This window comes from Nycticebus coucang, chromosome 3 (assembly GCF_027406575.1).
Source record: "Nycticebus coucang isolate mNycCou1 chromosome 3, mNycCou1.pri, whole genome shotgun sequence".
Classification (NCBI taxonomy): domain Eukaryota; kingdom Metazoa; phylum Chordata; class Mammalia; order Primates; family Lorisidae; genus Nycticebus; species Nycticebus coucang.
In genome coordinates this window covers 98409024-98552369 of record NC_069782.1, presented here as the reverse complement: position 1 = coordinate 98552369, position 143346 = coordinate 98409024, and the positions used below count along the sequence as shown (strand labels likewise).

The 143346-nt window shown below is 42.4% G+C and overlaps 3 protein-coding genes across 6 annotated transcripts; all 3 read left to right on the top strand.

Moving 5' to 3' along the window:
* The first annotated feature begins 14803 nt into the window (after positions 1 to 14803).
* Positions 14804 to 30468, top strand: SRGN (serglycin). Its single transcript, XM_053582278.1, has 3 exons — positions 14804 to 14960; positions 24751 to 24898; positions 29550 to 30468. Exons 1-3 carry the CDS (start codon positions 14882 to 14884, stop codon positions 29803 to 29805), a joined length of 483 nt encoding a protein of 160 aa, XP_053438253.1. The 5' UTR covers positions 14804 to 14881; the 3' UTR covers positions 29806 to 30468.
* A 12946-nt stretch (positions 30469 to 43414) lies between these two features.
* VPS26A (VPS26 retromer complex component A) lies at positions 43415 to 98673 on the top strand. Of its 3 annotated transcripts, none has more exons than XM_053582276.1 (9): positions 43415 to 43546; positions 58710 to 58859; positions 81562 to 81637; positions 82582 to 82738; positions 84094 to 84258; positions 87701 to 87807; positions 91264 to 91332; positions 92864 to 93006; positions 96959 to 98673. In XM_053582276.1, the coding sequence occupies exons 1-9, from the start codon at positions 43544 to 43546 to the stop codon at positions 97070 to 97072; spliced, it is 984 nt and encodes a 327-aa protein (XP_053438251.1). In that variant the 5' UTR covers positions 43415 to 43543; the 3' UTR covers positions 97073 to 98673. The 3 variants fall into 3 exon arrangements, with proteins under 3 accessions (XP_053438251.1, XP_053438250.1, XP_053438252.1); XM_053582275.1 differs by lacking the exon at positions 43415 to 43546 and adding an exon at positions 43625 to 43876; XM_053582277.1 differs by lacking the exon at positions 43415 to 43546 and adding an exon at positions 64896 to 64960 and having other exon boundaries at positions 58775 to 58859.
* A 6757-nt stretch (positions 98674 to 105430) lies between these two features.
* Positions 105431 to 139447, top strand: SUPV3L1 (Suv3 like RNA helicase). 2 transcript variants are annotated; one of them, XM_053586606.1, is made up of 15 exons: positions 105431 to 105480; positions 113649 to 113726; positions 114077 to 114184; positions 115975 to 116089; positions 117239 to 117407; positions 121539 to 121650; positions 126164 to 126241; positions 127934 to 128025; positions 130169 to 130349; positions 131448 to 131541; positions 132319 to 132538; positions 135074 to 135154; positions 135516 to 135692; positions 137605 to 137753; positions 138966 to 139447. In XM_053586606.1, exons 3-15 carry the CDS (start codon positions 114121 to 114123, stop codon positions 139399 to 139401), a joined length of 1968 nt encoding a protein of 655 aa, XP_053442581.1. In that variant the 5' UTR covers positions 105431 to 105480; positions 113649 to 113726; positions 114077 to 114120; the 3' UTR covers positions 139402 to 139447. The 2 variants fall into 2 exon arrangements, with proteins under 2 accessions (XP_053442581.1, XP_053442580.1); XM_053586605.1 differs by lacking the exon at positions 105431 to 105480 and adding an exon at positions 105641 to 105977.
* Positions 139448 to 143346: the final 3899 nt, after the last annotated feature.

Sequence of the window (143346 nt, the reverse complement as noted above, 5' to 3'; positions counted from 1 at the left end):
ATCTCATAGCACACTTAAACCTACAGTTGAACTTCCACTGTAGCACATTTAAATTAGGTTGACTAAAAAAAAAAGTAGAGGCTCAGCACCCATAGGACAGTGAGTAGGGCTCCGGCCACGTACACTGAGGTTGGCAGGTTTGAGCTTGGCCTGGACCTGGTAAACAAAAATGACAACTGCAATCAAAAAATAGCTGGGCGTTGTGGCAGGCGCCTGTACTCTACCAAGGGCGACATAGTGCGACTCTGTCTCAAAATAAATAAATAAATACTTAAAAGAGCAGGAAAAATAGTATATAGTATACTTTTTGTGCTTTTAACTTCTTTTGAAGATAATTTAATATATATATATTTTTTGTAGAGACAGAATCTCACTTTGTCACCCTTAGTAGAGTGCTGTGGCCTCATAGCTTACAGCAACTTCAAACTCTTGGGCTCAAGTGATCCTCCTGCCTCAGTGTCCTGAGTAACTGGGACTACAGGTATTCATGACAACACCCAGCTATTTTTTAGAGGCAAGGTCTCGTTCTTGCTCAGGCTGGTCTCGAGCTTGTGAACTCAGGCAATCCACCTGCCTCCGCCTTCCAGAGTGCTAGGAATAGGAGTGAGTCACCGCATGCCGTCTCGTTTGCTTCTTTTAAATCAAAAGATATTTTACTCCAGAGTTGAAAATTCGAGTTTCCCCTGGTTATATTCTGCTGGTATTTAATCTCCTTCTGGGTAACGTGTTCTTTCTAAATCTCCTCGAGCTCTCTTGTGTAATGACAGGGATGTTTTCTCTCGCTCCGTCACCTGTGGAGATGAACTGCTGAGCAGCGTGTTCTTACTGTATCTCAAAATCTCTCTGAGACCGTTTTTCTCTGAAGCGAGAAGGACCTGGCTCCTGTCCACTGGGCTGGTTTCCTGTCCCCAACCCTGAGAAAAGCGCCTGTATTTTCCAGGCTCTCTCCTCCACAGTATGTGCTGGGCAGTGAGGGTCATGCCTGGGGTACACCTGGGGTCCAGAGCAAGCCACGCACAGTTTGGGGTCCTCTGTCTCTACTCAAAATTTTATTTGTGTTTACTCTGTTACTTTTATATTCCAGAACATTTAGAAAGTTAGAAATAAAAACATTAAGAAGCAAGGGGGAAAGTTAGCCCTAATTCCTCTTCCCCTGACATTGTTACACAGGTTAAAGTTTACTTTGAGCCTGAGGCCTATACCAGGCACTTCGAGGGGGTACAGCAGGGACACCGTCCTGGATCCTGGCCCTGAGGGTCTTACAATCTGAGCTTGTGCATGTCAAGAACAGCTTTGAACAATTTACATTTAGACTAGTATTTACTGAGCATCTGCTATGGCCAGGGCCTCTTCTGGGCCATTGGGGGTACATCAGAGACCAAGAGATTCCTGTCCTCATGAAGCTGCATTCTAGTGGGAGGAGGCACATGATGAGTTAATGCCACAGGAAAAAAAAAAGGATGGGCTGCAGCAGGGTGCATGGAGGCTGTGGTCTTAGTGGGGACCAGCTTCAGGCTCCTTGTGAGAGAGATGTGAGCCAAGACTTGAAGAAGGCAGGGATTTAACCACCCCAGTATCTGGGAATAGAGCTCGCAGTGAAGGGACAGCTAGAGCCTTAAAAAAGCAAAATCCAACACAAACATCAGGAAAGGGCCACCCAAAAGATCAGGAGTCTGAGAAAGGGTCAAGGGAAGGGAGGAAGGAGGGCTGGCATGCTTATGCTGATTGCATTGTGGCTGCCTGGAGTGGGGCGGGGGAGTGATTTACCCAACCCTGGGGACCACACTCTGTCCAAACCTCTGGGCCAACGGAAATCAGACAAATGTGGCTGGAGAAATAGCTCTGATCCAGGTTCTTTCACAACTGGGACAAGGCCTTGAGTAAGCTGCTCACTCCCTGGGCCTCAGTGGCCTGGAATATAAATGAGACACCAGTGCTTGCCAGCCACTGAGTGTACTCTGTAATAATTAATAACAACAACAATAATGTTATAAATAAGATGGCAATAGCAGCATCTTTCCAGGGTGAAAACGTTAATGTTAATCATCATCATCATCTTTTTTTTTTTTTTTTTAAGACAGAGTCTCACTATGTTGCCCTTGGTAGAGTGCCATGGCATCATAGCTCAAACTCCTGAGCTCAAGTGATTCTCTGGTCTCAGCCTCCCAAGTATCTGGGACTACAGCACATGTCACAACACCTGGCTATTTTTAGAGACAGGGTCTCTATCTTGGTCAGGCGAGTCTTAAACTTCTGAGCTCAGGCAATCCTCTCGCCTTGGCCTCCCAGAGTGCTGGGGTTAAAGGCATGAGCCACCTCTCCCGGCCTTAAAGACACCATTATTCTTCTCATTAATACTTTTTAAAATCAAAAGCAAAACCCCGGACGTCTATGGCTTCTGAGGAAAAAAGAAAGGCAGTTCGGCCTTTGGTCAGGACAATAGTGAGGTGAAAGAGCCAAAAGTTTTCCTTCTTTTCCAGCAGGTAACCATCTTCCCTTTGTGGGAGCTGAGCTCCGAGATGCTTCCTGAGAGCAGTTCCTTAGTGGACATTCAGGACATCCGCAAGCAACCCACCAGCTGTCTGTTGGGAAGGTTTGGAAAGTATTATGCAAACAGTGAAAAAACGGTCTTTGACAAATTAAAGAAGATAAAACCTGGCAAAGTGTCCTAGCCTTTAGGATAGAGTAAAAAACAAAAAACAAATTGTGCTCTCGTAATCCATGGAGGTATTAAAAAGAGGGATTTGAGAGTATCATGCTGGCAGACACCGGATTTTGCCCAAACTCTGGGATTCAGGTCCCTATGAGTCTAGGGAAGGGTTTTCCCTGCCCACGACCTATAGGAGTGTTTGGTTTTTAAATGCCAGGCCAGAGGTGGCAGAAGTGGGATGAACTTTTTGGGGAAATAGGACTGACAAATTCCCCCTAGGAAACCACATCCAACCAAGAAGAGTTCAGGTGTGGGGTTGCAAAGTACAGAAGAGTCAGGGTCTGAAGTCAGCTGGTCAGCAGTCAAATTCCACCTGTGTTTAAACCATGACATGTACCCCAGCTTCTCCATTTGTATAATAGGTGTGACAATGACTTTACAGGACAGTTATGATGGTCAAGCGAATTAATGTACATGAATTCCTCAGAAAGATACCTGGAAGGTCCCCGTAAAAGTCGCCAGTGTGTGATTTTGCCTCTGGGTTATATTTGTTTTTCCTCAGGATGTTTGAGTGTTTTTCACTGAGGGCTGCCTATGTGGGGGAGTTTTCTGGTGCAGAAAACTTTAAGTCATGTATGTCTCTCTTCTTTCTAACCATGACTTTCCTTATTTTTGAAAGAGCCACCATTTTCTAAGCCAACACTGTCCAATAGAATACAGTGCAAACCAAGAATGCAATTTCAAAGTTTTTGTATGTCAGCCATATGTAATTTCCCTTTTTTGAAAAGTAGGTATATTGGGGCGGCGCCTGTGGCTCAGTTGGTAAGGTGCCGGCCCCATATACTGAGGGTGGCAGGTTCAAACCCGGCCCGGGCTGAACTGCAACCAAAAAAAAAAAAAATAGCTGAGCGTTGTGGCGGGTGCCTGAAGTCCCAGCTACTCGGGAGGCTGAGACAAGAGAATTGACTGAGCCCAAGGATTTGGAGGTTGCTGTGAGCTGTGTGATGCCATGGCACTCTACCGAGGGCCATAAAGTGAGACTCTGTCTCTACAAAAAAAGAAAAGAAAAGTAGGTATATTTTTAAAAGAGAAAAGTGAAATTAATTTTAAAAATATATTTTAACTCTGTATATCCAAAATATCATCATTCCAACATATAATCAGGGTGGTGCCTGTGCCTTGGTGAGTAGGGCACCGGCCCTGTATACAAGAGGGTGGTGGGTTCGAACCCAGCCCCGGCCAAACTGCAACCAAAAAATAGCTGGGCATTGTGGCAGGCACCTGTAGTCCCAGCTACTCGAAGCCTGAGGCAAGAGAATCACCTAAGCCCAAGAGCTGGAGGTTGCTGTGAGCTGTGACAGCACAGCACTCTACTGAGGGCAACAAAGTAAAACTCTGTCTTAAAAAAACCATAATCAACATAAAAATTATTATGAGATTTTGCATTCTCTTTCCTTACTCTGACAACATCCAATGTACATTTTACAAATATAGCACATCTTAATTTAGACTAGCCACATGTCAAGTGTTGAATAGCCACATGTGGTTACCATGTTGGATACATGCAGTTCCAAATGACAGGATGGCTCCTGGTGGTGAGCTTGGGAAGGCTAGTCAGGCTGGGCCCACACTGTGATAACCAGGAAGTTCTCTGGTCATACAGAACAAGGAGGATCCAAGGCAATCTCCACATTCCAAGAGCGTGGTTTTGAACTTTATACATACATATATACACGTTGTTTCCCCCCCCCCCCCCCCGAGATAGTGTCTCACTCTATCACCAAGACTGGAGTGCAGTGGCATCATCATATGCATAGCTTAAGCAATCCTCCTGTCTCAGCGTCCAGAGTAGCTGGGACTACAGACATATGTCAGCACATCCGCTAATTTTTTTGTGGAGACTGGGGTCTCAACCTTGCACGGGCTAATCTCAAACTCCTGACCTCAAGCAATCCTACTGCCTCTGACACCTACAGTACGAGGATTGTAGGCGTGAGCCGCTGCACCCGCCCCGAACTGAGATATATTGAGCAAGCTCTTGTCCCTAACGGTCTTTTCTTACCTCTCCACAAGACCCACTCCTTTATTTCTTTTTTTTTTTGGCCGGGGCTGGGTTTGAACCCGCCGCCTCCAGCATATGGGACCGGCGCTCTACCCCTTTGAGCCACAGGCACCGCCCGACCCACTCCTTTATTTCAACCCGTCTTGAGGATCAAATTCTATAATGATCATCAGTCTTTCAGTGATTATCATCCTCTATTAAGAAGCAAATGTTGGACAAAATTTCAGTTAGGAGGCATAAACTCAAGAGATCTAACATGGTGGCTGCAGTTAATAACATTGGATTGGGCTGGGCTGTAGCTCAGTAGTTAGGGCGCCAGCCACAAGCTCTGGGGCTGGTGAGCTTGAACCCATCATCCGCCTGCTGAAAAAACTATAGCTGGGCGTTGTGGTGGGTGTGTATAGTCCCAGCTACTAGCAAAGATGAGGCAAGAGAATCGCTTGAGCCCCAGAGTTGAAGGTTGCTGTGAGCTGTGACATCACAGCACTCTACTGAGGGTGACAAAGTGAGGCTCTGTCTCAATAAAACAAACGAACAAACAATGGATTGCATTTTTGTTTTGTTTTGTTTTGAGACAGAGTCTCACTTTGTTGCCCCCAGTAGAGTGCTGTGGCGTAATAGCTCACAGCAACTTCTGGGCTCAAGCCATTCTCTTTCTTCAGTCTCCCAGAGTAGCTGGAATTACAGGTGCCCTCCACAATGCCTGGCTAATTTTAGAGGTGGGGGTCTCGCTGTAGCTCAACTGTGGTCTCAAACTTGTGAACTCAAGCAATCCACCCTCCTCAGCCTCCCACAGTGCTGGGGTTATAGGTGTGACCCACCATGCCTGGCTCTTGGATTGCATTCTTTTTTTTTTTTTTTGGTTTTTGGCCGGGGATAGGTTTGAACCCACCACCTCCGGCATATGGGACTGGCGCCCTACTCCTTGAGCCACAGGCGCCGCCCAATAACCCAAGTTGTTCTTTTTTTTTTTTTTTTTTGGCTGGGGCTGGGTTTGAACCCGCCACCTTTAGGCATATGAGACTGGCGCCCTACTCCTTTGAGCTATAGGCGCCGCCCATTGGATTGCATTCTTAAAAATCTTTATGAGTAGGGCAGTGCCTGTGGCTCAAGGATTAGGGCGCCAGCCCCACATACCAGAGGTGGTGGGTTCAAACCCAGCCCTGGCCAAAAAAACTGCAAAGAAAAAAAATCTTTGAGAGTAGATTTTAAGTGTTCTCACCACAAAAAGCAATAAATATGTGATATATTGCATATTAATTAGTTTGATTTAGCCATTCCACCACATTTACATATTTCAGAACATGTTGTATGTGATAAGTGCATATAATTTTTGTTTGTCAATTAAAACAATACATTTTCTTTTTTTTTTTTTTTTGAGTGTCACCCTCGGTAGAGTGCTGTGGCTTCACAGCTCACAGCAACTCTTGGGTTTAAGCAATTCTTTTGCCTCAGCCTTCCGAGTAGCTGGGATGACAGGCACTGCCACAACGCTAGGCTATTTTTTGGTTGTAGTTGTCATTGTTGTTTATCAGGCCTGGGCCAGGCCAGCTTCAGTATGTGGCTGGTGCCCTACTCAGTGAGCTATGGGCACCGAGCCAAAACAATACATTTTCTTTTCTTTGAGACAGAGTCTTATTATGTTGCCCTTGGTAGAGTGCCGTGGCATCATTGCTCACAGCAACCTCCAACTCTTGGGCTTAAGTGATTCTCTTGCCTCAGCCTTCTAAGTAGCTGGGACTACAGGTGCCTGCCATAATACCTGGCTCTTTTTAGAGGCGAGGTCTTGCTCTGGCTCAGGCTGGTCTCGAACCTGTGAACTCAAGTAATCCACCTGCCTCGGCCTCCCAGAGTGCTAGGATTACAGGTGTGAGCCACCATGCCTCGACTGAACCAATTTCTTTAGTTTCATTATATCTCAGTACAGGTTATCCAAAGTATAACATCCATTAACAAAATTTTTTAAAGTTAAATTTTTATAAACAATCGAAATATTCTGTTTTGTTTTGTTTTGTTTTGTAGAGACAGAGTCTCACTTTATGGCCCTAGGTAGAGTGCCGTGGCCTCACACAGCTCACAGCAACCTCCAACTCCTGGGCTTAAGCGATTCTCTTGCCTCAGCCTCCCGAGCAGCTGGGACTACAGGCGCCCGCCACAACGCCCGGCTATTTTTTGGTGGCAGTTTGGCCGGGGCCGGGTTTGAACCGGCCACCCTCGGTATATGGGGCCGGCGCCTTACCGACTGAGCCACAGGCGCTGCCCTCCAATCGAAATATTCTGATTGAGTGGTTTTCTGATTATTAATAAGATACGCAACTTTTCCTACAAAATTTGGAATAGTCTGGAAACCATGAAGAAGAAACATTTATCATCCTACCTGTCTAGAAAATAGTACTATTAATATTTTGGAAATCAACAGTTATTTGAGCCCATTATATTCTATAACAGTCAAAACTATATTTCTGGGGGCTGGGTGGGATGGCTCATGCCTGTAATCCTAGCACTCTGGGAAGCCAAGGCTGGTGGATCGCCTGAACTCACAGGTTCAAGACCAGCCTGAGCCAGAGCGAGACCCCCATCTCAAAAAAAAAAAAATAGTAATAATAATAGCTGGGCGTTGTGGCCGGTGCCTGTAGTCCCAACTACTTGGGAGGCTGAGGCAAGAGAATCAATCACGTAAGCCCAGGAGTTTGAGGCTACTGTGAGCAATGATGCCACGGCACTCTACTGAGGGCAGCAAAGCATATAGAAGTATTTAGTACACGATTTATTAATTTAGTTATGCATTCAGTGTCTTGGGAGGAGGGATGTAAAGAACCAGGACGCTCTGACCTGGAAATTTAATTCATTTGGGGATATCATCAAATAAAGGTCTTTAAGCTGTAGGGCATTTCACTGGAGTGAGAAGGGTGGCAACTGTTTCCAGCAGTAGATACTATTTTTGTGGATAGAGGCATCCTTTCACTCTTAATAAGGATTAAAAGTCAAAATTAACCATGAGAAAAAATTTTGCCATCTCTGTCTGGTACAGTTTCTAAATAGCATTTCACTACACAATTCTGTTCACATTTTATGTTTGTAGCTAAGACCAAAAAAAAAAAAAAAAAAACCCAAACCTGAAGTCTAGCAAAAAATAAGAACAAGCTAAAGTGTAGTAATTTAACTGGTAAATGTGGTCAGCCTTTGGGGATTGAAATTAAGAGGCCGTTGAAGATCTGGTCTGTGGTTACAAATTAAGGGCCAAGAACTTCTCTTTTCCTTACTGACTGATAACCTTAAATATAATTGCACTTATGTGAGTAATTTTGGTATGGGTGTGAGGAATAGGGTATGCAGCCTAGAGAACATTGTCACTGAGTTTGGGACCAGAGATAGTTTGGTTATCTTCAGAGGGAGTGTAAAGTCTTGTGGTGGTAAAATTGATGAATGGGTTGTAGAATTGGCTGGAATCAACAATCAAGTGAGTTCTGGAGACATGACTGGGTTATGTAGTGCCAGAGGGTAGGGCATAAAATAAAAGCAATAAAGGAAGATGAGAGGGAGTGGTGTGTGCTGCTTGGAATTGCCAAATGCCAGACAAAGTGCCAGTACCGTCTGGGTGAAAAGTGACAAGAGGATGTCTTTTCTTTTAAGTCCCCCCTTGCAATTCCCATAGTAAACATTTATTAATTTTTTAATTAGAAAAGATAATTAACTAAAGATACAAAAGAATTTTTTGAATCGCTTTGATAGGTATTTGGTCCTTTCTCTCTCCCTCTTTCTTTTTTTTTTGAAAGAGAGTCTTTAGCCAGGCGTTGTGGCGGGCGCCTGTAGTCCCAGCTACTCGGGAGGCTGAGGCAAGAGAATCGCTTAAGCCCAGGAGTTGGAGGTTGCTGTGAGCTGTGTGAGGCCACGGCACTCTACCGAGGGCCATAAAGTGAGACCCTGTCTCTACAAAAAAAAAAAAAAAAAAGAAAGAGAGTCTTGCTTTGTTGCCCTGGCATAGCCATAGCTCATGGCAACCTCCAACTCCTGGATTCAAGCAATCCTCCTGTCTTAGCCTCCTGAGTACCTGGGATTTAGACGTGAACCACTGTGCCCTGTCCAAGAACTCTTTTCTTGATTAATTTTCAAAGGGTCTCGTTCTTGCCAACCCCCATGTCCACTCTTGTTCCCTTATGTCTGAAATTGCCCCTGAGAGATTTGTTTCCAACATTTGTTTTTATTATTATTATTATTATTTGTTTTAGAGCTAGAGTCTTGCTCTGTCACCCAGGCTGGAGTGCAGTGGCTAAATCACAGGTCACTGCAGCCTTGAACTCCTAAGCTCAAGTGATCCTCCGGCCTCAGCTCTTAGTAGCTGGGACTGTAGGTGCATACCACCACACTTGGCTAAATTATTTATTTATTTATTTATTTATTTGAGACAGAGTCTTGAGCTGTCACCCTGGGTAGAGTGCCATGGCATCATAGTTCATAGCAACCTCCAACTCTTGGGCTCAAGTGATCCTCTTGCTTCAGTTTTTCTATTTTTAGTAGAGACGGGGGTCTCGCTTTTTTGCTCAGGCTAGTCTCCAACTTGTGAGTTCAAACAATCCACCCACCTTGGCCTCCCCGACTACTAGGATTACAGATGTGAGCCATCGTGCCCAGCCTAAATTTTTTTATTTTTGAGACAGAGCCTCAAGCTGTTGCCCTCGGTAGAGTGCTGTGGCATCACTGCTCAGCAACCTCCAACTCCTGGGCTTAAGCGATTCTCTTGCCTCTGCCTCCCAAGTAGCTGGGACCACAGGCACCGGCCACAATGCCTGGTTATTTTTTGGTTGCAGCCGTCATTATTGTTTGGTGGGCCTGGGCTGGATTCGAACCCACCAGCTCAGGTGTACGTGGCTGGCGCCTTAGCTGTTTGAGCCACAGGTGCCTAGCCCCAACCTAAATTTTTTATTTTTTATAGAGATGGGGTCTCATTTTGTTGCCCTGGCTGGTCTCAGGCTCCTGCTCTCAATTAATTCTCTCTCGTCAGCTTCCCAAAGTGTTGGGATTACAGGCTTGAGCTTCTGCTCCCAGGCTATTTCCAATTTTATTTTGTTTTCCAACAGAGTCTCACTCTGTTGTCCTGGGTAGAATGCTGTGGTATTATTCTAGCTCATAGCAACCTCAAACTCCTGGGCTCAGGCGGATCCTCTTGCCTCAGCCTCCCAAGTAGCTGGGACAACAGGTGCCCAGCCAGGTTTCCCCGACCCATTTTTTAGTAAAGATGGGAGTCTAGGTCTTGCTGAGGCTGCTCTTGAACTCATGGCCTTAAGGGATTATCCTGCCTTGGCCTCCCAGAGTGCTATGATTACAGGTGTGAGCCACTGCACCCTGCCTGTTTCCAATATCTTTGATCCTTGTGCAAACATTCTCAAATGAAGTAAAACATTCCCCTGCTTCCAGCTACTTATATCAATAATATTCAAAATGTGTCTTTTCCATTGCAACTTTTGGTTCTTTCAAACCCTATAATTTTGGAATTAGAATTTCATATTCTACTAGTGGCAGGGTAGCATTTGAGAAGTTCTTTAATGCCTTTTTTTTTTTTTTTGAGACAGAATCTCACTCTGTTGTCCAGACTAAAGTGCTGTGGTGTCAGCGTCACTTATAGCAACCTCAAACTCCAGGGTACAAGTGATCCTCCTGTCTCAGCCTCCAGAGTAGCTGGGACTACAGGCACCCACCACAATGCCAGGCTATTTTTTGGTTGTAGTTGTCATTGTTGTTTGGCAGGCCCAGGCTGGATTCAAATCTGCCAGCTCCAGTGTATGTGGCTGGCATCCTCGCTGCTGAGCTACAGGCGTTGAGCCTCTTAGTTTTCTTCTACTCAAACTGTAGACCCAAACTATGATGAGGGAGCTTTTCCCCTCAAACCTCAAGTTCTCCAACTTTAAGATACTCAGGAAAATTTCTGGACTAAGACCCTAGAAATGTAAGAGGTACCAGGAATCCTGTTCTTAGGAAACTAGATGTGTGCCCACAGTGCTGAGAAGGGAGGAATTGGTGACAGAGCCACACAGCCCAGCAGAGGATGCTCTTGAGACCGTGCTGTCTCCCAGGACACCCACCCTTGTGGCTCCCGTCCCGTAGCACCTATCCGTTGTTCCTGGGTGAGGAGGCTGAGGACACATGCGAGATGCTACTTTGGGACCAGAAACATCAAGAAATTTTGTGTCTTGGCTGCAGTCTCCACTAAAAGAAAGGAAGTGGGAAAAACAGTAGAACCGAAAGAATGGGGAACTCAAAGTTTCCTGAGATCAATGAAAACATGAGTCACTTTCGAAAGAAAATGTCTTCTTTTCTTTTTGTTTTTACTTTTTTAAAGTACAGCATATAACTTTGAAGAAAATGTCTTTTTGTATGATATACTTTCATGAAGAAGATGTTTTCTTATTTACATGGGTTCCAAATAAAATAAAGATAACCTTTTTAAAAGATGATTTTTTTTATGAGTAAAAAGCAGAGTAAAGCAATATGTCAAATGCATGGGTCAGGTACCAATCGTTATGCATGAGTTTCCCTCTTACAGGTCCTTGCCCTGGCTGGAAACAGAGAAGTGGAAATGACCCTACTAAGTCCCTCTAAAAACCCACACCAAGACCCAGTGGGCAGGGGAAGCCTTTAGACAATCTAAAGTGACTGTTTAAGGAGAAAGAAAAACTGAAAATGTTGACATAAAAAATGAATAAATGATAATTTTTTAAGTTTATTATGGAAATTCTCAAAAATCTATTAAAGTAGGGAGAATAGTATAATGAAGCTTTATTTACCCATTGCTTAGCTTCAGCAATTATCAAACTACTGCTATACCCTTCTCATCTCCTTCTCAAACTAGATTATTTAGAAGCAAATCTCAACCATTTTATCATTCTAAACAAAAATGTGTAGTGGGCTCGGCGCCCATAGCACAGTGGTTACGGCACCAGCCACATACACCGAGGGTGGTGGGTTCGAACCCGGCCCCGGCCAACTAAACAACTGCAACAAAAAATAGCCGGGCGTTGTGACGGGTGCCTGTAGTCCCAGCTGCTTGGGAGGCGGAGGCAAGATAATCACTTAAGCCCAAGAGTTTAAGGTTGCTGTGAGCTGTGACTCCACATCACTCTACTGAAGGCAACATAGTGAGACTCTTATATCAAAAAAAAAAGGAAAAAAAAAGTGTAGTGTGTGTCTCTAAAAGAAATGGACTAAAGGGAAGAACTCTGATTATTTACAAATCTTGATCTTGTTTCCCCTTCATTCCTTATCTATTACTGGGGTATGAGTTAGGAAACTTGACTTCTAGACCTATTTCTCACTCACCAACTGTGTGACCAGCAGCGAGTCATTTAATCTTTTTGGACTTGCATTGTTATCTGAGTAAGTGAACTAGATAATTTCTAAGGTCCCTCCCAATTCTAGAAATCAAAAATTCTTGCAAGTGTTATCCTTTAGGCCTCCAGAGACATGGATTTGGTGTAGGATCTACATTATATTTATTTTTTGGTGCAGTGCCCACTTCAGAAATAAGACCCTGAATGTGCCAAGACCTTTTCTTGGCTCTTCATTGAGAGGCTAGAGGCTGCTAAGTGCTGGAATCTTTAACTCCTGAGGTTTTTTTTTTTTTTTTTAAAAGAAATGAGTGGACCTGGTGGCTTCTGCCTAAAATCCCAGCTCTTTGAGAACACAAGGGTGAAGCATCGCCTGAGGCCAGGAGTTTGAGACCAGCCTGAGCAACACAGTAATGTTCTGTTGTCTACAAAAAAAAAAAAAAAAAAAAAAGGAGGAAAGAAGGAAAGAAAATTTTTTAAAAATTGGCTGGATGGGGCGGCGCCTGTGACTCAGTGAGTAGGGCGCCGGCCCCATATGCCGAGGGTGGCGGGTTCAGGCCCAGCCCCGGCCAAACTGCAACAAAAAAATAGCCGGGCGTTGTGGCGGGCGCCTGTAGTCCCAGCTGCTCGGGAGGCTGAGGCAAGAGAATCGTGTAAGCCCAAGAGTTAGAGGTTGCTGTGAGCCGTGTGACGCCACGGCACTCTACCCGAGGGCGGTACAGTGAGACTCTGTCTCTACAAAAAAAAAAAAAAAAATTGGCTGGATGTGGTGGCACACACTCCTGTAGTCTCAGCTGTTCAGGAGGTTGAAGCAGAAGGATCACTTGAGTCCATGAGTTTGAGGCTGCAGTGAGCTATGATTGAACCACTCACTGCACTCCAGCATGGGCAACGGAGTGAGACATTGTCTCAAACAAAAAAAAAAAAAAAAAGGAAAAAGGAAGACATGTATACTGTTGAGGCTGAAGTTTAGGGGAATTCACAGGAAAGATGTCAATCCTGTACGTCGATCCTATTTGCTTAATGGAGGAATCTTTGAGCAAGAAGATGGTGCCCAGCCCAGACGATTGCTGCCAATGCACCCCTTCCAGTGCGTGCCCAGGGACCCGCGGTTATAGCTACAACGTTGGATGCATGAAGAATAAGTGCAGGACACGGGCTGGGATCCAGACTTCTGACAGCTGCGTGCATTTGACCTGCTCCTCTAGCTTAAATAGGATGAGGGGAAGGAGACTACAGGAAGACTATTTGCAAGAAACTGTTGGTTGTCAATGTAGCGGGAGAAGAGCAAATGGAAGTTCTTACACGAAAGATGCCCCCCAAATGACCATTTTAAAGTACAAGCTCTAATCTGCTTTGAGGGTCTGCAGGAAACTTACTGATGCTATTGTTTTGGTGCCAGAGTTCTAAATTGGGGGTTAGGATTAAAAAGGACCAAATATGACAGCCGATATTTCAAACTGAAGTCAGTGTTCCTTACTGGACAGCTCGCTGGGCTGGGGAGTGCTGGGGTTGTTTGCTGCACTTGGAAGAGTGCAAATGTCTCCCTGGGCTGCAGGATGCACTTCTGGCTGGTTCCAAGGGGCTGCTGAAGGTCAAAATATGCACTCTTTGTGTCTTTGTGCCACAATGTTTAGATTCTGAGGCCCTCTCCTGAGCAGGAAATGGTAAAGGAATCAGCAGGAAGCCTAAAACAAGGGAAAGGAAACTCCTCCCTCCTATCAAGGGACAGGCAAGGGTGAGGATGAAAATGGAAAGTGGGCATGTGCATTAAATGTCTGGGGCAGCAGGGGAGTGGATGTGTTGAAATGGAGAGTGGTTGAACTTTGAAAGGAAGTAAGGAAAAAATTACATGCTCCAAGGGCAAGGATATGTGATAAACTGGTATTTATTATATGACTTTAATACGGAGACTTCATCCTCCAGAAATCTGTACCATGCCTGGGAGCAGGAAAAATGCTCCTTTATTTACATGGGGCAGAGGTTTGTGTGTTTGCTGAGTTCTGGTAGCCCACTGAGAGAACAACCTCCCTCTGTTCCTGGATTTCTGGCTTATTCAGAGGACCCAAAAATCAAGTTGAAAATTTTTAGCAGGAGAAAAGATGGAGGTTCAAATGGAATCGAATCATGAGACATGCTCAGTGTGAAGAAGCAGAGGCCTGGAAAATAATTTTGCTGTGTTACAAGTTCTTTGTCACTGAAGATCTTCACTGTATGTTTGAGGTAGAGGGACAGCCAATGATCTGACAGGAGAAACTGAGTCCAGGATGAAGGAAACTGTTCATCTGAAATCCGACAACACATTCTTGCAGACTAGAATTCAACTTTGAAGTTTTAACTTCTCAAGCTTGGCTCAGCAAGTTATGCTACGCCCTTATGAAAAAGGAAAGTAAGCACATCTTACACTGAAGGTGCTCAGTGAGGAGAAGGCAGCACCTGGCTCTCTTATCTCATCAATAATGCAGTAGACTGTTAATGTGAGCAATCTCGTGTTTAGATTGTCACCTGAAGAAAGGAAAAACAAACCACCCTGAATGCTGATTCTACTGTTTTGGTGGGAAAAAATTTCTAACAGGCAAGCGGCAAACAACTGAACTTTTGAGAAAGCGGGCCTGGGAGAGTCCAGTGCAGTTTCATAACGGGTATGAATAGTTATTTTGCAGCCTCCCCCTCACCCCCTTTTTGGGTATTGATGTGGATCTCTTACTATTTGTTCAGGAAGTTGTGACGTGTGTTCTGGGCAGGGTTTGAGGTTTTGGAACATTTTCTAAAAGGGCCAGAGAGCACCCTGCTACACTTTCTAATCGCGAGGTTGGTGTGCGGCTGGCAGGGCCCGGCGAGCTGGTTATGATGCAGTGGCCACTCAAGTGCAGTGGGCTTGTCCTTGCTGTTGCCCTCCTCCTGGTTTTGGGATCCTCTGTTCAAGGTAAGACTCCTCTGTAATCTTCTTAGGACTCCCCCAGAGTCCATGCATGTTATAATAAAGTACAAAATGTAGAATACTGAGGGAAAGGAGGCAAAGAAGAAGGATTTGGGGTGGCTGAACTCCTTAGTGTGAGTTCAGTTCAATACCAAGAAAAATTAAACTTGGAGGCAGGTAGGGTCTTGTAAACTCTTACAATGATGGAAATGTGCTATTTTATTTTTTGGATGAAAATATGTGGTTTTTAAATTTTAAAAGCTCAAGAAAGGAATATAGAAAATGACCCATGTAGGGCGGCACCTGTGGCTCAGTGAGTAGGACGCCGGCCCCATTTACCAAGGGTGGCAGGTTCAAACCCGTCCCCGGCCAAACTGCAACAAAAAATAGCTGGGCGTTGTGGCGGGCGCCTGTAGTCCCAGCTACTCGGGAGGCTGAGGCAAGAGTAGCTGGAGGCACTCTACCCAGGATGACAAAGTGAGACTCTGTCTCTAAAAAAAAAAAAAAAGGAAAAGAGAAAAAGAAAATGACCCATGTATCTGATGCTTGGAGGAGTCGGCACCTTTGAGTGTTTTGGAGAATCTACCTACCCCTAGTGTCTGTATCAGCCCCAAGTTTTTTTTTTTTGTAGAGACAGAGTTTCACTTTATTGCCCTCGGTAGAGTGCCGTGGCGTCACACAGCTCACAGCAACCTCCAACTCCTGGGCTTAGGCGATTCTCCTGCCTCAGCCTCCCGAGTAGCTGGGACTACAGGCGCCCGCCACAACACCTGGCTATTTTTTTGTTGCAGTTTGGCCAGGGCTGGGCTTGAACCCGCCACCCTCGGTATATGGGGCCGGCGCCCTGCTCACTGAGCCACAGGCGCCGCCCCAGCCCCAAGTTTTAATGCATTCTGGTGGACTTATTATTTTAATACCAGGAGATGCTATTTTTTAATCGGGGTAAATTGGACTGTGTGTATTCTTTCTTTTTTGACTTGGTTCTTACTGAAAATTCAATTATGGTTAGTCACAATTAATACTAACGCTCTCAGAATTCAGAGAGAAGCCAAAGAATGTTAGTCTTAGTGCTGTCGTTCTGTTGCTCAGAGAAACATCCCATTGAAAATACCTTCTCAGGTTTCCCTGTCATTTGGGGTTGTTTAGTCAGACTGGAACAACTTCAAACCTCTAATGACTAAGAAAATAAAATGATCAGTTTCTAGGAAAAATGTCATTTCTTCTTCTTTGGTAAGTAAGGAATTGTATCTAATAAGGCAGAAGTCATGGCCTAATAAATAGAAGGCAGAAGTTGTAGAAGAAAAACATTACGTTCCCTCAGATGGTAAGGGAAATGTTGAGTCACAGTGACACACATGTCCTGGCTTTGTTGCTTCGAAGTGACTTCTACTTGTCATGATCTTACTTCCTACGGAAATGAAATCTTGCAATTGATCTCAGAGACATTCATCTTATATTAGATATTTATAGGTCAGGTGCAGCGGCTCACGCCTGTAATCCCAGCACTCTGGAAGGCCCAGGTGAGAGGATCCCTTGAGCTCAGGAGTTCTAAACCAACCTGAGCAAAAGGGAGACCCCATCTTTACTAAAAATAGAAAAAATAGCCAGGGAGGGTGATGTGGTGGGCACCTGGGATGCCAGCAACTCGGGAGACTGAGGCAGGAGGATTGCATGAACTCAGGAGTTTGAGGTTGGGGTGAGGTATGCTGATGCCATAGCACACTAGCCTGGGCAACTGAGTGAGACTCTGTCTCTAAAAAAAGGAAATTTATAAATTCATTTTCTTGTAGTTAACACTGAATAAAAACACTAAGTAAAATTGCTGAAAATTCATTAATCTATTCATTTCTAAAGTATAAAACATTGTTAATTGTAAGGAACTTTACTTGGATCTTTTTGGGAAAATCTTCAGCTCGATGAAATAATTCTCTATTACATCTGTATTCTGGCAAGATTGAGAGTAGTGAGGTTCATACTTGTAGCACAGACTTGAGTGACCAAGGGTTGTTGGCACACCCCAGTCAGAGCTATTTAAGTCTCTGTATTTTCAGAATTTCTCAGAAATGTTACATTCTCCACTATGATTGATTAAATAAAGATAGAATGAAAACAAAAAAGTTCCTTGTATAGTATGTATTTATTAGAAAGAAATGAAGAAGAAAGCAATCATTATGAAATCATACAAAATACTAGCAGTTCTGTTATCACCTGGTAGATGTAGCTCTCTGTTAGAAAAAGAAACCAAAAAAGGAGACAATGACTAAAGTGACCAACTAGGGTGTTTCCAAGGAAAGTAACTTGGAATTGAACTAAAGGGTTTGTGCCCACCTCTGAATGTGAAGGGAAATAGATGCCCACCTCCGGCTGCTTGTATGAATGATGGTCGTGCAAAGACTACGTACAACACCACTTCATCCTCCCTCCACATGATGCCAGATGTGATCTGGATGAAATTCTTCCTTCATCTTTTAAAAAATGCTTTACTGAAACCATCGATTGGACTGATCAAATTAACTAGGCTTTTGGCTTGATTTTACTGAGCATATTCAAAACTATCTTAGTTACTGTATTAGTTTGCCCAGGCTGCCATAACAAAGCACCACAGAATGTGTGGCTTAAACAACAGAAATTTATTTCCTCACAGTTCTGGAGATTAGAGTCCATGATCAAGGTGTTGGCAGGGCTGGCTTCATCCTGAGGCTGCTCCCAGCTTATAGACGGCCCCTTCTGCCTTGTCTTCATATGGCCTTTCCTCCACACATCTGTGTCCTAACACCCCTTTGTTATAGACACTGGTCATTGGATGAGGGCCACCCCAATGACCTCATCGTAACTAATTACATTCGTAATGACCCTCTTTCCAAATAATCTCGTATTGTGTGGTACTCCAGGTTAGAACTTCAACATATGAAGTGTATTTTTACTATAAGTCAAAGCCAAGTAGGCCAGCCATGGTGGCTCACGCCTGTAATCCTAGAACTTCGGGAGGCTGAGGCAGGTGAATCCCTTGAGTTCAGGAATTAGAGACCAGCCTGAGCAGGAGGGAGACCCCATCTCTACTAAAAATTGAAAAACTAGCTGGATATGGTCACAGGTCTGCGCGTACAAGCGCAGGCATGTAGTCCCAGCTACTCAGGAGGCTGAGGTAGGAGGATCAATTAAGTCCAGGAGTTTTAGGTTGCTGCAAGCTATGATGCCACTAAACTCTAGCTGGGGGTGATAGAGCAGGACTCTGTCTCTCAAAAAAAAAAAAAAGAGAAAGAAAAGCTAAGTAAACACCTGGGGTAAAACTGTATCTGCTGAGCACAAAGAAATGGAAATTGGGGATTTGTGGGAAAACCTGGAGAGCACAGATGGCTAATCTATTTAATGTGGAGCTCAGGAGATTATTAATGAGACCTGTGAATCCTACACTCTGCTTGTCTAACTTTTTCAAAGATAGAAAATGGAACTCCAGGGCAGCAGCTGTGGCTCCGTGAGTAGGGCGCCGACCCCATATACCGAGGGTGGCAGGTTCAAACCCAGCCCCAGCCAAACTGCAACAAAAAATAGCCAGGCATTGTGGCGGGTGCCTGTGGTCCCAGCTACTTGGGAGGCTGAGGCAAGAGAATCACCTAAGCCCAAGAGTTGGAGGTTGCTGTGACCTGTGACACCATGGCACTCTACTGAGGGTAACGTAGTTAGTGAGACTCTGTCTCCAAAAAAAAAAAAAAAATCTGTGAATCTTGCCCAGGGCTCATTACAACTAATTAATGGCAGAACTGGTTATCTGATTTCAAGGTCAGAATTAACTTTTTACTGTAGCTGATGGATTAGAGGTCTTCTTTAATTAAAACAAAAAACCTTCCTTTGACTATAGCCCTTGCCAGGAGGTTCCCCACTGAGTTGAGGGAGAAATTGAAAGTAAACTTAGAGCTTTTTATAGCGCAAGGGTGGGGGAGCTTATGCATCTTGTAGAATTGAGAGGCTAGTGAGAAGTAACTCTACCTCAGACAATGCTACCATTTTGAATGAATCAAAATGAGCTTTTTAGAAAAAAAAAAAGAACAAAGAAAGAAAGAAATGGTCTTTCTCTCCCCTTCACCGTAGTTAAAAATAGGAAATTAGTAAATTGTGATTATTTTGGGAGAAAAACTGGTACCATAATATAAAAAGATATAGGGAAACTACTGGAGAAAGTTGTTTGTTCCGGTAACGTTTACTCACAGAAAGTATTTTGGTAAAGCAAAACTTGGGAGTTGAGGGATGGTAGGAGAGCAGAAGAGATTCAAACAAAAATTCTTTCCCCTGGAATTCATTACAAAATTAATCAGAAGGTCCTATCAGTAGGTCTTATAGGAAGGTAACATTTCTGTCCACGAGTATACTCCCTTTTCCTCTTCTATTTATTTTTTAAATTACAATAATCACAAGACATTTATCTCAGGCAAGATAGAGTTAAGATGCTGTCACTTCGGGGGCTGGAACTGTACATTTTCGCATCTTGCCGACACTCTTGAATAACTAAGTCAGGAATTTTGTGCTTTATTTTATTTTATTTTATGTATTATTTTTTTATAAACCCACTTTGTCGCCCTTGGTAGAGTGCCGTGGTGTCACAGCTCACAGCAATCTCCAACTCCTGGGCTTAGGTGATTCTCTTGCCTCAGCATCCCAAGTAGCTGGGACCATAGGCACCCACCACAACACCCGGCTATTTTTTTTTTTGTTGAAGTTTGGCTGGGGCCAGGTTTGAACCCACCACCCTCCGTATATGGGGCCAGCACCCTACTCACTGAGCCACAGGCACTGCCCTTGTGCTTCATTTTAAAGTACATTTAATGTCATCAGCCCCAAATTAGACAGACTTTTGGAGTGGGAACACTTCTACTTTTGATTTCATTATACATTTTTTTTTTGAGACAGATTGGCACTCTGTTGCCGCAGGCTAGAGTGCCATACTGTTAGCCTAGCTCACAGCAACCTCGAACTCCAGGGTACAAAAGATCCTCCTGCCTCTGTCTTCGAGTAGCTGGGACTACAGATGCCCACCACAGTACTCAGTTAATTTTTCTATTATTATTAGAGACTGGTTCTAACTCTTGCTCAGGCTGTTCTCCAACTCCTGAGCTCAAGGGTCCTCTTGTCTGGGCCTCCTTGAGTGTTGGGATTACAAGTGTGAGTCACCATGCCTGGCCTCATATATGTATATATATAGAGAGAGACAGATAGAGTCTCACTATGTCACCCCTCTGTAGAGTGCAATGGCGTCACAGCTCACGGCAACCTCAAATTCTTGGCCTTAAGTGATTCTTTTGCCTCAGACTCCCAAGTACCTGGGACTACAGGTGCCTGCCACAACACCTGGCTATTTTTTTGCTGTTGTTGTAGTTGTCATTGTTGTTTAGCAGGCTCAGGCTGGGTTAGAACCTGCCAGCCTTGGTGTATGTGGCTGGCTTCCTAATCACTGAGGTACGGGTGCTGAGGCTTATTATATATTTTTTAACAGCTTTATTAAGATAGAGTTCACATACCACACAATTCACCCATTTAAAGTATTTAATTCCATAGTTTTCTCTATATTCATAGAATTCTACAACCATCACCATAGTTGCTTTTAAAACATTTTCAACATGCCCTAAAAGGAAATCCTCTTTATAAATTTTAATAGCTGAGTTTCTGGACTCTGGGGGACTTTTGTATTTTAGAAATATTTTTTACTAATTTGCCAAAGCAGGACTTGTTATACTAGTGAAAAGATGTGGCCTTTCACCTGCATGCTTCCTCCTAAAGCATTGTTTTTCTTTTTTGTTTAATTTCTCATGTACACAAACGTTTTCTCAGCTTGATAGTCACTGTGTCAGCCACATGCAGAGGAGATGGCTGGGATCCGTCCAGGGCAGTAGCCACGAGCCACCTGTGCTACTGAACTCTTTGAGACATGCTGTGAATACAAAATATATATGATTTGGAAGACTCAGGATAAAAAGAGAACACAAACTATCCCATTAATAACTTTCACATTGATTACATGTTAAATGAAAATATATTGGGCTAAGTAAACTATTAAAATTAATTTCACGTTTTTATTTTTAAAAATATGGCTGGTGGGGCGGCACCTGTGGCTCAATGAGTGGGGCGCCGGCCCCATATGCCGAGGGTGGCGGGTTCGAACCCAGCCCCGGCCAAACTGCAACAAAAAATGGCCGGGCGTTGTGGCGGGCGCCTGTAGTCCCAGCTGCTCCAGAGGCTGAGGCAAGAGAATCGCAAAAAAAAAAAAAAAAAAAAATGGCTGGTGGAACATTTGAAACACTATGCAGGTTGCTTTATGTCTCTGTTGGACAGTGCTGGTTTAGACTGTGTGGGGTGTAAAGACATTGCCCTCTGCTGGAGGAGATGCAAGTTTGTTTTTTTTTTTTTTGAGACAGCGTCTCAAGCTGTCGCCTTGGGTAGAGGGATGTGACATCACAGCTCACAGCAACCTCCAACACTTGGGCTTAAGCAATTCTCTTGCCTCAGCCTCTCAAGTAGCTGGGACCACAGCTGCGCACCACAATGCCCAGCTGTTTTTTGCTTGTAGTTGTCATTGTTGTTTGGTAGGCCCAGGCTGGATTTGAGCCTGCCAGCTCTGGTGTTTGTGGCTGGCACCCTAGCTGCTAGGTGCCGAGCTGAGTTTTTTTTTTTTTTTTTTTAATCATACCTATAAGAAAATGTTCCTAAGCAGCCATTGGATGCCAAACTAATGCTGCCTCAGGGAAAAATTAGAAAAGGAGTAAGAAAGAGCAAATCATATGAAATAAACTACTCTGTGAAAAGCTTGTGCTGGGCGCTTCACATTGTTTTACCTCATTTAAATAGCAATGTTTTGGGATACCATTATTCAGATTTGAAAGACCATAAATAGAGGATCAGAGAGGTACTGCATGGTAGAATATGAATTTAAATTTAAATTTAAATTTACGAGCTCTCTACTTTCAGAGATAAGTCGTTGCTCTCATCCTCCGCATCATCAGAGAAAGTAGCATTAAAGAGCTCTGACCATGGTTGTAGCTGGGTACCATTCTAAGAACCTAACATTCATATCTCATATCTATTGTTGTCCCCATTTTACAGATGAGGATACAGAGGCATAGGAAGGTTAAGGTGGTCAAGATCACACAGCAAATAAGCGGCAGACATGGAGATGTAATTGTACCTGCCTTATCCCCAGCCTCCAGGCAGTGATGGAGCTAACCCATTTTGGGCAACTAGCTATCTCAGACTGGACATTGTAAGCTATACTCAAGAGCCATAGGGAAGATTATGATAGAATATTAGTTCCTTTGAACTAATTTTCCCAAAAGAAAGGAATTCCTTTCCCAAAGGAAAGGAAAGGAAGTTAGTTCCAATAGGAGAATATTTACTTTATTCTACATTGGAGCTTTTTAATATTTATATTTTTAAAAGAATATTGTTTAGACCGGGGCGCAGTGGCTCATGCCTGTAATCCTAGAACTCTAGGAGGCTGAGGCGGGTGGATTGCCTGAGCTCACAGGTTCGAGACAGCCTGAGCAAGAGCGAGACCCATCTCAAAAAATAGTCAAGTGTTGTAGCACGTGCCTGTACTCCCAGCTACTTGGGAGGCTGAGGCAAAAAGATCAGTTGAGCCCAAAAATTAATAAATATTAGTACAGCAATTCTGAAAACAAAATGAGAAAAAAATCACCAAAGATCCTACTACGAAGTTATTTTTGTGTATTTCTTCCCATTTTCCTCCAATGTTTGCATAGTTGAAACTATTATGCATACAAAGTGGTATTTGGATTTTTTTCATTCATTTTTAAATGTGGGTTCTTCCTGCAATACTACATAGTTTTTTCCCCTAAGACCCACTTTTTCACCATTTGGTCAATATTCTCTCTCTTGAGTGTAATTTATCTGAGTGTTTCCATTGTTTTGTGCTGGGCTTTAAAACCCCATTTCCTGCTTTAATTCTAGACATGTTCCTTCTTGCTAGGTAATTACTAGTAGCACTTGTTAGTTAAAATAAAGTGTGTGGGCTCAGTGCCCGTAGCATAGTGGTTACTGTGCCGGCCACATGCGCCAAGACTGGTGGGTTTGAACCTGGCCTGGGCCAGCTAAATAACAATGACAACTGCAACAAAAAAATAGCTGGGCATTGTGGGAGGTGCCTGTAGTCCCAGCTACTTGGGAGGATTAGGCAAGAGAAGCACTTGAACCTAAGAGTTTGAGGTTGCTGTGAGCTGTGACACTACAGCACTCTATCGAGGGCAACATAGTAAGACTCTGTCTCAAAATAAATAAATAAATAAATAAAATCAAGTGTGTGTTTGGGGTGGGGAGGAGATGAATCTTCTGAAGAGTAGTGAAATCTTTCTCACGCCTGGGCTCCATCCTTACTAAATTGAGGAATGAGGATTTTATTTCATGAGCTAATAAAGGATCTCCCATATAACCTCATAACACTAGATTTGGGGGTTCATCCATAGAAATTAAATTCAAAAGATGCTGTGAGAAACTCAGATATTCCAACTCACCTGTTCCTTCATGAATAGAGGAGGCTTGTTCTTATGAAGAAAGAGGATACGTTTTTTATTTTCTTTTTGAGATAGGGTCTTTCTCTGTTACCCAGGCTAGAGTGCAGTGGTGTCATAGCTCACTGTAGCTCCAAACTCTAGGGCTCAAGTGCTCCTCCTACCTCAGCCTCTCAAAGTGCTAGGATTACAGGATTGGACCACCACATCAGGCTGGGGACATGTTTTTTTTTTTTTTTTGAGACAGAGTCTCATTCTGTCACCCTCAGAAGAGTGCCATAGTGGGGTGGTGCCTGTGGCTCAGTCGGTAAGGCGCCGGCCCCATATACCAAGGGTGGCGGGTTCAAACCCGGCCCTGGCTGAACTGCAACCAAAAAATAGCCGGGCGTTGTGGCGGGCGCCTGTAGTCCCAGAGAATCGCTTAAGCCCAGGAGTTGGAGGTTGCTGTGAGCTGTGTGATGCCATGGCACTCTACTGAGGGCCATAAAGTGAGACTCTGTCTCTACAAAAAAAAAAAAAAGAAGAGTGCCATAGTGTCACAGCTCACGGCAACCTCTAACTCTTGGGCTTAAGTGATTCTCTTGCCTCAGCCTCCCAAGTAGCTGGGACTACAGGAGCCCGCCACAATACCCAGCTATTTTTAGAGGTGGGGATCTTGCTCTTGCTCAGGTTGGTCTCCAACCTGTGAGCTCAGGCAATCCACCCACCTCAGTCTCCCAGAGTGCTAGGATTACAGGCGTGAGCCACCGTGCCCTGCACCAATACCTATTCTAACCTAAAACTCTCTCCTACTTTTTGGAGTATTATGAGGACAATGTATATAAATGGCTGGCACATTGTGAATGTTGCTATTAAATTAATGGGCATAAAACCTATCTACATTTTATTTTCTCCTAAAGTGAGAATCTATTTAATTAAGAACATCTGGCTTGGCATCTGTGGCTCAAGCGGCTAAAGCACCAGCCACATACACCTGAGCTGGCAGGCTTGAATCCAGCCCAGGCTGGACAACATTGTTGACAAACAACAATGATGGCTGCAACCAAAAAATAGCTGAGCGTTGTGGCGGGCGCCTGTAGTCCCAGCTACTTGAGAGGCGGAGGTGGAAGAATCGCTTGAGCCCAGGAGTTGGAGGTTGCTGTGAGCTGTGATGCCATAGCACTGTACCAGGGCGGCAGCTTGAGGCTCTGTCTCAGAAAAAAAAAAAAGAACTTCTTAGGGACTGAGTGATCAGAAGCTGTGTAGTAAATGCTGATTAACCATATGGATCCTTGTTTGGGCAGGTTACCCTATGCGAAGAGCCAGGTACCAGTGGGTACGCTGCAATCCCAACAGTAATTCTGCAAACTGCATTGATGAAAAGGGACCAATGTTTGACCTTGTTCCAGGTGAATCCAATAGGATTCTCCCTCCAAGGACTGACCCTTTTTCGTAAGTGGACTTTCTACTGATTTTAATTTTTTTAATCTTTTTTGGGGGGGAAGTAGAGACAGGTCTCCCTATATTGCCCAGGATGATTTTGAACTTCTGGCCTCAAGCAATCCTCCTGCCTCAGTCTCCCAAAGTGCTGGGATTACAGAAACAAGCCACAGTGCCCAGCCTGATTTTAAAGTGGTTGTAATTTCACAACTTCTGTTGAATTGTGGCACAGAAGTGGGCAGATTGTCCAGAGTTTTTCTGCAAGTGCTTATTTTGGTTGTTTGGTTTTTATTGTACAGTATATGGTAAAATTGCACTGTATATAACGGTATATTACAAGTGGAAGTATATGTAATTCAACATTTTTGCCAGGTTTTTTTTTATGGGTGTTAGAGATAATCATTACTTTTTCACAACAGGTACTGAAATGATAGGACATTATTTTATTTATGTAAACAAAAAGCACTATAGATTAAAATCCATTTGGGAGTTCAATGATGAATGGATAAACAAAATGTCATATATCCATACAAAGGAATATATATTTTTTTGAGATAGGATCTTAAGCTGTCACCCTGGGTAGAGCTGCACCCTTGCAACAACCACTTTAAAATCAGGCTGGGCACTGTGGCTTGTTCCTGCAATTTTACCTTATATTGTACAATAAAAACCAAATTACCAAAGCAAGTGCTATGACTATGGCATCATGGCTCACAGCAACCTCCAACTCTTGGCCTCAAATGATCCTCTTACCTCAGATCTTCTATTTTTAGTAGAGGCAGGGTCTCGCTCTGGCTCAGGTTGGTCTTAAACTTGTGAGCTCAGGCAGTCCACCCACCTTGGCCTCCCCGAGTGCAAGTTGAGAGGTGTGAGCAGTGCGCCGGCCCAGAGGAATACTATTTGACCACAGAATGAAGTACTGATATATGCTATAGCATAGATGAACCTCAAAAACATTATTCAGAGTGAAAGAAGCCAGGCACAAAGAGCCTCATGTTGTATTATTCCACCTATAGGAAATGTTCCAAATAGGCAAATCCCTAGAGGCAGGAATTAGAATAGTGGTTGCCAGGGGCTGGGGAGAGGGAGAAATAAGGGAGGACCGTTAATGGGTAAGAGTTTTTTTGGGGAAGTGTGATTTAAATGTTCTGAAATTATGTAGTAATGTTTTTTTAAAATTAGAGAAAAGAAGAATTCATGGCCATGACTTGTAAAACAAAAATCAAGCCTCTTCTTGATCAAATAAAACCAACTTTAATCTTGTAAAAAATACTCATAAATAACAAAAATTTGAATTATTTTAGAATTCATTATTTCAAGGAAGACCAACATTATATAGCATGTAGCAGAAATGTATTAAGAAAAGGATTATCGGGCAGCGCCTGTGGCTCAGTCAGTAAGGCGCCGGCCCCATATACCGAGGGTGGTGGGTTCAAACCCAGCCCCAGCTGAACTGCAACCAAAAAAAAATAGCTGGGCGTTGTGGCGGGCGCCTGTAGTCCCAGCTACTCCGGAGGCTGAGGCAAGAGAATCGCTTAAGCCCAGGAGTTGGAGGTTGCTGTGAGCTGTGTGATGCCATGGCAATCTACCGAGGGCCATAAAGTGAGACTCTGTCTCTACAAAAAAAAAAAAAAAAGAAAAGGATTATCAGCACTTTGAGAGGTTGAGGTGGGTGAATCACTTGAGCTTAGGAGTTGGAGACCAGCCTGAGCAAGAGCGAGACCCCATAAAAATAGAAAAAACAAACCAGGCTTTGTGGTGGTGTCTATAGTCCGAGGCTACTCAGGACAATGAGGCAAGAGGATCACTTGAGCCTAGGAGTTTGAGGTTGCTGTGAGCTATGACACCATGCTCTTTACCAGGGGCAACAGAGTGAGACTATGTCTCAAAAAAAAGAAAGAAAGAAAAAAAGAAAAGGATTATCATAAAAGTTTTCATCTTTAAACTCAAACCTAGAAAATCACTATTCTCAAATCCAGGTAAATCATCATGCCCCAAACCAGGAAAACCCATTACCGTTTTGGGGATTCTGGTGACTGTGTATCACCAACCTTCAATGCATTAGAGATTATATATAGCAATTCCTAAAATGCAACTTTGCAGTCCTACCCCTATGCTCTGATTTTAAGACCACAGCATTAAGTTTGAAAGTAATATTACAGGGCGGCGCCTGTGGCTCAGTGAGTAGGGTGCCAGCCCCATATGCCGAGGGTGGCGGGTTCAGGCCCAGCCCCGGCCAAACTGCAACAAAAAAAATAGCCAGGCGTTGTGGCAGGCACCTGTAGTCCCAGCTGCTTGGGAGGCTGAGGCAAGAGAATCACCTGAGCCCAAGAGTTAGAGGTTGCTGAGCCGTGTGATGCCACGGCACTCTACCGGAGGGCGGTACAGTGAGACTCTGCCTCTACAAAAAAAAAAAAAAAAAGAAAGAAAGTAATATTACAGCATCCTCCATTGCTTGAAGTCATGGACTTCAACGATAATTCATTTAAATCTAAAATGTTACAGGGGGCGGTGCCTGTGGTTCAAAGGGGTAGGGCGCTAGCCCCACATGCCAGAGGTGGCGGGTTCAAGCCCAGCCCTGGCCAAAAACTGCAAAAAAATAAAAATAAATAAAATGTTACAGGAATAACCCAAAATCTCCAAAACAACTCTTTCACATCATTGCTGTACCCTGCCTTTGAAGCAAATCCTCAGAATGTTTCTGAGCTTTATTGCCCTGTTCTGCCTCTGAGGACTGGCACCATTGCTCTGGCTGTTGCTAAATTTGTAACCACCACCCAAACCAGAAAATAGCCCCATCTTTAGCATTCTTCAGCTGAATGAATCCAGGTTGAAGGCGGGGCAATTTTGTGGGAGCTATACAGAGTGTGTGTGTTTCTATGTGTATATATATTTTTTCCTTTCCTTTTCTTTTTCTTCTTTTTTTTAAGACAAAATCTCTGTTGCCCAGGCTAATTCCAGTGGCCTGGTCGTAGCTCACTGCAGGCTCAAACTCCTGGGCTCAAGTGATACTCCTGCCTCAGCCTACCAAGTAGCTGAGACTACAGGCATGTACCACCTCACCCAGCTAATTCTTCTATTTTTAGTAGAGATGAGGTCTCACTATGTTGCCCAGTCTGGTCTCTAAATCCTGGCCTCACGTGATCCTCCTGCCTCAGTATTTTAAAGTGCTGGGATTACAGGCATGAGCCACCATACCTGGACTGGGATGTACTTTTGGGGGAAGAAACTGAGTGTTACTGAATGTTAAAACGCTGGCATAAGGGGCGGCGCCTGTGGCTCAAGGAGTAGGGCGCCAGTCCCATATGCCGGAGGTGGCAGGTTCAAACCTAGCCCTGGCCAAAAACCACAAAAAAAAAAAAAAAAAAGACACAATTTGGGCGGCTCCTGTGGCTCAAGGAGTAGGGCGCCGGTCCCATATGCCGGAGGTGGCAGGTTCAAACCCAGCCCCGGCCAAAAAAAAAAAACGCTGGCATATATGAGGTATAATGCTTATCTTAGCTTTGTTGAAACACTATAAACTACTATAATTTTTATTTATTTATTTATTTATTTATTTGAGACAGAGTCTCACTATGTTGCCCTGGGTAGAGTGCTGTGGCATCACAGCTCACAGCAACCTCAAACCCTTGGGCTTAAGTGATTCTCTTGCGTCAGCCTCCCAGGTAGCTGGGACTATTGGTGCCTGCCACAATGCCCAGCTATTTTTTGGTTGTAGTTGTCATTGTTGTTTGGCAGGCCCGGGCTGGATTCGAACCCGCCAGCTCCCGTGTATGTGGCTGGCACCCTAGCCGCTGAGCTACAGGCACCAAGCCATAATTTTTATTTTTCGAGACAGAGTCTAACTCTGTCACCCTGGGTAGCTCATAGCCACCTCAAACTCTTGGGCTCCAGTGGATCCTCTTGCCTCAGCCTCCCTAGTAGCTGGGACTATAGGCACCTACCACCACACGTGGCTACTATTAGAAGTTTCATGAAAATTTTAATTTAGGAAAAAATGTCAAATGTCTAGGTAAAATTAGTTGTTTGTCCTCTCTTCAGCAAGAAAATGAAAATTCTTTTTTTTTTTTTTAATGATTCCTTAAGTGAATTTGAAGTACAGGATCGCTGTGCTAGAGGTAAGAGAATTAACAGTTGTGGTCAGCACCTGTGGCTTAGTGGGTAGGGCGCCAGCCCCCATATACTGAGAGTGGCGGGTTCAAACCCAGCCCTTGCCAAACTGTAACAAAAAAAATAGGCAGGCGTTGTGGCGGGTGCCCGTAGTCCTAGCTATTTGGGAGGCTGAGGAAAGAGAATTGACTAAGTCCAGGAGTTGGAGGTTGCTGTGAGCTGTGTGATGCACAGCACTCTACTGAGGGCGGTAAAGTGAGACTGTCTTTAAAAAAAAAAAGAAAATTAACAGTTTTATATGAGTCTACGATAGATGTGGAATTGACAAGTATAATGAGTACTTGTCAATACTCATTGTCCATTAGGTACAGTATGTATAGACAAATACATAGGAAAATTTGACTTCTTTTGCTTTAGAGCATTGAATAATTGGGAAGTTTTTAACTTAATTTGAGCAATTGGGTAGCTGCATTTATTCATTATCTTTAAAAATTTATTATGCTTATCTTCCTCACATATCAAATTTTACTGGTTTTTTTCCATTTTTCTTTAGAATGACAAGACTGCGGAACTTGAATGATATCTTTCCTCTTTCTGAAGACGACTCTGGGTCAGGCTCTGGCTCTGGCTCTGGCTCTGGCTCAGGATCTGGATCTGGAAGTGGCTTTCTAAATGAAATGGAGCAAGAATACCAGCCAGTAGATGAAAGTGCTGCTTTCTACTACAACTCTAGGTCTCTTGACAGGAATCTGCCTTCAGACAACCAGGACTTGGGTCGAGATGGACCAGAAGAGGATTTTATTATGTAAAAGAAAGGTTTCTGCACCCTGACATCAGGCAATGTATTCAGTATGTTTTGTGTACCATGGTTAAATGATTCCTCTTGGGACAAAGAGTTTTATAGAAATTTTAAGGCATCTGAAAAAGAAGCTTAAATTTCATCATTTTTTTCCTTATGAATTCTTAAAAAGTTATGCTTTAATGCTGTTATCTATCCTGTTATTCTGGAAAATATCTGCATTTTTGGGTATAATATTCAACCAACATCACTGTGAAATTGATTAGATTCCCATTCTACAAAATTTCTTTAAATAATAAATTATACTTTTTAAAAAAATTCAGCTTGAGGAGCAATTGACAGGCAATATGTCATACCTAAGTCTTCAGAAACCTGACTCAGATTGCTAATTATAGATATATCCCTTTTCTTATGAAAATAAGACAAAAGACAAGGCGAAACACTGAATTTATAGAATGGGTATTTGACATGTGTTACAATGTGAAGTACTCTATACTATTACCATTAGACATGTTTGCAGAGCTGGTGAACATGATCTGATAGCTGTTAAAATTAGAAACTTAAGACCTAAATTAAAGTACAGTTGTGTTCTCAATACCTCAAATGGCTTTACCTTTTATTCTGGATATCTATGTATTTTCAAATGTTACTCTATTAAAGCAGAAATATAACTAAAGTGTTAAGTTGTCTGGAGTCTCTTATTCTAACTCAGGAAATAGCCTAACGTAGTAGCTCAAGCACTGAGAGGCCAAGATGTGTGAATTGCTTGAGCTCAGGAGTTTGAGACCAGCCTAAGCAAGAGCAACACCTCATCTTTAAAATTAGCCAGGTGTTGTGGTGGGCACCTATAGCCCCAGCTACTCAGGAGGCTGAGGCAAGAGAATCACCTGAGCCCAAGAGTTTGAGGTTGCCGTGAGCTATGATGCCACAGCACTCTGGCACTCTACTGAGGGCAACAAAGTGAGACTCTGTCTCAAAAAAAAAAAAAAATTAAAAATAAATAAATAAATAGGCTCGGTGCCTGCAGCTCAAGTGGCTAGGGTGCCAGCCACATGCATGGGAGCTGGAAGGTTCGAATCCAGCCCAAGCCTGTGAAACAACAATGGCAACTGCAACAACAAATAGCTGGGTGTTGTGGCAGGTGCCTGTAGTCCCAACTACTCAGGAGACTGAGGCAAGAGAATCACCTAAGCCCAAGATCTGGAGGTTGCTGTGAGCTGTGACAACACGGCACTCAACCCAAGGTGACAACTTGAGACTCTGTCTCAAATAAATAAATAAATAAATAAATAAATAAAATTATTCTACAGTGAAATTTTGCAACCGGGATCATGTCATCTTAATTGGGAGGTAAAGGAAGCAATCATGCCTTCACCAGAAGGTTACACTTGTCAAAGTACTTCCTCACCTGAAGGATAGGCCCATCTCTGTTCCTCTTGGTTCTGAGAAGCCCACCAGCATCACTGTCATGGATTCTGTTGGGCACTGTTCCAGATTCCCTTCTCAAAACTGAGGAATTACTTAAATTAATCTCTGCTGAAAAGAGCCATCTGGCCCAAAATCATGCCTTTTTGCAGGGTAGCCTGCATCCAATGACTGGTTGATGTGGGGACATATAAAGGATCCAGTTACGCTGTGGCAAGTATATAAGTACTGATTCCTTTAATGGCTAACCAACCAAACGGCCCTATGGCTATTCACTTGGATACTATCTACTGGGGAATATTTAAATGTTCCAAAGACAGTTGGTCACAAGATCTGAACTGATTTTGATAAAGGGGCCCAAAGCATCATCCTAGCCTCCCTGTTACTGGGTGCATATGGTGGCCAGATAGTAAGGGGATTCTTCACCCAGGTCAGTTTCATAGTTGTCATTTTTCTAGTCCCTCAGTACATGTGTATAATTAGAATCAGCCTAGTTGGTAGTTAGTATAACCCCCCCTTTAGTTTCTTGATCTGTGTGATAGGAGATACTGTAATGGGAAAGACCGAGTGGAAATTTCTGAAACTACTCTTCCCCTTTATACAAATAAATCAAAAATAATATTTCATCTGAAGGAAAATGTCAGAGATTAGTATTACCTTTAAAAAACCTAAAGAATAGGCAAGGTGCAGTGGCTTATGCCTATAATCCTAGCACCCTGGAAGGCCAAGACAGGAGGATTGCTTGAGGCCAGGAGTTTGAGATCAGCCTGAGCAAGAAAAAGGCACTATTTCTACAAAAAAAATCGACAAGTCAGCTGAGCATGGTGGTGTGCATCTATAGTCCCAGAAGGCTAAGGCAGGGGAATTGATTGAGCCTAGGAGTTTGAGGTTGCAGTGACCTATGATGACATGACCACACTCTGGCCTGGGTGACCGAGACTCTGTAACAACAACAACAACAACAACAACAACAACAAAAGAAGTCATCTGGGGTCAAGGCATGTGACTGGACCAATGAGGGAAGACATAAATGATAGAATCAGGTGTACCTGCCCAAATAAACTTGCCTTGCCCAGGCAGGGTCAGGTTCATGGCCTGCCCAGGAAGTGTAAGACTCATGTCCCTCTGAGGAAATAGGAATGCCACCAATTCTGGCTGCCCTAACCCTTTAAATCCCTATCTGCCATAGCCCATGTGTGGATTTCTCCCTAGTCAGGAATCTCACCTCACCTGCACTCCAGATGGAATAAAGGCCACTTTAATTGCATGAACTGGAGCTCTGTCTTCCTTTCATCTAGTGTCTCACAATGATTTTATCCTTGGGTCCAGAACCTTTCAATAAAGTGTGAAGATCTTGGCCAGGCCTGGTGGATCACGTCGGTTATCCTAATATTCTAGGAGGCTGAGGTGGGAGGAATGCTTGACCTTTGGAGTTTGAGACCAGCCTGAGCAAAGTGAGATCCTGTCTGTACTAAAAATAGTCCCAGCCCTGGCTTGGTGTTTGTGGCTCAAGCCGCTAAGGCACCAGCCACATACACCTGAGCTGGCGGGTTCGAATCCAGCCCTGGCCTGTCAAACAACAATGACGGCTGCAACCAAAAAGTAGCTGGGCATTGTGGTGGGAGCCTATAGTCTTAGTTACTTGGGAGGCAGAGGCAGGAGACTTGCTTGAGCCCAGGCATTGGAGGTTGCTGTGAGCTGTGATGCTATGGCACTCTACCCAGGGTGACAGCTTGAGGCTCTGTCTCAAAAAAAAAAGTCCCAGCCCTTGGGAAGGTTGAAGCAATAAGATTGCTAGACCCCAGAAGTTTGAGGTTCTGTGAGCTAGGCTAAGTGAGGCCCAGCTCTAGCCCAGGTGACATAGTGAGGCCCTACCTCAATAAAAAAGTGTGGGGAAAAAAAATGTGAAAATCTTTGTATCAGGTGTTAATGACCATCAGAAGGGATCTATCATAGGAGAGACACAATGATCTGGTAGGAAAAAATGACTTGGGTGGATGGGCCACTCTGTTGCTGTCCACTGGGCTACTTGGTCGATATGACGCAGAGGAAGCACCGCAGACGAAATGAATAATTTTTAAAGGGAAGGCTGGTGCTTGCTCAGGCACATCAGCAATCACCTGTCTTTATTCACTTTCTTATATATCTAAACTCATCAGATAAAAATAATCCAAGAATAAAGAAGACAAAATGTAAAGATTCCTTATCAGGGTTAATGTAGCAAAGTACGCACACACCTTTCTAAACTAAGAATGTCCTGTTTGGAGATAAACCACAAATGCACTGGGTTGTCTGTTCTGTTTGCCCACTTCCCTATATGACTAATTGAAAGTTATTATGTAGGACGGTGCCTGTGGCTCAAGGAGTAGGGCCCCCGTCCCATATGCCAGAGGTGTGGCGGGTTCAAACCTAGCCCTGGCCAAAAACCAAAAAAAAAAAGAAAGTTATTGTGTAAATTGAAGTAGGGAATTGAGTGCAAAGGCCCATTGCCCCAGACAGATGATCTGTCTCCAGCTGTGACTTGGCGGGACCCTCAGGCACATTCTTTCCTTTAAGATGTAACTGCCTGTATTTTTCAGCAAGGCTGCTTCTGCAAGCTGGGGGAGAATATCCCCCAAAACTCACATCTAGCCCAAGTACTGAAAATGTTCCTTCTCAGGGCCTCATACCTCGAGGAGCACAAATGAGACTGATTTACCTTACAAGGGTGCAGGAGACTGTGCCCCTTCAGCCACTGAAGAGCTTCTAGAGGAGTGGCCACAGTGGCAGGTGTGGAGGCTCCCACTGACCAAGACTGATCTAGCTATTAATGTTGTCAAATGTCCAAGATGCTAGAAACAGAGGTCATTGCTGAGTCACTCATATGGCACCATCTCTGAAGGAGATGTTGGTGGCCAGCTGGCTATATTAAGTCTCTTCCATCTTAGAGGGGCCAGAGATTTGTTCTAACAGGAATAGACATGCATTTCTGGGGTAGGTTTGCCTTTCCATGAGGTCTCTACAGCATCAATATCTAAGGGCTTACAGAGTGCTTCATTCACCAACAGAATTTTGCATACAACATTGTGTAGTAAAATTACAACAAGGAAATCACATGGCCATGGGATCTATCAGGCCCACCATGATAGAATGATGGGCCTGTTGAAGGCACAGCTGAGATGTTAGCAGGGCTGATACACTGAGCTTGGCCAACATCCATGATGCAGTGTATATGTTAAATCAATAACCTTTATATGGTGTTTTGTCCTTAATAGGTAGAACGCATGAGTCTGGGAACCCAGGAGTAGAAGTAGGAGAGAACTCAGAAAACATCAAAACTACTTGAGGCGGTGCCTGTGGCTCAATGGTAGGGTGCCAGCCCTATATACTGAGGGTGGTGGATTCGAACCTGGCCCTGGCCAAACTGCCAAAAAAAAAAAAAAAAAACTACTTGAGGAATTTGTGCTTCGTAGTCCTGCAACTCTATGGTTTACAGATTTAGAGATCACAGTTCCCTGTGGGAAATGTTACTACCAAGGGACATAGTAAGAGTCCTATTGAACTTTAAGCTACGGAGAAGTAATGAGACTGGTAGATAGAATATGAGTTTTAGAAATGCAAAGTCCTGGCTTAAATATCAGTTTTACTCTTTATTGTATAACTTTAGATAACTGATCTAATTTGGCTAAGATGTCTGGGGAGGGCAGTTATAGTAAAGGGGTTAATTGTGTGGACTTCGGAGCCAGATCACCTGGGTTCAGAGCTCTGTCACTTACCAACTAGGTAACCTCAGATGAGTTTCTCTCTCTGTACTTCAGTTTTCTCCTCTTTAAAATGAAGATAATTTAGCAGGGCGTTGTGGCGGGCGCCTGTAGTCCCAGCTGCTCGGGAGGCTGAGGCAAGAGAATCACGTAAGCCCAAGAGTTAGAGGTTGCTGTGAGCTGTGTGAGGCCACGGCACTCTACCCGAGGGCAGTACAATGAGACTCTGTCTCTACAAAAAAAAAAAAAAAAAAAAAAAATGAAGATAATGAGGCTTGGCGCCCATAGCTCAGTGAGTAGGGTGCCAGCCACATACACCGAAGCTGGTGGGTTCAAGCCTGGCCTGGGCCTGCTAAAGAACAATAACAACTGCAACCAAAAAATAGCCAGGTGTTGTGGTGGGCACCTGTAGTCCCAGCTACTTGGGAAGCTGAGGTAAGAGAATTGTTTAAGCCCAAGAGTTGGAGGTTGCTGTGAGCTGTGATGCTACAGCACTCTACTGAGGGCGACATAGTGAGACTCTGTCTCAAAAAAATAAAAAAAATGAGGCTAGGGCGGCACCTGTGGCTCAAGGAGTAGGGCGCCGGTCCCATATGCCGGAGGTGGCGAGTTCAAACCCAGCCCTGGCCAAAAAAAAAAACGAGGATAATGAAAGAATCTACCTTATGGATTTATTGGTAAGATTAAATAATGTATGCAAAGTCTAGGAACAATGCTATTGCGTGATTAATAAACATGGGCTATTACCATTATCTGTATTGTAGGTTAACATCTGCCATAGGGGTATTGGGGAGATTGAGGCAACATATATGACATGATTAGCTCAGGGTTTGGCCCATAGTAGGCCCCTAAAAATTATAATTATGAAAATATGTGTTATAGCTACTTCATAAGATTATTTAAAAAATTCCATCTATGCAGCTCAGTTCAGTGCCCTTAACACAGTGGTTACGGCACCAGCCACATACACCAGGGCTGGCAGGTTTGAACCCAGCCCTGGCCTGCTAAACAACAATGACAACTACAGCAAAAACTAGCCAGGTGTTGTGGCGGGCACCTATAGTCCCAGCTACTTTGGAGGCTGAGGCAAGAGAATCACTTAAACCCAAGAGTTTAAAGTTGCTGTGAGCTGTGATGCCTCAGTACCCTACCAAGGGTGACATAGTGAGATTCTGTCTTTAAAAAAGAACAAAACATTCCATCTATGTCTTAGGTTCTTGGGATACAGAGGGAAACAAAGACAATCCAATGGTTTTTGTCCTTGAGCTTAGAATCTAAAAGGGATTAAATGAGAGTGAATGCATTATCTTAGTCTTGCCTGGCACAAAGGAAGGTAGATAGCTGTCGGTGAATATTATTGGGCTTATAGAAAAAATGATATATAACTCATGTAGGTTCTAACTTTTTTTCCTAACTCTTAATCTGTTACATTTTGGGTTCTATTTGTTAATCAGCCATTTACCATAATTACAGAATTTTTGGGGGGTGGCCGGTGGAGGATTGGGAGCTTCCTCCAATTTGTACTTTTGAGTAACAGTCTAATTCACAGTCATTTTTCTTTTTTTTTTTTTTTGTAGAGACAGAGTCTCACTGTACCGCCCTCGCGTAGAGTGCCATGGCATCACACAGCTCACAGCAACCTCTAACTCTTGGGCTTACGTGATTCTCTAGCCTCAGCCTCCCGAGCAGCTGGGACTACAGGTGCCCGCCACAACGCCCAGCTATTTTTTTGTTGCAGTTTGGCCGGGGCTGGGTTTGAACCCACCACCCTCGGCATATGGGGCCGGCGCCCTACTCACTGAGCCACAGGCGCCGCCCACAGTCATTTTTCTTATCTGGTATTACACAGTCTATGAGAATCCATTGAGGACCAAGCCACCAGGAATTAATAGTTGAAACTACTTGGGTGGCACCTGTGGCTCAAGGAGTAGGGCGCCAGTCCCATATACCAGAGGTGGTGGGTTCAAACCCAGCCCTGGCCAAAAGTCACAAAAAAAAAAAAAAGTTGAGACTACTCAACTTAGTGAAAGAAATACAAATAACTATAATACATTTTACATTATAGATGTTTCTTTAAATTTATAATAATTACAAACAAAAGGCTAAGAAAGCAAAGAGAAGAGGATGATTGATTTTGCAGAAGCTTTTTGTCTCCATTTCCTTAGCATGCTGTCTTTTGCCATTGGAGTCACTTTTTTTTTTTTTTTTTTATTGTTGGGGATTCATTGAGGGTACAATAAGCCAGGTTACACTGATTGCAATTGTTAGGTAAAGTCCCTCTTGCTGGAGTCACTTTTTAAAATATTAATACAATTGATCTTTTAGAACTCTATTTCTTCTTAGGTTTATATGTAATAAACTTCAGCCCCTTAGTTATTGACATTTTCCTTTTTAATGCTCTTTTCAAGATCTTGAAATCTTGGGCTCAAGTGATCTTCTCATCTCAGTCTCCCTAATATCTAGGACTACAAGTGCGTGCCATCATGCCTGGATAATTTTTAAAAAATTATTTTTTGTAGATAACAGAGTCTTACTATGTTGCCCAGGCTGATCTCAAACTCCTGGGCTCAAGCAATCCTCCTGCCTCAGGCTTCTAAAGTGGTGGGATTACAGGTGTGAGGCACTGTTCCTGGCCAGTTGTATTCTTTGATGCACAAAAATTTTAAACTTTGACATTATCCCATTTGTCTATTTTTGCTTTTGTTGCCTGTGCTTTTGGTGTCATTTACAAGAAATCATTGTCAAGTCCAATGTTGTGAAGCTTTTCCCTTATGTTTTCTTCCAGAAGCTCTAAAGTTTTAGGCCTTACTCCTTTTTGAGTTGGTTTCTATATACATTACAAGACAAAGGTCTAACTTTTCTTTTGCATGTGAATATTCAGTTTTCCCAACATCATTTTTTAAAGAGATTGTCCTTTTTCCAGTAAGTGGTCTTGGCCTTGTTAAAGATCATTTGCCCAGAGGCCAGGCACGGTAGCTCATGCCTATAATCCTAGCACTCTGGGATGGCCAAGGCTGGTGGATTGCTTAAGCTCAGGAGTTCAAGACCAGCCTAAGAATGAGATCCCATCTCTAAAAAATAGCCAGGTGTTATGGCAGGCACCTGTAGTCCTAGCTACTTGGGAGGCTGAGGCAAGAGGATTGCTTGAGCCCAAGAGTTTGATGTTGCCGTGAGCTATGATGCCATGGTACTCTACCTAGGGTGACAAAGTGAGACTCTAAAAAAAAAAATCATTAACCACCTATGTAAGGGCTTTAATAAAAAAACTATATTTTAGCAGTTTTAGATTCACAGCAAAATTGAACTATATACCCTCTACGTCACCAACACACTACTTTGCTTTTTTCAAGCTTCCTGATATACAAATTTATTTATTTATTTATTTAGAGACAGAGTCTCAAGCTATTGCCCTGGGTAGAGGGCTGTGGCATCACAGCTCACAGCAACCTCAAACTCTTGGGCGTAAGCAATTCTCTTGCCTCAGTCTCCCAAGTAGTTGGGACTATAGGCGTCCGCCCCAATGCCCACCGATTTTATTGTTCCAGTTGTCATTGTTGTTTTAGATGGCTCGGGCCAGGTTTGAACCCGCCAGCTCTGGTGCATGTGGCTGGCATTCTAGCTGCTTGAGCTCCAGGCGCCAAGTCCCTGATATATAAATTTAGATTATTGATTTTCAAACTTGAAGGTGGCCATACTATATCAACCAAGCTAATAGAGAAAAACTATCAAACAGAAAAGAAGAGAAATCAACTCACAGCACAACTGCTTTTTGTTTTAATTAAAGACCTGTGGGGTGGCGTCTGTGGCTCAGTGGGTAGGGCGCCGGGCCCCATATACAGAGGGTGGCAGGTTCAAACCCAGCCCCGGCCAAACTGCAACAAAAAAATAGCCGGGCGTTGTGGCGGACGCCTGTAGTCCCAGCTACTCGGAAGGCTGAGGCCAGAGAATTGCCTAAGCTCCAGGAGTTGGAGGTTGCTGTGAGCTGTGATGCCACACCACTCTACTGAAGGCGATAAAGTGAGACTCTGTCTCAACAAAAAAACAAAACAAAACAAGACCTGTGGCCTAACATCTCTAAGAGTTGTTTCTCAGCCTTGAAGAGCCCGAAGCCAACAGGAGGGGTACAAGCTCCCTACTCCAGCTCTGTCTCAGTTCCTGCTAAAAATCAAGACTCCAAGGACTCGGGGACACTGGCCTCACAGAGAAAAGAGGAAAAGTAAAGAACACCTGCAACAGACAGCTTCACAGTTGCTTCTATTATCAGTCTGCAGAAGCAGAGAAAAAATTACTGAGCTGCTTTTCTTGAGGGCCCAGTACTTTTACTTCTTTATTCTCATGCTGTGGCCACTCCCTCTGTAACTGGCTCCGTAAACCAGAATTTTTTTTTTTTTTACAATTTTTTCATAGTTTTCTAATATTTTAAATTCCCAGGCCAGTAAGAATTTCGGCGCCTTTATTGCACCAAGGTCCTTTTGAATTTCTTTCCCAGAAACAGTAGAGCCTCCTTGTAGTCACCAGATAACTACAAAGCCTTACCCCACCAGTTTGGAAAAGACAAGTAAGCCATATGCCACCACAGGTTGTGCCCTAGGACCTACTGAGAAGGCACTCAAGGCTGCAGGAATGACCAATATTAATCTCTAGCTTATAATACTAAAATCCCCACCCTAGGAGGGACTTATCCATAATATTTTGTTCATGGGACATATGTACTAGCATGATTTCTCATTATGTTTGTATGCCCTGCTCTCCACCCCAAACATGTAATGATGTTCACTCCCCTTACACATTATTCATTTTCACCTCCAGGAAAACCCCCTGATCTTGTTGGGCAGGGAGTGGATTTGAGGCAGTCTGTGATTACCTTTCCCAGCATATACATCTCCTGCAATAAATCTTTTCTTCCTAGACAATCCTCAATGTCTCAATAATTGGCTTTTTGTGCTGCTAGCAATATTAACCCCCCCCCCCCGTGGGTTTATTAACACCTACCTACTTTCTCTCTTTCTTTCTTGAAAAAATAAAATAAAGTTTTGTTTTTTTAGACAGTCTCAAGTGGTCACCCTGGGTAGAGTGCCATGGTGTCATAGCTCACATCAAACCTCCAACTCTTGGGCTAAAGCAATCCTCTTGCCTCAGTTGTTTTTTTTTTTTTTTTTGTAGAGACAGAGTCTCACTTTACGGCCCTCGGTAGAGTGCCTGTGGCCTCACACAGCTCACAGCAACCTCCAACTCCTGGGCTTAGGCAATTCTCTTGCCTCAGCCTCCCGAGTAGCTGGGACTACAGGCGCCCGCCACAACGCCCGGCTATTTTTTTGGTTGCAGTTTGGTCGGGGGCCGGGTTTGAACCCACCACCCTTGGTATATGGGGCTGGCGCCTTACTGACTGAGCCACAGGCGCCGCCCAGTTGTTTTTTTTTTTAAGAAACAGAGTCTCACTTTATTGCCCTTGGTAGAGTACCGTGGCGTCACAGCTCACAGCAACCTCCAAATCCTGGGCTTAGGCGATTCTCTTGCCTCAGCCTCCCGAGTAGCTGGGAGTACAGGTGCCCGCCACAAGGCCCAGATATTTTTTGTTGCAGTTTAGCTGGGGCCAGGTTTGAATCTACCACCCTCACTATGTTGCCACTGGTAGAGTACTGTGCTGTCACAGCTCACAGCAAACTCTAACTCTTGAGATTAAGTGGGGCCGGCACCCTACCCTCTGAGCCACAGGTGCGACCCTCAGTTTTTTGTTTTTTTTTTTTTTTTGTAGAGACAGAGTCTCACTTTATGGCTCTCAGTAGAGTGCCGTGGCCTCACACAGCTCACAGCAACCTCCAACTCTTGGGCTGAAGCGATTCTCTTGCCTCAGCCTCCCGAGTAGCTGGGACTACAGGCGCCCGCCACAACGCCCGGCTATTTTTTGGTTGCAGTTTGTCCGGGGCCGGGTTTGAACCCGCCACCCTCGGTATATGGGGCCGGCGCCTTACCGACTGAGCCACAGGCGCCGCCCAGTTTTTGTTTTTTTAAGTGGAGACAGGGTCTCAATTTTGCTTAGGCTGGTCTCCAACTTTTAAGTTCAAGCAATCCACCAGGTTCGGTCTTCCAGAGTGCTAGGATTTACAGGCATGAGCCACTGCGCCTGGCTAAACTCTTTCCTTACATTCTACTCATGGTAGAAAAATTTTTCTCTGCCTAATAAAAAAAAAAAAAGGGCGGTGCCTGTGGCTCAAGGAGTAGAGCGCTGGTCCCATATGCTGGAGGTGGTAGGTTCAAATCCAGCCCCGGCCAAAAACCACAAAAAAATAAAAAATAAATAAAAAAATAAAAAATTTTCTCTGCCTGAGTACGCATTTCACACCCTTTCAAAACTTTTTTCCTGGCTTGGTGCCTGTAGCTCAGTGAGTAGGGTGCCAGCCACATACACTGAGGCTTTGAGCCAGGGCTGGGCCTGCTAAACAACAATGACAACCGCAACCAAAAAATAGCCGGGTGTTGTGACGGACACCTGTAGTGCCAGCTACTTGGGAGGCTGAGGAAAGAGAATCGCTTAACTTCAAGAGTTGGAGGTTGCTGTGAACTGTGACACCACAGCACTCTACGGGGGGCGACATAGTGAGACTGTCACAGAAAAAAACCCCAAAAAACCTTTTTCCAAATATATACACTTAAAAGTTAAATTTTTCTCTAAGCACTACTTCAGCTACATCTCACAAATTCTAATATGTTTAATTACCATTATCTTTTTTTTTTTTTTTAATGTGACATAGCCTCAAGCTGTAGCCCTGGGTAGACTACCTTGTGTGTCATCACAGCTCACAGCAACCTCCAACTCCTGGGCTCAAGCGATTCTCCTGCCTCCGCCTCCCAAGTAGCTGGGATTACAGGCGCTTGCCACAACACCCAGCTATTTTTTGGTTGCAGCCATCGTTGTTTGGTGGGCCGGATTGGATTCGAACCAGCCAGCTCAGGTAGGTGTACGTGGCTAGCGCCTTAGCTGCTTAAGCCACAGGCGCCGTGCCTAATTACCATCATCTTTTATTTATTTATTTAATTTTTTTTTGGCCGGGGCTGGATTTGAACCTGCCACCTCCAGCATATGGGGCTGGCACCTTACTCCTTTGAGCCACAGGCGCCACCCCTATTAATTATTCTTTTTTGAGACAGAGCCTAAAGCTGCGGCTATTTTTTGGTTGCAGCCGTCACTGTTGTTTGGTGGGCCAGGCTGGATTTGAACCCGCCAGCTCAGGTGTATGGTGTTTGTGGCTGGCACCTTAGCCGCTTGAGCCACAGGCGCCGAGCCTCCATCATCTTTTAGTTCAAATTATTTTTAAATTTCCATTTATCTCTTCTTCCACGTAGAGGTTTAGAACTATGTTGCTCAGTTTCCAAATTATTTAAGGCATATTATTTGTTGATTTCTAGTTTAATTCTACTGTGCTTAGGGATCTCACTCTGATTTCAATCTTCTTCAATTTGCTTTATGGTCTTGCCTCACAAACTTGATTTTGTTCTGCTGTGTTGAGAAAATTATTGTGCCTTCAGAGTATGAATTTTTTTTTTTTTTGCAGTTTTTGGCCGGGGGTGGGCTTGAACCCGCCACCTCCGGCATATGGGGCCAGCGCCCTACTCCTTTGAGCCACAGGTGCCGCCCAGAGTGTGAATTTTTTTCTGCTTTGGTTATGTACAGAGTGCAGTATGGTGGTTCCACACTAAGTCCTGAAATCCTAACCAGCACTGTATTCATCTGGAGGTCTTCTGGGTTACAAAAGAGATGAGCATACAGTTTAAGCCAGAGTAGTCTTCAGCAGCACTTCCTAGGAAGGCCTCTTCCTCTCACAGGTCAAGGAGTAACACTTTAGTTGCGAGCCCTCTAGGGCTTAGGGTGGATCATTCGCCAGCAACCTGTGGACTTTAGAAAGCCATGAATGTTGTATCCTAAGAATTTTTTTACTGTTGATCTTCTATTCAGAAGCGAGAAAGCTAACAAGTTCTCAAAACCCAGAAGTCTAGGAGGAGGAGCTGGATTGCGGTCCAGAAAGACAGACAACCGCCTCATCCGTGGATTAAGAGCGCACGTCTGTCCTGAGGCCTCAGGTCCCACCCGCCTCAGCCACCCAGCAACACAGCCGAGGAGAGGGCCTCCCGTACCCTTCCATTGTCCTTTCTTTCCTTCCCACTCAAATTTCCATCCAGAAGGAGAACAAGGTGTGGCAAAGGAATCCGACGGCCAATCATCCACCCGTCAACCGCCCGTCTTGTGACAGAAAGGAAAACGAGGAAGACCTGGCACTCTAACTGCCGCACAGGCTCCTCCCACTTGACGTCAGCCGCCGCGGCCCCGCCCCGTCCTCTGTAGACGGAGCATGAGGCCCCGCCTCCAACGGCTTTTTCTCAGCGGGCGGGGTGGCCCGTAGGGCGGGGCAGGAGGCCCCGAGTCGGGCCCGGTGCAGGGGGAGGGGATAGAGGAAGGGGATGGTCACGTGTGGCTGGCGGCCTCAGGTCACGTGACGGGCTCTGTTGCCGCGGGCGCCCGGGGTGGGAGTTCTACTGAGGGAAGAGGAGTGAAGTTGGGGGGACGCGGCGGCGGCGGCGCTGACAATGGTGAGTGCGCGATGGCTCGCGCGCTCGCCTCCCATCCTAGTCCCGGAGCTCGTGGCGGGCCGGCTAACGGCGGGCGGGGCGTCGTAGGAGGAGGGGTCGGGCGAGCAGGGCGGGGAGCCGGGTTAGGCCTGTCGGGCCATCCCGGGGTCGGGAAAGAGCGGGCGGCGCCGCTTCTTCCCGGTCTCAGCGAGGCCCGAGCACCTCTGGGCGGCGGCGCGCTCTCCTGCCATGTCAGAGCCTGTGCCAGCGTTCTTCGACCGGCTGTGGGGGCCCTGGCTGGGGACTCGGAACCCTCCTCTGCGGGGGCTTGTCGTTGCCTCCCCTTCCAAGGTACCCAGTTCCTCCGCTCCTCCCGGGCAGCCTTGCTTCCATACAGGTTGGGTGACACGAGAGTCCCGCAGTTCTGGACTCCGCGGGGACTTGGTCACTCGGTGTGTCACAAGCTTTGTAAACTCCGACATTTTTTAACCTGGATCTGGTGATAGTCTTTGATTCCATTTCCCCAGTTCAAGTCAGGCTTTTTGTTGACTCTTGTAAAATGGGAGAGAAAAAATAAAAGGACGTTGGAATGGGAGACGTCTTTAACTAAAAAAGACACCAGTTTCGTGCCGGCTGAACATTGGCTGTCATTTCCTTCCCCAAGCCATTCTGTGAACTTAACGCGTTGGGTTGGATGGCCTAAGAACCAGAGAGGTAAATCAGAGCCCTCGAACCACAGTTGGTGGGAAGCACGAGCGTCATGGTTCCCACTAATTGTGGCCACAGTGGCGGTGAACTTTGTGTGTGTCGGCAGTCTCTTCTGGAATGGATCTCATTTGGCTCATTTTGTAATAATATTCGTTAATTTCGTTACATTTAGCAAGCGTACTCTGAACACCTACTGTGTATTCTTCTTACTCTACCTGCTTTCCCAGAGCTCACTGGTTCAATAAATTGCTTGAGACTTTTGACTAAAGGCCAAGCCAGGTTTATTTCTTTTTTAAATTTTTATTTATTTATTTTTGAGACACAGTCTCATTCTGCTGCCCAGGCTGGAGTGCCCAGTCTTAGTTCACAGCAACCACATATTCCTGGGTCCAAGCGAAACTTCAGCCTCAGCCTCCCGAGTAGCTGGGACTACAGGTGCCCACCAGAACACCCGGATAATTTTTCTGGGTCTCTCTCAGTTTCTTTTCTTTTTTTTTTTGGTGGTTTTTGGCCGGGGCTGGGTTTGAACCCGCCACCTCTGGCATATGGGACCAGCGCCCTACCCCTTTGAGCCACAGGCGCCACCCTGCTCTCTCAGTTTCTTGCTCTTACTCAGGCTGGTCTTGAACTCCTGAGCTCAAGGGATACTCCTGCCTGTGCCTCCCAGAGTGCTGGAATTACAGGCATGAGCCACTGCACCAGGCCCAGGTTTATTCTTTTAAAAACTACTGTGAATGAATAACTTTTTTTTTTTTTTAGAGACAGAGTCTTACTTTGTCACCCTCGGTAGAGTGCAGTGGCGTCACAGCTCACAGCAACCTCCAGCTTTTGGGCTTAGGCGATTCTCTTGCCTCAGCCTCTGGAGTAGCTGGGACTACCGGCGCCTGCCACAATACATGGCTATTTTTTTGTTACAGTTTGGCAGGGGCCAGGTTTGAACCCGCCACACTCTGTATATGGGGCCAGCACCCTGAATAAATATCTTTTAAGGTCAGAAGTCGTGTGGCTTTCATTTAAAAAAATTAAGACATGTTCATTCTTGGAGCTTTTTTCCTTCCATTCAAGAAATAATTACTTAGGAGTGTCCAGCAGCTATGAGTAAAACTGTAATAGCCACGACCTGCACTCTTACAGATTACAAGCTAGAGAGAGAGACATTTATTTGTGGAATTGTATGTTTAACATGCGATTGTATATTAAACTTGCAATAAATCTTAGAAGAAGGGAGGGGCTTGCCTAGTTAAAGAAAAGTCTTCCTTAATTGAATATAATTTGTAAAGAAAACTTAAAAAGCTGTTCTATTTTTTGCTTATATATGTAGTTACTTTAATAAGCTTTCTGAGGGCGGCGCCTGTGGCTCAGTGAGTAGGGCGCCGGGCCCATATGCCAGGGGTGGCGGGTTTGGACCCAGCCCCGGCCAAACTGCAACAGAAAAATAGCCGGGTGTTGTGGTGGGCACCTGTAGTCCCAGCTGCTCGGGAGGCTGAGGCAAGAGAATCGCATAAGCCCAAGAGTTAGAGGTTGCTGTGAGCCGTGTGAGGCCACAGCACTCTACCCAAGGGCGGTACCGTGAGACTCTGTCTCTACAAAAAAAAAAAAACTAAATAAGGTTTTTGAATTGTGCTCAAGAGTGGTTTATTTTTGTTTTCAATTTACTCATCAAACTAAATTATAAAGCTTTAAAACATTGAAATGGGGGGCAGCGCCTCTGGCTCAGTGGATAGGGCGCCAGCCCCACATACAGAGGTTTGAACCCAGCCCCAGCCAGCTAAAACAGCAATGAGAATTGCAACAAAAAATAGCCAGGCGTTGTGGTGGGTGCCTGTAGGCCCAGCTACTGGGGAGGCTGAAGCAAGAGAATTGCCCTAGCCCAAGAGTTGGAGGTTGCTGTGAGCTGTGACGTTATAGCACTCTACCGAGAGCAACAAGGTGAGACTGTCTCAAAAAAAAAAAAAAAAATTGAAATGGGTACAAATGTAATATGTACATGAAAATTTGCTGTTTCATTGCTTGTGTATGGGTTATGAGAATAAATTTGGAGAACCTTTGGTCTTACGTTGGTTTGCATTTCTTTACATCCATTACACTTGTGAAATTTCTTTAATGATGGCTAAAAGGCCTGTTTGTCTTTTTAAAATTTTTTTTTTTTTTAGAGACAGAGTCTCACTTTGTCGCCCTTGGTAGAATGCCGTGGCATCACAGCTTACAGCAACCTTCAGCTCTTGGGCTAGGGCGATTCTCTTGCCTCAGCCTTCCAAGTTGCTGGGACTACAGGCGCCCACCACAACGCCCGCCCGGCTATTTTTGTTGCAGTTGCCACTGCTGTTTTAGCTGGCTGGGGTCGGGTTTGAACCCACCGCCCTTGGCATATGGGGCTGGCGCCCAGCCTGTTGTCTTCTTATGTCTCTACATGTAATTTTACTAGGTGGTTTACAAATTATTGGAAAAATCTTACATTAACTTGAAGTCAGTGATAGGCTTAGGTCAAGATTAGAAAACTGTACAGACAATTGCTATGTTTTCATGGCCATCTATATGGCAGTCTGGTTATTTAAAAGCTACGTTAAGAGTTTTCACTTGTATAATAATTGTCTGGTATTGCTCCTGAAAACCTTTATTCTGAACGCTTATTTGAAGATATCTTTTCTAAAATAATTGGGTAGCTTTTTTTTTTTTTTTTTTTTTTGTAGAGACAGAGTCTCACTTTATGGCCCTCGGTAGAGTGCCGTGGCCTCACACAGCTCACAGCAACCTCCAACTCCTGGGCTTAAGCGATTCTCTTGCCTCAGCCTCCCGAGTAGCTGGGACTACAGGTGCCTGCCACAACGCCCGGCTATTTTTTGGTTGCAGTTAGGCAGGGGCCGGGTTTGAACCCGCCACCCTCGGTATATGGGGCCGGCGCCTTACCGACTGAGCCACAGGCGCCGCCCTGGGTAGCATTTTTGTACTTAAAAGATTTCAAAATTGCTTTTTGAGATTTCAGCAGAAATCTACATTACTGTATCATAACCTTCTACAGTTTTTATTCCCTTTCTTTGAGTCTTTACCACCCTGACAATTCCGTATTTAACTTCCTCTTTCACAAATCAGGAAAAGCATTATAATTTAATTTGTGAATAATTAGAAAAAGAATTTATTTTCATGACCTTTTATTCGAAATGACAGAAGATCCACATCTTGACAAAAAAACTTTGACAGCAAGAATTTGAGTAGAGAATCTTTTCCTTTCAACTGTTTCTTTTTTTTTTTTTGTAGAGACAGGGTCTCACTTTATGTCCCTCGGTAGAGTGCCGTGGCCTCACAGCTCACAGCAACCTCCAACTCCTGGGCTTAAGCGATTCTCTTGCCTCAGCCTCCCGAGTAGCTGGGTCAACTGTGTCTTTAGAAGGGAAACAAAAAGACAAGTCCCCTCCCAACCCCTAGATATTTTTCTTTTCTTTTCTTTTCTTTTTTGTTTTTAGAGACAGAATCTCACTTTGTCACCCTTGGTAGAGTGCTGTGGCTTCACAGCTCACAGCAACCTCCAGCTCTTGGGCTTAGGCGATTCTCTTGCCTCAGCCTTCCGAGTAGCTAGGACTATAGGCGCCCACCACAATACCTGGCTATTTTTTTGTTGCAGTTTGGCCGGGGCTGGGTTCGAACCTGCCATTCTCCGTATATGGGGCTGGCACCCTACTCACTGAGCCACAGGCGCTGCCCACCCCTAGATATTTTTTCTTTCTGTTGTTTGCTTGTTAAATGTAAGACATCCACAATTTACTGAAGGCTTTTTTTTTTCTTTAGCAAGACCAGTTTGTTTGTTTTTGATGTGTGCTAATGTAAAAAAAAAAAAAACCGAAAAAAAATTTTTTTGAGACAGCCTTGCTCTTTTACTCTGGATAGAATGCCATGGAGGCATCACAGGAGCCTCAAACTCCTGGGCTCAAGCAGTCCTCTTGCCTTAGCCTCCTGAGTAGCTGGGACTACAGGTGCCTGGCCTAAAAATTGAATGTTAATCCAATGCTAACCTATTACTTTTTTTATATGTTACGCTAGGCTGGCTGGCTATCTGTCTCTCTGGAGTCTCACTCTCTTGCCTAGGCTAGCGTTCTGTGGTGTCAGCCTAGCTTACAGCAACCTCAACCTCCTGGGTTCAAGCAATCCTCTTGCCTCAGCTTCCCAGGTAGCTGGGACTACAGGTGCTTACCATGATGCTGACCGATTTTTCTTTTCATTTCGTTTCCTTCTCTTCTCTTCTCTTTCTTTTCTTTTTATAGTTGGGGATTCATTGAGGGTACACAGAACCAGGTTACATTGATTGCTTTTGTTAGATAAGGACCCTCTTATAATTGTGTCCTGCCCCCCAAAAGGTGTACCATACTTTTTTTTTTTTTTTTTTTTGAGACAGAGTCTTGCTTTCTCATCCTTAGTAGAGTGCGTTGTGTCACAGCTCACAGCAACCTCAAACTCTTGGGCTCAAGTGATTGTTTTGCCTCAGCCTCCCGAGTAGCTGGGATTGTAAGTGGCTGCTAGAGTGCCAAACTGTTTTTAGAGATGGGGTTTCGCTCTTCCCTAGGCCAGTCTTGAACTCCTGAGCTCAAATGATCCGCCTGTCTTGGCCTCCCAGAGTGCTAGGATTATAATAAGCGTGAGCCATTGTGCTCACCTCACCCAACCTTATACTAGGTTTTTAGAAAAACTACCTTTTGGGCTCAGCGCCCACAACTCAGTGAATAGGGGGTGCCAGCCACAAAGACTCAAGCTGGTGGGTTCAAGCCTGGCCCAGGCCTGCTAAACAAGGACATCTGCAACCAAAAAAAAAAAAAAAAAAGCTGGGCTTTTGTGGGGGGTGCCTGTAGTCTCAGCTACTTGGGAGGCTGAGGCAAGAGAATCGCTTAAGCCCAAGAGTTGAGGTTGCTGTGAGCTGTGATGACACGGCACTCTACCGAGGGCAACATAATTAGACTCTGTCTCAAAAAAAAAACAAAACCTTTTGATTTCTCTCAATTTTAGTTTTCTAAATGTATTGAAAAGTAAGTCTACTTTTTATTTTTAGTCGTGAAATATTTCATGCATACAGAAAATAATAGAGGATAACACATAGTTTTACATATTTTTTTTTTTTTTTTTTGAGACAGAGTCTTAAGCTGTCGCCCTTGGTAGAGTGCTGTGGCTTCATAGCTCACAGCAACCTCAAACTCTTGGGCTTAAGTGATTCTCTTGCCTCAGCCTCCCAAGTAGCTAGGACTGCAGGCGCCCACCACAAAAGTCCAGCTTTTTTTGGGTTGTAGTTGTCGTTGTTTGGCAGGCCCACGCTGGATTTGAACTCACCAGGTCTGGTGTATGTGGCTGGTGCCCTAGCCACTAAGCTATGGGCACTGACCCAGTTTTACATATAATTTTAATGCTCAGGAATTTTTAATTTTCAAAAATGATATTCAAATAAGAGTTACTTATAATTACATTATTAGTTAATTATGAAGTTTTATAAAACTAAGTCTATTTTGTACTCTTTTATTTTATTTTTGAGACAGAGCCTCAAGCTGTAGACCTGGGTAGGGTGCCGTGGCATCACAGCTCGTAGCAACCTCCAACTCCTAGGCTTAAGCGATTCTCTTGCCTCAGCCTCCCAAGTAGCTGGGACTACGGGCGCCCACCACAATGCCTGGCTATTTTTTTTAGGTTGTAATTGTCATTGTTGTTTGGTGGGCCTGGGCTGGATTTGAACCCATTGGCTCTGGTGTATGTGGCTGGCGCCTTAGCTGCTTGAGCTACAGCGCTGAGCCTGTTTTGTACTCTTTTAATTAGTGGCAATTTTAGTTCTGTTAAAATTTTATTTTTGATTATTTGATCTTTTAACATCAGCTTTCAAATCCCAAGTGCAGCTTTGTGGGTGTTAAGTATGTGTATATGGGTGAAAAGTTACTATAGTATTTCCTTTTATCTGTAAAAATAGTTTTTATAGTTTTCTCTTCTATTTTTTTTTTTTTTTTGTAGAGACAGAGTTTTACTTTATTGCCCTTGGTAGAGTGCCGTGGCATCACACAGCTCACAGCAACCTCCAACTCCTGGGCTTAGACGATTCTCCTGCCTCAGCCTCCCGAGTAGCTGGGACTACAGGTGCCCGTCACAACGCCCGGCTATTTTTTTGTTGCAGTTTGGCTGGGGCCGGGTTTGAATCCGCCACCCTCCGTATATGGGACCGGTGCCCTGCTCACTGAGCCACAGGCGCCGCCCAGTTTTTATAGTTTTCAAATCTCATTTTCTTTGAAGTAGCTCTGAGAAATTTCAGGGGAAATGGGAACATTAATTTTCCTGCCTCTGTTTTATAACTCAACGTGAGTTAATTTTGTGGGTATCATAAAGAAGGAGTGCTGTCACTGCTAATTGGTGTTATAAAAAAGAATTTTTTTTTTTTGAGACAGTGTCTCACTGTCCCCCTGGGGAGAGTGCAGGGGGATCATCAGCTCACTGCAACTTAGAACTCCCAGGCTTAACCAAGCCTCCTAGAACTCCTGGGCTTAAGTGAGCCTCCTGTTTTATCACCCTGAGTAGTGGGACTACAGGCTACCACACCTGGCAATTTTTTTTCTATTTTTGGTAGAGCTGGGGATCTTTTGGTTAGGCTGTTATTGAACTTCTGACCTTAAGTGATGCTCCTACCTCAGTGTTCTGGACTGCTAGGATTACAGGGCTGAGCCAATGGGCCCAGCCTAAGTGATATTATCTTTTTTAACAGATCTGATTTTGTTTCCCCATATTTAGCTGACCCAGGCCGGGTTCAAACCCACCACAGTGTATGTGGCTGGCATCATAACCACTGTGCTACGGGCGCTGAGTCAACCCCATGTAACATAGCTACTTGAGGGTGTTGTCTTCTACCTTCGTCATTGCGCCTCTCACATAGCCCCTTCCTTGTTAGCTCAGTGATTTGCACGTGATCATTAGTAAATATCAGCTGATTGATTTTGATCTGCTATACATTCTCATTTCTCTAGCCCTTAGAAGAAAATATACTACAGTATTTCAAAATTTGCTATTTTGAGGAAGTTTTGAATTTAAGACTTGGAGTATGAAAGCCAACTAGGAATGGACAGTGCATGTGACCTATCCATTGATACTTTCTATTCTCATGGCCAGGTGAGATAGCTCACACCTGTTAATCCTAGCACTCTGGGAGGCTGAGGTGAGTGGATCGTTTGAGCTTAGGTGTTTGAGATCAGCCTGAGCAAGAGTGAGATCCTATCTCTAAAAACATAGCTGAGCATTGTAGTGGATACCTGTAGTCCCAGCTACTAGGGAGGCTGAGGCAGTGAGGCAAGAGGATCACTTCAGACCAAGAGTTTGAGGTTGCTGTGAGCTCTGAAGCCATGGCACTCAGCCCAGGGTGAGACTCTGTCTCTTAAAAAAAAAAAAAAAGGTGGCTCAGTGGGTAGGGCACTGGCCCCATATACCGAGGGTGATGGGTTCAAACCCGGCCCCGGACAGCTAAAACAGTAGTGGCAACTGCAACAAAAATAGCTGGGTATTGTAGCGGGTGCCTGTAGTCCCAGCAACTTCCGAGGCTGAAGCAAGAGAATAGCCCTAGCCCAAGAGCTGGAGGTTGCTGTGAGCTGTGATGCTACGGCACTCTACTGAGGGCGACAAAGTGAGACTCTGTCTCAAAAAAACACAAGCAAGCTATTTCTCGGGCGGCGCCTGTGGTTCAGTGAGTAGGGCACCAGTCACATATACCAAGGGTGGTGGGTTCAAACCCAGCCCTGGCCAAAATGCAACAACAACAAAAAATATCTGGGCGTTGTAGTGGGTGCCTGTAGTCCCAGCTGCTCTGGAGGCTGAGGCAAGAGAATCGCCTAAGCCCAAGAGCTGGAGGTTGCTGTGAACTGTGATGCCAGAGCACTCTACCGAGGGTGACAAAATGAAACTCTGTCTCTAAAAAAAAAAAGATACTTCTTTTTTTTTTTACAGGCACCTGCCATAAAAAAAAGATATTTTTTATTTTCGCTTTTCTAAATTAATTTAGAGTAGTTTTCTGATTAGTATTCGTTTTCTGGTTAAAATTTGATTGTGTTATTTGTAATGTTGCCAGAAAACATTAAAACATCTTGCAAAAAGAATGTTTGCTGGCCCACCTCCTCCGGTGGCTCGTCTCCTACCTACAGGCTTCCTCATCGTCCAAGCCTTTTTAGATAGACAAAACCTCGTCGCTTTAACCCATCAAAGAATCCCTTATTTATTATTTTTTTTTTGTAGTGTTGCGCGACCCGAGACGCGAACGAGCAGCAGCTTTGCTCTAGGTATGAACTCGCTCCTGTAATTATTAAGTCAAGAAACAGACTATACACCGTGGGATGGCATATAGCAAAGTTCTTTATTCCAAGTTTAAGTTTTATACTCTTCCAGTCACGTACACACCTCATCCATTATCTATTAGCTGAATTTTAACTTGAAAGGAAATATTTATCATATCAATGTAACCACTAGTGTAGTAAATCCCTTCCTCTAAACAGTGACTAGTTTTCCGAGCAGGGCACAAAGACGAAAGCAGCTATAGGGGAACAGAGTTAATAGAAGAATATCTTCAAACATTCACTCAGTTGACTCAGTATGAAGTAACGACTGTGTCTTTCCCTCAGGGCAGAGTACCTATAGACCTCTGACGATATGTTGTTAACATACGTCAACCCTCTGGCCCTGTATCTCTGAGGGCGGCATGCCCTTGGATCTCAGGCTTCACGGGGTGTACTGCTTCAGAGAAAAGGCCTAAGGAATTTTACAATTCCAAAAAAAAGCCTAACTCTGCGAGTAACGGGGTGGGGGTGGGGGTCCAAGCCTCTTAAGCCTCTGGAAGAAAAGCATGTCATTTTAAACTCACACTGAATTTACTTTGTGTGCTTGATGTAGGATAAGTTTATTTCTAAATATTATCGTACATGTAGAGACAGAGTCTCACTTCATGGCCCTCGGTAGAGTGCCGTGGCCTCACAAAAAAAAAAAAAAAAAAGAATGTTTGCTTTTTTCAAAAGTACTAATCTGGCAGTTCCTTTAGTTGGTTTCTTAAAATTATAGTCCCTTTTGTTAATATAGGATTTAGAATAACTCTGTCTCATTTGACCATAGTATCACTTAGTGCCCATATATCTTTAGGAGGTCATTAGCTTGCTTGCTGTTAACCTTGTCACCTGAGGACATAACTAAAATAAGATTTAGCCCAAGTTCCATGCCCTACTTTGCTGCTATATCAAAGCTCATTTGCTGGGAAAAGGCTAGTCTCACCAATTCTCCCAGATTTCAGCTAATTTACATTTGTGTATTTATTATTACATGGTATGTGTTTATTCAAAATTAATTTAACATTCAGCAAGTATTGAGATGCCTTCTACTAAATGCCATACATTGTCTTAGATGAGCAAAGAATAAGCTATCTGTCCTCATGAAGCTTACAGTTCAGTAGGAGAGTCATGTACCAGATAAGCCTTGTGAGACTTAAGTTGGCCAATCCAATTTTTTTTTTTTTTTGTAGAGACAGAGTTTCACTTTATGGCCCTCAGTAGAGTGCCGTGGCGTCACACGGCTCAAGCAACCTCCAACTCCTGGGCTTAAGCGATTCTCTTGCCTCAGCCTCCCGAGTAGCTTGGACTACAGGCACCCGCCACAACGCCCAGCTATTTTTTTTTTGATTGCAGTTCAGCCGGGGCCGGGTTTGAACCCGCCACCCTTGGTATATGGGGCTGGCGCCTTACCGACTGAGCCACAGGTGCTGCCCGGCGAATCCAATTTTGATTCGGAAGTCAAGAGAAGGCTTCATAAAGGAGGTGAATCAAACTGAAACTCAAAAGGTTGACATTTAGTTAGGATACTTTGGTTCTAGGACAAGAAGAATACTGGCAAATGTAATAAGCTATTGCCAAAAAAACTCCAGTCATCTGAGGCTGAATGGCTGGAGAGATGGAGAGGGTCAGATATATGTAGGCCACAATACCGAATACATTGTGTGAGTGTATAACAACAATTGAAGTAAACTATGGAAAAGAGCACAAGTATATAGCTTGATGAATTTTTTTTTTTTGTAGAGACAGAGTCTCACTGTACCGCCCTCGGGTAGAGTGCCGTGGCGTCACACTGCTCACAGCAACCTCTAATTCTTTTTTTTTTTTTTTTTTTTTGTAGAGACAGAGTCTCACTGTACCGCTCTCGGGTAGAGTGCTGTGGCGTCACACGGCTCACAGCAACCTCTAACTCTTGGGCTTACGCGATTCTCTTGCTTCAGCCTCCCAAGCAGCTGGGACTACAGGCGCCCGCCACAACGCCCGGCTATTTTTTGGTTGCAGTTTGGCCGGGGCTGGGTTTGAACCCGCCACCCTCGGCATATGGGGCTGGCGCCCTACTCACTGAGCCACAGGCGCCGCCCACAACCTCTAATTCTTGGGCTTACGTGATTCTCTTGCCTCAGCCTCCCGAGCAGCTGGGACTACAGGCGCCTGCCACAACGCCCGGCTATTTTTTTGTTGCAGTTTGGCCAGGGCTGGGTTTGAACCCGCCACCCTCGGCATATGGGGCTGGCGCCCTACTCACTGAGCCACAGGCGCCGCCCACAACCTCTAATTCTTGGGCTTACGTGATTCTCTTGCCTCAGCCTCCCGAGCAGCTGGGACTACAGGCGCCTGCCACAACGCCCGGCTATTTTTTGGTTGCAGTTTGGCCGGGGCTGGGTTTGAACCCGCCACCCTCGGCATATGGGGCTGGCGCCCTACTCACTGAGCCACAGGCGCCGCCCACAACCTCTAACTCTTGGGCTTACGCGATTCTCTTGCTTCAGCCTCCCAAGCAGCTGGGACTACAGGCGCCCGCCACAACGCCCGGCTATTTTTTTGTTGCAGTTTGGCCAGGGCTGGGTTTGAACCCGCCACCCTCGGTATATGGGGCCGGCGCCCTACTCACTGAGCCACTGGCGCCGCCCCCTAGCTTGATGAATTTTCACAAAGTAAGCATACTTATACGTCAAGTGCCAAGTGCTCGGATAGAAAAAACAGAACATTACTACCACCCCAGAAACTGCCCCTTTGTGCTTTCTTTCAACCACTTCCTGACTTCTAATATTCTGAAGGTCTCTATGAAAGCTTTGAGACAGACTATCTTATGATCCATTATTTCACATCCAAGAAACAGTCAATGGCAGCATCCTTTCTGATTTACCTGTGTAAGTTGCAACTTGCTCTGCTTATCGGTGTTGCTGGGAGGGCCTAATTTGTCTCTGTCTGTGGAGGATGGAGGATGAGCAAGTCGCGGCAAGTCTAGATACATTTCTGACATTGTTACTGGTGATGAAACCTGGATTTACCAGTTTGATCCAAAGAATAAATATCAATCAATAGGTTCAGCGCCTGTAGCTCAGCGGCTGGGGCGCCAGCCACATACACCAGAGGTGGTGGTTTCGAATCCAGCCCGGGCCTGCCAAACAACAGTGACAACTACAACCAAAAAATAGCCGGGCATTGTGGCAGGTGCCTGTAGTCCCATCCACTTGGGAGGCTGAGGCAAGAGAATCACTTAAGTCCAAGAGTTGGAGGTTGCTGTGAGCTGTGATGCCATGGCACTCTACCCAGGACAACATGGTGAAAAAAATATATCTATCTATCAATAGTGTGGATTTTTCCTCATGAAGATTCACCAATAAAAGTGAAGTGGCCCCAAAATGTCAGAAAGAAAACGGTGTGGCAACTTTCTTTTCCCAAAGTGGGTCATGTCACATCTGTTCCTCTGGAGAAAAAAGGACTTGTTACTACTTAGTGGTACATAATAGAATGTCTACCAAAAGTTTCAGAAAGCTTCAAGGAACAATGGCCAAGGACAGGTCTTCAGGGGACCATCTTGTACCATGACAATATGTCTGCCCTCACAGTCAGCATCACACCATTCATTCCCAGAGTCCACGGAGTTAAATTTATGACTCAACCCCCTGGCCCCATGTGATTATTTCCTATTCCCTGCAGTAAAAAATTGCATATATGGAAAAAGTTCTGCAGCTCTGAAGTAGCTGTTCACATCTATGAAAGTAAGCTTACATCATTTGAAGAAAACGAGTGGAAAGAGTGCTTTCTTTTTTTTTTTTTTTTGTAGAGACAGAGTCTCACTGTACTGCCTCCGGGTAGGGTGCCGTGGCGTCACACGGCTCACAGCAACCTCCAACTCCTGGGCTTAAGCGATTATCTCTTGCCTCAGCCTCCGGAGCAGCTGGGACTACAGGTGCGCGCCACAACGCCCGGCTATTTTTTTGTTGCAGTTTGGCCGGGGCTGGGTCTGAACCCGCCACCCTTGGCATATGGGGCCGGCGCCCTACTCACTGAGCCACAGGTGCCGCCCGGAAAGAGTGCTTTCAAAAATGGTTTACAGAATACAAATTGTGTAGAAATGTTATTATTTTGAGACAATATAATAATCAAAATGATTTTGTTTTTAATTTTTGTGTATCAAAATTTTTGTAGTATCCCTTGTATAATGTACGTCACATGTTTTTGGCTTATTGTACATGTGCAATCATACAGTATGTATTCCTTTTGTGTCTGTCCTCCTTCACTTGACATTATGTGTATGAGATTCATCCTTGTTGTGTGTAGTTATTGCTCTATGATTCTGGTGCTGTTTGGTGTTCCCGTGGTATCAATATGTACGAAAATTTATGTATCTATTCTCTGATTCATTGATATTTGGATTGTTTGATGCTTTTTGAACAATGCTGTTATGCTGTTATGAACATTCTTTTTTTTTCTTTTTGGCCGGGGCTGGGTTTGGACCCACCATCTTCGGTATATGGGGCTAGCACCCTTCTCCTTGAGCCACAGGCGCTGCCCATGAAGTCTTTTTTTTTTTTTTTTTTTGTAGAGACAGAGTCTCACTGTACCGCCCTCGGTAGAGTGCCGTGGCGTCACACAGCTCACAGCAACCTCCAACTCCTGGGCTTACGTGATTCTCTTGCCTCAGCCTCCCGAGACATGAAGTCTTTTTAAGAGACAGTTTCACAGGCGGCACCTGTGGCTCAAAGGGGTAGGGCACCAGCCCCATATGCTGGAGGTGGTGGGTTTAAACCCAGCCTCGGCCAAAAAAAACTGCAAAAAAAAAAGACAGTTTCACTTTGTCGCCCTTGCTAGAGTGCTGTGGCATCACAGCTCACAGCAACCTCCAGCTCTTGGGCTTAGGCGATTCTCTTACCTCAGCCTCCCGAGTAGCTGGGACTTCAGGTATCCGCCACAATGCCCGGCTATTTTTTTGTTGCAGTTTTTGCTGGGGCCGGGTTTGAACCCACCACTCTTGGTATATGGGGCCGGTGTCCTACTCACTGAGCCACAGGTGCCGCCCAGTTATGAACATTCTTATAGTTGTCTCTTGGTTCATGTATATGAGTTTATGTCTAAAATATATACCTAGGAGTGGAATTGGCTAAGTTACAGAATATGTACATTTTCAACTTTACTAGATAATACCCAACTATTTTCTAATCTTGCTGTTGCAATTTATTCACCCACTAGTGCATTGAAGGATTTTTAAAAAAGAAATGATGCCCGAATTTTTTTTTTCTTTTTTTTTTTTTTGTAGAGACAGAGTCTCACTTTATGGCCCTCGGTAGAGTGCCGTGGCCTCACACAGCTCACAGAAACCTCCAACTCCTGGGCTTAAGCGATTCTCTTGCCTCAGCCTCCCAAGTAGCTGGGACTACAGGCACCCGCCACAACGCCTGGCTATTTTTTGGTTGCAGTTTGGCCGGGGCCGGGTTTGAACCCACCACCCTTGGTATATGGGGCCGGCGCCTTACCGACTGAGCCACAGGCGCCGCCCCTGAATTTTTTTTTAAAAAATCACTTTTGCTATTGTGCAGGCCAAAGTAAGGGATATGGGATGACACAGGAGATTGTTCTCTGTGTAAATTTTAAGAATAGAAGCATAACATGCTTAAATTTGTTTAATATTGTCTTTTTTTGTGGTAAATGTAATCCACTCTCAATCCATGAAATCCACTCTCAATAAATTTTTACTTGTACAGTACTGTTAACTATGTACATCATTATACTCAATTTGTTCAGTTTTTTTTTTTTTTTTTTTGTAGAGACAGAGTCTCCCTGTACCGCCCTCGGGTAGAGTGCCGTGGCGTCACACGGCTCACAGCAACCTCTAACTCTTGGGCTTACGCAATTCTCTTGCCTCAGCCTCCCGAGCAGCTGGGACTACAGGCGCCCGCCACAACGCCCGGCTATTTTTTTGTTGCAGTTTGGCTGGGCTGGGCTTGAACCCACCACCCTCGGCATACGGGGCTGGCGCCCTACTCACTGAGCCACAGGTGCCGCCAATTTGTTCAGTTTTGATGTGGTATTTGATATAAGTTCTTATCATTTTCTTGTGAACTCACAGATGTGCACCCTCACAGGTAGGTTATAGGTAATTAAAATTGGGTTACAAAATATAGTTATTAAACATAGTTATGAGCATTTTCATTTTATTTCAGAGTTTTCTTGGAGGCTTTTTTGGTCCGATTTGCGAGATTGATATTGTCCTTAATGATGGAGAAACCAGGAAAACGGCAGAAATGAAAACTGAAGATGGCAAAGTGGAAAAACACTATCTCTTCTATGATGGAGAATCTGTTTCAGGGAAGGTAAATCTTTTGCTTGGCAAATTACCTAATTATACGATATTAGAATAAGTCATCAGAATCATCTGTTTTTCCTAAGTTTGAACAATTTTATTAAAAGTTGGAAATTTTTTTTCTGAAGGTCAGTTAAATCCTTGATTGATTAAAGTGTTTATAGGAAAGATTCTTACTCAGGAAGGCTTCCGGGGCAGAGTCTCTAAATTTCATGCATTATTTTATGTTTGTGACTGTGCATCTGTCTGGTTCAGTTTCTCCAGAATGGGGCTGTGATCCACCCAAAGTTTATTTTTCTTGTCTGTTGATCTCATTTCTTGTTACTCTGTGGAGGACGTAAGTACTTTTGGAATGTATCTCTGCATGGTCAGATACATTTATGATCTTTCTATAAGGTTTTACTTTTTCCCCCTTTTTCTTATCCAGTGTTGTATAAAATTATCCTTATATTTTAGGGGCTATGATCAATACTCATTATTCAGCAATACTAGACAATGGTGATAACAAACACAAGCAACAAAACATTTGAAATAATTTTGAAAATACAAAATATTAGGATATTCTCTCCTTTGCTTGTTAAAATAATATATAATGGTGGTAGATAGTTTGAGAAAATAAAATAGTATATAGTCTCATGTGGAAATAATATACTGTTAATATTTAGGTGTATTTCCTTCTTATCTCCCTGCATCAATTAATGATTGTTTATATATATGTATACACATGTATATACACTATAGTGCATGTATGTATAGTATATTAAGTATACTTTTTCCCAATTGTTGGATACTTAAGTAGTTTCTGGCTTTTGGATGGCTTTTAGTGTACCATTATATCTTTGGTAATAGGGATATCATATACATACATTTTTCTATAGATTTCTGTAGGATAAGATTATTTCCTTAGAATACATTCCTGGAAGTGAATTCCTGGGCCAAAAGACATGAATAGTTGAAGTGTTCTTTTTTTTTTTAGAGACAGAGTCTCACTTTGTGTCACCCTTGGTAGAGTGCCCTGGCATCACAGCTCAGCAACCTCCAGCTCTAAGGCGATTCTCTTGCCTTAGCCTCCCGAGTAGCTGGGACTACAGGCGCCCACCATATGCCTGGCTATTTTTTTGTTGCAGTTTGGCTGGGGCCAGGTTTGAACCCACCACCCTGGGTATATGGGGCTGGCGCCCTACTCACTGAGCCACAGATGCTGCCCATGTTTGAAGGTTTTAAACACATTTTTTGGTATTAAATTATGTGTCCACTTATGGCAGTAGTTCTCAGCCCTCCTAATGCTGCGGCCCTTTAATACAGTCCCTGTGGGTTGCAACCCACAGGTTGAGACTTGTAGTGTCTTGTTTCACCCAAAGCAACACAGGATGAGACTTGTAGTGTCTTGTTTCACCCAAAGCAACACTCAATATCATCACTTTAATTCTTGCTATTTTGATAGGCAAAAATGATCTTATTTTATTTTGCATTTCTTTGGTTACTAAAGAGTTTGAAACTTGGTTTATTAACTTTTTGAGGTTACTTTTTTTCTGCATTGTCTGTTCTGGTCTTTGCCATATTACCAATTGAGTTTTTAGTGTTGTATCTGAAAATGAATTTTTTGGTTTTCAACTTTACATCCCTGTACTCTTCCTTTAAAAAGATGGAGAGAAGGGCAGCGCCTGTGGCTCAAAGGAGTAGGGTGCTGGCCCCATGTGCTGGAGGTGGTGCGTTCAAACCCAGCCTCGGCCAAAAACTGCAAAAAAAAAAAAAAAAGATGGAGAGAAAGAGGCATAGGCTTGGTGCCCATATCTCAGTGGTTAGGGTGCCAGCCACATACAGTAGGGCTGGTGGGTTTGAACCCGGCCTGGGCCTGCTGAACAACAATGACAACTACAACAACAAAAATAGCTGGGCATTGTGGCGGGCGTCTGTAGTCCCACCCACTTGGGAGGCTAAGGCAAGAGAATTGCTTAAGTCCAAGAGTTGGAGGTTGCTGTGAGCGGTGACGGCATGGCACTCTACCCAGGGTAATGTAGTGAGACTCTGTCTCCAAAAAAAAAAAAAAAGAAAGAGGCGTAAAGGAAATCAGACAGGGATCATCAGAAGGATGGAACAAGGCCAAGTGTGGTGGCTCATGCCTGTAATCCTAATACTCCGGGAGACCAAGACAAGAAGATTGCTTGAGCTTAGGAATTTGAGAGCAGCCTGAACAAGACCCCGTCTCTACAATAAAAAGAAAAATTAGCCAGGTGTGGTGGCGTGTGCCTACAGTCTTAGTTACTGGGAGGACCGAGTCAGGAGGATTGCTTGAGCCAGGAGTATGAGGTTGCAGTGAACTATGATGATGCTGCCATTGCACTCTACCTGGGGCGACAGAGTAAGACTCAAAAAAATAAAAGGGTGGGGCTCAGCGGTTAGGTCAGTGGTTAGGGTGCCAGCCACATGCACAGAGGCTGGCAGGTTTGAGCCCCGCCTGGGGCTGCTAAACAACAATGACAACTGCAACAAAAAAATAGCCAGGCCTTGTGGCAGCGCCTGTAGTCCTAGCTACTTGGGAGGCTGAGGCAAGAGAATTGCTTAAACACAAGAGTTGGAGGTTGCTGTGATCTGGCATTCTACCCAGGGTGACAAAGTGAGACTCTGTCTCAGAAAAAAAAAAGGGTGGAACATGTAAAATGAAAGAAGAGGAAAAAGTATTGTTCGGCCTATGGAAAAAGACAGCTTGTTAATGGGTTGGGTAGGAATATAGTCTAATCTTCATTCTAGGGAGAGATTGAACCTGCTAGTATCTTAGATATTTCTTTTTATTTTTTTGGAGAGACAGAGTCTCACTCCATGGCCCTCAGTAGATGCCATGCCATCACACAGCTCACAGCAACCTCCAACTCCTGGGCTTAAGTGATTCTCTTGCCTCAGCCTCCCAAGTAGCTGGGACTACAGGTGCCTGCCACAACGCCTGGCTATTTTTTGGTTGCAGTTCAGCCGGGGCCGGGTTTGAACCCGCCACCCTCGGTATATGGGGCCGGCGCCTTACCGACTGAGCCACAGGCGCCGCCCAGTATCTTAGATATTTCATTCATAGGCAGGACAAGGGAGTATCTGTCTTGCTAAGTTGTAAGCTCTTTAAGATTGGGATTAGAGTGTTCTGTAGGTTCCTTAAAATATAGTGTTAATTGTATAACAGGCTTTCACTAAATATTTATTTATTTACTGTTTTTATTGTTTTACTTACTGTTTTTAATCTAGTAGAGAATATTCCTGTCTAGTTCAAAGTAATCTTTGTATCATGTGGGCCAATTTAAAGTTATAATTTGGAAAAAAATTATAGTTTGGAATTGCTAGAAATCATATGTGGACCTAATTAATCATTATAGATTGTTTTTTTTTTTTTTGGCTGGGGCTGGGTTTGAACCCACCACTTCTGGTATATGGGACCAGCGCCCTACTCCTTGAGCCACAGGCGCCACCCTATAGATTGTTTTTTTAAAAAAAAACAATCAAATCTCTTATAGGTAAATTTTTTCTGTTCAAAAGTTATGTACCTTGAATCTTTTTATTGGCCTGAGATTATTTTTATTTTTATTTTTTTGAGACAGAGCCTCAAGCTGTTGCCTAGGTAGAGTGCTGTGGCATCATAGCTTACAGCAACCTCAAACTCCTGGGCTCAAGCGAGTCTCCTGTTTCCGCCTCCCAAGTAGCTGGGACTATAGGCGCCCACCACAACGTCTGGCTATTTTTTTGTGTGTGTGTGTGGTTTTTGGCCGGGGCTAGGTTTGAACCCGCCACCTCCGGCATATGGGACCGGCGCCCTTCTCCTTGAGCCACGGGCGCCGCCAACGCCTGGCTGTTTTTGGGTTGCAGTCGTCATTGTTGTTTGGCGGGCCCGGGCTGGATTTGAACCCGCCAGCTCAGGTGTACGTGGCTGGCCCCTTAGCTGCTTGAGCCACAAGCGCCGAGCCAATTATTTTTATTTTTAACTTTTTTATTATACAAAACCCATGTACAAAACCACACAAAGTAATTAGAAGGTATATTTTCTTTTCTTTTTTTTTTTTTCCAGCTTTGGACAAGATAAAAATCTTTATTAAAAAATACAATATTCTGTTCCTTTAAAAATGTATATATACATAGAAGGTATATTTTCTTGTAATCACCAACTAAGTCAAGGAATAGAACTTTGTGAGCTACTCCATATGTCCTATCCCAGTCATAGCCCCCTTCCCTCAAAAGTAGCCACCATGCTGACTTTTATAGTAATAAACTTTCTTATTCTTATATCTGTCTTACCCCCTTCCTTCCCTTTCCTTCCCCTCCCCTCCTGTCAAGACAGGGTCTTCAAGCATAAAATTTATCTATTTTAAGTATACTTAAAATTGAAGGTAAATTTACAGAGTTGTACAACCATCACTATTAATCTAAACAAAAAAATCCCTATACCATTAGCAGTCACTCTCCATCCCCTCCTTCTAGCTCCTGACAACCACTAATCTCCTTTCTGTTTCTATGAGCTTACCCATTCTGGACATTTTATATAAATGGAATAAAATGTGTGGTCTTTCCTATCTGGTTTCTTTCACTTAATATAATGTTTTTGAGGTTCATCCATACTGTAGCATTTGTTATATTTCATTTTTTAAATTGCTGACTAGTATTCCATTTTATGGCTAATATCATATTTTATTTTTCTGCTCACCAGTTGATGGGCATTTGGAATGTTTCCACTTTGGGGCTGTTTTAACACATTTCCTACTTCAGACCTGAACTCAGCTAGATCTTTCAAGACCATAATTACATGCTAGGAATGTTCATTGCTACTGGGTTGATTATCGTTTCTAGACTTTTCAGTAGATAGATTTTATCCTGAACTAAAACACCTCAGGAATTAATATTGTCATTTATTCTTCAATTTCAGAACTATAGGGTTTTTTCCTTTTTTTTTTTATTATATCATAGCTGTGTACATTAATGCGATCATGGTGCACCATACACTGGTAGGGTTTTTTACTTTAACCTCTTTTATATTACTTCTGTATCTCCTCTCTTCTATACCAAGAATCCTGGCTTTCAAAGGCATAGGGGGAAAATGCAATTAGCATATCCCATAATTTACTCATTTGCTTTATCCCACATTATATATGTAATAGTTTTAGAATAACAATGCTGATATTACCACTACTAATACGATTATAAAATTAGTTAAAAACTATTTTGCGGGTGGCGCCTATAGCTCAAGAGGCTAAGGCGCCAGCCACATACACCAGAGCTGGCAGGTTCAAATCCGGCCTGGGCCTGTCAGACAATGACAAGTACAACCAAAAAATAGCCGGGTGTTGTGGCAGGTGCCTGTAGTCCCAGCTACTTGGGAGGCTGAGGCAAGAGAATTGCTTAAAGCCCAGGAGTTGGGGGTTACTGTGAGCTGTGATGCCATACCCAGGGCGACAGCTTGAGACTCTGTCTAAAAAAAAAAAGAAAAAGAAAAAGAAAACTAGGGGCGGCGCCTGTGGCTCAAAGAATAGGGCGCCGGCCCCATATACCAGAGGTGGTGGGTTCAAAACTGGCCCTGGCCAAAAACAACAACAACAAAACTATTTTGCATCTGCTGTCTGTTTTACCTTCATTTCATATAGTGCACCATAAGTACATTGTCAGAACATATAGTCATTGTGTACTATATGGTCTTCTTTTTAGCCCTCGTTTAGTCCTTGTGTTACAATGCTCACCACCAGTCCTTATGTCTTTGTCTTTCTCTTTAGTTGTTTTGTTGTCTGAACTCATTCTCCGGTTAATAGAGGCTGAAAGATTTTTCAGGAAATGCTCATAAGTACAATATTCCCTAAGTTTTTGCATGTTGATAATGGCTTTTTTGTGTCCTTTATACTTGAATGTTAGTTTTTTTGAATCTACTAAGCTTAGCTTACATTTTCCTGAGTATTTGAAATCTTTTACTCCATTGTCTTTTGCCATAGAGTATTCTTGACAAAACCTAATTTAATTTTCCTTATAACTTTGGCATGCCCTTTTGCCTTGATACCCAAAGGATTTCTTTTTCTTTTGCTTTAAGGTCCAGTGATTTTACTAGAATGTGTCTTGATGTTATTCTTCTGGGGTGATAGTCTCAGATCCCTGGTATGTATTTTCCTTAAAATAGCTTTTCTTTAAAGAAGAGTTGTCTTGAATTACAGCCACTAGTCTTTATTCCATTCCTTTGCTTTGGTTTTCTTTTATTACCAGCATTTTGAATCTTGTTTGACTTTACTCAGTATTAGTCCATTTTTCTTGAATCTTTTTATCTCTCTAAAATTTCTTTTCACTTTCTATTTTTAAGACATTGTTTTGGGCAAGCATGGTCTAATGCTCAGGCCTATAATCCTAGCACTCTGGGAAGACAATGGAAGAAGTTTGCTTGAGGTCAGGAGACTAGCCTGAGCAAGAAAAAGACCCTATCTCTACTAAAAATAGAAAAATTAGCTGGCCGTGGGAGGCTAAGGCACGAGGATCATTTGAGCTAGAAGTTTGAGTTGCAGTAAGCTGTGATGATGCCATTGCAGTCTACTGGGGGTGTTGGGGAGGGACACAGCAAGACTCTGTCTCACACAAAAAAAGAAAAACCAACATAAACCATTGCCTTTTTTTTTTTTTTGAGACAGAGTCTTATTATGTCGCCCTTGGTAGAGTGCTGTGGCGTCACAGCTCATATCATAGCAACCTCAAACTCTTGGACTTAAGCAATTCTTTTGCCTCAGTCTCCCAAGTAGCTGGGACTACAGGCACCTGCCACAACACCGGGCTATTTTTTCGTTGTAGTTGTCATTGTTTGGTGGGCCCAGGCTGGATTCGAATCCGCCAGCTCCAGGTGTATGTGGCTGGCGCCTTAGCCACCTGAGCTACAGGCGCCAAGCCTGTTATGTTTTTTTGTTATTGTATTCCTTCTAGTATACCCTCATTTCTTTTTTATTTATTTTATTTTTATTTTTTATTGTTAAATCATAGCTGTGTACATTAGTGCAATCAAGGGGTACAATGTGCTGGTTTCATATACAATCTGAAATATTCTCATCAAACTGTTAAATGTAGCCTTCATGGCATTTTCTTAGTTATTGTATATAGACATTTGTATTCTGCCTTTAGTAAGTTTTGCCTGTATCCATTCTAAGATGCACCTAGGTGTGGCCCCACCCATTACCCTCCCTCCACCCTAACCTCCCCCATCCCTTCCCCTTCCTTGGCCCTTTCCTCATAGTCTTGTGCTATAGTTGGGTTATAGCCTTCATGTGAAAGCTATAATTTAGCTTCATAGTAGGGCTGAGTACATTGGATACTTTTTCTTCCATTCCTGAGATACTTTGTTAAGAAGAATATGTTCCGGTGGCACCTGTAGCTCAAGGAGTAGGGCGCCCGTCCCATATGCCGGAGGTGGCGGGTTCAAACCCAGCCCTGGCCAAAAACCACAAAAAAAAAAAAAAGAAGAATATGTTCCAGCTCTATCCATGTAAACATGAAAGAGGTAAAGTCTCCATCTTTCTTTAAGGCTGCATAATATTCCATGGTACACATGTACCACAATTTGCTAGTCCATTTGTGGGTCGATGGGCACTTGGGCTTCTTCCATGACTTAGCAATTATGAATTGGGCTGCAATAAACATTCTGGTACAGATGTCTTTGTTATATTGTGATTTTTGGTCTTCTGGGTATAAAGCTAGTAAAGGAATTATAGGATCGAATGGCAGGTCTATTTTTAGGTCTCTAAGTATTCTCCAAACGTCCTTCTAGAAGGAACGTATTAGTGTGCATTCCCACCAGCAGTGTAGAAGTGTGCCCTTTTCTCCACATCCACGCCAACATCTCTGGTTTTGGGATTTTGTTATGTGGGCTACTCTTACTGGGGTTAGGTGATATCTCAAAGTAGTTTTGATTTGCATTTCTCTGATGAATAAGGATGATGAGCTTTTTTTCATGTGTTTGTAGATCGTGTGTCTGTCTTCTTTAGAGAAGTTTCTCTTCAAGTCCCTTGCCCACCCTAAGATGGGATGACGTGTTCTTTTCTTGCTACTACGTTTGAGTTCTCTGTGGATTCTGGTTATTAGACCTTTTTCGGAGGTATAACCTGCAAATATTTTCTCCCATTCTGAGGTCTGTCTGCTTGCTTTACTTACTATGTTCTTGGATGTGCAGAAGCTTTTTAGTTTGATCAGGTCCCAGTAATGTATTTTTGATACTGCTTCAATTGCCTGGGGAGTCCTCCTCATAAAATATTCACCCAGGCTGATTCCTTCAAGAGTTTTCCCTGCACTTGCTTCAAGTATTTTTTTTTTTTTTTTTTTTTTTTGTAGAGACAGAGTCTCACTTTATGGCCCTTGGTAGAATGCCATGGCCTCACACAGCTCAAGCAACCTCCAACTCCTGGGCTTAAGGCGATTCTCTTGCCTCAGCCTCCCGAGTAGCTGGGACTACAGGCACCTGCCACAACACCCAGCTATCTTCAAGTATTTTTATAGTTTCATGTCTTAAGTTTAAATCTTTTATCCAGCGAGAGTCTATCTTAGTTAATGGTGAAAGGTGTGGGTCCAGTGTCTACAGGTTGCCAGCCAGTTCACCCAGCACCATTTGTTAAATAGGGAATCTTTTCCCCACTGAATGTTTTTAATTGGTTTGTCAAAGATCAAATAATGGTAAGTAGCTGGATTCATCTCTTGGTTCTCTATTCTGTTCCAGACATCTACTTCTCTGTTTTTGTGCCAGTACCATGCTGTTTTGATCACTATCGATTTATAGTCCAGTCTCAGGTCTGGTAGCAGGATTCCTCCTGCTGTGTTTTTATTGCTGAGTAATGTTTTGGCTATTCGAGGTTTTTTCTGATTCCATATAAAACAAAGTATTATTTTTTCAAGATCTTTAAAATATAGCAATGGAGCTTTAATAGGAATTGCATTAAAATTATATATTGCTTTGGGTAGTATAGACATTTTAACAATGTTGATTCTTCCCAGCCATGAGCATGGTATGTTTTTCCATCTGTTAACATCTTCAGCTATTTCTTTTCTTAAAGTTTCATAGTTCTCTTTATAGAGATCTTTCATGTCCTTTGTTAGGTATACTACCAAATATTTCATCTTCTTTGGCACTACTGTGAAAGGAATAGAGTTCTGTTTAGGACTTCTTTGGCACTACTGTGAAAGGAATAGAGACTGTTTTTTCGGCTTGGTTATTGTTGGTATATATAAAGGCTACAGATTTATGGGTGTTGATTTTGTAGCCTGAGACATTGCTGTGTTCCTTGATCACTTCTAAAAGTTTTGTACTAGAATCCCTAGTGTTTTCCAGATATACGATCATATCATCAGCGAAGAGTGAAAGTTTGATCTCTTCTGACCCTATGTGGATACCTTTGATCGCCTTTTCTTCCCTAATTGCAATGGCTAAAACTTCCATTACAATGTTAAAGAGCATGGCGGCGCCTGTGGCTCAGTGAGTAGGGCGCCGGCCTCATTTGCGGAGAGTGGCGGGTTCAAACCCAGCCCCAACCAAACTGCAACAACAAAAAAATAGCCGGGCGTTGTGGTGGGCGCCTGTAGTTCCAGCTGCTCAGGAGGCTGAGGCAAGAGAATCGCTTAAGCCCAAGAGTTAGAGGTTGCTGTGAGCCGTGTGATGCCCTGGCACTCTACCCAAGGGTGGTACAGTGAGAGTCTGTCTCTACCAAAAAAAAAAAAAGGAGCAATGGGGACAATGGGCAACCTTGCCTGGTTCCTGATCTAAGTGGAAACGATTCAATTTAACTCCATTCAATACGATATTGGCTGTGGGTTTGCTGTAGATGGCCTCTATTAGTTTAAGAAATGTCCCTTCTATACCAATTTTCTTAAGTGTTCTGATCACGAAGGGATGCTGGATATTATCTAAAGGTTTTTCTGCATCAATGGAAATAATCATAGGGTCCTTATTTTTTAGTTTATGTGCTGAATTACATTTATAGATTTACGTATATTGAACTAGCCTTGAGACCCTGGGATAAATCCCACTTGGTCGTGGTGTATAATTTTTTGATGTGTTGTTGGATTCTGTTTGTTAGGATCTTACTGAGTATTTTAGCATCAATATTCATTAGTGATATTGGTCTATAATTTTCTTTTCTTGTTGGGTCTTTCCTTGGTTTGGGGATCAAGGTGATGTTTGCTTCGTAGAATGTGTTGGATAATATTCCTTCTTTTTCTATATTTTGGAAGAGATTTAGTAATATAGGTACTAGTTCTTTTTTAAAGGTTTGGTAGAATTCTGATGTAAAGCCATCTGGTCCTGGGCTTTTCTTTTTAGGGAGATTTTGTATAGTTGATGCTATTTCAGAACTCGATATAGGCCTGTTCAACATTTCCATTTCGTTCTAGCTAAGTCTTGGTAGATGGCGTACTTCCAGGTATTGGTCAATTTCTTTCAGATTTTCATATTTCTGAGAGTAGAGTTTCTTGTATTCGTTAAGGACTTTTTGAATTTCTGAGAGGTCTGTTGTTATTTCATTGTTACCGTTTCTGATTGATGAAATTAGGGATTTTACTCTTTTTTTCCTGGTGAGGTTGGCCAAAGGTTTATCTATTTTATTGATCTTTTCAAAAAACCAACTTTTTTTTTTTTTGTAGAGACAGAGTCTCACTTTATGGCCCTAGGTAGAGTGCCGTGGCTTCATACAGCTCACAGCAACCTCCAACTCCTGGGCTTAAGCGATTCTCTTGTCTCAGCCTCCTGAGTAGCTGAGACTACAGGCTCCTGCCACAACGCCCGGCTATTTTTTGGTTGCAGTTTGGCTGGGGCCGGGTTTGAACCCACCACCCTCAGTATGGGGCTGGCGCCTTACCGACTGAGCCACAGGCGCCGCCCCAAAAAACCAACTTTTGGATTTATTGATCTGTTGTTTCTTTTGTTTTCAATTTCATTTAATTCTGCTCTGATTTTGGTTATTTCTTTTCTTTCTTTTTTTTTTTTTTTTTATTGTTGGGGATTCATTGAGGGTACAATAAGCCAGGTTACACTGATTGCAATTGTTAGGTAAAGTCCCTCTTGCAATCATGTCTTGCCCCCATAAAGTGTGACACACACCAAGGCCCCACCCACCTCCCTCCTTCCCTCCTTCTGTTCCCCCCCCATAACCATAATTGTCATTAATTGTCCTCATATCAAAATTGAGTACATAGGATTCATGCTTCTCCATTCCTTTTCTTTTTTTTTATTTTTATTTTTATTAAATCATAGCTGTGTACATTGATATGATCATGGGTTATTTCTTTTCTTCTGCTGGGTTTGGGGTTGGAGTGTTCTTCCTTCTCCAGTTGCTTGAGATGTCCCATTAAGTTATTAACTTCCTCTCTTTCCGTTTTCATGAGGAAGGCTTGCAGTGCTATAAATTTCCCTCTTAGGACTGCCTTTGCAGTATCCCAGAGGTTCTGGTAATTCGTGTCTTGATTGTTGTTTTGTTCCAAAAATTTGGTGATTTCCTTCTTAATCTCATCTATAACTTATCTAGCCTTCAGCATAAGGTTGTTTAGCTTCCATGGTTTTGTATGGGTATGCAGGTTTCTGTTGTTATTGAGTTCAACTTTTATTCCATGATGGTCTGAGAAGATGCAAGGAATAATTTCTATTTTTTTTAATTTGCTGAGGTTAGATTTGTGGCCTAGGATGTGGTCGATTTTGGAGAATGTTCCTTGGGCTGATGAGAAGAATATGTATTCAGTTTTGTTGGGATGAAATGTTCTGTAGATGTCTGTTAAGTCCAGATGTTGAATCGTTAATTTTAAATCTAAAATTTCTTTGCTTAGCTTCTTTTTGGAGGATCTATCTAGCACTGCTAAAGGGGTGTTAAAGTCTCCAACTGCTATGGAACTGGAGGAAATCAAGTTGCTCATGTCTCATTTCTCTTATAAATTGAGGTGCGTTCTGGTTGGGTGCATAAATATTAATAATTGAGATCTCATCATATTGAGTATTACCTTTATGAAATATGAAGTGTCCATCCTTATCCTTCCTTATTTTGGTTAGTTTAAAGCCTATTGCATCTGCGAATAGGATTGCATTGCCTGCTTTTTTCTCTTGTCTGGAGTATAGATGACCATCCCTTCACCTTGAGTCTATATTTGTCTTTTAATGTAAGATGTGATTCTTATATGCAGCAGATATCTGGCTTGAGTTTTTGTATCCAGTCAGCCAACCTGTGCCTCTTTAGAGGACAATTTAAACAATTCACGTTAATTGAGAATATTGATAAGCCTTTCGAGAGTTCAGTGGACGTTTTTAATCCTTTTGCGACTGTGGAAGTTGGAATTTGATCAAAATTTTCTGGGTGGGTTTACTTTGGTGGTGGAGGATTATGCTGGTCTTTATGGAGGATAGGTCTGAGAATATCCTGGAGAACTGGTTTAGTTATGGCAAATTTCCTCAACATGTGAATGTCATTGAAGTATTTAATTTCTCCATCATAAATGAAACTCAGTTTAGCTGGGTACAGGATCCTGGGTTGAAAGTTATTTTGTGTTAGGAGATTAAAAGTCGATGACCATCCTCTTCTAGCTTGGAAGGTTTCAGCAGAGAGATCTGCAGTTATTCTAATATTCTTGCCCTTGTAGGTGATGGTTTTCTTTCGTCTGGCTGCTTTCAGAATTTTCTCCTTCATATTAACTTTAGTGAAATTGATTATGATGTGTCTGGGGGATGTCTTATTTGGGTTGAGTCTTGCTGGAGTTCTGAAACTGTCTGCTATCTGAATTTCAGAATCTCTTGCCATGTCTGGAAAGTTCTCCTTCATAATCTCATGGAGAAGAGACTCTGCCTTGTGAAGCCACTTTGTCGCTTTCGGTGATCCCTATAAGACGAATATTCGTTTTCTTCGAATTATCCCAGAGCTTTCTGAGAGAGTGATCTGTTTTTGCCCTCCATTTCTCTTCCTCTTTAAGAGTTTGGGAGCATTTGAAAGCTTTTCCTTTGATGTCAGAAATCCTTTCTTCTGCTTGCTCCATTCTGTTACTGAGGGATTCTACTGTGTTTCTCAGATCTTTGAGGGCTGCAACTTCTTGTCTCAATGTGTCAAAATTTTTGGTCATTTGGTCTTTGAATTCGTTGAATTCTTGAGATATCTTTTGGGTTACTGCTTGGAATTCTAATTTGATCTTATTTGCTATCCAGATTCTGAATTCGATTTCTGACATCTCAGCTATTTGTGCATGGGATATACCCTCATTTCTATTATAAAATGATTCTTTCCTTCCTCCCTGCCAACCTCCTTCCCTTCCTTCTTTTTTTTGGATAAGATTTTACTCTGCTACCCAGGCTAGAGTACAGGGGCATTGTTATAGCTCACTGCAACCTCAAACTCCTGGACTCAAGTGAACCTCACACCTCAGCCTCCCTAGTAACTTACACCACGACACCCAGTGATTTTTTTTTTTTTTTCTATTTTTTGTAGAGACAGGGTCTTGGCTGTGTTGCTCAGGCTGGTCTCCAACTCCTGTCCTGGAGCAGTTTTCCTGCCTCAGCCTCCCAAAGTGCTGAGATTACAGGCAAGATTCACCATGGCTGGGCTCAAAATGATTTTTTTGTTCCTAATTCTTTTCTTATTTCTCAACATAAAGTTTATTGGATCATTTTCTGAATATTTTATAGCTTGTTTTGAAATAGTTACAGTTTTGATTTGTCTTGTCTGTAGAGATGTTAATATGTTCCTTCACTTTTTTCTTAAAATAACTTGGTATGGGATTTGACTTTGATATTTTTAGGTGAAATTATATTTTCCTGAACTTTTAAAGGTTTGGTTTAGGATAGTTTTCTAACCACCTATACTAGATGGTAGACCTGGCTGGTTAGTTTTGAAAGTTTACTTACTATTGGATTGTGCAAAACCCCTTCCAGTTTTAGCTCTAATTCTTTGTGCTTTATGTGTGTTAGTGAATATATGATAGCAATTTTGGGGTTTGTTGGTCCATCAGACTCTATCCCTTGCCTTTTATTCTTCCTTACCTTGCAGCCACTGGTATCATGCAGGTTTTACAGGTATTAATGGTTTGTTTCTACTCATTGTATTTTGAGAATGTAGGAATACTTTTTGTGTGTCTGTAGGGAGGTGAATATGGTCCTCCCTTTTTTGGTTTTGCTGTCTAATTCATCTGTCTGTTTTTAAGCGGGGATCTAGGTAGATTCAAAGACTGTGTTGCTATCTACCCAGAAATTGACCTGAGATTTTAAAAGACCCATGTGTAAGCCATTCTGGCAGTTTAGTGATATGTGTAAAAAACTAAAAAAGTGAATATCATTTATAGTAGCCAAGATAGGCTGGATTATATTGTATTATCAGATAGCTCCAGAACTCAGTGACTTGAAGTAATGGTGGTTTCTTTCTTGCCCAGGGAACATGTCCTTTGTGGGTCAAGTGAGTGAATGCTTTGCTTTGTTTCATAACCACTGATGAACAGCCACCATCTGGAACATTACATTCATCATGGTGGATGGAGATTTCTACAGGGTCTCTCCTAAGCAATTAAATGCCCCATCCTGGAAGTAACAAAGATTACTTTTGATCAAATTCATTTTCTCTAGAACCAATCTCTTACATCACCCAACTATGAGGGGACAGAATGACCGTGCACTCACAATGTATAGAGCTGGAAATACTTGAGCTTGCTAATAATTTGACCCCAGAATTCTCCTGATAAGAATTTATCTTAAGATAATCAACTTTGTACATTGGACTGTTTATAATATTCAAAAATTTAAAGTCATGTCAATGTCCAAACTACCCCAAATTATGATGTAATAAATAACCATTAAATGCTTATAGCCATTAATGTGATGAGACAGACCTGTATTTATTGACAGGAAAAGAGGTTTGGTATAATAGCAATATTTATTGAATATGTGCTATAACCTAGGTATTCCTTTGAGTTTTTCACAATGATTCATTTTATTCTTCTCAAAACTCTTTGATTTATAGATGAGGAAATGCTAGCTCAGAGGTTTAATAACTTGTTCAAGATTGTACAGTTACTGTTAGTGTGTAAAAGAGGTTACACAATAACGTGTCTTCATTTTTTGTAAAAAATATACAGAAGGCTGAGTGCGGGGGCTCATGCCTGTAATTCTAGCACTATGGGAGGCCAAGGTGGGTGGATTGCCTGAGCACAGGAGTTTGGAGACGAATCTGAGCATTTGACCCCATCTCTGGGGGAAAAAAAAAATAGCTGGGTGCTGTGGTGGCTGCAGGGATGAGCCACCTTGCCTGGCCAAGAGTTCTTTTTATTAGGTTATTAAGTATGAAATGTCTGATTTTCTTAAATTCTAAGTTTGACAGTTATCTCTGACATTTCACTGTGACACTTACTGGGTTTTTTGTTTTATTGTGAAGGTACATCCTCATTCTTTCAAATGCATGTTTTGTCTTGTGATTATATTTCAAATTTTTTTTAGATCAGTTTTTGCAAAGTCATAGGTAAGTAAAAAAATTGCATTGTTTTCAAATATCAAACAAGTGCAGTGCAAATGCTTGAAATATCAACGAAGTGTTTGGGAAAATGTGGCTAGTGAACACACAGGTGGTTTCACAAGTTCTATTGTGGTGATTTTATTTTATTTTTTATTTTTTTTTGGTTTTTCTTTTTTTTTTTTTTGTAGAGACAGAGTCTCACTTTATGGCCCTTGGTAGAGTGCCGTGGCCTCACACAGCTCACAGCATCCTTCAATTCCTGGGCTTAAGTGATTCTCTTGCCTCAGCCTCCCGAGTAGCTGGGACTACAGGCACCAGCCACAATGCCCGGCTATTTTTTTTGGTTGCAGTTTGGTCGGGGCCGGGTTTGAACCCGCCACCCTCAGTCTATGGGGCCGGCACCTTACCGACTGAGCCACAGGCGCCGCCCTATTGTGGTGATTTTAATCTTGAAAATGAGCCGCATGGGTGACCTGAGACCAAGGTGGATAATGATGAGCTAAAAGCTGGAGGCAAAGCCATCTTAACCTGGGTGTGAATCAGCAAGGTTTGATGGTACTATTCCAACAATACTGAACCATATGAAACAAACAGCAAGGTAAAGAAGCTGGATAGATGGGTTCTGCATGAATTAAATGAGGGTCAGAAGAGAAATCTTGAAGCTTGCCTTTCTTTGCTGTCATTGCATAAAGGTGAATTATTTCTATATCATACTGTTATGCATGATAAAAATGGATTCTTATTGACAATTACAAGTGTTCAGCACAATGGTTGGATAAAGATGAAGTGCCAAAACACGGTCTAAAACTGAATATTCATCAAAAGAACTAATGGTATCTGTTTGGTGGTCCAGTGCTGGTATTATCCACTACAGCTTCGTGAACCTGGTTAATCAGTTATAAGGATGAGGTTGCTTTAAATTAAGCAACCGAGATTTGTCCTCTTGCAAGACAATGCTTGAATCACATGTCACACAAACAAGGATGCTCAAGCTACAGAAGGTAGACTTGGAAAAACTCTCTGTCATCCACCATATTCACCAGACCTTGCATCAGCCAACTACCACTTCTTCCAGCCTTTGGACCACTTGCAAGAAAAGAATGTTCAAGTCTCAACAAGCTGTGGAAAATGCCTTTCACAATTTCATCACTACTTGCTCTAAAGGCTTCATTGCTGCTGGCATAAACAATTTACCATTAAGATGGGAAAACTCTATCAATAGTTTAGGCACATCATTTGATGAATTATACTGCCTTTTTTTTTTTTTTTTTTTTTTTTTTTTTGGAGAGGCAGAGTCTCACTTTCTGGCCCTCGGTAGAGTGCCGTGGCCTCACACAGCTCACAGCAACCTCCCACTTCTGGGCTTAAGTGATTCTCTTGGCTCAGCCTCCCAAGTAGCTGGGACTACAGGCACCCGCCACAATGCCTGGCTATTTTTTGGTTGCAGTTTGGCTGGGGCCGGGTTTGAACCCGCCACCCTCGGTATATGGGGCCGGCGCCTTACCGACTGAGCCACAGGCGCCGCCATACTGCCTTTTTTTTTTTTTTTTTTTTTTTTCAGACAGAGTGTCAGTATGTTGCCCTCGGTAGAGTGCCATGGCATCAAGCTCACAGCAACCTCCAACTCTTGGGCTTAAGCGAATCTCTTGCCTCAGCCTCCCACATAGATGGGCCTACAGGTGCCTGCCACAATGCCCGACTATTTTTTGGTTGTAGTTGTCACTATTGTTTGGCAGGCCTGGCCTGGGTTCGAACCTGCCAGCTTCTGTGTATGTGGCTGGTACCCTAGCCGCTGAGCTATAGGTGCTGAGCCTATATTGCTTTTTTGAGGTATTATAAACTAAACTGGATTCGGGTGGTGCCTGTGGCCCAGTGAGTAGGGCACCGGCCCCATATGCCGAGGGTAGAAGGTTCAGACCTGGCTCCGGCCAAACTGCAATAAAAAATAGCTGGGTGTTGTAGTGGGCACCTGTAATCCCAGCTACCCGGGAGGCTGAGGTAAGAGAATTGCCTAAGCCCAGAAGTTGAAGGTTGCTGTGAGTTGTGATGCCACGGCACTCTACCAAAGGCTATAAAGTGAGACTGTCTCCAAAAAAAAAAAAAAAACAAAACTGGATTCAAAATCAGACATTTCATATTTAATCATCTATATATTCTAGATATAGGTTCCTTATCAGATAGGGGTTTTGCCCATTCTGTAAGTTGTCTTTTCTTTTCTTTTTTTTTTTTTTTCGTAGAGACAGAGTCTCACTGTACCGCCCTCGGGTAGAGTGCCGTGGCGTCACTCAGCTCACAGCAACCTCTAACTCTTGGGCTTACACGATTCTCTTGCCTCAGCCTCCCGAGCAGCTGGGACTACAGGCGCCCGCCACAACACCCGGCTATTTTTTTTGTTGTTGTTGTTGCAGTTTGGCCGGGGCTGGGTTTGAACTCGCTACCCTTGACATATGGGGCCGGCGCCCTACTCACTGAGCCACAGGTGCCGCCCTGTAAGTTGTCTTTTCACTTTTTCTTTTTTTGAGACACAGTCTCCCTTTGTTGTCCAGTCTAGAATGCCATGGTATCAGCCTAGCTTACAGCCAGGTTGGACTCCTGGGACAAGGGATCCTCTTGCCTCTGCCTCTCAAGTAGCTGATACTGCAGGTGCCTGCCATGCCTGGATAACTTTTCTGCTTTTTGTAGAGACAGGGTCTTGCTCTTGCTCAGGCTGGTCTCAAATTCCTGGCTTCAAGCAATCTTCCTGCCTGTGCCTCCTACAGTGCTAGAAATAAGGGTGTGAGCCACCATGCCAGGCCCCTTTTCACTTACTTGATGGTATCTTTTTTTTTTTTTTTGCAGTTTTTGGCCGAGGCTAGGTTTGAACCCGCCACCTCTGGCATATGGGGCCGGCACCCTACCCCTTTGAGCCACAGGCGCCGCCCATACTTGATGGTATCTTTTGCAACAAAAAGTTTTCAGTTGTTTTGAAGTCCAATTTATTATTTTTTTGTTGCTCATGCTTTTGGCATCATATCTAAGAAATCATTGCCTAATCCAAGGCCATGAAGATTTATATTTTTTTCTCAGAGTTTTGTTGTTGTTCTTACATTTAGGTATGTTATCCTTTTGAGTTATTGTTTGTCTGTGGTGTGAGGTCAGAGTCCAGCTTTATTCATTTGCATGTTGATACCTGGTTGTTTCAGAACTTTTTGTTGAAAAGATTATTTCTCCCCATTGAATTGTCTTGGCATACCTGGTGGCATATACTTTTAAAGGTTAAAAGTAGCTGCCTACTGGCAAAACGTTTTTGGGAGTGTTTTTGAAGTATTCCTTAAGACTAGTGGAAATACTCAGATTATCACAAAATCAATAGGGATTTTTTTTTTTTTTGAGACAGAGCCTAACTTTATTGCCCAGGCTGGAGTGCCGTGATGTCAGTCTATCTCACAGCAACCTCAAACTCCTGTTTTGAGGGATCCTCTTGCCTTAACCTGTCACCTGGCTAGAAAACTTGTTTCACCTTCCCAAGTAGCTGGGACTGTAAGCACCCACCAGAACAGCCAGCTAATTTTTCTATTTTTAGTAGAAATGGGGTCTTGCTCTGGCTGGTCTTGAACTCCTTCTGAGCTCAAGCAGTCCACCCATCTTGGCCTCCCAGACTACTAGGCCACCACACCCAGCCTCAATAGGGAAATTCCTAAAACTGACTTCCTCAGGTTGCTTTCATCCTTACTTAGAGCATTTACTCTTTGGTTTATGTCAAGTGACCATTCTTCCTTAAATTTAGTTCAACTGGACTGTGTCTTAAATTTTTTATGCTCTCTAAAACTGTACCTTACTTAGGTTCCCCCTTTTAAAATTAGAGCTTATATATTCCTGTACCTTGTGAGTACTAAAGTCTTTCTGGCTGTGGTTAATTAAATACTGAGATATAGTTTTTTGTTGGAATTGTGAAAATTTTGACTAGTGATTTATCTGGGAATTTTTTTGGGGGAAGGGTTCATTAATTATAATTCCGTAATCAGGACATGAGCTCACTGTGTTGCTCAGGCTAGAGTGCCATGGCATCATCATAGCTCTCTGCAGCTTCAAACTTCTGGACTCAAATGATCTTCCTGCCTCAGTCTCATAAGTAGATGAGACTTATAGGTGCACTTTACCCTGCCTGCCTAATTTCCTATTTTTGGTAGAGACGGAGGTCTCACCATGTTGCTCAGGCTGGTCTGGAACTCCTGGCCTCAAGCAGTCCTCCTACTTGGGCCTCCCAAAGTGCTAGGATTACAGGGAAGAGCTGCCATGCTCAGCCCTGATACATATTCTTAAAAAACATCAAGGTCAAGAAAGGCCGTGACTGATGAATGTTGTACATTAAAGGATACTAAAGAGACATCACAACTATACATAATATTTCATCCTAGAGAGGAGGGGGGGAAATTACAGTACAGTATGGGGGACAATTGATGGAATTTGAATGCAGACCATGGGATGTTAAAGATGTTAACTTCCTTAATTTTGATTGTTGTATTATAATTCTGTAGAAGAATGTTCATTTCTTAAGAAATATACATGAAGTGTTTATGAGTGCTAGGACATGATGTCTCAAACTTATTCTTGGTTGTGGGGGGAAAAGGTGGTGTATATATGCATACACGTAAGTAGATGATGTTAAAGCAGACAGAAAAACATAAACATGACAATCTGGGTAATGGTTATGTGGGATTTTCCTTGTATTGTTTTTGCAACTTTTTTGTAAGTTTGAAATTACATCATAAAAAGTTACAAAAGTATTATTTAGCTGAATTGGTGTTAAGATTCTTCTATTTTTCTCTTCTGAGACAGAGTGCAGTGATGTTGTCAAAACTCACTGCAACCTCAAACTCTTGAGCTCAAGTGATCTTCCACACCCAGCTAATTTTTCTATTTTTAGAAAGAGGGATCTCACTCTTGCTCAGGCTGGTTTTAAACTCTGAACTCCTGACTTTAATCCATCTGCCTGCGTTAGCCTCCCAGCATGCTAGGATTACAGGAGTGAACCACTGTTTCCCTGCCTGGTGTTGATTTTTTTGACCCAGTTTACCATTATAGTTGGTTTCATTCTCCCTTGTAGAATAACTTTTAAACCAAAATGCTTAATTATGCCTTCAAATTTTGGTGTCCTGCAGATTGCAGAATAGCTTGCTTTGGGTTTTAAAGCAACCGTATTTTTTTTTTTTTTTGCAGTTTTTGACCGGGGCTGGGCTTGAACCTGCCACCTCTGGCATATGGGGCTGGTGCTCTACTCCTTTGAGCCACAGGTGCTGCCCAAAGCAACTGTATTTTAAAATCAGTGGGAAATAAGGAAAACTTTATAGTTCATGCAGTTTGGTAGGAAAACTGAATAACTTGGCATTTCTACCTTTATGGTGTGGATGGCCAAACCATTCTCAACAATTGCTCCCAAAAAGACATTTTTAAAAATACACTTTTTTCCAGGCGGTGCCTGTGGCTCAGTGAGTAGAGTGCACGCCCTATGTACTGAGGGTGGCGGGTTTGAGCCCGGCCCCAGCCAAACTGCAACAAAAGATAGCCGGGCACTGTAGCAGGTGCCTGTAGTCCCAGCTACTCGGGAGGCTGAGGCAAGAAAATCATCTAAGCCCAAGAGCTGGAGGTTGCTATGAGCTATGTCGCCATAGCACTCTACTGAGGGCCACGAAATGAGACTCTGTCTCAAAAAAAATATATATATATATATATACACACACACACTTTTTTCTATTTGCTCTATTGGTGCATATTAGAAAATAGCTCTAATTACTGCCTGGTTTATGAAGCAGCTGAGATTATGCTTATTTTATTATGTGTGGTTCAAACCTAAAATTTTCAGTGTATATGAAGCTTGTCTAAGTACTACCTTTTTTTCTTAAACAATTTTTTAATTTTGATAGTATTTGCCTACTGTAAAAAATAAGAAAGCAACTTGAAAACGACATAGAAAAAAACAAAATTACCCATAATCATGCATTCGAGAAGTAACTGTTATTAAGAGTATTTTCTTTCTATAGTTGAAAAAATATAATTGGCATATACTTGTATGCAATTTGGCTATGTTTCTTTCATGTAACATATCATGCGCATCTTCATTAAAAAATTCTTTGATTATTATTTTTAAACTTTTCATAATATGCCATCATATGATATACCAGTTTATTTACTTCTTTTTCCGAGTTATTAATTTTGAAGGCAGTAAGTAACTTATATTGGTTATAAGATGTGGAAGCTATAGAAGAGATATATAATTGGGAGATACTTTTTCAAATTTAAAAGTTATATATTAAAGGTTTCCATTTGGCAGATGAACTTAGGGATTTTTGAGATTATGTATTTTACTTCAGAAGTACATAGATAAAAAACATACTCAAAATTAAAATTTTTAGACATTTTGTTTTTAGGACAAATAACAGATTTAGGGCAATAAGCATTGCTTTTAAAGTTAGGAATTAAAGCAATATATTCTTGGTTACAAAAAACTTAAAGTGATACCTGAGGTATAAATCTATGATTTTTACCTCATAGATTTCTGTGCATTCTCCATAGTATAGTCCTGACTGTGTGGATGTTAGGGTTGTTTGATTTAAATGTCCTGGAATTGTGTCTGTTTTTAGGTCAATTCTTGGTATTAGTGGTCACTTCACATTAAAATGTTGTTATTAGTCATAGAATTATTTGACCAGAAAATACATATGAATAGCTGAAGGTTTTTTCTTTCTTTCTTCTTCTTTTTTTTTTGAGACAGAGTCTGAAGCTGTTGCCCTAGCTAGAGTCCTGTGGCATCACAGCTCACAGCAACCTCAAACTCTTGGGCTCAAGTGATTCTCTTGCCTCAGCTTCCCAAGTAGCTGGGACTACAGGCATCCGCCACAATGCCTGGCTATTTTTTTGGTTGTAGTGTCATTGTTGTTTGGCGGGCCCGGGCTGGATTCGAACCTGCCAACTCCAGTTTGTGGCTGGCACCCTAGCCGCTTAAGCTACAGGTGCCGAGCCAGCCGAAGCTTTTTTTCTTTGTAGCTCTTTATAGACAAAACAGATATTTTAAGTATATATGTAAAAAATAGGTTTATTAATAATTGTGTATGAATAAATTATAGTTTCTTTGGTGTTGGAACATCATCCTGCTCTAAATACATGTATGGTGGTGTCTGAAACTTCATAAATGAATACCTGAAATACTTATAGATGGGATTCATCTAGAAGGAATCTACTAGTAAGCCCACTCAAGGGATCGTTAACATCTCTTATAATTTCATGTTTTGGCAGGTAAACCTAGCCTTTAAGCAACCTGGAAAGAGGCTAGAGCACCAAGGAATTAGAATTGAATTTGTAGGTCAAATTGGTGAGTTTTAAAATAGTATTACTTTTTTTTTCTTTGATAACTGAATTTGAAGATGGTTGGATTTGGCACTTAAATGATTAAATTAAGAGTTTAGCTTTGTGGAAGGAAGGAATTGATTGTGCATAATAAAAGAGAGGACTTAACTTTATAAATATATTAAATCATGTTTCTTTTACTTGTGTTAAATATTTGACTTACTCAATATTTGTTTTTGGACTTCATTACTGAAAATGAAAGGAATTAAATAAACTACCAGCCTTGAAGTAAATTAGTTGACTTACTGAAATTTCCATCTGTCTATATTTTTCACCACCCTTACAATTAATAATCTGCCTCACCTTCATCCTTCATTTTCTAAATATCCATGCCATTGTTTTCCTGATCTAGTGTATACCTGTAGCCAGACCCACCCTAGAAGAAAAGTGTAATTTCTTCTTGACTTAGATCAACTTGTATATATTTCCATATGTGTAATTTAGAGATGTGCTTGATTTAGCAGGGTGTTAAACTGTATGTAAATCTTTTGGCACTGTAGATTCAGAAAAGAGTAATAAAAACATGTCTTTATAATACTGTCTACATAATTAGATTTTAATCAAGCATTCTAAGTTTTACAGTAAAACTTTCTTAGAAAACTAGAAACTAGAATATATGGATATTTGTTTACATATCATGCATGAGATCGTACGGGCTCATTTTGATCAGAGGAATGAACTCATTTTTAATAAAAATTTTCAGTGTGCTATGCTACTTGAATTTTTTTATGCTTTACATGGGGCATAGTAATGATGAGAAGGATAGCAATATTTAAATCATAGCTCTAGTTTCTTAAAGTAGAGATAAATCTAGCAAATCTTTTGGTAAAAATTATTTGCTTTGGAAGTAGCTTAGGTTTTATTGAAATGGCTATTGTAATTGGTCATTTTTTTTTTTTCATGTCTTAGAACTTTTCAATGACAAGAGTAATACTCATGAATTTGTAAACCTAGTGAAAGAACTAGCCCTTCCTGGAGAACTGACTCAGAGCAGAAGTTATGATTTTGAATTTATGCAAGTTGAAAAGCCATATGAATCTTACATCGGTGCCAATGTCCGCTTGAGGTATGAATGTGTATCAGAAACTATAAATGTAGCTTGTGTAACATAGCAAAACCCCATCTTTACAAAATATTAAAAAAAAAAAAAGTTAGGGGTGGCGCCTGTGGCTCAGTGAGTAGGGCGCTGGCCCTATATGCCGAGGGTGGCGGGTTCAAACCCAGCCCCGGCCAAACTGCAACAAAAAAATAGCTGGGCGTTGTGGCGGGCGCCTGTAGTCCCAGCTGCTCGGGAGGCTGAGGCAGGAGAATTGCGTAAGCCCAAGAGTTAGAGGTTGCTGTGAGCCGCGTGATGCCACAGCACTCTACCCGAGGGCGGTACAGTGAGACTCTGTCTCTACCAAAAAAAAAGAAAAGTTAGCCAGGCTCAATGGCATACACCTGTAATCCCAGCTACTCAGTAGGTTGAGACAGGAGGATCACTTGAGCCTGGAAGTTTGAGGCTGCAGTGAGCTATAATCATACCACTGTACTCCAGCCCAGGAGACAGAGCCAGACCCTGTCTCCGTGGGGAAGGGGGTAGGAAAAAAGAAACTGTAAGCAGAGTTAAAACCAGAAAGTAATGGCTACTATTGATATTTATTCAAACTTCTAATTATAATTGTGGGTTAGAAGACTTAAAATACTTAAAAATTCTGTTACATATTTTATCTGGCTAATGCTAATCTGAAGTAATTAGAGCCTTCTACATTGTGAATTTAGAGAACCCCTTATGAGAAATTGTAATCATATACTTCCCTTGTGTAAATTGTCCGTGAGGTACTTCATTTGTCATATAATGCAGTTAATGTTTGCTCATTGCAAACACTAACCTCCTTTAGCATATGATTTAAGAATTGATATGGAGACCCAAAGAGGCTATCTGGCTTGTGTAGCAGAACTAGAGTAGAAACCCAGTTTTCTAAGTTCTCAGTCCAATGTCTTCTTGCAGGAAGCCAGGGATGCCTCAGATTCCAGGGCAACTGAAAATATTATTCTGAACATATCAGGTCTGAGATCCTCCTCTCCTTGTTTAACTTGGGTTATCTAGCTAGGACTGGGTTTGATGACTCAGATTCCAAACAGCAGTGCCTTAACTAGATAGGAATTAAAAAGAAAAGTTATCTGGAGAGATTTCTTCAAGCAGGTTTGGTGACACTCTCTAAACTCATGTGAAAAATACACTATTTTTAAGATTAAACTTTGTATCTTTTTATGTTGGGAGTATTTACAAAAGATTAGAACTCCTTTATGAAATAATGAAGTAAGTTGATCCCAAGGAGTTCCAGTGAGAAGGAAAAACCTGAGTTGCAGTTAATGTTTGCTCATTGAAAACACTAAAATTGATCATAAATGATTTAACTCATCCTCTTCACTTTGTAGGTATTTTCTTAAAGTGACAATAGTAAGAAGACTGACAGACTTGGTAAAAGAATATGATATTATTGTTCACCAGCTTGCCACCTATCCGGATGTTAACAACTCTATTAAAATGGAAGTGGGCATTGAAGATTGTCTACATATAGAATTTGAATATAATAAATCAAAGTAAGTACCTTTCACAGATAAATATTTAGGGAAAATTAAAAACTGAAGTTTTCAGGTATTTGTAAATTGGGTCAGAGTAAGGATAGAATTGACATTAATGTTCATACACCACCAGAATCTCTGAGCTAACAGAAACTTTATTTATTTTTGTAGAGACAGAGTTTCACTTTATTGTCCACTGTAGAGTGCTGTTATGTCACACAGCTCACAGCAACCTCCAACTCCTGGGCTTAGGCGATTCCCTTGCCTCAGCCTCCAGAGTAGCTGTGACTACAGGCGCCCGCCACAAAGCCAGGCTATTGGTTTTTTGTTGTTATTGCAGTTTTGCCGGGGCCGGGTTTGAACCTGCCACCCTCGGTATATGGGGCCGGTGCCCTATTCACTGAGCCACAGGTGCCACCCCCAAAATGTTTTGAAAATAAAAAATTATGTATCATTTTAAATATAACTATAATGCTATATTTAAAAATATTAATAATTCCTTGCTATCTTTGTATATTTAGTGTTCACATTTCCCTAATTGTCTCATAGTACTTTTCTGTTTTCACAAGATCTGTTCAAACCAGTATCCAGACAGGTCTACATATTGTATTTGGTTGTTTGGCTCTTACATCTCTGTTTTTTTGAGACAGAGCCTCAGGCTGTCGCCCTGGGTAGAGTGCTGTAGCATCACAGCTCACAGCAACCTCCAACTCCTAGGCTCAAGCAATTCTCCTGCCTCTGCCTCCCAAGTAGCTGGGACCACAGGCGCCTGCCACAATGCCCAACTATTTTCTGATTGCAGCCGTCATTGTTGTTTGGCGGGCCTGGGCTGGATTCAAACCCACCAGCTCAGGTGTACGTGGCTGGTGCCTTAGCAGCTTGAGCCACAGGCGTCAAGCCTATATCTTTTTTAATTAATAGGTTTTCCCCTTATTTTTTCACTAAACTTTATTTGTGAAGAAATAGATTTACCTGTATTATTCCCTTTCTACACGTTCTTTCATTATATGATTTTTTTTTAATTAAATCATAGCTGTGTACATTCATGCAATCATGGGGTACACTGTGCTGGTTTTATATACCATATGAAATATTTTCATCAAACTGGTTAACATAGCCTTCACTGCATTTTCTTAGTTATGGTGTTAAGACATTTATATTCTACACTTAGTAAATTTAACACATACCTTGTAAAATGTACCGTAGGTGAGGTCCCACTAATTACCCTCCCTCCACCCACCCTCCCCATCCCCTCCCCCCACTTTCCCCTTCTTCCTTGGGCTATAGTTGGGTTATAGCTTTTATATGAAAGCTATAAATTGGTTTCATAGTAGGACTGAGTACATTGGATACTTTCTCATCTATTCTTGAGATACTTTGCTAAGAAAATATGTTCCAGCTCCATCCATGTTTCTTAGTAAACATGAAAGAGGTAAAGTCCCCATCTTTTTTTAAGCTGCGTAATATTCCATGGTGTACATATACCACAATTTATTAATCCATTAATTCATGGGTTAATGGGCACTTGGGCTTCTTCCATGACTTAGAGATTATGAACTGGGCTGCAGTAAACATTCTGGTGCAAATATCTTTGTTATAACGTTATGTGATTTTTTTTTTTTTTTTGTAGAGACAGAGTTTCACTTTATGGCCCTCGGTAGAGTGCCGTGGCCTCACACAGCTCACAGCAACCTCCAACTCCTGGGCTTAAGCGATTCTCTTGCCTCAGCCTCCCGAGTAGCTGGGACTACAGGCACCCGACACAACGCCCGGCTATTTTTTGGTTGCAGTTTGGCCGGGGCCGGGTTTGAACCCGCCACCCTCGGTATATGGGGCCGGCGCCTTACCGACTGAGCCACAGGCGCCGCCCGTTATGTGATTTTTTTTAATTAGCTGTCACTTCTGGCTCAGTGCCCATGGCGCAGTGAGTAGGGCGCCAGCCATATACACCGAGGCCGACAGGTTCGAGCCCAGCCTGGTTCTGCTAAACAACAATGACAACTGTAACAAAAAAATAATCTGGACGTTGTGGTGGGTGCTTGTAGCCCTAGCTACCTGGGAGGCTGAGGCAAGAGAATCTCTTAAGCCCAAGAGTTAGAGGTTGCTGTGAGCTGTGATGCTATGGCACTCTGTGGAGGGTGATAAAGTAAGACTCTGTCTCAATAAAAATAAATAAATTAATAAATTAGTTGTCACTTCTAGGTTTATATCACTGGATGTGTGACACATAAGCCATCAGAGTCTTAAAATTATATTGTTGATAAATTGTCAGCTAGCTCGGACCCTAAAACTTGCCACTGAAACCTCTCTTTAGACTAACATAATTATGTTAATGAACTCTTAGGATATTATTTTGAGATCCAAACCTGGGAGAAGGCTAAAAGTTCCTCTAGAGGGCGGCGCCTGTGGCTCAGTGAGTAGGGCGCCGGCCCCATATGCTGAGGGTGGCGGGTTCAAGCCCAGCCCTGGCCAAACTGCAACAAAAAAATAGCCGGGCGTTGTGGCGGGCGCCTGTAGTCCCCATCTACTCGGGAGGCTGAGGCAGGAGAATCATGTAAGCCAAGAGCTGGAGGTTGCTGTGAGCCGTGTGATGCCACGGCACTCTACTAAAGTGAGACTCTGTCTCTACAAAAAAAAAAAAGTTCCTCTAGATATTGTAGGGATTCCCTGGTTTATTACCGCATCATTTCGAGGTACCTGGGAACAGTGTTTGTTTATTAGATATTACAACCTAGCTAGTAGATAGTAAATTCAACCTATGTTTGTAGCCCCTATTAATCTCTCTTTGTAGCCAGATGATTTATGTTAGCTGAACAAATCTTTCACTTAGAATAATACTAAACTCTCATGTAAAGCTTTTAGTGTTGAAAAATGTCTTTATATACCAAATAAGTTTTTCTTTTCTTTTTATTTTTTTTGAGACAGAGTCTGTCTCTGTCACTCTGGATAGAATGCCCTGGTATCCTAGCTCACAGCAGCCTCAAACTCTTGGGCTTAAGTGATTCTTTTGCCTCAGCCTCCAAAGTAGCTAGGACTATAGGCGCCTGCCACAGTGCCCAGCTATTTTTAGAGATGGGAGTCTCGCTCTTGCTCAGGCTGGTCTCGAACTCCTGAGCTCAAGCAAGCTACCTGCCTCATCCTCCTAGAGTGCTAGGATTACAGGCATGAACCACCATGCCTGGCCTCCAAATACGTATTTCTTAATGGAAGTTTTTAATTTTCTAGGACCAGCAATTAATCAGACTATTCCCTTTGAGATATACTGATAGTCAAGTTTCAGTTCTTATTTTATAGCAAAAATTAAGTATATTTTTGAAGAAAGGGACATTAGGCAATGTGACTAGTCAAAAATAGTATTCTTAAATAATAATTATACTAAAGATAGCTTTCAGAGTTTTTCAGGGCATATTTTACTCTTTGTTTAAATTGAAACTGAGTGAGATATATTTTTTCCTAATAGGTATCATTTAAAGGATGTGATTGTTGGAAAAATTTACTTTTTGTTAGTAAGGATAAAAATACAACATATGGAATTACAACTGATCAAAAAAGAGATCACAGGAATTGGTAAGTTGAAAAGAATTTGAATTAAAATTCCCTATTTTAGTGGACATTGCAAAATAGCATTTAAACATAAATTTGATACCCACATTGGATACTAACTTTGCTACTTAATATTGCAGTTATTCATTTAATGCTTTTTTAAAAATAAATTTTTGAATAGGTAATAAATTCACATGGTTCAAAAATAAAGTGTAAAAGACTATATAGTAAAAAGTGTCCTGTTCCTGTACTTTAGCTACTCGTAGGTAATACATTTATAAGTTTTAAAATCCTTAATCTAGATAGTTATATTAACAAGTACATATATATTATACATACCCCCTTTTACTTAAATAATGGATATATAATGTATTGTACGTTTGGTTTTTCACTTAACAGTATCTATCAGATATCTTTCCATATCAATGTGTAGAACAAGTCATCTTTTTTATAGCCTTCCATTTTATTGGTACATAATTGAACCAGTCCATTGTTGGTGGATATACAGGTTGCTTCCAGTCTTTTGCTATTACAAATAATGTTTTAGTTAGTAATGTCATTTTGCAGTTGTCATTGCTGTTTAGCTGGCCCAGGCTGAGTTCGAACCCACCAGCCTGGGTGTATGTGGCCAGTGCCCTACCCACTGAGCTATGGGTGCCACCCTGTTTGGTTTTTTTTTTTTTGAGACAGAGTCTTACTCTGTAACCCTGGGTAGAGTGCCCTGGCATCATTTGAGAGATATCTTGTCTCAGCCTTCCAAGTTGCTGGGACTATAGGTGCCTGCCATAACACCTGGCTAGTTTTTTTACTTTTTTAGTAGAGATGGGGTCTCGTTCTTGCTCGGGCTGGTCTCCTGAGCTCAAACATTCCACCTGTCTCGGTCTCTCAGAGTGCTAGGATTAAAGGTGGGAGCCATCATGCCTTGCCAACTACTTAGCTCTTCGTATTTATCTGTTACATAGCATAAACTTTGGTTCACCCCATTAACTAAATTATTTTATAGCAAATAAAATGTTCTGGAGTTTGTTAAAAACACACACACACACACACACAAAAGGAATTTATAATCAGTAGGCCAAGCATGGTGGCTCATGCCTGTAATGTTAGCACTTTCTGAAGCCAAGATGGGAAGATTGCTTGAGACAAGAGTTCAAAACCATCTGGAGTAAGAATGAGACCGTATCTACAAAAAAATAGAACAATTAGTTGGGCATAGTTGTGAGTGCCTGTACTCACAGCTACTCAGGAGGCTGAGGCAGGAGAATCCCTTGAATTTAGGAGCTTCAGGTTGCATTGAACTGTGAAGACACTTCTATATTTTTGCCTGAGCAATAATAGAGCTAAAGTCTGCCTTAAGAAAAAGAAAATTATGATCAGTAGTCGTAATTATAAACACCTGTAATTTCTTTTTATTTTATTTATTTATTTATTTATTTTGAGACAGACTCTCAACTTTGTCATCTTTGGTAGAGTGCCATGGCGTCATACCTCATAGCAACCTCAAACTCTTGGGCTCAACCAGTCTTCTTGCCTCAGCCTCCCCAGTAGCTGGGACTACAGATGCCTGCTACAACTGTAGTCTGGATATTTTTTAGAGATTGGGGGGGGGGGGTCTCCCTTTTGCTCAGACTGGTCTTGAACTCATGAGCTCAAGTGACCTCCCTCCTCAGCCTCCCAGAGTGCTAGGATTACAGGCATGAGCCACTGTGCCCAGCCCTGTAATTTCTTAATCTCTATGTTTTTACCTGTTAGTAAATTTAAGTGATTTTAAGATATTAAAACCAAACTTCAAGGTTGGCGGGGGGGCTCATGCCTGTAATCCTGGCACTCTGAGAGGACAAGGTGGATGGACTGCCTGACCTCATGGGTTGGAGACCAGCCTGAGCAAGAGTGAGACCCCATCTTTAAAAATAGCTGGGTGTTGTGGCAGGTGCCTGTAGTTCCAGCTACTCAGGAGGCTGAGGTGAGAGAATCACGCTAGCCCAGGAGTTTGAGGCTGCGTGAGCTATGACTCCACCATAGTCTACCAAGGGCAATGAAGTGAGGCTGTCTCCAAAAAGAAAAAACAAAAGTAAAAATAAAGTATGTGCTAGTATAGAAAAATATTAATAAAAGAAAAATAATCTATAGTCATCATCCAGAACTGCATTTTCTTTTCTTTTTTTTGAGACAGAGTCTACTGAGGGCAAGAAAATGAGAGTGCCTTGGCATCATAGCTCACAGCAACCTCAAACTCAACACCCAGCTGTTTGTTGTTGTTGCATTTGTCATTGTTGTTTAGCTGGCCTGGGCCAGTTTCGAACTCACCAGCTTCAGTGTATGTGGCTGGCGCCGTAACCACTGTGCTACGGGCGCCAAGCCATTTGTTTTTGTTTTTGTTTTGGAGACTCAGTTTATTACCCTTGGTAGAGTGCTGTGGTGTCACAGCTCACAGCAACCTCAAACTCTTGGGCTCAAGTGATTCTCTTGCCTCAGCCTCCCAACTAGCTGGGACTTACAGGTGCCCGCCACAACACCTGGCTATTTTGTTGTTGTTGTTGTAGTTGTCATTGTTGTTTAGCAGGCCTGGGCCAGGTTCAAACCTGCCAGCCCCAGTACCTGTGGGTGGCACCCTAACCATTGAGTTACTGACGCCAAGCCCATTGAGCTATTGACACCATAGCACTTTGACACTGTGATGCCATGGCTCTCTACCAAGGGCAACACAGTGAGACTCTGTCTCAAAAAAAAAAAAAAAAGAAAAGAAAATGAGTAACATGGCTCTGTCTCAAAAAAAAAAAAAAAAAGGCTTGGCACCTGTGGCTCAAGCGGCTAAGGCGCCAGCCACATACACCTGACCTGGCGGGTTTGAATCCAGCCCGGGCCCACCAAACAACAATGATGGTTGCAACCAAAAAAATAGCCATATGTTGCCGTGGGCGCCTGTGGTCCCAGCTACTTGGGAGGCAGAGGCAGGAGAATCGCTTGAGCCCAGGAGCTGGAGGTTGCTGTGAGCTGTGATGCCACAGCACTCTACCTAGGGCGACAGCTTGAGCTCTTTCTCAAAACAAAAAAAAAAGTTGAAAATGATGATCACGCCTGTAATCCTAGCACTCTGGGAACCAGGCAGGTGGATCGCCTGAGCTCACAGGTCTCAAACCAGCCTGAGCAAGAGCAAGACCCTGTCTCTAAAAAATAGTCAAGCGTTGTGATGGGCACCTGTAGTCCCAGCTACTTGGGAGGCTGAGACAAGAGGATCACTTGCACCCAAGAGTTTGAAGTTGCTGTGAGCTAGGAAACCAAGGCACTCTACTGAGGGCAGCACAGTGAGACTTATCTCCAAAAAAAAAAAAAAAAAAAGAAAAGAAATAATGAACATTTTTAAGAAAATGGGAAGATAAGTTAGTATTAAAATAATGTAGTTAAAATAGGAAAAAGTCATAAGGCTGGAAATTATATTCTGGAAATATTTAAATTAATACATTTATATTGTGTCACTAGGACCCAGTACAACAACGGAAACAGAAACAATTGCCAAATATGAAATAATGGATGGTGCACCAGTAAAAGGTAACACACTTTTCAGGTACTTCTTTTGTATAGTGCAAATAGCAGTTTGTGGCATTTAATTTGTACTTAATTCAGTGTGAAAGTATTTGTGAATTCTTAAAACTGTTCTTCAAATAATAATTTTTAAAATCATCTTTGTGTGACTGCTAAGAAGACAGCAGTTGAACTTCCTAGTCTAAAATAAGGTTTAGTTTTTCACTCAGTTTAAATTTAGGATTTAGGAAAAAATAGTTATATATATGAAGAGAGAGAGTTCTGAATTTATAGTATTAGTGTTATCTTCTGTTATAATAGTTGACCTTTGTAAATGTTTTTTTCTCATGCTGACCACAGATGCAATATGGCAGAGCATTAATTCTTGTGGGATTTTGGAGTTATAGCCCCATGAGAAAATAAGTAGTTCTGTTACTGGATAATCTATGGTGTCTGAGACAATGAAGCCAGTGTTTATCATGTGAAATTTATGTCTTTGGGTTTTTCTCACTGTTTGTCATGAGTTCAGAAAGCAGCTACTATTTATTGTGTGCCAAGTGTAGATGAGGCATTGTAGACTCAGGTGCTCTAAAGCTCCTTTCCTTACCACTCTTTGAGTTAGGTGGTTATTCCTTATTTTGCACATGAAGCTGAGAGAGGTTAAAAAATTAGCTAAAGTTGATATAGCAAGCTAATCATTGCAGAATTTAGGTTTGAGCCCAGTTCTTTCTGACTCCATGACCCATATATGATATGTATTCTTATGTTATGTGACATTACTTTGTAAAATTCCAGCAGCCACAGATTTTCATCTAAAAAATTTTTATGTAAAATTTTTATATCTTTCAACAAATATATGTACATGAGAAAAGTATTACATGAAAGATATTCAAAAGAGGATATGCCAATAATTACCCTCAGGAAACCAGAAGCAATGTGAATCTGAATGGCAGTATTTTGGTTATGAAGAAATATCATCATTCTATATATGTTTGTTGCTTTGGATATATTAGTAATAAGTATTTAAGAATTTATATTCATGAAAGAAGAAAATAATAAAACTACTTATATAGCAGTTACTTGCTGGCACTGTTTTTTATTAACCCGTATAGTCCTTACAGATTCCCTGTGAGTACTATTTTTATTCCTCATTTCACAGATAAGGAACTTGAAATAGAATGGTTAAGTGATTTGGCCAAGGTCACACAGCCAGTGAGTGGTGCAGTTGAGATTTAAAGTCAGGCATTCTGGTTCTAGAGCAGTAGTTCCCTTCTAGAGGCACCTTGTTTGGGGACTTTTTTGGCTGTTAGGCCTGGAGGGTACTGCTGGCATCTAGTATGCTAAACATACTATGGAGGATAAGGGCTTCCCTCTTCCCTACAGCAAAGAATTATTGGACCCAAAATGTCAGTGCTGCCTGAGCCTGAGAAACCCTGATCTTTGTTATGTTGTACCTCATGAGAACTAAAACATTAGTGCCTATAATGCTTAGTCCCAAGTGTTATGTGACTATATTTAATCATCTTTTAGAATTAAATGGAAATTCCTTTTCTTTCAGGTGAATCAATTCCAATAAGACTATTTTTAGCAGGGTATGACCCAACTCCAACAATGAGAGATGTGAACAAAAAGTTTTCAGTAAGATACTTTTTGAATTTAGTGCTTGTTGATGAGGAAGACAGAAGGTACTTCAAGCAGCAGGTATGGTACCACCCAGGCTGGTATTTTGTTATGTGGCAGATATAGAAACAACTATACAGAAAGTATTTACTTCTCTAAGCTTTATTGTCTGAGTGAGTAGGAATGTTTAAATAAGTGAAACCACTGAAGATATATATAATAAAGAAGTAGATGAGAATGGAATTGGTACTGATAGATTCCTCCCTAATCATTCTGCAGGACTCCAGGATGAGCTATAATTTGTTAGGGTTTTTATTCGTCTCTTAGAAATTTTTTGATTTTTTTTTTTTCCAATAAAAAACATCTGTTAGCTTAAAAACAAATCAGACAATGAAAGAAAATGAAGTCAAGGTCAACAGGAATTTACCCCCATTGTGATTAGTTTTCCAGATAAAATTGTGTATGCAGATTTAGATGATAAATTATGCATGTTGTTCTTAATTTGCATTTTTACTCTATATTGTTTTGAGTATCTTTCTCTTGTCACTAAATACAGATTTCTGTTATCACCTTTTTTTGTTGTTGTTTTGAGACAGGGTTTTACTCTGTTGCCCTCTCTAGAGTATGTGTGTCATCATACCTCACTACAATCTCAAACTCCTGAGCTTAAGCAGTTCTCCTGCCTCAGCCTCCCAAGTAGCTGGACTACAGGTGCAGGCGCATACCACCACCACCACACCTGGCTAATTTTTAAATTTTTTTGTAGAGATGGGTCTTGCTTTTGCTTAGGCTGGTCTTGAACTCCTCGACTCAAGCCATACTCCGCCTGGGCTAGGATTACATGCTGCCTGGCCCAGTCACTTCTAATGTCCTTATTCATTTGATAGATTTTTGGGTTTTCATTTTTCCTTCTTTTTTTCTTTGGGACAGAGTCTCATTCTGTTGGCCGGGTTAGAGTGCCATGGCGTCAGCTTAGCTCACAGCATACAGCAATCTCAAACTCTTGGGTTCAAGTGATCCTCCTGCCTCAGCCTCCTTAGTAACTTTTTCTATTTTTAGTAGGGATGGGATCAGTTTCTTGCTCAGGCTGGTCTTGAACTCAAGGAAGTTCAAGGGATCCTCTCACCTTGGTCTCCCAGAGGGACACTGCACCTGGCCTTTTCTTTTTCATAGCCAAGGTCCTGCCTTGTTGTCCAGGTTAGCCTCAAAGTCCTAGGCTCAAGTGATCCTCCTGTTTCAGGCTTTCAAGTAGCTGGGGCTCCATGTCCAGCTCATCTTTCCTTTATTAAACAATTCTGTTATACATGACTCAATTCTAATGCTTTTTAAATATAAAATGTTTATCATAAAAGTTGTTCTCACTTGAAAATCGTTTAAAAACCTTGCTGAATTTTGAATGAAGACTATGATTATAATGGTCTTTCATATTCTTTCTTTCTTTCTTTCGAGACATAGTCTTATTCAGTCTCCCTGGGTAGAGTACCTGGCATCATAGCTCACAACAGCCTCATGCTCCTGGGGTCAAGGTTTCCTCTTGCCTCTGCCTCCCCAGTAGGTGGGACTGCAGGCACACCCACCACAAAGGCCGGCTGGATTTTATATTTTAGTAGAGACAGGATCTCGCTTTTGCTCAGGCTGGTCTGGAACTGCTGAGCTCAAGCAATCCACCTGCCTCAGCCTCCCAGAGTGCTGGGATTATAGATGTGAGTCACTACACCTGGCCCATCTTTTATATTCTGAATCAGATTAATAAACATGTATTTGAATGTCAGTGAGTATTCAAAGCTAAATTAGAAGTTATTCTGTGCTAAGTACTGTAAAGAATCGAAAAACTACCTTTGTTGCTATATGCTGTATATACTCATAGGTAATTTATAACTTCAAAATAAATTTACATGATATTTGCAATTCAAAATCAATTGCATACCATGGCACTTTTGGAGTAAGTGTATTGTTTCTCATGGGCACTTAGATGTTTAAGTTCCGATACGTTGGCTAAAAAACCACAGCCATAAGTTTATGAAACAAGTAATTTTTGGAATTTAGAAGAAGGAAGATCTTAGGATGGATTGGTTAGGATAAAATTTAGGTAGGCAGAATAATAGGGATTTGAAGGCTAGGAGAAGATGTAGGGCATTGGAAAGCAGAGTAAAGAACCCAGTTTGGCTGGTAGGGGTGAGGGGAATAATGTGGGTAAATTGGATAAAGGTTATGCAGGGCCATGAATACCTGCTTGGAGATTTTTCCTGGAGGCATAAGAACCATTGAAGAGCAATCCCAGCAGTGTTTAAGAAGATTAATCTGGTAGTGGTAATGAAAAATTGATTGCAGAGCCATCTACCAAGAAGCTGTTTCAGTATCTAAGAGATAAGATAATTTGGATGAGGGCAATGAAACAGAAATCAATGGACAGATTTGGTAATTCTAGCAGTAATTGCTAGGACTTATTGCATATTGGATTGGTGGTGATAGTATGCATGAGTGCTGGTGTTGGGAACATGGAAGACACGGGGCAGTCAGGATTAGAATTGGAAAAAAGTGAGTTAGTCAGAAAAGAACACCTTTTTTTTTTTTTTTACCTGGATTAACATTTTTCTATATTAATTTTACTCTGCTACATATTTGAAATGATACAATAATTTGGTTTGAAAGCATAATCATAGTTCAAAGTAATAAAGTAGATAGCCACAAACACTTTTGTTACTTTAACAGATGCCATATTAGTTTGTTGGGGCTACCATAACAAAGTACCACCGACTGGCTGGAATAAACAGTAGAAATTTGTTTTCTCACAGTTCCTGGAGGCTGGAACTCCGAGATCAAGGTGTCAACAGAGTTGTTTTTTTCTTTTTTCTTTTTCTTTCTTTGTGGGGGGAGCTATAAAGCAAAATTTATGTAGGTTTGTAAGGGAATCCATTTTAAAGGGGAGAATGTGGAATTATAGGACATATTGGAGTAGTACATTTGGGATAGTGCTTATAAAGATTTTAATAAAGGGCAGTGCCTGTGGTTCAGTGAGTAGGGCGCCTGCCCCATACACCGAAGGTGGTGGGTTTGAACCCAGCCAGCCTTGGCCAAACTGCAACAAAAAAATAGCCGGGCATTGTGGTGGGTGCCTGTAGTCCCAGCTACTGGGAAGGCTGAAGCAAGAGAATCACCTAAGCCCAAGAACTGGAGGTTGCTGTGAGCTGTGATGCCACAGCACTCTACCGAGGGTGATAAAGTGAGACTCTGCCTCTTAAAAAAAAAAGATTTTAATAAAATTTGGCTGGGTGTGGTGGCTCACACATGTAATCCTAGCGCTCTGGTGGGAGGCTGAGATGGGCGGATTGCTTGAGCTCAGGAGTTCGAGACTAGACTGAGTCAGAGTGAGACCCCATCTCTTAAAAATAGCCAGGCGTTGTGGTGGGCTCCTGTAGTCCCAGCTACTGGGGAGGCTGAGGCAAGAGAATTGCTTGAGCCCAAGAGTTTGAGGTTGTTGTGAGCTCTGATACCATGGCATTCTACTAAGGGTGACAAAGTGAGACTCTGCCTCGGAAGATTTTAATAAAATTTCATGGTTCGGCACCTGTAGCTCAGTGGTTACAATGCCAGCCACATGCACCAAGGCTGGCAGGTTTGAGCCCGTCATGGGCAGCTAAATAGCAATGACAACTGTAACAAAATACTCAGGCATTGTGTTGGGCGCCTGTACTCCCAGCTACTTGGGAGGCTGAGGCAAGAGAATGGCTTAAGCCCAAGAGTTGGAGGTTGCTGTGAGCTGTGATGTCACAGCACTCTACCCAGGGCGATATAGTGACTCTGTCTCAAAAAAAGAAAAAAAAAAAGATTTTAATAAAATTTCGGAGTTGTTTTTTTCTAGGGCCTCTCTCTTTGACTCACACTGACTGTCTCTCCCTGTAAGAAAAGGCTTTTCTAGGAAGAATTTAATTCTGTTATGGTTAAAATTGAAGTGGCAGTTGTTATTCCTATGGTGAAAATTTAAGACATAATAGAACACTAATTTGTTAATACCTTGTATTTGTTTCATTAGGAAATCATTTTATGGAGAAAAGCTCCTGAAAAACTAAGGAAACAGAGAACAAACTTTCACCAGCGATTTGAATCTCCAGAATCACAAGCATCTGCTGAACAGCCTGAAATGTGAACTGAATAGGAGAAGAGAAGAAAAACAAAACTGTCCTGTAACCTGTAATCAGCAGGTTAAAGACGGTTGCAGCACATTGGGGGTGGGGGGAGGCCAAAACTCCATATATATTAGTCTTCCTTTATGTTACAGTGCTGCATTTATTTTATGATATAACAAAATGTTCTTCATGTATATATATTTTAAAAAGTGCTTTCTTTGAAACACTGGAACTTTCTTAAGCTGCCTTTTTTTTTTTTTACTGCATACTTTGATTTGATTATAAGCACTCAGATATGCATTAGCATAAATAGTAAAGATTTTCATGTGAGTAGGCTGGTATTTATAATTTTGCTTTTTTTCTGCATAATTAGAAATCCTTTTCTTCTCCTTTTTATGCTAATGATTACCTCTTATTCTCTACATGCAAAAAATTAAATATTTTGTGTTCAAATGATACTAGAATATCTTGAGTAGCCCTTACATTCTACAAAGATTTAAAACATGGGATCTCAATATTTTGAGAACTACATTTGTTTTTACACATGCTTGAGAAATGCATACAGAGCGTCTCTGTGGGTGCTTCTGAGTACCATTCCATGGCTTCCTGAATTTTACCCTTTTTGAAGTCATCTGTGGCATGATTATTAAATTTTTCCCCAAGGGATCATGCAGCATGTTATTGTGTCTGCCTTTTTATTTATTTTTGCCATATTAAGTCACTGTTTTGGTACTACTTTCCAGTAGTACCACTATACATTTTCTGCAATGTGGAGTTGACTTATGTTGGCATTTTGGAATTTGTTAAAATTATTTAATTTTTCTAAAAATACTTTGAAGCACACATATATATTTCAACTTAAGGAATCTTTTTGCCATGGGAATGCAAATATTTTCTTAACTTCACAAATTTATTCTTTATTTTTCAGGGGAAAATTTGGGGATAGGGGAGTCAGGAGGACCTATAAAGCATGTAGTTATTAGATCTGGACAAATTCATGTTTATGAAACTGAAACTTTGGCTAATTCAAACTCACATTTAATCTTCATCTAGTCTTTTAATTTTTTAAACACTAAATTCAAGTCATTTGTTTAAAAGTCTCTAAAAATGGTTGCAGTCATCTGTTCATGTGCATGGAGTCTGATCTCAGATACACTAAATGTGGCGTATAGGAAACAAAATGAAGCCTGCTGTATGGAAACTACTTTAACTTATGGTTCATTGGTTTTTGTACCAGTATTTTTTATACACTTCAGTACAAATCTTGTTGGTTAATCTTACTTTATGAGTAAGCTAAATAATCCAAATTACATTTCTTTAATCCTGTTTTACTACTATGGCACTTTGATAAAGTGGTCGGTAATCAACTTCTTCACTGGCAAAAACCTCTATGTACTGTGTGCTGGAGCATCTACTTTAAATGTGGATATCTATGAATGGTAATGTTTTCCTTCATGTAAGTGCCTATTCAGAGATGCAAAATTTTAAAATGCCAAATATTTTCATGGTCACTTGCATGTAGTAGTAATCTAGAAAATATTCAAAGAGATTTTGAAAACCAATTGTATTTAACCAGCCTCAAACTGTGCAACATGATATAATAAAGAATTTGAAACAGAAACTGAGCTTGCTATTTGAATGATTAAGATAGCTGTATTCGGGCAGCGCCTGTGACTCAGTGAGTAGGGCGCCAGCCCAATATACTGAGGGTGGTGGGTTCAAACCGGGCCCCGGCCAAACTGCAACAAAAAAATAGGTTTTGTGGCAGGCGCCTATACTCCCAGCTACTCGAGAGGGTTAGGCAAGAGAATCACCTAAGCCCAAGAGCTGGAGGTTCCTGTGAGCTGTGATGCCACAGCACTCTACCAAGGGTGAGGAAGTGAGACTCTGTCTCTTTAAAAAAAAAAAAAAAGGGCGGTGCCTGTGGCTCAAAGGAGTTGGGCACTGCCCCATATGCCGGAGGTGGCAGGTTCAAACCTAGCACTGGCCAAAAACTGCAAAAATAATTACTAGTTTCTATTTTATTTATTTATTTTTAGAGACAAGTCTCACTTTGTTGCCCTTGGTAGAGTGTGATGACGTCACAGCTCACAGCAACCTCCAGCTCTTGGGTTTAAGCAATTCTCTTGCCTTAGCCTGCTGAGTAGCTGGGACTACAGGCGCCCACCACAACACCTGGCTATATTTTGTTGTTGAAGTTTTGGCCAAGGCTGGGTTTGAGCCCACCACCCTCAGTATATGGGGCTGGTACCCTCCTCACTGAGCCACAGGTACTACCCACTAGTTTCTAAATAGCTATAATGGTTTGGTGCCCATAGCACAGTGGTTACGGTGACAGCCAGGTATACAGGCTGGCGGGTTCAAACCTGGCCCAGGGCTAAACAACAACAAATGTAACAAAAAATAGCTAGGCACCTGTAGTCCCAGCTACTTGGGAGGCTGAGGCAAGAGAATCGCTAGAGCCCAGGAGTTTGAGGTTGCTGTGAGCTGTGACTCCACAGTACTCTACTGAGGGCAAAACAGTGAGCGTCTTATCTTAAAAAAAAAAAAAGCTATAATGCTTTTATTTATTTATTTATTTTGTAGAGACAGGGTCTCACTTTATGGCCCTCAGTAGAGTGCTGTGGCCTCACAGCTCACAGCAACCTCCAACTCCTGGGCTTAAGTGATTCTCTTGCCTCAGCCTCCCGAGTAGCTGGGACTACAGGTGCCCGCCACAACGCCCGGCTATTTTTTGGTTGCAGTTTGTCCAGGGCTGGGTTTGAACCCGTCACCCTCAGTATATGGGGCTGGCGCCCTACTCACTGAGCCACAGGCGCCGCCCAAGCTATAATGCTTTTAATTGGCTAGCTTAAAACACTGTCACACACAGGATGCTTATTCACTTTGCTCAGACATTTTATTAAATAGCCAATTTGAAAAAGAAAAATTAGAAAAAAAAATAAAAAAATTTGAATCAATATTCAGTGATTTCAGTCAAATCAGTGAATTGGAAATAATAAACTGAAAAAGTTGGTGTCTTTACTAAAAAGTACAATATCCAATCCAATGGTTATCAACCCTAGTTGCATGGTAGACTCAACTTAGAACACTTAAAAATAACCATGCCCACCCAGGACCTAGTAGACCTATGAAATCAGACTCTCAGGAGCTGTGACATCAGCATTTAAAAAAAAACAAACAAAACCACCCACGGTTGAGAACCTAACAAAGATTTTTCTCTTTATTTTGATATTACCGAGGGAGAAAAACCATTTATCCTCTTTAATTTGGGTGCTAGGAGCCTGTGAATTAAACTGGCGAGAGACATGTAAGAGAAAAGAGTGATTTAATCACATACCTATATGAATTCAAAAACGTAACTTGCAGGGGTGGGTATAATTTGTAGTCTATATACCATTTTAATAGGTGAAGTGGTGGAGAGAAAGGGTATTTACAGGAAAACGAATGACTTTGAGGAAACATAAATGGGCCTTTGGGAAAATAGATGGGAGACATGATTCTGTTATTTAGGTGTGGTGTCCATTAACTTCGGATAAAAGTCAACCTACCTTGGTTATTTCCAGTGAGCGAATTTATTACAGATTGAGTTCTGAGAAGCTGGGCTTTTAGGCAGTTAAAATATTTCAAGAAGCAAATGCCTTATGCTGAAAATAGTTTTTGTTTGTTTTTTGAGACAGAGTTTCACCATGTCACCCTTGGTACAGTGCCATGGCATCACAGCTCACAGCAACCTCCAACTCTTGGGCTTAAGCGATTCTCTTGCCTTAGCCTCCCAAGTAGCTGGGACTATAGGTGCCTGCCACAACACCCGCTATTTTTTGTTATAGTTGTCATTGTTAGCTGGCCTAGGCTGGGTTTGAACCTGCCAGCCCCCGTGTATGTGGCTGGTGCCGTAACCACTGTGCTACAGGTGATGAGCCCTGAAAACAGTTTTTATGTCACTGAAGTATATTCTGAACCTCCTTCAATATGGACCTAGTAGTTGGAATATTCAATTCTAGTTGGTATGTGATCAGCAAAGTCTGAAGTTTAATGCTGTAACTTATAATCTGTTGAGCATGTATAAAGGCTCTCACTTCAGTGTGGGGTTATACTAGTTTGGATCATACCTTAACATATTTTAAGTTTCAACTCGGATAAAAGCATAATAGTGAAAGTGACCCTTATATATAATACCTATAGATCCCCTTTTTTTTAGGTTTGGGGGTCTTTTATTTCAGATTAATATGAGAACACAATGAGGTTACATTGTTCGTATTGGCTTGGGGCCTTTATGGGCATAATTCTCTTCATGTCTCTCCCCTATCTAAAATTCTTTTAATGACCAAATTACTTCCAGGATAAGGGTCAAATTCCACCTTGCAAAATTCACCTTCAGCTCTAGTTATACCAGACACTTTGGAGACTGCCCAATCTCCTGCCTGCACTTCAGTTGATTTCTATTAATGCTGTCCTGGCAAATCTTGACTGATACCACCTCCATGTCCAAGTCAGAATTATCCCTTTGCTGTACTGCCAAGGCAAGCTCTGCACACCTCTGAGACTATACTTAACACTTCTAAAAGATAATTAAATTGGGCTTGGTGCCCATAGCACAGTGGTTACGGTGCCAGCCACATACACCTGAGGCTGGTGGGTTCAAACCCGGCCAGGGTGAGCTGAACAACGATAACTGCAACAGAAAATAGCCGGGCGGGCGTTGTGGTAGGCGCCTTTAGTCCCAGGTACTTGGGAGAGTGAGGCAAGAGAATCGCTTAAGCTGAGGAGTTTGAGGTTGATGTGAGCTGTGACACCATAGCACTCTAACCCAGGGTGACAGCTTGAGACTAAAAAAAAAAAAAAAAAAAGATAATTGTTTAATTCTATAGATTTTAAGCCTTTTTTTTGAGACAGAATTACACTTTGTCACCCTTGGTAGAGTGCTGTGGTGGCACTGCTCACAGCAATCTCAAACTCTTGGACTCAAATGGTCCTCTTGCCTCAGCATCCTGAGTAGCTGGGACTACTCAGATAGAGTAGAGGTCTCACTCTTGCTCAGGCTGGACAGTTCTTTATTTTATTTAGCAAATATTTTATGTTGAATTTTCTCTTTTCAATATTTATTATAGACTGCTGAATGGCTGAGGAAAACCTATATGTGCTACCATAAGTGCAAATTTACAGTTAAAACAGTTTTGAGAATTTTTTTTTTTTTAACAAAACTATACTAGGGGGCGGCGCCTGTGGCTCAGTCGGTAAGGCGCCGGCCCCATATACCGAGGGTGGTGGGTTCAAGCCCAGCCTCGGCTGAACTGCAACCAAAAAATAGCCGGGTGTTGTGGCAGGCGCCTGTAGTCCCAGCTACTCGGGAGGCTGAGGCAAGAGAATCGCTTAAGCCCAGGAGTTGGAGGTTGCTGTGAGCTGTGTGAGGCACGGCACTCTACCGAGGGCCATAAAGTGAAACTCTGTCTCTACAAAAAAAAAAAACTATACTAGGGTTGGAGTAGATCTACAAGACCAGTTGCAACCATTGATTCTGGACCAATAATTAGGATGCACTCTTGGCCAAAAAAGCCCATACGGTTTGAGTAATATTGTGAACAAAAAAAAAACAAACAAAAACTCCCAACAAAACCAACCAACCAAATAAAACACCAAAAACATGCTAAAAGCTATGCAGTAATCACCCATAACTGTACTCCTGCTTATCTTCTGGACTATTTCTGCCAGTGTTAGCATGCTGTGGTGAAACACATATTTGCTTTGACGCCAGAAAGAATTAGATTGGTATCTGACTCCACCACTTAATATATAATATTTAATACATTATATATACTTAACTTCACTGAACTCTATCTGTAAGCCTATTTACAGACTGAAACTAGTTTCTCTAAGCAGTTATCAGGCATTATTAACAACTTAAAAGGAATAACATGGTGCTTGCCTCAGTTGCATATTAAATGTTTGGTTTATCCCTCATTCTCCCAGTTTCCAAACTGATGAGACATCCTTGTTAACTGATATTTTCTATCATATTTGGTCACTCACTGCATCATCTAAAGATTCCTTTGTAAACTATCTCAATGCCACATAGGTGGTCTCTACTGTAATTCAGACATACCAATTTATCACCTTCAGCTAGAATTATTGCTAGAGTTATAATTGGTTTTCCTACCTCCATATTTTTGTTGGTTCCAGTCTATCTTAGATACTTTCTAAATTAATTTTCTTCTTCTTTTTTTTTTATTGTTGGGGATTCATTGAGGGTACAATAAGCCAGGAATTAATTTTCTTCTTAAAAAAAATTTTTTTTTTGTAGAGACAGAGTTTCACTTTATTGCCCTCGGTAGAGTGCCACGGCATCACACACCTCACAGCAACCTCTAATTCCTGGGCTCAAGTGATTCTCTTGCCTCAGCCTCCTGAGTAGCTGGGACTACAGGTGCCTGCCACAAAGCCCAGCTATTTTTTGTTGCAGTTTGGCCAGGGCAGGGCAGGGTTTGAACCTACCACCCACTGAGCCACAGGCACCGCCCTTCTTCTTAAAAGTTTAATGACTCCTAGCTACTTGGGAGACTGAGGCAAGAGAATCGCTTAAGCCCAGGAGTTGGAGGTTGCTGTGAGCTGTGTGATGCCACGGCACTCTACCTAGGGCCATAAAGTGAAACTCTGTCTCTACAAAAAAAAAAAAAAAGTTTAATGACTATGTGTAAACCATAGAACAAGACCTGCCTTAACTCCGGTCTTCAAAATTTTTTTAATATGACTTTTCCATGGCATTTACTTACCACTTCTCTACATCTTCTTTCATTTGCTTTCAAACCTGGTAGAAACCTTTTTTTTTTTTTTTTTTTTTTTTGAGTCTCACTTTGTTCCCCTGGGTAGAGTGCCTGGCCTCACAGCTCACAGCAACCTCAAACTCCTGGGCTAAGCAATCCTTTTGCTTCAGCCTTCTCAGCAGCTGGGACTACAGATGCCCACCACAATGCCCCGCTATTTTTAGAACCGGGGGTCTAGCTCTTGCTCAAGCTGTCTCCACCTGTGAGCTCAGTAAATCCACCCGCTGCGGCCTCCAAGAGTGATAGGTACTAGGATTACAGACGTGAGCCGCCCAGCCTGGCCCAGAAATCTCAAATCTCTTCACCGCTCTTAAATTGCTTCTTTAAGTGTCAGCCTGTTAGAGTAATAGATACTTGTACTGTTTAACCTGTGCAGTTCATATTATAAAAACCAATTAGAAGCTCTTTGAAGGTATCCTCTTCCTAAATTCTTTTTTTTTTTTTTTTTTTTAATTTTAGGCAGAGTCTCACGTTGTCACCCTCGGTAGAGTGCTGTGACGTTATAATCCACAGCAACCTCAAACTCTTGGGCTTAAGCGATTCTCCTGCCTCAGCCTCCCAAGCAGATGGGACTACAAGGCGCCCGCGGCAACGTCCAGCTATTTTTCAAGGTGAGGTCTCGCTTCTGGCTCAGGCTGGTCTGGAACCAGTGAGCTCAAGCAATCCGCACACTAGGGCCTCCCAGAGCGCTAGGATTACAGGCATGAGCCACTGCGCCCGGCCTGTCGTCGTCGTCTTTTTTTTTTTCAGTAAGGTATCACAAGAATGGAAAAGCAAACATCCAGTGTCATCTTGAATTCTTGATGTTTAAATCATTTTGTAAATCCCAACCCCTTGGGTGAAGGGCTCAACTACAACTTGAACTTAACCTAGCAAATGCAAACAATATAACCTAATCAATTTACCCTCATATTAATCTGAAATTTAAAAAAATTATTTTGTGCATGTAAGGCACATAATAGTTACTAAAATCCTACTTGACACACAATGTTGCCTACACGTATTACATAACACCTTCTAGTTGCAAGATCTTAAAGATCTAAGTGGGAAAAGCTAAGCTTGTCTGAATGTATTTGTTGCAGTCTCGTATGAAGCTTGTCTGAATGTATTTGTTGCAGTCTCGTATGAGGACAAAGTATTCAACTAAGGCAATAAAAATGCAGCAGGAATACAAACACATACTTTTGCCACCTGGTAGTGACACATCAGCTACTAAGATGATACAAACTGCTCACGTTAAAGTATTAGTACTTACACACGTGTCATACAAGGGATTTACCTAACAGAACAAAATTTCTCAGCAATCATTCTGAGGGCCAGACCAAGTTATATTCTTCAACGTTATTAAGAAACGACAGTTGGTAATGTAAGAACTTTTGGGAAATGCTCCTTAGTGTCTTAGCCCGCAAGCCAGACTCGCGCCCTGAGCACAGACCATTGCCGCCGCATCAGCCGAGCCCGCACTGCCTACCTCACTGCCCACGTGCTTACCACTGCGCGTGCGCGTCACGTGACGCGGTTGCCAGGCCCCCTCCTCTCATCTGGGACATCCCAAAGATGTCTGCTTCTTTTCCTTCTTTACACAAAGCAATGCCAATGTCTGAAAGGTAGGAAGAGAACAAGAATTTATCTTTAGTGGTTTCCCGTCTAAGCTTCTCTCCCTGTGGGAGCGGTCTACGGCACTACTTTTCCCTTCCCGATCGAGCGTCTTCCTGGACAGCTCACCTGCTCGGCGTGGGTCTTTCCGGACAGCAGGCACTGGAGGTGTGCGTCACTGCCCGGCGCCGAGTCCGCGGGTCGCTCCCGGCTCCTTCAGCGTCTGCGGCCTCCATGTCCTTACCCCGGTGTTCCCTGCTGTGGGCTCGGCTCCCGGCAGGGCGCCAGGCTGGCCACCGGGCAGCCGTCTGCTCTGCCTTTCGCCCCCATTTTGGGCCCTTTCCTGTAGCTCTGTGGCGCGTTCATGCCGTTGCCACCGCCTCCTCTTCTGCCTCTGGTGGCTCCAAAGCCCCGAACACGTCCTTGTTCGTGCCACTGACAGTGAAACCTCAGGGCCCCAGCGCTGATGGCGACGTCGGGGCCGAGCTAACCCGGCCTCTGGACAAGAGTGAGTGGGAACTAGTGAGGGCAGCGGCGTGGGGTGGGGGTGGGGTTGCCTGCTGGACGGAGGCGGATGGGTAGGCAGCTGCATCCCCTAGCCTTGGCGACCTGAGGTCCCCTCGAGCGTTGTCGTCATGTCTGCTTCCCTGGCTGATTTATTAGCCCCCCACGCTTGAGACTGTGTCTGATTCATCCTTAACGTCTCTTCCCTGAAGTGATATTTTCTCTTTCGCTGCCCTGCTCTCTGATTGGTTTAAACACTGTGTGTTGGGATGATTTGACTTTTTTTGAGTCGTTAGGTGGGTCCACCGTTTGTCCTTGCATTCTTCCTTATTCCTCACCTGCTCCTCCAACTGTTGCCTCCGAGAAAGGGAGGAAGGAGGAGACAGTGAAAAGCCAGCAGAGACTTCTTTCAGGGTTCTTTGTCATTGACCTGGCAGGACACAGACCAAACACTGTTAGGCTGTATGGTGGTTAGCAAGAGGAGCCAGACTCAGATCCAGATCTCTTCCTCTCAAGAAACTTAACGGTCGAGCAGTGCCTGTGGCTTAAAGGAGTAGGGCGCCGGCCCATATGCTGGAGGTGGCAGGTTCAAACAGAGCCCCGGCCAAAACCTGCAAAAAAAAAAAAAAAGAAAGAAAGAAAAAGAAACTTAACAGTCTCGTGGGGATGGGGGGATGTACGGATAATCAACTGTAATAAAGGTTGAACAAGGTAGAGTGTCCTAGCCAAAGGTAGGAGGTACCCTAATTATCCTGTGCACCAGAGATAAAGAGAAAGTGTAGCATCGGTGAGTGGCATTGTGTTTTGTTCCACAAAACTAACTTTGGGTAGATATGACAGGTGTGTGAATGTTGTCAAGGCAAGTTTCGGATCATATGGTTGTACTTTAGTTTCTGGGAGAGTAGGAGATGAGGGAGTGTTCTCTGACCAAATGGAAGTCTGGGAGTCTGAGGGAATGCAATCCAGGAACTCTCCAGGCAGTTCACTTCAACAAGCAACATTGGTGCCTATTGTTTAATTTAAAATACAGACTACAGCATGCTGTGGGTCAAATCTTGTCTTTCAGAACAAAGGTACAGTACTCTTACTAAAAATGTGCTGGAACTCATATAGTACTCTTAACTTGTTCTTTCACGTCATTGCTAAGCAAGGCCTTTGACTTTACTTGGAATGGGGTGAGGGACGGTCTTAGTTCGTTTTCTGCTGCTATAAACAGAATACCTTACAAGTGCAAGCAACATAATCTAATCATACACACACTCATATCAACCTGGGGAAAAAAGAATACCTGAGACTGGGTAATTTATATATAATAGTAGTTTTTTTGGCTCCCAGTTCTGGAGGCTGGAAGTCTAATATTGAGACGTCAGCATCTGGTGAGGGCTTTTGGGCTGCATCATCCCACGGTGGAAGATGGAAGGCAAGTGAGCTTTGGAGACAGAGAAAGGGGGCTGGATTTACCCGCTTGCTGGGAGCCTACTCCTAGGATAATGGCATTAATCCATTCTTTTTTTTCCTCTCTCTTTTCCTTGAGACAGTCTCATTTTGTCACTCTGGTAGAGTGCTGTAGTGTCATAGCTCACAGCAACCTCAAATTCTTGGTTGAGAGCAACCTCAGCCTCCTGAGTAGCTGGGACATAGGCGCCCACCACAATACTCGGCTATTTTTAGAGACAGGGTCTAGTTCTGGCTCAGGCTGTTTTCAAACCTGTAAGCTTGGGCGGCACCTGTGGCTCAGTAAGTAGGGCGCTGGCCCCATATACTGAGGGTGGTGGGTTCAAACCCGGCCCCGGCCAAACTGCAACAAAAAAATATCTGGGCGTTGTGGTGGGCTCCTGTAGTCCCAGCTACTCGGGAGGCTGAGGCAAGAGAATCGTCTAAGCCCAGGAGTTGGAGGTTGCTGTGAGCTTTGACGCCACGGTACCCTACTGAGGGTGACCAAATGAGACTGTGTCTCAAAAACAAAACAACAACAAAAAAACTGGTAGTCTTTATTTTTCCCATTATTCACCTCCTACATCCAATAATCTGAAAGTCCAGTTGACATGTCTTGTTACTCTTCCTCACATACATCGAATTCATTTTCATTTATTTCCCCCCTTATCCACTGCAATCAATTTAGCCTAAATTACCAGCTTCTGTCTTTTGACTGGACTGTTGAAATAGCTCCTCAGTCAGAATGTTCTCTTAAAAATATCTTAATTCGGGGCGGCGCCTGTGGCTCAAGGAGTAGAGCGCTGGTCCCATATGCCTGAGGTGGCGGGTTCAAACCTAGCCCTGGCCAAAAAACACACACACAAAAAATCTTAATTGTGTTGCTCCTCTGCAGAAAAAAATTGTAAATTGCCCTTAGTTTAAAAGTTCTCCAAGCCTGAATATAGCCTGAAAGGCCCTGCCTTTTCTGGCTCGAGGACCTTTTTAGCTTCATTGCCTGTCTCTCTCTATGCTTCAGTCATAAGGAATACCCCTATAGTACCTTCAATGTTTTTAATTTACTTTCATTTATTTTCTGTGAGACAAGGTCTTGCCACATTGCCCAAGCTAGTCTTGAATTCCTGGGCTCAAGTGATCATTCCACCTTAGCCTCCCTTGTAGCTGGGATTACAGATATATGCCACTGTGTCCAGATCTTAAATTTTATTCGCAGTTGACAAATAACAATGTGATGTTTTGATGTATACTTATGTTGTGAAATTGTTAGAGCTGCACAGTGACAACTCAAGGTAGTTGCCAAAATAATTGAAGAGAGCAAGTCAAGTTTTAGCAAGAAAGGAACAGTTTATTTTAACTGCTTGGGTAGCAAGCCAGGCCTCATCCTAGCAACTGCAGGCATCATGGAGAGTACTGTGCTGGATTTTATATGCAACTTTTGAGGGTTAGTGATTGCTTCTTGGAAGCTTCTCAGGGTCCTAAGTGAGGTTGTTCCCAAAGCAACTCAGGTCAATATGACCGCCATCTGTTGGTCCCTGTCAGAAAGTCCCTGGGCCATTGATTAGCTTTGATCTCAGGGTAGCCCACCTGCAAGGTCTTGATTAGCCTCATTCTCTTAATTGCCCAGGTCATCCTGACCCCAGCCAGTCCAAAGTAGCCTAATCACACCCACCATCCACCCTGCTTCTGTCTGACATGTCTGGCTAACTGCCTAACCTGACAAAATGATTGAATCAAACTGATAGATTCATCAGCTCACTTGCTTATTTTGTGTGTGTGGTGAAAACATTTAAAATCTATTCACAGTTTTGAAATATACAGTGGATTTTTTTTGTATGTAGGGTCTTGCTTTGATTAGAGTGCACTGGCATTATCAAAGTTCACTGTAACTTCAAATTCCTGGGCTCAAGCAATCCTCCTGCCTCAGCCTTCAGGGTCGTTGGTACTATAGGCATGAGCCACCACAACTGACCACAGTGCATTGTTATTTATCACAGTCCTTCTGTGCATCTCTAAAACTTATTCCTTCTGTCTAATCAAAACTTTACCGTTTCCTTTTTTTGAGACAGCATCTCACTTTGTCCCCTCAATAGAGTGCTGTGGCATCTTAGCTCACAACAACCTCAAACTCGTGGGCTTTATACCCTTTAATCAACATCTTTCCTGTCCCCTTCCACCCCTTCTCCCTCAGCCCCTGATGACCAGCATTCTATTTCTACTTCTGTAGGTTTGGCTTTTTTAGATATTAGTGATGTCATGTGATATTTATCTTGCTATGCCTGGCTTATTTCATGTAGTGTGAAGTCCTTCGGGTTCATCCATGTTGTTGCAAAATGGCAGAATTTCCTTCTTTTTAAAGGCATTGTGTATATATGTCTCATTTTAAGTTGCTTACATATCTTAGCTGTTGTGAATAGTGCTGCAGTGAGCATAGGAGTGCAGGGATCTCCTTGGCACATTGTTTTCGGTTCTTTCACATATGTGCCTAGACGTGGGATTGCTGGATGATAATGGCTATATTAATTTATATTCCCACCAACAGTGTACCCTTGCTAACATTTGTTTTCTTTTGTTTTTTGATTATAACCATTCTAACAGATGTGAGGTGATAGCTCATTCTGTTTTTTGTTGTTTTTCTTTTGAGACAGAGTATTGCCCCCCGTAGAGTGCTGTGGCGTCGTAGCTCACAGGAACCTCAGACTCTTGGGCTCAAGCGATCCTCTTGCCTCAACCTCCTGAGTAGCTGGGACTACAGGTGCTTGCCACAACACCTGGCTGTTTTTAGAGACAGTCTCAATCTTGCTCAGGCTGATCTCTAATTCCTGAGTTTAGGCAATTCACCCGCTTCAGCAGCCCAGAGTGTTGGGATTACAAGGGGTGAGCCACCTTGACAGGCCCTCATTCTGGTTTTAATTTGCATTTTCCTGATGATTAGTGGTGGTGATCATCTTTTCCTATACCTGTTGGCCAGTAGTATGTCTTCTTTTGAGAAATGTCTATTTAGGTCTTTTGTCTATTTTTTGATTGGGTTATTTGTTTCCTTGCTATTAAGTTTGAATTCCTTGTATATTTTGGATATTAGTCTCTTATCAGTTGCAGGGTAATATTTTCTCCTAGTCACTTTTAATCTAGCTGACTTCCTGATTTTTTTTTTTCAGGGAGAGTCTCATTTTGTCACCCTTGGTAGAGTGCTATGGCGTCACAGCTCACAGCAGCTTCCAGCTCTTGGGTTTAGGTGATTCTCTTGCCTCAGTCTCCCAAGTAACTGGGAGTATAACTGCCCGGCTATTTTTTTGTTGCAGTTTGGCCAGGGCCTGGTTCGAACCCACCACCCTCAGTATAAAGGGCAGGTGCCCTACTCACTGAGCCACAGGTGCTGCCCCTAGGCTAGTCTTGGAACTCTCCATTCCCCTAGTCCCCAGTCTCCTTTCAGCCTCAAACAACCACTGGGGAACCTTCTTTATTTTTTTTTTCTTTTCTTTTTTTATTAAATCATAGCTGTGTACATTGATATAATCATGGGGCATCATTCACTAGCTTCACAGACCGTTTACCAAGTTTCACATATACCCTTGTAAGATGCACCTTCCTTTTCTTTTTTTTAAGACAAGGTCTCCCTCTGTTGATCTGGCTGGAGTGCAGTGGTATCATCATCACTTACTGCAACCTCAAACTCCTGGGTTCAAGAAGTGATCCTCCTATCTCAGTCTCCCTAGCGGCTCAGCCTATAGGCATGTGCCACCATGACCAGCCAATTTTTCTATTTTTTGTAGGGCTGGTGTCTTGCTCTTGCTCAGGCTGGTCTCAAACTTCTTATCTTCAGCAGTCCTGCATTGCTCTCCCAAAGTGCTAGGATCATAGGCTTGAGACATTGTGCCTGGCAGAAACCTCACATTTTTGAAGCATTTTAAATTTAGTACAATAGCACGATTCTTACATAACACTGAGTGTTAGTGACAGAAAATAGGTCAATTCTAAATAAAAGTCATCTATTTTTAGCTTGTATTGTTTATAGGATAGCAAAATTTTCTTAAACAATTCTATGTACTTTTTTCCAGTTTGTTATTTGTTACTGATTTTTTTCTTTCTTTTTCTTTTTTGCAGTTTTTGGCCAGGGCTGGGTTTGAACCCACCACATTCAGCATATGGGGCTGGCGCCCTACTCCTTTGAGCCACAGGCCCTGCCCCTATTACTGATTTTTTTCAACTTTTTTTTTTTTTTGTAGAGACCAAGTCTCATTTTGTCACCCTTGGTAGAGTGCCGTGGCATCACACAGGTCACACAGCTTACAACAACCTCCAACTCCTGGACTTAGATGATTCTCTTGCCTCAGCCTCCCGAGTAGGTGGGACTACAGGTGCCCGCCACAATGCCCGGCTATTTTCCTTGTTGCAGTTTTGGCCAGGGCTGGGTTTGAACCTGCCACCCTCGGTATGTAGGGCCGGTGCCCTACCCACTGAGCCACAGGTGCTGCCCTGATTTTTTCCACTATTGATACAATGAAACTATTGCTCTTATGAGGTACAAAGTAACAGAGATTCAGAAATATCAGTATTGCTGCCTGTGATCCAAGATATATGCACATACATATAGTGTGTGTATGTATGTATCTCATATTTAGTTGTGGGCAATTCTAGTGGCTTTTTTTTATTTTTGAGATAGTCTCATTCTGTTGCCCTGGGTAGAATGCAGCCCATCATCATAGTTCACAGCAATCTCAAACTCCTAGGTTTGAGCAATCCTCTTCCCTCAGACTCCCAAGTAGCTGGGACTACAGGTACCCAATACAACGCCCAACTAATTTCTGTATTTTTAGTAGACATAGAGTCTCACTCTTGCTCAGGCTGGTCTCTTACTCCTGACCTCCAGTGATCCTCCCGCCTCAGCCTCCCAGAGTGCCATGATTACAGGTGTGAGCTACTTTGCCTGACCCAAGGTTGATTTCTTCAGTGAGTGTTGTGTGTGTCATGGCTGCGTGAAGATGTTGATACATTTGTGGGAGGTAAAAACACAAGCCAGTCAGCGTGTCTGTGTTTCATGGGCAAAGACTGCATCCTCCATTTTGCCTCTTTTCCCAGAAATGCACAGTGTGTGTCTTGGTCAGTAAAATGTTAATCTCTACAGAATAATGCTATAGTATTTTAACCTGTTCAACCTTCATACAATCTCAGCTAGATTAATTTGAAATATTTTCACAGGCTTGGCACCTGCAGTTCAGGGGAGAGGGTGCCAGCCATGTACACCAAAGGTTGTGGGTTCAAGCCCAGGCCAGGCGTGCCAAACAATAAAACAACTATAACCAAAAAATAGCCGGGTGTTGTGATGGGTGCCTGTAGTCTCAGCTACTTGGGAGGCTGAGGCAAGAGAATCGCTGAAGCCCAAGAGTTGGACGTTGCTGTGAGCTTTAACGCCACAGCACTCTACCCAGGGCAATATAGTGAGACTCTGTCTTAAAAATATAAATAAATAAAATAAAATATTTTCACCTATAAAATTATCAACTCGTAGTGACATGTTGCCTCATCAGGTATCCTATTTAATCAACCCCCCCCATAGCACAGACTTTTCTCTGCTGTCATCCTTATAAACAATATAGTTATCTAACCCTTGCTTGAGTACTTCCATTCACAAAGGCTCTCACTTTTCACTGTTCTAATTGTTAGGAAGTTCGTATCTAAATTCCATTGCAATCTGCTTCCCTCACCTCCCATTGTATAACAGAGTGTCAGGTTATTTGACTTTACCTAATTTTTCTGAACACTTCATCACATATTGACCTATAAAGACGGATCAACTAAAATCTTCAAGTTCTTGAAACACATTAGGCTGTTGCCTTTAGCATTATGACTTCAAGTTTCTTTTGCTTTGGAGGGCATTTTTCTTTTTCTTTCTTTTCTTTTCTTTTTTCTTTTTCTTTTTTTTTTTTTTTGAGACAGAGCTTTAAGCCGTTACCCTGGGTAGAGTGCTATGGCATCACAGCTCACAGTAACCTCCAACTCCTGGGCTCAAGCGATTCTCCTGCCTCCGCCTCCCAAGTAGTTGGAACTACAGGTGCCTGCCCCAATGTCTGGCTATTTTTTGGTTGCAACCGTCATCGTTTGGAGGGCCCAGGCTGGATTTGAACCCGCCAGCTCAGGTGTATATGGCTGGCGCCTTAGCCGCTTAAACCACAGGCACCAAGCCTGGAGGGCATTTTTCTATCTAAGGTAGGAAACGTATTAAATTTTGATGTCTCTCTTCTAGATGAAGTAAAGAAGATCTTGGACAAATTTTACAAGAGGAAAGAAATTCAGAAACTGAGTGCTGATTATGGACTTGATGGTAAGGCCAATAGTATCATTATAGAAATATTATTTCTTAAGAGTACAGTTTTGTCAGGATTGTGTGAGACCTTCTGTGGCCTGGAAATAAGGACATAGTCGTAGTCTGGAGACATGACCCTGACCTTTGCTTCTGCAGGGCAAGTGACTGGTAAGTCAGACTGCACAGCAGAGGAGCTGTATGTTCAGCCTTTCTTGGGATTGTGCTAGGGTTGAAGTTTCAGTCCAGATCATAATAAACCAGCTGTACAATCAGAAACAGACAATTTGATGAGTTTGGTATGGTGGGCATGGGTACTTCTTAAAATGAAAAACTAAGCCTTATATATTTGGATTTTGTGTTTCCCACAGCTCGTCTCTTCCACCAAGCTTTTATAAGCTTTAGGAATTATATTATGCAGTCTCATTCCCTGGATGTGGACATTCACATAATTTTGAATGATATTTGCTTCAGTGCAGGCAAGTGTTTAGAGAATTTTTAAAATTTTGTTGAATATACTTTCTATTTCTTCCCATACTTCATGTTAGGTTTTCTAACAGGGGTTTTTGTTTTAGAATAGATCCTGGAAATAGTCTCTAAGTAATTCGGTGCTTTGCTAGGTCGTTTGCTTTATGTTGGGACCCTTAACTAATAATTATTATAAATCACCCATGTGTGGAGGAAGACTGGGGCCTTGATCTATCATCCTGCTGCTCTCTACTGTGTATTAACATAGGCCACAGTGAAATGAGCAGTCCCACGAGATAGAGTTAGTGCATAGCAGATTTCTTCTAACACTGGCTTTTTTCTCCTTCATATTAGGACAGAGTTGTTTTTTTGTTGTTGTTGTTTTTTTGTCAGTTTTTGGCCGGGGCTGGGTTTGAACCTGCCACCTCCAGCATATGGGGCCAGCACCCTACTCCATTGAGCCACAGGTACCGCCCAGGACAGAGTTTTTGTTATTAAAAAAAAAAGTGATACTAGCTCGGTGTCCATAGCTCAGTGGTTAGGGTGCTAGCCACATACACCAGGGCTGGCAGGTTTGAGTCCCAGCCTGCTAAACAACAGTGACAACTACAACAAAAAATAGCTGAGTGTTGTAGCAGGTCCCTATAGTCCCAGCTACTTGGGAGGCTGAGGCAAGAGAATTGCTTAAGCCCAAGAGTTTGAGGTTGCTGTGAGCTATGGTGCGAAGGTACTCTACGGAAATTGACATAGTGAAACTTTGTTTCAAAACAAAAATAATAACATTATGATTTTATTTCCGTAGACATTTTGCCTTGGGTTGTAACTTTTAGATACATTTGTTAGACCTTTACCCTGTGTCCCGCACTGAGGAAGAACCTGGATACAAAACAGAATGGGAGGCCAGGCACAGTGGCTCATGCCCGTAATCCTAGCACTTGGGGAGGCCAAGGTGGGTGGATTGCTTGAGCTCATGAGTTTGAAACTGGCCTGAACAAGATTGAGACCCCATCTCTACTAAAAATAGAAAAATTGAGGCCAGAGGATAGCTTGAGCCTGAATTGGAGGTTGCTGTGAGCTATGGCACCATGACACTCTGCCCAGGGTGACAGCTTGACACTCTGTGTCAAAAAAAACAAACAACAAGAACAAAAAAACCCAGAATGGGACACCACCCCATCCTCCTCTCAGAGCCAGCTAAGACTGGGAGGATTTTTGCTGAGGAACCAACTCACTTTCACATTTTGTCTCTCTATGACCTTTGAAATTTAAAAACATTTACATCGTTAGCCGGGCATTGTGGCAGGCTCCTGTAGTCCCAGCTACTTGGGAGGCAGAGGCAGGAGACTCGCTTGAGCCCAGGAATTGGAGGTTGCTGTGAGCTGTGATGCTATGGCACTCTACCCAGGGCAACAGCTTGAGGCTGTGTCTCAAAAAAGAAAAAATTTTACATCTTTATCATTCTTCATGTAACTGCAGGCTTTCTCACTAATGTGTGTTTCTGAGTTCTTTATTTTTAATTTAACTTTTACCAATGATAATCTTTGCCCATTTGCACTGAAGGAGTAGAATGTGGTGGCTGGCAGCTAATTTTCTGTTTTCCTATGAATGTAAGTGAAATTAAAGGGAAAAAGTAAGACAACGCTGAATCCTAAAAATAATACAGGGTCCTGTCTTCAGGCCTTGTCTTTTTATGCTGGCATTGTCTACCCCCAACTTAGCTCATTATGAAGAAAGATTTCACCAAATTTAGTTATGGATAACATGTAGGTTGCACTTGTTAATGAAGTGTTTTATTTTCCAGCTCACGTGGATGATTTATTTCCATTTTTCTTGAGACATGCCAAACAAATATTTCCTGTGTTGGAATGTAAGGATGATCTGCGTAAAATAAGTGACTTAAGAATACCACCTAACTGGTTAGTTTTATCATTTGTGGATTTGAAATTTCCAGTTTCTAATCTTGGGTGATTAGTGATCATTTTTAAACTAGATTTTATGTAATAAATTATAAGGAGTCTGGATTATGTTATTTTCCCTTAAAAAAGAGGCAGTTAGATCTGTCAATTAACTGTTGTCTCCCTTGATCCCTTGGTTTTAAGTTTTATTAGGGGAGATCTAGAGTAGCTCTGACAGGTATTGTCCTTATGTCTGAGGTATGGTGTCTTAGCAGAATGCCTGGGCATTAATATGTTCGTTCCACCATGGCTGGAACTGCAGTATCTCCTAGCAATTTGAGACCTTTTTGAGACTTTTGCATTCAAACCTTTGGTAAGCTGCTCTTTTCTAGACCCTTCTAATTTTTACCTTGCACATATTTAACCCAGCTCTTGGCCAAGAATTCAAAGGGAACCCCCATGTTACAGACTTCAGGGCTCCCCCCCCAGCACTCTCTCTTCTCTTCCTTCAAATTTCAACTGCTTCAGCAGTTCTGAATTTGATCTCTGCTGCTTGCTTCAGTGGGACTGTGTATTCTGCTTGGATTCCATCTCCCTGTTTCCTCCTTGGCTACAGAAGGGCTTATCTCAAGTGTTTCCTATTTGCAGGGGTTGCAGTCCTGCACTGCGTGTTTGTCCATGTCCCCTAGCAATTGCTGCTTATACTTTGTCCAATTTGTACTTGTTTACGGTGGTAAGGCACGCACAGTGGCAGTTATTATGGCCAGAAGACTTGGTTATCATTAATGTATTTGTAATTCAGAGGACTGGAAATACTTGCGTTTAGGGTCAGGCGTTCAGGGCTGTGAGAGTGGAATGATGTAAAAGTATGTATGGAACTGATACCTGTTAAGACTTACTTTTATAACTTCTGAGAAAAAGATTTGTACGATAGGAAAAATCTCTTAAGATATTAATTTGCATTTGGGTTTTTTTGTTCTCTGGTTAGTAAATGCCATTCTGGGCAATCATTCATTATTTTTACATGGATATAAACTCATCATTTGGTTTTTCAAAGACTATCTTGTGAATATTTAGAGGATGCTTCATATTTGGAATATTTTTCAATTGGTATCTTTACTAGGATGAAGTTTTAGGTTAATGGGATTAAGTTGTTTATTCCTGTTTCAGGTACCCAGAAGCCAGAGCCATACAACGGAAGATAATATTCCATTCAGGGCCTACAAATAGTGGAAAGACTTATCATGCAATTCAGAAATACCTGTCAGCAAAATCTGGAGTGTACTGTGGCCCTTTAAAATTACTGGCACATGAGATCTTTGAAAAGAGTAATGCTGCTGTTAGTATATTACCAAATATTTGCTCATTTTTTTCTCATTAATTTTCTTTCTTGGGGATGGAGAAAAGACATAGTAATTTACTGTGAACAAGAAATTACCATATTTCATTGTACTCAAGAGTTATCGGGTGGCGCCTGTGGCTCAGTGAGTAGGGCGCTGGCCCTATATGTCGAGGGTGGCGGGTTCGGACCTAGCCCCGGCGAAACTGCCCTAGAAAAATAGCCGGGCATTGTGGCGGGCGCCTGTAGTCCCAGCTGCTCGGGAGGCTGAGGCAAGAGAATCACGTAAGCCCAAGAGTTAGAGGTTGCTGTGAGCCGTGTGACGCCACGGCACTCTACCCGAGGGCGGTACAGTGAGACTCTGTCTCTACAAAAAATAAATAAATAAATAAATAAATAAATAGCTGGGCGTTACGGCAGGTGCTTGTAGTCCCAGCTACTTGGGAGGCTGAGGCAAGAGGAGCCTCCCAAGAATCCTTGGACCCAAGAGTCTGAGGTTGCTGTGATACATGACATTCTACCGAGGGTGACAAAGATTCTCTCTCAAAAAAAATAAATAAGTAGAAGATGCATTCTGCTTTCAGAGATAGTAAAATGTGAAAAAATATGCACAGTAGAATGAATGAAATACAATATTACAGAATATTTCACATATATAGAGAAATGCAGAGAATAACATACAAATAACCTTGAACCCACTACCCAGTTCCATCAGATCCTAACATTTTGTCATACTTGCTTTGTTTACTTTTTTTTTTGGAGACAGAGTCTCACTCTTTGCCCAGGCTAGAATGTCATCAGCCAAGAACACAGCAACCTCAAACTTCAGGGCTCAGGTGATCCTCCTACCTCAGCCTTCTGGTGTAACCTCAACGCGTAACCTGGTTCTTGGTGCCCTCAATGAATCCCCAAGCTGGGACTACAGGTGCCCATCACTGGTGGATTTTTCTTTTTCTAGTAGAGATGGGGCCTTGCCCTTGCTCAGGCTGGGCTTGAACTTCTGAGCTCCAGGGATCTTCCCACCTGGGCCTCCCAGAATGGTAGGATTACAGGTGTGAGCTACCGTGATTATAGGTGTGAGCTACTGGACTTCATTTACTTTTATTTTATTTTATTTTATTTTGAGACAGAGCCTCAAGCGATTGCCCTGCGTAGAGTGCTGTAGCATCATAGCTCACAGCAATCTCAAACTCCTGGGCTTAAGTGATTCTCTTGCCTCAGCCTCCCAAGTAGCTACAAGTGCCCGCCACAATGCCTGGCTATTTTTTGGTTGTAGTTGTCATTGTTTGGCAAACCTGGGCTGGACTCGAACCCGCCAGCTCTGGTGTATGTGTTTGGCGCCTTAGCCGCTTGAACTGCAGGGGCTATCCCATTTACTTTTTTAAGAAATAAAATGTTGGAGCGGTGCCTGTGGCTCAGTGGGTGGGGCACCAGCCCCATGTACCGAGGGTGGTGGGTTCATACCAGGCCCCGGCCAAATTGCAACAACAAAAAAAAATAGCTGGATGTTGTGAGCATCTATAGTCCCAGCTAATCGGGAGGCCGAGGCAAGAGAATCGCCTAAGCCCAGGAGTTGGAGGTTGCTGTGAGCTGTGTGATACCATGGCACTCTACCAAGGGCGGCAAAGTGAAACTGTCTCTACAAAAATAAATAAATAAATAAAATGTTATTGATAGGCTCGGTGCCCATAGCACAATAGTTGCAGCACCAGCCACATACACCGAAGCTGGTGGGTTCAAAACCGGCCCAGGCCTGCTAAACAACAATGACAACCACAACAAAAAATAGCCGGGTGTTGTGGCAGGTGCTCGTAGTCCCAGCTACTTGGGAGGCCGAGGCGAGAGAATTGCTTAAGCCCAACAAGAGTTTGAGGTTGCTGTGAGCTGTGATGTAATAGTGCTCTAGTGACACTCTGTCTCAAACAAATACATAAATAAAAAATAAAATGTTATTGATAGAGTTGGAACTCTCTGAATTTCTCCTTTAACTCTTCAGAGTTAACCACTACTCTGTTATGATGTTTAATTTACCTTTTTTAGAGTAGACTTCTGTTGCTATAAGCTAGAACTAATGATAAAGAATGAAGCCAACGTGTAACCTGGTTCTTGGTGCCCTCAATGAATCCCCAACAATAAAAAACAAAAACTGAAACCACCTTTCAAAACTGAAAGGACGAGGCTCGGCACCCATAGCACAGTGGTTACGGCACTGGCTACAAACACTGAGGCTGGTGGGTTCAAACCCAGCCCAGGCCTGCTAAACAACAATGATAACTGCAACAACAACAAGAACAAAAATAGCCGGGCGTTGTGGTGGGCACCTGTAGTCCCAGCTACTCGGGAGGCTGAGGCAAGAGACTCACTTAAGCCCAAGAGTTTGTGGCTGCTATGAGCTGTGATGCCATGGCACTCTACCCAGGGCCACAAAGTGAGACTGTTTCAAAAACAAAACAAAAGGGCGGCGCCTGTGGCTCAGTCGGTAAGGCTCCGGCCCCATATACCGAGGGTGACGGGTTCAAACCTGGCCCCAGCTGAACTGCAACAACAACAACAAAAAAAAATACCCGGGCGTTGTGGCGGGCGCCTGTAGTCCCAGCTGCTCGGGAGGCTGAGGCAAGAGAATCGCTTAAGCCCAGGAGTTGGAGGTTGCTGTGAGCTGTGTGAGGCCACGGCAGTCTACTGAGGGCCATAAAGTGAGACTCTGTCTCTACAAAAAAAAAACAAAAACAAAATAAAAACTGAAAAGACCTTGGGTGGCACCTGTAGCTCAGTGGGTAGGGCGCTGGCCCCGGCCAAACTGCAACAACAACAAAATAGCCGGGTGTTATGACGGCCACCTGTAGTCCCAGCTACTTGGGAGGCTGAGGCAAGAGAATCGGCTAGGCTCAGGAGTTTGAGGTTGCTATGAACTGTGATTCTATAGCACTCTACCAAGGGTGACAAAGTGAGATTCTGTCTCTACAAAAAAAAAAAAAAAACCTGAAAGGACCAAAGTTCTGTGGTCTGAGGCATCATTTCACTAAATGGGCTGCTTTTGGGTTCATTGTTTCATTCTGAGTTTATAATGTGAAATTAAGCAGTTTGGTAGGTAATTTGCATTCTTATTTTTTTCTGAATCCTTTGAGTAATATGAAGCCATAATGCCTATTTATCCATAAATTATTGAGAATGTATTTCCTTAGAATAGACTTTACATAACCACAGGATATTTGTCTGAACCAGGACAAGACTTTTAATCTTTATAAGATGCTATTATTTAATACACAGTCCATATTCACATTCTGTCCAGTGTCCATTTATATCCCCTGCCCCTGGCACTCCCTCAGGATTCTGTTCAGGCTCTTAACACTGTATTTAGTTGTCATGTCTCTAGTTTCCATTAATTTTGGACAGCTCCTTGGTCTTCTTTTGTCTTTCAAATCTTGTGCATTTTGGAAGACAATAGTTAAGTTATGTTACAAACTGTTGCTCAGTTTGGAGGTGTCTGATGTTCCCTCATTATTAGATTCAGGCCACCAGGGAGACTAATGATCACAGTTTGGCCTAGACTTTCCCGGATGTAGCACCAAGACTCCTTTGTTGTGGGGATCTCCCTGTCCTGGACAAACCAGGATGGTCAATCACCCTAATAGACCATAGCATTGATGTTGGTCCTTCTTAGGAAATTATATTGTGAGATCTTTACATTTTTAAGTTTTATTTATGATGTTTTTCTTGAATATAGAAACAATTCATGTTCATTTTAATAAAGTCAGATAGTACACAAATGTACAAAGTTAAAATGTGAAATTGCTGCAATTTCTTGTGTCTTTGTTATCCGAGGATTTAGCTGATTTGAGATTTTTCCAAGTTTACCTAGCTTATATAAGAGAATGGCTCTTACTTTGTTTTTTTTTTTGTTTTTTTTTTCTTATTTTTTTTTTCTTTTACTTTTTTTTTTTTCTTATTTTTTTTTTCTTACTTTGTTTTTTATAAAATGGGGGAAAAACAGCATTGGGAATGTTTTCTTTAAACTGATAAGTATTGATAAATCTGATGGTAATGGAGAGATACTGTATTAAACATCCAAAATGGCTTTTTGCCATTGTTTTGAAGATAGAAATAATACTGGGTTTCTTTTCGTTATTCTAGGATGTGCCATGTGACTTGGTGACAGGTGAAGAGCGTGTGACTATTGGCCCAAATGGGAAGCAGGCTGCCCATGTTGCTTGTACTGTTGAAATGTGCAGTGTTACAACTCCTTGTATGTACATATCCTTAAAAAAACCATGATTTGGTACTTTTAGTTTTTTTTTTTTTTTTTTTTGTAGAGACAGAGTCTCACTGTACCGCCCTCTGGTAGAGTGCCGTGACGTCACATGGCTCACAGCAACCTCTAACTCTTGGGCTTACGCGATTCTCTTGCCTCAGCCTCCCGAGCAGCTGGGACTACAGGCGCCCGCCATAACGCCCGGCTATTTTTCTGTTGCAGTTTGGCCAGGGCTGGGTTTGAACCCGCCACCCTCGGTATATGGGGCCGGCGCCCTGCTCACCGAGCCCCAGGTGCCACCCGGTACTTTTAGTTTTAAAATATAGTTGGGCATATGAAATACAGTAGAATCTCCATAGTTGACCACTCCCCTATGTTGACTACCTTAAGTTGACCTAATTTTCATAGACTAGACACATAGCACATGTACTCAGTGGAAGTTCCTTATGTTGACCACCTCTGTATGTTGACCAGTTTGTTATAGTCCTTTGGGTGTTAACTTACAGAGGTTCTACCGTATGTTTTTTGTGAAAAAAATTACAAATCTGGGGAACAAGGAGTATAGTATAATAAACACCCAGGACCTGCCTATAGTAATAAATGTGAAACATTTTGCTATGCCAAGTTCAGAATGCTCTTAAGAGCTAAAATTTTCAAAAGTATGAGAGTTTCGTTTGTACCACTCCCCAGTTTAATTCTCCCCCCTTTTGATGTAACCAGTATCAAGCATTTGGTGTACAGCTTTCCCGTTTGTTTTTTTAAATCATAGCTGTGTACATTAATGCAATCATGGGGTACAATGTGCTGGTTTTATATATACAATTTGAAATATTTTCATCAAACTGGTTAACATTTTCCTGTCTTTTTATATCACTGATACGTGTTACCTATCAGTACTGCAAATTGTCATGTTTTAACATATTTATGTTATTATTACATTGTATTACTGTCTTCCAACTTGCTTTTTTTGTATTTTTTTTTTGTTCTACACAACAAATGTTTAGATCTAGTCTTGCTGAGATATCTATAGCTATATATCTGAAGTGTATTCATTTAAACTGTTATATAGTATTCCACTTTATAAATAAAATTATTAATTTCCCTATTATATACAGTACCACAGTGAACTTCTATTTAAATAGTTTTAGAAACATTTTAAATAAAAATTAACTTTTATTGTTTTTTTTTTTTTGAGAGTCACACTATGTCATCCCTGGTAGAGTGTTGTGGAGTCATAGCTCACAGCAACCTCAAACTCTTGGGCTTAAGCAATTCTCTTGCCTTAGCCTCCCAAGTAGCTGGGACTACAGGCACCCACCACAACACCCGTCTGTTTCTTGTTGCAGTTGTCATTGTTGTATAGCAGGCCTGGGCTGGTTTCGAACCTGCCAGCCTCCGTGTATGTGGCTGGCGCCCTACTCACTGAGCTATGGGTGCCAAGCCTTAACTTTTTTTTTGTAGAGACAGAATTTCACTTTATGGCCTCGGTAGAGTGCCATGGCATCACACAGCTCACAGCAACCTCCAGCTCCTGGGCTTAGGTGATTCTCCTGCCTCAGCCTCCCAAGTAGCTGGGACTACAGGTGCCCGCCACAACACCCGGCTATTTTTTTGTGGCAGTTTGGCTGGGGCTGGGTTTGAACCCGCCACCCTCGGTATATGGGGCCGGTGCCCTGCTCACTGAGCCACAGGTGCTGCCCATGCCAAGCCTTAACTTTTATTCTTATCTTAATTATAGCTTCATAATAGAATAGGGGTGCCCAACCTTTTTTTTTTTTCTGCCGCACATTGGAATAATAAGAGTTGTATTGGGCCACTGACAGAAATACAATTAAATTAAATAAATACAGTTAAATACAATAAAATCAAATAAATACAATTAAATACAATAAATCTAATAAATTAAATAAAATTAAATACAGAAACATTAACGGAAGATGATTAGGAAAAAAAGGACCTGTGCATACATTTTGTGATATCCAGTAACCATAGATAAGCAAAAATAGTCCTCACAAAATCAGCATCTGGCCTTTGGGCCACAGGTTGGACACCCATATTATAGAAAATAGAAAAATACACGCAAGGAAAGGGAAGAAAATAAACAAAATAATCTCCAAATGGCTTGGCACCCATAGTTCAGTAGTTAGGGCACCGGCCACATAACACCAGGGCTGGCAGGTTCAAACCCGGCCAGGCCTGCTAAACAACAAGGACAACAACAGGAACAAAAAAATAGCTGGGCATTGTGGCTGACACCTATAGTCCCAGCTACTTGGGAGGCTGAGGCAAGAGAATTGCTTAATCCCAAGAGTTTGAGGTTGCTGTGAGCTGTGCCGTAACTGCACTCTATAGAGGGTGACATAGTGAGACTCTGTCACACACAAAAAAACAAACAAAACTCCAATCCCACCTATCCAGAATCAACAAGTGCTAATGAACTCTGTGGTGTGTGTTTTCCAGACTTTGTCTATACACATATTTATGTTCATATCATTTATATATATAGGGACTATATATTACTTACTGTTTGGTAGCTTTTATCATTTCAATAATCAACTTTCTGAATAAATAGATAGACTTCTAAAAAAAGTATATTATAAAAGCAATATATTGTAAAAATTAAAAAAAAAACAAAAATTTGTAAATTAGCCTGGACATGATGGCTCATGCCTATGTTCCTAGCATGTTGGGAGGCTGAGACAGGAGGATTGCTTTAGTCCAGGAGTTTGAGGTAGCAGTGAGGTGTGATAACCCTCATTGTACTAGTCTGGGTGACAAAGCAAGACCTTGTCTGAAAACAAAAAAACAAAGGTTATTAATCAAAATTTCCTTTCTTCCATCTTTTCTAGTCTTATTTGTATGTATCCAAATGCAATAAATTATTCTTAATCTGATGGGTTTTCAGAGTCAAATTAGTTTTCTTTAGTTTCCTAAATGTTACCGTGAATATATTAAATGTTTTTTTCTTAAATGTTCTCTTAGTTCTCTTTTTCTTAAATGTTCTCTTTTCAATATATTTTATTTTACTTTACAGAGAATAGAATAATGTATTTGGGAGCATTTTGACATTAGAAGTAAGATGAGGGATTAATTTTCAACATAGTGATGGATTTAAAACTCCCAAGAATGAACATTGCAGGGGCCTACTTCAGTTTCTGCTCCTGAGAGCTGTCTGATTCCTCTTGTAGAGATGCTTCATTAATAAATCTACTCCTTGTTCCTGGAAGCACAGATACTTGCTTTCTTTCGCTATTATGTAGATGTGATAGTTCTTTTTTTGTGTTTTTTTTTTGAGACAGAGCCTCAAGCTGTCACCCTGGGTAGAGTACTGTGGCATCACAGCTCACAGCAACCTCCAACTCCTGGGCTTAAGTGATTCTCTTGCCTCAGCATCCCACGTAGCTGAGACTACAGGCGCCCGCCACAATGTCCAGCTATTTTTTGGTTGCAGCTGTCATTGTGTTTGGCGGGCCCAGGTTGGATTCGAACCCGCCAGCTCAGGTGTATGTGGCTGGCGCCTTAGCCACTTGAGCCACAGGTGCCAAGCCAATGTGATAGTTCTTATTAGACAGACTCTCTAAGCTGTCTCTGAGATTGCAGAAAACAGGACAAATGGTGCAGTAAAGTGGTTGAGTATATGAACTTTGAAGCTAGATTGCCTGGGTTTGTGCAAGGTTATACGTTCACTGATTGTGTAACTTTAGACAGCTAATTTAACTTCTCTGGACCTCAGTTGACTCTTCTGTCAAATGGAGATAATAGTAATACTTAACCTCATAGGTTTGTTGTGAGAATTAAATGAGGAACAGCTGTAAAATACTTTAAACAAAGCCTGCTAGGAAAGAAACATCCAGGCCAGGTACAGGGGCTCATGATTATAATCCTAGCACTCTGGGAGGCTGAGGCGGGTAGACTGCCTGAGCTCACAGGTTCGAGACCAGCCTGAGCCAGAGTGAGACCTCATCTTTAAAAATAGCCGGGCATTGTGGCAGTTGCCCGTAGTCCCATCTACTTGAGAGGCTGAGGTAGGAGGATTGCTTGAGCCTAAAAATTTGAGTTTGCTGTGAGCTGTGACACCATGGCACTCTACTGAGGGTGACAAAGTGAGACTCTGTCTCAAAAAAAAAAAAAAGAGGGTGGTGCCTGTGGCTCAGTGGGTAGGGCACTGGCCCCATATACCAAGGGTGGTGGGTTCAAACCTGACCCTGGCCAAACTGCAACAAAAAACAGCCGGGTGTTGTGGTGGGCACCTGTGGTCCCAGCTACTCGGAAGGCTGAGACAAGAGAATCACCTAAGCCCAAGAGCTGGAGATTGCTGTGAGCTGTGATGTCACAGCACTCTACGGAAGGCAACAAAGTGAGACTCTGTCTCTAAAAAAAGAAGAAACATCTACTAAGTGATGATAGTGGTGTTGGTGGTGATGAAAGCTTGAATTTTGATGGTGTGATTTGTTCATAATGCTATTCAAGTAGATCGTATTGCTCATGATAACTTTTTTGTTTTAAGATGAGGTGGCCGTAATTGACGAAATTCAAATGATTAGAGATCCAGCCAGAGGATGGGCCTGGACCAGAGCACTTCTAGGTTGGTGATCCTAGTGCTGTAAGACCTGTACTTCGTGATATCTGCACTAGATGCGTTTTTATCTCCTTAACATTGCCAGATAGTCAACTAGATCCCTTTTTGACATAAACAAGTAAAAAAGTTCAGTTAAGTGTGAGTTTTTATTCTCTAAATATTATTTTAGTAATAGGAAATCTTGGCCGGGCATGGTGACTCACACCTATAATCCTAGCACTTTGGGAGGCCGAGGCAGGAGGATCACATGAGTCTAGGAGTTTGAGACTGGACTGGGCAACGTAGTGAGACCCCACCCCCACCCCAATCTCTACAAAAGAAAATAAATAAATTGGCAGGCATGATGGTACATACTTAAAGTCTCAGCTACTAGGGAGGCTGAGGCAGGAGGATCACTTGAGCCCCAGTAGTTTGAAGTTGTAGTGAGCTATGATGACACCACTACACTCTAGCCCAGGCAACAGAGCAAGACCCTGTCTCTTAAAAAAAAAAAAAAAGGAAAATCCATTTTTTCTGTTACTAAATTAGCATGACCATGTAATTAAAGTAAATATTTTCAAATCTCAGCATCTTTGCACAACTACTATTTATATTATGGTGTTTTTCCTGCCAATCATTTTTCCTATGCATGTAGTGTTTTGAGAACGTTTAATTTTGTGTCTTGCTTTTTTCGGTTCTATTATTTCATAGACATTTTTTCATAGCACATATTAATGTAATTGCATATTCTCCATTGAAGAGCAGTACTATTAATTGTTCCATAGAGTTGACATTTTTCCCTGTTATTTATAATGCTGCATAATAATCTTTGTGGCCATAGCTTTTTATTTTTATTTTTTATTATTTCTTTAGGATAGTCTCTTGGAAGTGGAGTTCTTGAGGTTCATGGACATGAATGAACATTTCTGCTATTTGATATTGGAGTGAATTTTTGATCAGCATGTTTTAGGGTAGGCATTTTCAAATTTAAAAACATAGCTGAACTCTATTCAAACAGAGTCCATTGAGGCCCATTATGTAGAATAGGTGAAAGTGGATCTGCTCAGGGATAAGGAGCCATCAGCCTCACAGTTGCCTCAGTGATTCAAGAGCCTAATTTGAAAACCGCTAGTATATGACATGTGTCAGTACTAAGCATCAAAATGCCAGAATTCTAGTCTTGGCTGGCTTCATCATAGAATAGACTTTTTTTTTTTTTTTGTAGAGACAGAGTCTCACTGTACCGCCCTCAGGTAGAGTGCCGTGGCGTCACACGGCTCACAGCAACCTCTAACTCTTGGGCTTACGCGATTCTCTTGCCTCAGCCTCCCGAGCAGCTGGGACTACAGGCGCCCGCCACAACGCCCGGCTATTTTTTTGTTGCAGTTTGGCCGGGGCTGGGTTTGAACCCGCCACCCTCGGCATATGGGGCCGGTGCCCTACTCACTGAGCCACAGGCGCCGCCCTAGAATAGACTTTTTAAACCTTGGCCAAAGAATTAAAAGGCCCTGAGATTTATAAAAGTGAAGATAATATTTGCCCACTAGAAGGTGGTGGTAGTTTCGAAGTTTGCATCAAAGAGATAATATCAAAGAATGTATTTGTGAAAACACTTGACAAAGTTGTAAAGCAGTAGGCAAGCATATATAATGTATTTTTGCTGTGTCAAGTGTTACATATTTAATTATGAATCTTTTTTAAAAAATCCTAATTTTACAGGACTCTGTGCTGAAGAAGTTCATTTGTGTGGAGAATCTGCTGCTATTGACCTGGTCACTGAGCTTATGTACACAACTGGGGAGGAAGTGGAGGTACTGGATTAGATTACCATATTTTACTATTTATAATACTTTTCACCCAAATCTTTAAAGGAAAAATAAGGATGTGCATTATACATGGGTAATAACAGCCTGAGAGCCCAGTGGACCTCCTGGGGCCATTGTGCCTTCCTCCCTGGGCCCACTGAGCACATGGGGTTCTAGTGTGGGAGGGTCTGAGATCTGGTGGGAGTGGGCCAGAGTGGCCTCTGCCACTGCAGAACATAGTAATTAGGGGAGGGAGCATTGTGGAGCTGGAGAAACAGCTGCAGCCATGCAGGTTGAGGGCTGAGGGCCAAGGGCTGAGGCCTGGTCTCACAGAGGAGACTGGGAGCCCTGTACAGGCCCCAGGAACTAGCCTGGGCAGCCTCTGTTGTTCTCCCTCACCCGTGCCAGCCGTGTGTATGGCCATTTGGCAGTGGCCCCCAAGGTGGAGGGGAGGGAAATGACTCCCGGGAGAGAGGGAAGGAGCAGCCTTCATAGAGAGGGTGGCTGCAGTCTGCACATTTACCAGTTTACCAGGGGACCATTAGCCTCTCCAGATGTGTTTCTCCTGGCCGAGAGTTGGCCACTTTCTCAAGGGGTGTTTTCCAGAACGTTTGGGCAAAAACACGTGTATGCATTATACATGGGATCACATTATACATAACAAAATATTGTCTATGCTTCATTCTCAATGTGGTATCATATAGCCCAGGGTACATAGGTACTGGCTTCATAGGTCCTAGGTAGTGCCAAAATCAGAACTTAAATAAAAAGAAAGCTAAATTTTTTTGTGATTGACTAGATCACATATGTTTGGTTGACCTACATGATCTGAAGTTCTGACAGAGTGAGAAGAATCTCTTATATTCCACGAGTATAAGAGATTCTTTGTCTTCTTTCAACAAAACCTTTTGGGGCTTGAGCAGATCTGTTTAGAAATAAATAATTGGGACTTTTACAAGGCTTCAACTTGTAGTCATGAAATGTGTTAATAAGTGTCCTTGGAAATGATAGGCATGATGTGGGCTTGTGATCTATATGAGGGAGTATTTAAAGGAGGGGGGAAAGTAAAGGAGAGTGGAAGGTGGAGACCCAGTAATAGTTTGTGGTTTTCCAAGCTTAGATTAATCTGTCAGATACTGGAGCCTTTGTATCTCTTTTGTAAGTTTCCCTAGAGTAGGAAGTAACTGGTTTCATTTTAATCCTACTTTTCTTTTTCTTTAGTTCATAATTGCCCCATTATTTTAGTTTTGTGCTCAGCTTTTAGGGAAAGATAGTAGAAGAGTGGAAGAGATTGTGGATTTCACTGTGCTCTTTATTGTTCCTAGCTTTGTACCCTTAGGTATATCCCAGAAGGCTAGGATTGGGAAAGGCCTCGGATATTTTACTGGGCCTTATTTTACTCTTTCCTAAAATAGAAATAACAGTTAATAACCCCTCTACACTTACCACACTGCCATGAAAATAAAATACTGTGTATGTGAAAGTTCTTTGAAAAGGTATGAAATTGGGAGGGTGGAGGGGGAAAGTGTGTTCCCACTTAATGGGCACAACATTAGGGTGTATGGCACACCTCTTTGGGGCAGGACACAGTTATAAGAGGGACTCTACCTAAAAAATGCAAACATTGTAACCTCATTTTTATACTCTTAACTAACCTGAAACAATAAAAAAAAGAAAATGTTCGAAATTACTCATAGATGGTGATTTAATAAATGTGAAAGGAAAAAATGTAAGATATAAAAATAAATAATAAAATAGCCGGGTGTTGTGGCAGGCATCTGTAATCCCAGCTACTTGGGAGGCGGAGACAAGAGACTCACTTGAACCCAGAAGTTGGAGGTTGCTGTGAGCTGTGATGCCACAGCCCTCTACCCAGGGAGATAGCTTGACACTCTGTCTCAAAACATAAATAAATAAATAATAAGAAAGAAAGAGGGAAAATGTATGAAGCATTGCGTTTTATCTTAGAAATGCCAGTGAGAACTGATGGCAACACTTACCCCATCAAATTAAATGTTTTCCTTTGAAAAATGTTAGTACCTAACTGTTTTTAGCCACTCTTGACTGCATCACTGGCTTTTCACTTAATAATTAGTCTCAAGAAGTGGAGTTGGGTGTATTATTTTAACATTGCATGTTCTTATTGTAGGTTCGAAACTATGAGCGGCTTACCCCCATTTCTGTGCTGGATCATGCGCTAGAATCTTTAGATAACCTTCGGCCTGGGGACTGCATTGTCTGTTTTAGCAAAAATGATATTTATTCTGTGAGTCGACAGATTGAAATTCGGGGATTGGAATCAGCGGTTATATATGGCAGTCTCCCACCCGGTAATTATGGGCTTTTATCATGGCAGGAAATGAAATCTCTTTTTGCAGTTTATGTTGAGATATGTATAGGAAACAAAGTAAAAGATATTGCATTAAGTTGTTTGATATGTTGGTAATTAGATTATCATTTATATAAAATATTTTTGTAGTTCACTTTGGGTATAGAAATACTGTATTTAATTATAGCTCATTATTTGCTGCTATTATTGGACTATATTTTAAATGTTGAGCTTGTGATTTTCATACAGAAGTGTTATTAAAATATGGATGTGGCAATATTCTTGAACTTGTAGTCGTGAAATGTGTTAAAAAGTGTTCTTGGGAATGAGAGGCATGATGTGGGATTGTGATCTATATGAGGGGATATTTAAAGGAGGGGAAGTAAAGGAGAGTGGTTATTTTTTTTTTTTTTAGAGACAGAGTCTTACATTGTCACCTCTGTAGCTGTGGTATCACAGCGCACAGCAACCTCCAGCTTTTGGGGCTTAGGCGATTCTCTTGCCTCAGCCTCCCGAGTAGCTGGGACTACAGGCGCCCGCCATAATGTCCAGCTATTTTTTGTTGTTGTTGTTGTCATTGCAATTTGGCTGAGGCCAGGTTCGAACCCACCACCTTCGGTATATGGGGCTGGCATCCTACTCCTGAGCCACAGGTGCTGCTCAGGAGAGTGGCTTTTTGAGGATACAAAGAAAAACTTTGAAACAATAACAGTTTTATCATCAAAAATGGGAAAAGCAGGAGGTAAGGGATTCCATGATATACTTAGTATAATGTAGTAAGAGAGTAAGAACACCAGGCGGCACCTGTGGCTCAGTGAGCAGGGCGCTGGCCTCATATACCAAGGGTGGCAGGTTCAAACCTAGCCCCGGCCAAACTGCAACAGAAAAATAGCCGGGCGTTGTGGCTGGCGCCTGTAGTCCCAGCTACTCGGGAGGCTGAGGCAAGAGAATCGCTTAAGCCCAGGAGCTGGAGGTTGCTGTGAGCTGTGTGACGCCACAGCACTCTACTGAGGGCAATAAAGTGAAACTGTCTCTACAAAAAAAAAAAAAAAGAGAGAGACTAAGAACACCGATTTAACCTAACATGTTCTTATTTTAGGAACCAAACTTGCTCAAGCAAAAAAGTTTAATGATCCCAATGATCCATGCAAAATCCTGGTTGCTACAGATGCAATTGGCATGGGACTTAATTTGTAAGTAATTTGTTTTTCATAAGCAAGAATATTCTGTTGGTTAGTGGTCATTTTTTTGTTTTTCAGTTTTCTGATTGGCTTTCATGTCCAAATACTTTGATCTAAGACAATAGACATTATAGATTTGAGATTTATCTCACTAACACCTATTGAGGAAATGAAAAGAACCTATTACATAGCGCTGGGACTTTAGAGTGCTGTTCCCCACTGCTGCTGCCTATCACATCCCCTCACTTTAGTTTCAGTCTCTAAGTCCAAGGGCCTGTGTTGCATGTGGAGCTACCCAGCACCTCCAGTGATAACAATGTTAGGCCTAAGTGTGCCTCCTCAGGTAATTAAGGCAACTTGTACCTCTGAATCAAAGAATTATTAAAAGCTGTTTTTAACAGCAGCCAACTTTCAAAAGCAATAAGGGAGCACTTTATTTGGGTCATATATAAAAAGGTCGTTTTCTACAGCTTTACTGGAGTATAATTTATATATTATACAAGTATATAGTCGTGCGTATGTAGTTTGATGACTTCTAGTCAGTATACGCAGTTGTATATTCCCATTGTAAGTATACAGTTTGGTGACTTCTAGTCATTATACACAGTTGTTAAAAAAAATTGAGAGGAAGAAAAAGAATTACCAGCAGAAATCTTTTCTTTATTTTTTAAATGGCAGACAAGATAGCAAGTGGGCCTGCACTAGAGTTGTAGTGAGCATTTCAAAGATGACCCAAGTGATGGAGGGATTTTCATACGGTCTGTGGGATCACTTTTATTTCTGTTTCAGGAGCATAAAGAGAATTATTTTTTACTCCCTTATGAAGCCCACTGTCAATGAAAAGGGAGAGAGAGAAATAGAACCAATCACCACCTCTCAAGCCCTGCAGATTGCTGGCAGAGCTGGTAGATTCAGCTCACAATTTAAAGAAGGAGAGGTTACAACAATGAATCGTGATGACCTCAGTTTATTAAAGGAAATTTTGAATAGGCCTGTGGATCCTATAAGGGTAAGGTGTAACATCTTAATTACTACTTCTGTGGAGAAGACTTTCCTTCCCTTTTCTCCATTCAGACTCTTGTCTCAGACACCTGGAAACAGACATAAGCGCAAGAAAATTTTGTGCGATAGACACCACGTCAAGAAAGCCCTACTTTATTACTTTGGGGAGGCATAGAGACCCCTGATTAGAGAAAGGTGTGCAAGTGAAAGATCTGGATTGAACAAGTTTAGTTGATTTTTCATTAATTCTTCCTAGAATCTAGCAGCAGGTGGGGATAGAGGTATAGCTGCTTCAGATGGGCACATAGAGCCATGTCAATGGACTGAAAAATTACCGGAAGCTTGAATATAGAAGAAACCTTTGAGTGTGCAGCACTAAGTAATAAAGCTTCAAGCCAGTGAAGAAAGTGTTAAATTTTGGTTATAAAGTTAATGAGTCAGAAGTGTATATATTTAAATTGATTTGAAAAAATTGGTCTAAAAGTTGCCTGGAAAATTCACTTACATGCTCATCTTATTTGCCAGTGACATTAGGTAAAGGAAAATGTGTGCAGGAGGTGATGCAAGAAAAAGTTCGTGGTTTGTGGAGGAAAGCTGTGGTTGAAGTTATTTGTGTAGCATTTGTTAAGAGTAAGGTTAGGTGTAATGCCAGAACTTTGGGAAGCTGAGACAGGAGGATCCTTTGGGGCCAGGAGCTGGAGACCAGCTTGGGCAGCATAGTGATTCTGTCTCTACAAAATAAACCATGAAAAGTCATCCAGGTGTGGTGGCACATGCCTGTAGTCCTGGCTACTCACAGGGCTCAGGTAGGAGGATTGCTTGAGCTCGGGAGTTTGAGACTGCAGTGAGCCCTCATGATGCCACTGCACTCCAGCCTGGGTAACAGAGTGAGACCCCACTTTTTTTTTTTTGCAGTTTTTTGGCTGGGGCCAGGTTTGAGCCTGCCACCTCCGGTATATGAGGCCGGTGCACTACTCCTTGAGCTACAGTCATGGCCCCAAGACCCCACTTTTTAAAATAAATAAATAAGGGGCCAGGCCCAGTGGCTCACTCCTGTAATCCTGGCACTCTGGGAGGCCAAGGCAGGTGGATCACCTGAGCTCAGGAGTTTGAGATGAGTTTGAGCAAGAGCAAGACCCTGTCTCTACTAAAAATAGAAAAACTAGCCAGGCATTGTGGCTGGTACCTGTAGTCCCAGCTACTTGGGAGGCTGAGGTGATCAGGAGGATCACTTGAGCCCAAGAGTTTGAGGTTGCTGTGAGCTATGACACCATGGCACTTAACCCAGGGTGACAGAGTGAGAGTCTGTCTCAAAAAATAAATAAATAAAAAATGAGTTAGATTAATGGGTGACTCCCAGTGAGGCGATAACAACACACCCCTATTTCTCTTGTGTGTGCTTCATTTTCTTCTTTCTTGTTTTTTTTGAGACAGAGTCATGGCATCACAGCACACAGCAACCTCCAACTCCTGGGCTTAAGTGATTCTCTTGCCTCAGCCTCCCAAATAGCTGGGACTACAGGTGTCTGCCACAACGCCCGACTATTTTTTGGTTATAGTTGTCATTGCTGTTTGGCAGGCCTGGGCTGGATTCAAACCCACCAGCTATGGTGTATGTAGCTGGTGCCTTAGCTGCTTGAGCTACAGGCACCAAGCCTGTGCTTTGTTTTCTTATACTTTTCTTCCTTTCTTCTTTCTCTCTTTATTATTATTATTATTATTATTATTATTACTTGAGACAGTTTTACTTTGTTGCTCACTTTGTTGAGCTTGGCCTCATAGCTCACAGCAACCTCAAACTCTTGGGCTCAAGTAATCCTCTTGCCTCAGCTTCCTGAGTAACTGGGACTACAGGTGCCTGCCACAACACCTGGCTATTTTTACTACAAGGTCTTGTTCTGGCTCAGGCTGGTCTTGAATTCATGAGCCGGGCGACCCACCTTCCTCAGCCTCCCAGAGTGCTACGATTATAGCCCTGAGCCAGCACGCCTGGCCTTCCTCTTTATATTTTCCTTTTACTTTCTTTTTTCCCTGTTTCATGTCTTATGTTGATATTTAGCTGTGACCATTTCTTAACACTGCAGTATATGGGTAAAGACATAAGTGATCTCCAGTTTAAAATTTTTCTCATATACATATACTTATGTGTGTATGGCAGTTTTATTAGTCTGGTTAAAGTGACTTGGGGTTGATTCATTTTTATTCATTGGGGAGAACTGAGACATGGAAAACGGTTTTATCCTGGAAAGCATTTTTGATACTCCATTCTTGGATCATCATAGGTTTTAGAAATATGACTGAAATGTCAGCAAAAGGCTACTCAGAGACTATACTCTGTCATTTTTACTAAATCATCTCATTAGCTTTTCTAGTTGGTAATAAATGATGGGTTATTTTTTCTATTTTACCCAAATCTTTGGTATTCAACCCATTTGAAAGCTTAGCTTGAATGTAGGACTTTCTCTTGAAATAACTTAAGAAAATTAGTTCTTTTGAAGAAGAAATCAGCTTATGTTTTTTTTTCTTTTGCTTTTACTAAAAGGCAGCTGGTCTTCATCCAACTGCTGAGCAGATTGAAATGTTTGCCTACCATCTTCCCGATACAACGCTTTCTAATCTCATTGTAAGTGGCAACTTGCTTTTTAATCTTTTCTAAAATGTTGATATTTCAAACAATTACTGGTTAACTTCATGGGCGTGAATGGATAGTCTGCTTTTGTGAAGTTGCTGTTTATGAAATTTATCATATAAGTAATAACTTATTCAAAATCTTTTGGGACTTCTGTCTGGAGAAATTTTCATTTTGAGTATTTCAGATTGGGAAGGATGAGCGGAAATCTGCTAGCTTCAGGAAGCAGTGACTAAAGCAGGCTTTTCTGGAAGTCTGTCATAGATTAATAAAGAGATGTCTTTTGTAGGCTTTAGTACTTTTTCATGCCCATTTAGGCAGTCTAGTAATTTCATGTATCTTTACCCACCCCCAGGATATTTTTGTAGATTTTTCACAAGTCGATGGCCAGTATTTTGTCTGCAATATGGATGATTTTAAATTTTCTGCAGAGTTGATCCAGCATATTCCATTAAGTCTACGAGTGAGGTATGTTTTCTGCACAGCCCCTATCAATAAGAAGCAGCCCTTTGTCTGCTCTTCATTGTTACAGGTAAGTCTTTATGTTTCAGATATTTTAAGTTTCTTTCTGGTTGGTGCATTTTCCCCAAACAGTACTTTGTTATTCAAATGAAACTATTGAGAGAGTCCCCTGTAATGTGAGAGACTTCATAAAAACTTAAATATAAAGTGAATCTCTTTTTCTTACAGATAGTTTTTGGGTCGGAGGAGAAGAGTTACTTTATATTTGGGGCTATATGGTAGCCTTTGTGAAGAAGCCAAAACAAAAAAAAATTAAATAAAAATGTTTGAGAGAGGTAGCTTTGCCTAATATACACTTTCTCCTTTTTAGTATTGGGTAATGTCAGAGTTGGGAAGGAGGAAGATTAGGGATTAGGGGGTTAATAGTAGAACTGGCACTTGGTTTTCTTTTCTTTTTTTCGAGAGAGTCTTTCTTTTTCACCCTTGGTAGAGTGCTGTGGCGTCACAGCTCATAGCAACCTCAAACTCTTGGGCTTAAGCGATTCTCTTCTCTCAGTCTCCCAAGTAGGGGGGAATACAGACACCTGCCACAACGCCCAGCTATTTTTAGAGGTGAGGTCTTGCTCTGGCTCTGACTGGTCTCAAACTCATGAGCTCAGGTAATCCACTCACCTGAGCCTCCCATAGTGCTAGGATTACAGGCATGAGCCACCTCTCCCAGCCTAATTTCTATCTTCTGTTGTAAAGAGTGATGTGTAGTAATGCCTAATGTCATCATGCAATGTGGTTTTCAAAGCACATTTTGCAACCATGTCTCGTAGTTCAAGATGGGAGTATGGTATCTCATGTTCCACAGGAAGCTGGAACACAGGGTTACTAGCCAAAGCCACATAGCTAGTAGAAGGCAGGGTCAAGCAAGATTGGCTCATGGTCAGGCTTGCACCAACCCACCTTAAACAAATGGCTTCTTTTTTATTTTTTTTTTTCCAGTTAGTTTGTAATAAAGGGAGGATATTAGCAAGATAGAAAAATTTAAGCTGATATTTGAGATTATAGGATTATTACATATTCAGGTAGGAATGGGAGTCTTCAGGTATTGTCTATCATAGAACATCAAATATACATAGATAAGAATTAACAGACTTAGGTCCTGGAAAGTTGGTTCTTATACAACTTCTGATGTACCTATTACTACCTTAGTTTTGTTAAAAGAGGAAATTGTCCTTTTTCTTTTTGAGACAGAGTCTCAGTGTGTCGCCCTTGGTGGAGTGCCATGGTGTCATAGCTCATAGCAACCTCAAACTCTTGGGCTTAAGTGATTCTCTTGCCTCAGCCTCCTAAGTAGCTGGAACTATAGGCGCCCGCCACAGCGCCCAGCTATTTTTTTGTTGTAGTTGTCATTGTTGTTTGGCAGGCCCAGGCTGGGTTTGAACTCACCAGCCCTGGTGTATGTGGCTGGCGCCCTAGCCTCTGAGCTACAGGTCCGATTCCTCCCCACCCCCTTTTTTTAAGTATCTTTAGAAAGTATTAAATGGGCAGGACACAATTATAAGAGGGACTTTACTTAACAAATGCAACAATGTAACCTAATTCATTATACCCTCAATTAACCTGAAACAATTAAAAAAAATTCTTATTGTGAAGAGAGTAAAAATATGTCAAATTATTGGCATATGTCAAATTACGGCACACCTCTTGGGGGCAAGACACAGTTATAAGAAGGAAACTACCTAACATGCAAACATTGTAACCTAATCTTTGTACCCTCAAATTAACCTGAAACAATAAAAAAAAAGTCAAATTAAAAAAATAAAGTATTAAATGTTCTTAAAAATATAGAATAATTTAAAATATAGAAACCAGCATATTGAAACACAAGCACAATTAATGATTTTTTATGCTTACTTTCTTTTTCTTTTTAATCACACACTGAAGGGAACTCTGATACTTTCACTTAACTCTTTTCCTTTTTTCCCTCTCAGTTTGCCAGGCAGTACAGCAGGAATGAGCCCCTGACCTTTGCCTGGTTACGCCGATACATCAAATGGCCTTTGGTTCCACCTAAGAATATTAAAGACCTCATGGATCTTGAGGCTGTTCATGATGTCTTGGATCTTTACCTGTGGCTAAGGTACCAAAAATTTTCCTTCATGTTCTCTCATTTTTCTAAGTAATAGAGCCCATCAAAGGTTTTATGAGTGGATTTTTTTTTCTCTTTCAAATTAGGCACGTACTTGTAGGATGCTCTAAATTGTGTGTGTTACGCTCATAAAGGCAGTTGAGCCTGGTTTATACCCATTCCAAAAATGATTTAAGGAGTTCTTGCAATACTAGATAACTAAATGAGAAAGAAGGTCCATTAAGCTCTTGGAATGATGGTCCTTGGACCAAACACATTTTTTTTTTTTTTTTTGAGACACAGTCTCACTTTGTCACCCTGGGTAGAGCGCCGTGGCATCACAGCTCGTAACAACCTCAAACTCTTGGGCTTAAGCAATTCTCTTGCCTCAGCCTCCCAAGTAGCTGGGATTATAGGCACCCACCACAACACCTGCCTATTTTTTGTTGCAGTTGTCATTGTCGGGTTCGAACTCGCCACCCTCGGTATATGTGGCTGACACCGTAACCACTGTGCTACAGACGCCAAGCCCAAAAGACAGAGTCTCACTCCTTCACCCCAGGTAGAGAGGTAGAGTGCCGTGGCCTCATAGCTCACAGCAACCTGAAACTCTTGAGCTCAGGAGATTCTCTTGCTTCAGTCTCTGTAGTAGCTGGGACTATAGGCACCTGACACAACACCTGACTCATTTTTCTATTTTTAGTAGGAATGGGGTCTCACTCTTGCTCAGGCTGGTCTCAAACTCCTGAGCTCAAGCAATCCACCCGCCTTGGCCTCCCAAAGTGCTAGGATTACAGGTGTGAGCCACTGTGCCCAGCAGAACCAAAAGCATTGGTGTCATCTGGGAGCTTGTTAGAAATAAAGATTATCAAGCCCATCCCAGACTTAATCAGATTCTACATTTTAACAGGATCTCCAGGTGATTCATTTGTACATAAACATTTAAGAATCCCTGCTCTAGAATAGTGATTCTCAAAGGAGGAGCATGTCCCCTTCAGGGAGTATTTCAGAATTAATTGAGGTACGTTTCTGACTCACCCTCATAATAACACATCCCTTAGGTATGTTGGAGCCAAAATAAAGAGTTGTGCAAAGGCACTGGGCAGAATTGGCAAAAAGAGAGAATATTTGGAATTAGTGGCAAGATGCAGGTATATGCTATTGCGATTAGTCCAGTGACTGAGATAAGAGCTGTTGCCATAATGTAATGTGTCCTTTTCCCAGCTACCGATTTATGGATATGTTTCCAGATGCCAGCCTTATTCGAGACCTCCAGAAAGAACTAGATGGCATTATTCAAAATGGTGTGCACAACATTACCAAATTGATTAAAATCTCTCAGACACAGAAGCTATTGAATTTGGAAAGCTTTTCAACAACGACCCAGTCACAATCATCAGAAACCTTAAGGAGCAAAGCTAGAAGGACACGCAACACCAGAAGAGTGGAGAGTAAGGCTGCTGAGCCACCCTCCTGCAGGGCAGGAGAGGCCTCCCTTGCTTCCAGATTGGTGCAGCAAGGACTCCTCACTCCAGACCTGCTGAAACAGCTGGAAAAGGAATGGTTGACGCAGCAAACGGAACACAGCAAAGAAGGAACAGAGGCTGAGACTTACGCAAAAGGGACAAGGAGAAAGAAGAAGGAACATGATTCAGATTAGTTTTTAGTGTTTTTTTTTAATTTTGCAAATAAAAATCTATTTTAAATTCTTTTTCCTCATAAGTATTTACTGCCTGTTATAATATTATGACTATCTGATATTGGCGGGGGGAGGGGGTGCACAGAAAATTAACTCTTTAAAGATGACTAAACTGCTTTTTGTTTCAACGTACAGAAAATACTAGGATATCTTAGAGATTTTATTCAAATCTTTATATAATGGCCATTTATTGTATAGCATTAAGACAATGCATTGTAAGGAATTCTGGGTGGGGATAAAGTCACTGTGGTGAATTATATGACCAGTTTCCTGCACCATTCCTCCTTAGGATGTTCTGGGTGGAATTCTTTGACAAATACTGCTGTCTTTTGTACCCATGTACCAGAAGCTGCTCTGTGTGCTAGAAATAAAAGCAGTAAGCAAGAGCTCCCTCGTTGGAGCGGCGCCTGTGGCTCAAGGGAGTAAGGTGCCAGCTTCATATGCTGGAGGTGGCGAGTTCAAACCCAGCCCCAGCCAAAAACTGTTAAAAAAAAAAAAAAATTCCCTTGTTGGGACTTGGTAGTGAAGCAGATAGGAACAGGTTAACAAATAATGTCAGCTCATGAGGACAGAGATTGTTGTCTGTGTAATAAACTGTCTGGAATATAGCAGCACAGTCTTTGTGAGCCAAATGGTGTGATTTCAGAAATAAATGCTAGAAAGTAAAGTAAGGAAAGAGTGAAGCGGAGTGGTGGCAGTTTTAATAGGGCGGTTTTAATAGGGGGATCTCCCTTGTCCAAAGGCCAGTCTGATGCATAGTGGCCTCTAATTGTCCAATAAAAATTTCAATCTTGGGCTCAGCACCCGTAGCACAGTGGTTATGGTGCCAGCCACGTGCACCGAGGCTGGTGGGCTCGAGCCCAGCTCAGGCCAGCTAAAGAACAATGACAACTACAACCTAAAAATAGCTGCCAAATAGTCCCAGCTACTTGGGAGGCTGAGGCAAGAGAATCACTTAAGCCCAAGAGTTTGAGGTTGTTGTGACCTGTGATATCATGGCACTCATAGACTCTGTCTCAAAAAAAAAAAAATTTCAATCCTGGGGCGGCGCCTGTGGCTCAGTCAGTAAGGCGCCGGCCCCATATACCAAGGGTGGCTGGTTCAAACCCGGCCCCAGCCAAACTGCAACCAAAAAAAAAAAAATAGCCGGGCGTTGTGGCAGGCGCCTGTAGTCCCAGCTGCTCGGGAGGCTGAGGCAAGAGAATCGCTTAAGCCCAGGAGTTGGAGGTTGCTGTGAGCTGTGTGAGGCCACAGCACTCTACAAAGGGCCATAAAGTGAGACTCTTGTCTCTACAAAAAAAAAAAATTTCAATCCTGGTTAGAAACACTGCCAATAGGAGTTTAAGAGTAAGTTTTGAGGCTTGACGCCTGTGGCACAAGCGACTAAGGTGCTAGCCACATACACCTGAGCTGGCAGATTCAAATCCAGCCTGGGCCCGCCAAACAATCGATGGCTGCAACCAAAAAATATCTGGCCATTGTGGCGGGCACCTGTAGTCCCAGCTACTTGGGAGACAAAGGCAGGAGAATCACTTGAGTCCAGGAGTTGGAGGTTGCTGTGAGCTGTAATGCCACGGCACTCTACCCAGGGTGACAGCTTGAGGCTCTGTCTTAAAAAAAGGTACAAGTTGGGCGGCGCCTGTGGCTCAGTGAGTAGGGCGCCAGCCCCATATGCCGAGGGTGGTGGGTTCAAACCCAGCCCCTGCCAAACTGCAACCAAAAAATAGCCGGGCGTTGTGGCGGGCGCCTGTAGTCCCAGCTGTTCGGGAGGCTGAGGCAAGAGAATCGCGTAAGCCCAAGAGTTAGAGGTTGCTGTGAGCCGTGTGACGCCACGGCACTCTACCCGAGGGCGGTACAGTGAGACTCTGTCTCTACAAAAAAAAAAAAAGGTACAAGTTTTGGCATTAAACAGACCTTGTTCAGTTTCTGTCATCACTGCCAACTTTGTGCCCTGGCCCTCTCTGGGCTTTGTATCTCCACATCTAAGATGCTCAACACACCTGTGTAGAGTTGTTCAAGATGTTAAATAAGACGTGCCATTTGGGACAGGGTCTGACACATGAGTATTTATAAGTGAACCTGAAGGTTTAGGTTCATTCTGGGCTGTGAATTGAACTCATATCTTTCTGAGGAATGAATGAATTTATTGAGCAACTGCTGAATTGAGGCTGACTTGATTAGGGATTAAACCTGATTTGGTTCAGTTAGTCAGGGAACAGAGCCAGATAGTCATTTCTCTTTGGCTTTTTCTTTTGTAGTTCGGAGTAAAATGATACTTCATCTAACTGAGATGACAGTCTTTATTTTTCTGACCTTTGCTTTCCTGGAAATAAAGGCTGAATGGATGGAACTGCCTCTGTTTTTCCCTTGCTTGTGGGCAAACAGTGAAATGCTTGAAAGGATATTCTGCATTAGGACAACTGCACCTTCTAGATTTTGATTTGGTGACTCACACCAAACAAACATAGTCCTTCTTGTACGGGTAGTTACCCATGAACTGAACTGTATAATGGATTTGGTCCCGTTGTATTTAAGTGATAAGAATGTTGTTAACTCTCCCATTTTTTCCAGTTTGGGGCCAGAGTTGGTAATTCAGAGAAGAGACTTAGGCAAGTTTAAAGTTCACAAAGCCTCAAATAAGAGAGGTGGGGTGGAGGGATGATGTAAGGGAAAGGCTGCTTGAACATTTAGCTAAAGAACGTTTATAAATAAATGGTGATCAATAGTTTGCCCCTCACCTTTCACTTCTTTTCAGGGGAAGGAGGCACTATGGTTAAGCACAAGAAGAGACTAAAGAAAGATGGCATTTTGTGAAGCAAAACAGGAGAAATACTGGAGTGGCCCTGTGGCCCTGGATAATTCTCTGCAGTGTGCTTGTAAGTGTCCCCAAGTGGCCGGGCGCGGTGGCTTATGCCTATAATCCCAGCACTTGGGAGGCCGAGGCAGGTGGATTGCCTGAGCTGGGGAGTTCGAGACCAGCCTGAGCCAGACTGAGACCTTGTCTCTAAAAATAGCCAGGCATTGTAGTAGGCGCTGTAGTCCCAGCTACTTGGGAGGCTGAGGCAAGAGAATTGCTTGAGCCCAGGAGTTTGATGTTGCTGTGAGCTATATGATACCATGGCATTCTACTGAGGGTGACAAAAGTGAGACTCTGTCTCAAAAAAAAAAAAGTGTCACTAAGAAAACAGTTTGGGGGTGGCACCTGTGGCTCGGTGAGTAGGGTGCCGGTCCCATATACCAAGGGTGATGGGTTCAAACCTGGCCCTGGCCAAACTGCAACAAAAAAATAGCCGGGCATTGTGGCTGGCACCTGTAGTCCCAGCTACTTGGGAGGCTGAGGCAAGAGAATCAACCTAAGCCCAAAAGCTGGAGGTTGCTGTGAGCTGTGACGGTACAGCACTCTACTCAGGGCAAAAAAATGAGACTTTGTCTCAAAAAAAAAAAACAAACAGTTTGGTTTTCCTTCCCTGAAACAAGCTTGATGCATCTTTCAGGGTCAGCTGATTGTTCATTTCACTACAGTATGTTCTTCTCTTTCTAAAATAAAGCCCTCTTAGGCAGCGCCTGTGGCTCAAGGAGTAGGACCTCAGGGGTGGCAGGTTCAAACCTGCCCCAGCCAAAACTGCAGGAAAAAAAAAGTCCTCTTTATTTCTTGCAGTTTGCTAACAGGTTTCAAAGTATTTGCCTGAAAGCAGCTGCCTGGGTGATTGGGGGTTCCATGGAACATCAACTTGGTGTGGACTGAGGCTTCTTTGCCAGTCTCAGTTCTATCACCACAGATCTGGGTAACTTAATAAAATGTGTTGTGGCGGGCGCCTGTAGTCCCAGCTACTCAGGAGGCTGAGGCAAGAGAATCGCCTAAGCCCAGGAGTTGGAGGTTGCTGTAAGCTGTGTGATGCCACGGCA

Coding starts and splice junctions, on each gene's coding strand:
- SRGN (XM_053582278.1), top strand. CDS start 14,882: ATGATGCAGTGGCCACTCAAGTGCAGTGGGCTTGTCCTTGCTGTTGCC. Junction 14,961..24,750: donor TTTGGGATCCTCTGTTCAAG/GTAAGACTCCTC, acceptor TTGTTTGGGCAG/GTTACCCTATGCGAAGAGCC. Junction 24,899..29,549: donor CCAAGGACTGACCCTTTTTC/GTAAGTGGACTT, acceptor ATTTTTCTTTAG/AATGACAAGACTGCGGAACT.
- VPS26A (XM_053582275.1), top strand. CDS start 43,775: ATGTCAGAGCCTGTGCCAGCGTTCTTCGACCGGCTGTGGGGGCCCTGG. Junction 58,860..81,561: donor GAGAATCTGTTTCAGGGAAG/GTAAATCTTTTG, acceptor ATGTTTTGGCAG/GTAAACCTAGCCTTTAAGCA. Junction 87,808..91,263: donor AAAAGAGATCACAGGAATTG/GTAAGTTGAAAA, acceptor TTGTGTCACTAG/GACCCAGTACAACAACGGAA.
- SUPV3L1 (XM_053586605.1), top strand. CDS start 105,704: ATGTCCTTACCCCGGTGTTCCCTGCTGTGGGCTCGGCTCCCGGCAGGG. Junction 116,090..117,238: donor TTAAGAATACCACCTAACTG/GTTAGTTTTATC, acceptor TTCCTGTTTCAG/GTACCCAGAAGCCAGAGCCA. Junction 135,693..137,604: donor TCTGCTCTTCATTGTTACAG/GTAAGTCTTTAT, acceptor TTTCCCTCTCAG/TTTGCCAGGCAGTACAGCAG.